This window comes from Palaemon carinicauda, chromosome 8 (genome assembly GCF_036898095.1).
Source record: "Palaemon carinicauda isolate YSFRI2023 chromosome 8, ASM3689809v2, whole genome shotgun sequence".
NCBI lineage: Eukaryota > Metazoa > Arthropoda > Malacostraca > Decapoda > Palaemonidae > Palaemon > Palaemon carinicauda.
In genome coordinates, this window is record NC_090732.1 from 116,288,709 (window position 1) to 116,432,887 (window position 144,179).

A 144,179-nucleotide genomic window follows, 5' to 3' on the forward strand; every position below is an offset into this window, starting at 1 on the left:
TAGCGGGGCTAATAAGGCCGAAAGAAACATGAGAAATCTTTTATCTGGGTTTAGCTTCTGCTGATAACATGGAGACTTCATTAGCACGCTAAATACATCACTATAGGATATCATATATATATATATATATATATATATATATATATATATATATATATATATATATATATATATATATATATATATATATATATATATATATATATATATATATATATATATATATATATATGAAGAGTTGAACCATCAACTTGTGGGAGAAACCAACACTTTCACTTTTAAACACGTTTTCTCAAAGCATACGCAAGACCGAAAGTGACAAAGGACATCTGAAAACACCTCATATAAGCCTGCTCCCCCCCCCCCAAAAAAAAAAAATAATAAATCTGCGATCGAATAAGTCATGTTTCCTCACACTCTGTTACAGAAGTCATAGGGAAATTTTACTTAGTCTCTTAAAATTGAATTGGATCGCTATAACATTCATATACTAGCTTTAAACTTTTCCACTCAAGAAACTCGGCTTATTTTTTCTTCTGGCTTTTGAACTATAATGTTTTGTTATACTACATGTTGGTTATAGAAAACGTACAACCTTGTACTACAGAAAACTAATATTATTTATGGATAACTTGTACAAATATAATACCGGTAATCCATGCTTAAAAGACGGAATACATTAGAAATATTTCACAAGCCATGTGAACGCTTATTTATTATGCAGCAGCATGAATTCAAATATATTGTTTAAAAATTTTGTCTTAATTGGAATATTCCAAAACAGGGATATTTTATTATTTATACGAGGTTTACCTAGCCAAATTTTACCCTCATGAACTTTGAAATAAATTTACCGATTTAGCTTTCATCTGGAGTTGTAGATACGAAGGATTATAGTTTACTATAATATCTGCAAAATTGTTTTACGTTTTCTGATATATTATCAACTAATCCTATACGTAGTATACCCCAAAGATCAAATTAAACTTTGACGGGGATACAATCACTTAAAAGAAACAATTAAATCTATATGAGACTTAATCATATTCGAAGTGCATTTTAGTATATTTAATTCATACTTAATTAATGTCATATAGCTATAGAATGAAGTTGCTTTCATTGCTAACCCAAAATAGATTTCCCCATCCCTCAACGTTACGTAAATTAACAAAGAATAATGATTAACAATACTTTGACCTCCCTGGATGTGATATGTAGATTTCTTACTCTACATACTCTTGATATCATTCAAACTAATAGCTTTTACCCTCTCTCTCTCTCTCTCTCTCTCTCTCTCTCTCTCTCTCTCTCTCTCTCTCTCTCTCTCTCTCTCTCTCTCTCTCTCTCTCTCTCTCTCTCTCTCTCTCTCTCTCTCTCTCTAAATTTATAGTTTATTTCCTATATTTTAGTTTAGAAGAAACGGTTTCATGACAGCAGCGAACTTAGGTAAAAAATATCATCGCCAATGAGGTAGTTGAAATCCGTTGTTATTAAAGTGATTGATAATTTATCTTTACAATAAAAACTGAGAGTCAAGACTGTACACGAGCGTACCATGAATTAGTATACACGATCCTCATATTTTCAAGAAGTAAAAAATGTTTTATCGTTTGGAGGAAACAGAATTGAAGAAGTTTTGCAGTTTAGGTATTATCTATAAGATTAGTGTATCCAATCGACTTCATTACACCTCTGGCAACTACAAGCGTTCGGCAAAGGCACGTTCACTTTCCCTGAACGAAAACTAATTTCGTTGGCAGACGAGGTATTTGTTCGAATATACTATAATTTGTTTTCAGTTTGCTTATATAACATAATTATGGACTACAATTTTGTATAAAATCATTGAAATAAAAATAGTAGTTCATAAATACTTTAATTTGACATTCAATGATTTATTATAGCTTCATTATTATCCTGAGTGAAAATACAAGACTAAATAAGGTTAGTTTCGGACAAGTTTAACACGTGATAGGAGACCGCTGAACGTTACAATCGGTGTTGTACTCCCCGAGTCCCAATCTCCCATCAGCCATTACTACGACCGTCAAAATAAAACGTGGAAATCTAGCGAATTTTAACTGCAAAGGGGAAAATATCAACTACAGAGCATAAGGTAAAGACATGAAGTTCCTCCCATTATTATTGATTGTGTTCTATCTGCATTGATGACAATAACGGGGCGTAAACAAAGGATGTTTCTATCATAGCCTTGCACAAATGATTTTAGCATCAGGGAATGCGGCAAGCTTAGTTTACAAGGCGGGCAAGATCATGAAATTCCGGATTCCCACCATTTGTAGATTTAGTGAAGCATTTTGAATTGCCATTATATGAATGTATATACTGTAGTTAATGGTGCTGATGTCTTGTATGCCATAATTAGTTATCGTAATAGGTTACGGTACTGTAGAGATCGTAGTGGAGTATACCGGTAGTCAGTGGCTTACTCCTATCTGATATTCCGTATAGTATATTTTTACCCTTGCTACGTTTAGAGATCTTTAGATACGCGATTAGTATGAACACAGCATCTTAGTTACTCTAAAAGTAGCTTTTTGTGGCCAAAGAGTAAGCACACGGCTGCCGACACTAGGTTTTGTTGAGTACCAAAAGGTGTTTGTTTATATTTCACAAAATCTCCCCTAAAATTAGCTTAGGTTACTTATTGATTACAAGGTCAGAGAGGATGGATACTAAGTGACTGTAATCTCGGGTATATAGTCCAGTCGGCCTTTCTACCGCATATTGTACTGTGTAGTATACCATACTTAAGGAAATGGCATGTTATATCTCATTGAACAATTGGGTAGTATGTAGGTAGTTGGGTCACAGTTTTTGTCTGTCAAAATACTTATAGGGGTGTATGTATGATAGCGGCCACCTGTGTGTATTATTATGTCTAACTTAGAATACGGCAGTGTAAGGAGGGTCGCAGGGGGCATTAGGCCCCCCGTTAGGTACCGTTAGGTAAGGACAGGGCTTATAGGTTAGGTTAGGGGGAAAGTTTAGGTTAGTTGATGTCCATTTTTAATGAAAATGTGAGGAACTGGCCACTGATGTACAAAGGCTCATACTCATAGACTCGGCTAACCTGCCTAGTGCAACAGATAAGTAAAATAATGTTTATTTGCAAGCAAAGCGAGTCACGGTGGTGGAGCAAAGACCAGGAAGTGAATAATTAGTGTTAGTTTGTAGATTAATGCGGGTGATGGCAGGCACGGATAGGAAGGATTCACATTTTCTATGCGAGCAGCAGGCCTGGTGACTCAACGATCTACACACATACAGAACATTGTACCGTATTATCTTCGGACGGGCATGGTTAAGTGCAGTACAGTATAATATACTATGAAGATTTACTTCTTCACAAGCTTAGCCCACTACATTACTGATAGATTAGGCATTGGGATAATCAGGTAGGCTGGATCTTAAATATATATAGTATAATGGGTATATATAACTATCCAAGTATTGCTCATAGATACCTCAATGGTAGGTAACTTGGGCGAGTTGGGTTGAGTTGAAAACTGGATGTTGGTGCTGGGCCAGATAAAGGGCTGCAAGGCACGACAGGAAGATACTTGCGCACTAATTTCCATCGAAATTTCCAATGATCATCACATCTGAAATAATGAGATGGTGAAATAACAATAAAGCCATGAATGCCATAAAACATGATGATACTCTAGATGTCAGGTGCACATTACTTGCACCTAATCTGTATCGTAACTTGCCTGAGATTACAGTGAACGTCGTTTTCTCTCGCGTCATCTTTATCTGTGGAACGGTATTTCAATGTATCTCGACCTTCATGAATTAGCCAGCACACATTTAAGCATCACTGAATATCTTATTGATTGAGCCAAGATACGATGCCACCGACAATTTATACAAACTATACAGTATTCAGTTCTAACACCGTTGCCATCTATGATTGATATAAGTGGTAACAATAAAAGTCCATAAGGTAGGCTACTGTAATCCTCACGGCTTGAAGGTTGAGCAGATCTTTAGGTTACTTCTCAAAAAAGAATTTTCCAGAATTAAACATTACAAGTCCTGTAATGTCAGCTAAAGATATTTTTATGATTTAATCTCAATTATTGTGTACATTCATCAGTGTGTGCACACTGCAGTTTGATAGTAAAATCTCTATAGAGGTGTACAGTAAAAGTTTTCCAATTAAAAAGAAAGTTTACTTTATAAAGCTTTTGATTACAAGAAAGGCATCCATAAATGGACAGGAGCGTTCTGAAGAATTTGGCAGACCTTTGGCTAAGATTAGGTTTGAAAGGAGGATTATCAGAAATATGATAGGTTTGTTAAAATTTTATGAAATAATTCTGTAATATTTTAAGAGCTGCTATAAAATAATTTCTTCAGATATGCTGTAGATATGCTATAAACTTTAGCCATAACCATAGGCATCGTCAGAGGAAGAATGGAAATATTTTGCTATGAGCCCATAACCATAAGAAATAAGAAACATTATTATTATTATTACTAGCCCAGCTACAACCCTAGTTGGAAATGCAAGATGCTATAAGCCCTAGGGCTCCAATAGGGAAAAATAGCCCAGTGAGGAAAGGAAATAAATAAATGATGAGAACAAATTAACAATAATTCATTCTAGAAACAGTAACATCATCAAAACAGATATGTCATATATAAACTATAAAGACTCATGTCAGCCTGGTCAAAATAAAAACATTTTCTCCAACTTTGAACTTTTGAAGTTCTACTGATTCAACTACCTGATTAGGAAGATCATTCCTCAACTTGGTCACAGCTGGAATAAAACTTCTAGAATACTGTGTATTATTGAGCCTCATGGTGGAGAAGGCCTGGCTATTAGAATTAACTGCCTGCCTAGTATTACGAACAGGATAGAATTGTCTAGGAGATCTGAATGTAAAGGATGATCAGAGTTATGAAAAATCTTATGCAACATACATAATGAAATAATTGGTATATGTATGTATGTAAGTTTCTGTCCAACAAATTAAGATGAGAATCAGCAGCTGAAGACCTGACAGTAGAACAATACTCAAAACAAGGTAGAATGAAAGACTCGAAACACTTCTTCAGAATAGATTGATCACCGAAAATTTATTTACTGATTGCATGTTTAACTTTTGTAATATGATAGTGAAGTTAGTAATATGAACGCAACATGTACAGTTTGGGGACCGGCGCCATAAATGAGATTATTATTGTATGTTAATGGACTATGAAAGCCTTACTCAAGTTAGCAGAGGAGCTCTTCAGCAGTTAGGTAACATGGGGATTGGCATTGATAAACATGTGTTCATTATTCATCAGGTGTTTTGGGAGCTAGTAGAGGAAGGCACGTACATTATATGGTAATTTCGCAATGCTGTAGGTGTTTTCTAACGGAGGGGAGTAAATATACTGACAGATAGCAAAGAAACAGTGCATGATATTTCAGTTAGCAATAGCATAGGCCTTTGATAATTTATTGTTGTACAGTACAGTGATTACTCTGATAATTACTGTATATTTTTTTATTAACTTATTTGATGATAAAATTGCTTTTAAGTACATAGCTTAGTAAATGCAGCCGTAGTGTTTTCATTTTATTCTAAGTACATTTTCATTAAGGTAAAGTAAAAATAGTAAGTAATTTATTCTAATTTATGAATAAGTGTAATGGACTGTAATTATTTGAATATAAAAAACGGAATAGAAAAATTTTATATTTATAGTTCAATACTGTTTACTACTGTAGTGTATTATTTCATTCCTTATACTGTTCTAGTCGTGTTCACTATGTAATTTCACCTTATGTTTGTAAAAAGTATTAATGCTATACATTTTTGGAAACTATTGAATAAGTAATCAGAAAAACAAGGTTTCCATTTGCCATGACACTTACATGGCCACAAATCTTGGATTTTATAAAATGGCTGCTGTGAAAGATTTGTTCCGACACCAAATACAAACCTTTCAGCTATTTATTATGGAGATATATTTTGGCGACAAATGAAACTAGACATAAAATTTTTTGTGAGGTGCTACTCCCCGCCGCTGATTAGCGGGGATAGACCAACCACCCCACTCACACACCCAGCAGCTAACAATAGCCACTTTTTATTTCGGGTGTTATCAATTCTTCTCCGCTTGACTCGGTTTAATAACCATAATAAACGACCCACTATCCTAAAATTTGAAACTTTCCCTTTTCTCTTGTGTGAGAGAGTTTGTGTTCTTTTCAATGCGGATTTGTCCAGACAGGGAAGGGCCCCGTTGCAGCACCTTCATGTCTGCATTGGGGACTGATCCACATGTACTTTGTCCTGCGCTCTGAAGGCACGCCTGTACGCATTGCCCTTTGCATGCAGGAATCTCCATGTAATGTGTAGGAGTGGGTCTCTCGTGCTCTGGTTTTAGAATGCCAACCTTGGGAAAATGTAAAACTGAGCTTATTGTATGGGGTTGCCGTACACGTTAGCAAAACCAGTCTTCATGTTTTCGTGAATGGTTCCGTTATGATCATTTTATGAAAGTCTACTGTACGTGGCGTGAGTGTGAAGCTCTAGAGTTAGAATGCCTTTGCGAGGAAGAGCGCCAAGATCATGATAACCTGCGATCTTTGATCTTGTCTTTGGATTGTCGTGAATGACATCTTCAGAATGATTGTTGTGAATGACATCTTCAGAATGATTGTCCAGGAAGAGGAGAAGATGGAGTGTCTCGTCCCTGCGTTTGGCGAGCAGATGGAGTGCTCGCCACCTGAATGTCATTTACAACTGCAGCAGGAAGGAGGTTAGCCTGCAAGCTCCAAATATTCCTAGGGGGAGGAACAAAAGGCTGCAGATAAGGAGACGATGACTTTGCAAGATGGCGAGAGGGCTCGTTGTCAGCAGGAGTCTGTTTGGAGGTCGAAAGAAGCACCTTGCAAATGCCCAGGGCAAAAGAAGCCACAGGCGAAGGATCTTTCCTAGACCCACGCTGAAGGAGATGCAGAAGTGCTTCCTTCGTAGGGGAAGAAGAAATCCCCAAGGACGGCCAAGCCTGCAACACATCTGAAAGAGAAAATGGCACCTTGATGGCAGGAGGAGAAGGTGCTTTGCTAGGGGAAGCAACAACTCTCCCAAGTCTGCGAGGCTGCCCGTGAGTTAAAGGGTGTGTGTTCCTACTCGATCGTTCCCCGGAAGAAGACAGGTGACGAGCATCATCTGAAAGAGATGTAGGGGAGCATAAAGAAGAAGCTTGCAATCTCTTTGCCCCCGAGTGAGACTAAGGGAGAGTGATCACGCTTGGCTTTCTTCTGCGCTGCCTTAATCTCTTCCACTAGGAGCAGGCCACGCCCTACACTCATCACAAACAGCGCCCTGCTCGCTATGACGCCCCATATATGATGGACACACTTATAGTGTGGGTCGATCTCAAGTGATGACATGAAGGTCCGCAAGGGAGACCCCCGCGACCAGGGGAGGTTCGCATGGAAATGTCAATGAGGAAGCGCAGTCAAACCTGAAAAGGGAGAGAGATGAGTGTAAAGCAACAATGCGTCAATGCCTATTAGCTAAACTTTGAGGAGGAGAGATAGGAGACAACCGCTCTCTACCAGCCAAAAAGAAAAAGTGACTAGATCACCCATCTGAGTACAGTACATACAGTGGCTTTATACCCCTAGCGCCACCTCACACCTAAACTTTAATTGGCTACCTTCCAGCTTTGCCGAAAGAATATACCGAAAGAATATACCTAATAATTAATGTACGGTTTGTATTATCTACGAATTTCTCATGTTTCAGAGCCAAGTCTGGAGCGACTTCCTCTAACTTGGGGTAAGGAGGGACAGTCGTTACTCCTCCTCATGCGATCTCGTCCAGCCCTTCACAAGCAGAGATCTTGGGAGATCCCCATTAAACGTACTGGCCATGAGCTGTAACCACAAGCTTTCTGAATATTTTTATTGTGGATAAACATTTTCCTCATCGTAAGGAGTCAAAGGACTCAAAGACAGTTCCCAAGAATGCTAGGACGAGGGAATCACAGAGGCAGGAGATGGATAAGGGATCCCCCGAGGTGGGTCCTCGCAACCCCGTTGACGACTTTGACCTACCCCAGGCTTTTATTGATGAATGCTTGGCGTTAAATGACGACATGAATGAGGAATTTCTCCCAAGGACAGCGAGACCAAGTTTCCGCTTGGAGCAGGACGGAAAGACTGAACATGCCTTTTGATAGGTCGTGGCGTGTATGTGATACTTCAACAAGCTGTCAGATCCTGGTACTATCTCCCAGGAGGGCAAAGAAATGGTCCTTGACCAAATCTTTGGAATGCAGAGACCCCCTAAGATCAGTGCAGTTTTGCCCTTGTTGAAGTGCCCGATAGAGGCCAGGAAAAAGTCTATCTTGCAGGTAGCAGGAACGTCTCGTTCCTTGAGAGCAGGCTCTTCCTTGAGATCTCTTCCACTTCCTTTTATTCTACAAAGGAAGTACTATGAGATCAAGAACAAGCCTCACATAACTCTGACTCGACCCTTCAGTAGAACAGCTGATTAAAGGTATTCCAACTCAGGCTATCTCATTGAGAGCTTCCCTGTTAACATCTGAGCTCCTGAACATAGAGAGACGTGCGAAGTATGCCACACTCTGGCCGCTTCTTGGCTCGACCTATGGTTCAGGGCTTTAGGCAAGATGATGCACTCCGAGAATCTATCTAAGGAGTCCACAAAAAAGTCTTTGGAATCCTATCTATTATCAGGTACCCGTACGTTGGAGTTCCTGTCGCACTATGCAGTCAACATGTGGACGAATGCCATCCTTAAGCATAGGGATACCGTATTAGGTCGTTTTCACAGATAGGTGCCGAAGGTGGAAAATACGCGTTTAAGAAACTCGACGCTCGAGGGATCCTTACTCTTCGTCCCAGAGGAGATAGAGAGGGCGGTTGATATGTGGAGGAAATCTTCCAACAACTCTCCTTCACAGGGCCATGACTTCCCGGACCTAGGGTAGGCCTCCTCATTCTGCCAGAATTCGGCAAAACACCTCTAACCCTAAACATCCCTTTTAAGCCAGAGGTAAAAAAGGGACAAAATTCTTTAAAGGAAAGAGAAGAGGTAGTGGGAGTGTCCGCAGAGGTTGCTCCCGCGAGGAGGCTAATCCCCTCAACCGACCATCAGTGGGAGGATGCCTGCAATGACTCTGGTAGAGGTGGCAGCATCATGGGGGCGATCCCTGGACGGTCACTGTAATCGGCTCAGGTTATCGTGTCCCATTCATGCAATCTCTCCCTCCTCTGATTCGATATCCAATTCCATTAAACTTCTAAACAAAGGAATCCGTAAAAGAGCTGGCCATCCGGGCCGAGGTCCAGACCATGCTGCAGAAGTGCGCTCTGCAGTAGGTCCTCGAGGGGTCTCCAGTCTTCTATAGTCGATTCTTTCTGGAGGTTGGAGACCAGTCATAGATCTCTCACCTGAGCAAGTTTATCCAACAAACTCCTTACAGAATGGAGACGGCAGACACGGTCATCCAGGCAGTAACACCAAGGGTCTTCATGTGCACATAGAATCTCCAAGACTCATACTTCCAGATCCCAATCCATCTGTCTTCAAGGAAGTATTTCAGATTCGTACACGAGAACATTCCCAACCAGTTTAAAATTTTTGTCTTAGGTCTCGCGACAGAACCTCAGGTCTTCACCAAGTTCTGCGCCCTAGTACAGTATCGTCTTGGGCTCATGAAAACAGCATTCTTCTCCTACGATATCTAGACAGTTGGCTAATTCTCGCAGACTCGGGGATGACCCTTCTCCATCACTGAAATAGGCTCCTGGAGTTTTGTCAGGATCTGGGGATCTTGATAAATTTCCAGAAGTCTTCTCTGCTTCCATCTCAAAGACTGGTTTATCTAGGTATGATTATAGACACCAACCTCCAGAAAGTCTTCCCATCAGACGACTGAGTACTCAGGCTGAGAGAAGTGGCAAAACCCTTCCCCAGACGGGAAGATCTCTTGGCCCGACGGTAGTCAAGTCTCCTAGGCTATCAAATCTCCCTGCTCCATTTAGTTCCCAAGGGGCCACCTCAGGATCAGATCCCTGCAATGACAGCTAAGATCTACTTGGAACCAACACTTGGACTCCCAGGACATCCTATTTCACATCACTTAGAATCAAGTGACAGATCTGTGATGGTGGGTGGCAGAGGAGAACCTCTGCAAGGGCCAGATTCTTCTTGTCCTTCCTCCGGACTTGTTGCTTTACACAGACGCGCCAAAGGAAGAGTGGGGTTCCCACTTGCTGCAACACATGGTCTTGGACCTATGGTCCGAATCCGAAAGGTACCAGCACATAAATCTCTTGAAGATGAGAACAGCCTTTCTGGCTCTCCAGCAGTTCCATCAGTGACTGGCGGGTCACTGTAGTGTTGATGAGCAGCAGCAGAAAACACCACGGTAGTAGATTACATAAACAAACAGAGGTACCTCTTTGCTGCCCTTATGCCATTTTGCATTAGAGATTTTACAATGGTCATATGGTCATTCGGTGTCCCTATCAGCTCATTTCATTCTAGGCAACAGGAATGTGCTCGCGGACAACCTGAGCAGAGCGACTCGGATAATGTGCTCTGAATGGTCTTTGAATCCTCAAATAGCCAACAAAGTCCTGACTTTGTGGGTTTCCTTGACAGTGGACTTGTTCTCAACATCCCTGAACTTCAGGCTCCCGTGGTACTGCTCCCCAGTACCAGACCCTCAGGCTTTATGGCAAGATGCATTCCAACAACAATGGGACAACATCAATGTGTACTCCTTTTCCCCATCCTGTCTGATGAGGAGAATGCTCAGCAGGCTCAGAGCATCCAGCAACCAATAATGACCCTCGTTGTGTAGTGGCTTGCTGACTGTGGCCAGAGGTAGCACCCAAACTGCCTAGTGTCCGAATACCGACCACACTCCAACGTTTACTACACAAAAATATACGATGGTGGAATACCCCAAAATCTGGGTAAAAGGCAAACAATCAAGGATGCACTGGGCACTACCCCTTGATTTTATACTGGGCAAGGGGATCCAGCAAGAACCTTACTTCACCCTTATCTTCCCTTGCCTTGAGCTTGCTGAATAAACGTGTGGCATGACAGCCGATTCATTTCTGGGAAAATGAGCAGTATACATGAATAACTCTTCTCTAGGTAAGATAGTTTCAAACTTAAGTAAAGTGTCAGAACATTAGATGGAAGGGACAAACTGTTTGTACTGATAACAGGACAGTGTGTGGGAGAAAAAATTATGATACTAAGAGAAAAAAAACAGTGGCTGAGAAGGGAACAAAATGGTGAAAGGAACTCGAATGAAATGCTGTCTTCATAAAAACAAGAAAAATATTTATTTGAAAAGGAAAAAAAAACTGTTAGGAAGGATTACATTAACATTCTTTTGTCAAATTCCAGTAAGCATTTAAAGGAAAAATAAGTACCCCTTTACACTCCAGCCTCACAATTACAAGATAAACAAATTTTGAATTACAAAAAAAAAAAAGTATTCACATGCTAGACACACTTATGGGTTCCCTAAACAATATCAAATCAACCATCTAGAAAGAAAATATAAAACTGTGAAAATGCTGTATTGCAATAGTTTTCCCTAAAGTAATACTGTCTTTATCAATATCCAGTCTACCATTAGGCTGCAAGTTACTTAAAAATTCTTAGCTTCTGAATAGTATGGCCGCATACAACGCTGTGCAGATCTCTGTGGGCTTATGATAGCAATGTCTAAAAAATCTCCAATTGTAAACCTGCGCGGATAAGGTTTCGTTGTCATCGAAACTTTTCTGACCAACAACAATAGTGTCTACATCTCATTCTTGGAAGGGGTTTTGATAATTCTGGAATGACCAGACTAAACTCGAACGCAGTCCCTCTCCTCCTAACATCTGAATTCACTTCCTGGGCCAACGATCAGATATGCCATTTCAATAGCTCCTGTGAACTATTAATGTTTATGACACAACCTCATATAATGAGATTCTTCCTAGTTATACTTTGCACACCAAAACAAAATAGTCATTAACTTTACGGCATTGACTGCCGAACACTAGAAATAGACAACGGCCTTATAATGCCGTTGTTTACATCCCCTCCACGAACTGTTTATTACTTATCCGAAATAAAAACCACTGGTTTTTCTGTTATTCGGTCTAACAACAAAGTAAAGTACTTCCAATTAAAAGAAGATATGAATACAAAGAAACTTCATCTTTCCTATATACTTAGAATAGCCTAAACTTCTCTCCCTACTGGGTGTAGGGGCTGCTGTCAGTACCTGTTAAAAGAAATGATAATGCATTAAGGCTTTTTTTTTTTTTGGGGGGGGGGGTGTTGGCACTAGAGGATATAAATAATCTGTAAAAAAAAATAAATTATTTTTTCATACACAAACCATTATATATTGCATTAGCTCCCATATGGCATCATGCAGAGTGTTTCTCTGACCCCGTACATCTTCTAGTAGATATCCCGAGATGACTACCCCCATGACCAGATCTACTCAAACAATCATGCGCGAGCATCTTTCTCAAGACAGTCCCGTCTCTGCGTCTTCATGTATGGAGACTGTCCAACATCTAATCTCTCAGAGAGGCTTTTCGCAACAGGCTACAAAACGAATTTCTGGTCACTCACGACAGTCCTCAGCCTCTGTATACCAGGCAAAGTGTAACGGACTTTTGTGGTTGGTTTAATGGAAGGGATATCTCTCCCCTCGATGCCCCTATTTCAGTAATGTAGGTATACTTCAACTTACGTCGTTTCGAGTTTAATCGGTTTTAAATTTATGTCTGTTGTCATGAATAATACATGGAAAAATGAAAATCCACTTTGAGTAATTTTGTTTGACTTTCCGTCTGTCCGCTCCGAGCATTGAAGTCATGTCATCACTGGAATAGCGTTAAGTTCACACAAAACATGTTACTTTATAATTAAGAATTAAAGTATATAAGATTATTTTGAAATACTGGTACTTATATTCAACGTAAACATTCACATTATTAACAAAAATCCTAGCAAATGAACTAAGAAAACAGCTATGACTGTTTTTATATTAATTAGCGGTCCTTAAGAGCTTGATAATGATGTTTTTTATGATTGTTCAACTATCTACCATTTGAAGCATTATCACAACTTAAAATCATATTGTACTATAAATAAAATATAATTAAATGAAATCATACGAAAATACCTTTTTTTGAATACTATTTTCTTAATTTCAAGTGCAACTTAACAAACAACAATTACTTTTTTTTATTTATGGTTGTGATCAAGTGATGCAAAGATTCGCGAATAACAAAGAATAATTTTTTAGCTCCTTTAATATGAATTAAATTAGCACCAATTGGTTATAGAATATCATAGTGTTCATATATTTCGTTTATAGCTATTATTATTAGTTATCACAAATATTCTCTCTCTCTCTCTCTCTCTCTCTCTCTCTCTCTCTCTCTCTCTCTCATATTAGAAAGTTGACAGGAGTATCACTTTTCACTTCTATACAGGACCAAAGTGTATAGACCTTTCCCGGGATAGCAAACTAGTCAGATTTGTTACATGGACTTCCTACCTCCTAAGGATATGTCGCCCATTAAAGTACGAGGATCTGTATATGTGTAGGAACAAACACAAATTTTTAAAGGAATTTTGTATTTTTTCTAACTATACAAACCCAAGTCTTTTTAAGAAGTTTCACTTTCTGCCTCAACTTACTGCCTCACCCACACATCAAGTCATAAGCTGAAGGTTAAATTCGGAACTCGGTGGCCTGTTGGGTTACCCCTGTCACATGTTAATAACTACTGCCACCTTGTTCAGACTTTAACAGCCATATCCAACTTTGTTGGAAGCATATTCCTATTAAAGGTCTAAGGTTTGTATTATTAGGAATAATACAAATTACAGTACTTTGAAATATTTTTTTTGTTTCCGATATTTTGCTTCTTATATATAAATGACCTAATTATTATTTATTCCTACCTTTTTCAGGATGCATCGCAATCAGAACCGTTCTAGGTCGAGAGACAATTTTGGCAATAACAATCGCAATAGGTGAGTGCTTGTTTGTGATCTGCTGTCATATTTTCTGGTTTCCTTTTCTTGGTACAGTATACTGTACAGTGATATAAAGGTGATGTGTGACACAAGCATAGATTTAGTTACAGGAAACTCTTATGTAATAAATACATACATATACCAAAGGCACTTCCCCCAATTTTGGGGGGTAGCCGACATCAACAAGAACAAACAAAAAAGGGGACCTCTACTCTCTATGTTCCTCCAGCCTAACCAGCTTAAATTCAGATTATTTTTATAAAAGGTATAATTTATTTGTTTCGTGTATGAAATCTGTTGGCATTATATCAATGTCCTCTGGCAAATTTTTCCCCTGAGATTTTAATGAATTCAAATGAATTGTGCAATTATTTCCCTTGAGAGTTCAATGGTGTTTTTCAAGTTTCATTCTTTACCCTTCATGAATTTCATCTTTATAGAATGAAAAATAATTATTTTTATGGGCAACTACTAAAATCTGAAAGGTTGTAACTCCTTTTCCCTAAAATGTAAGGTTGTATAAATGAACAAGCCCTAAATCATTCTAAATACCGATATGGATTATTGATGATCATTGATTGTTGTATTTTGAAATGGTTGTGTTGTAACCATGCTTCAACATTTTTATATATAACAATAGGCATAAAGACAGTGAAATTAAAATTGAAAGTAATTGGTAAATATGAACTTTTATTTATCTGCGAAAAGTAATTAAAAATTTCGTAGGTACTTACTATATATAGCACATCAGTACAGTCCACTAATAGCTAAATACTATTGCAAACATGAGATTTTGTCAATATTTTTATGGATTAAGTTAAGCATTTAATTTTGTTTTAATAGACTAAAACTATTGCATTGGAATTGTTTATTTTAGGCAAAGAAACAATGGTAACAGACGCAGAGATGATTTTGACCGTAATAGTGATCGATTTCAAGGTGGACTTGGCCGACGTGATGGTCAAGGTGGTCAGATGTCCCAGATTGATAGAGGGTCATTTGGTATGAATGCGGCTGGATACTCCCAGGGTATGGGAATGTATGGAAATCCTCAAAATCAGATGGTTGGATTTGGAGGGGGATATGGAGGTTCTGGTGGATTTCAGCAGCAGAACAGGTAAGGATTTTCATTGTTGCAATTAATGTACTGTAGGTAATTGCATGTAAAATCATTTCTTAGTGGTAGCATTATTAGACTGATTTGTGGCTAAGAAGATATAGAAGAATGTATATAAATGATTATATTAGTTTGTACGTCTTAAGACATGTCCCAGGGTGCATCCACATTAGCAGTGATTTGGCGTATCCCAGCAGAAGCTCCAGAGTTTTGAATTGGACATAGATTGACTCCAATGAGACTGCTCTAGTTAGCGTCTTCTTCACTCTGTGTGAACGGTTTCCTTGGGATCAGTGCATTACAAATTCCAGGTGTAGTCCACTCTCGTCTGCACATGTCAAAAAGCTGTGTGGAAGCAGCCTTTATGTGTAACTGTTGTCATTTTAATTTGTTCCTTTACTTGTATAAACTCATGTCCTTTTAATAGGAGTTGTATTTCAGCATAACCAGAACTCGGCTGTTCAAATTTGTCGTAGTTAATGGTGGGTGGTTGGGAAGCCCTTCTCCCCTCACGAGGTCACTGAGCAGCCACTTTGATTTCTGCCGCAGAGCAGTATGGACGTAGCCTGTGTTAAACAAAGCTTCACTGTCTTTTCAAATTTTGCTTTTTCCCTTTCCAGGTTGACTGGTTAGGTTATGTTTGTGATGGGGAATCTCCTTGTACTAGGTTTATGTCTGGCAGGTTGTGGATTCCCATTTTTAGTTCCCCTTTTTTCACAGGGGGCATGACGGTTTGTAGTCATCCCCCTGTGACAAGTGCAGGATATGCCTGCTTTGCAGTGTTCTGACACACACACACACCAAGGGGGAGGGAGGGGGAGAGAGAGAGAGAGAGAGAGATAGAGATATATATGGCTCACTTCTCTGATTCTTTCTCAACTTCCTCGAGATAAGGAACATACGAGTTACTTCACACGCACGCTCAACTGAGGCGCGTATCAATGAGGAAAGCTTCGCCGGTGTGCATGTTACTCTGGGAAGTAACACAGGACCACTAGACATGGTTCCTGGAGAGCAGAGAGGAGCGATTCTCTTCTCAGGCTCCTGCCTCCAAAGCAGATCATCTCCACCTCAGTCTCTTAAACACCTCTTGAGACTGCTGAAAGAGACATGTCTCCTAAGCACCCTTCCTCTGGGAAGTGTGTCTACAGCAGCACTTGGTGTTGGCAAGCATGCCTCCCAACATGTGATCAGGTGCCTTTATCGGAGCTTGCTAGTTCTTTTTAGCACACGTGTGAGCTCAGGCACCTCAGCCCTCCCCCCTTGCGTAACATTGTAAGCTTGGATGCTTGCCTGAGCGCCCTAGCTCTTCAGAGCAATATCAAGATCTGGGACAGGTATGCACCATCACCTGAGCACTCACTAAGTCGCCATCACGCTCACAAAGGGAAACACGCACTTACACCTTAGGGCGCACACAAGGACGCTCACCAGTCATCTGCCTGACCTTTCCTGACCTAATCCGGAGGAGCTAGGTTACTTCTCTGACACTCAACTTCCTCAAGATAGAGAACATCTGAGCTACTTCACATGCACGCTCAACCCAGGTAAGTACCAATAAGGAAGGCTTCGCTGGTGCGTATGATACCCTTGGAAGTGACAGGAATACTAGGACACACTTTTCTCGAAGGGGTTGTCAAGAAGATCCGTCTAGGGTAGAGGATCTATCCCCAGAAAAGACTAGGCCATACACTCTTCAAAGTGATCTTCAGTTTGAAATATTGGGCATTGCCCCAATAAAGCTAAATGACTTTCGACGGCATGACCATAGTCATCAAGAGACATCTCCCCAGGGCAACCAATGCCTTCTAACTCTCATAATTCTGTCACTCATTGAGGTAACTTTAGTAGACAACTATTGAGTTCGACTCCACGTCTTGCTCTCCCTCTCCTTGGAGTCAGAGAATGGGCGACATAGAGGTCACCAGCCCATTTCGTTCTTGTCATCCTCTGGGGGAGAAAGGAGCGAGAGATGTACCTTTCTTTCGATCCTTCCCAAGATGATATTGGAAAAAGATGACCTCGATTGTGATGAATCTAATGCATTTGATGGCGCTCTTCCTCAGCTGGCTAGAAATAAGACCCTGGTACGAAGGAGGGCAAGTCAGAATCTGCGGTTTTGGGTTTGTGTGGTAACAAAAACACAAATTACTTTGAAGATTTGCAATTATGCTTGATAACCTCGTTGAAGTGGTTATAAGAATTGTTGTTACAAATTTTATTTAGTGGTAAGGAAATTACTTTTATGTTAATTAATATGTTCTTAGGTTATACTTAAAAGTTGATTTTTGCAGGTTTGGCATGAATCCACAACAAATGATTAATCCATGGGCAAATAACATGATGGGGGGTCCATCATCAGCTGCCACTGGAGATGAAGCTAAGTTGGCAATGAATATCTTGAATGCTGTTCTAGCATCAGTAAGTTGATATAGTTAGTACTGATTGTTTTAGGATTCTCAATATAAGGTCATCTTAAATGCTGTTTTGGGATCAATAAGTTGATATAGTTCAGTATGATATGGTTTGTTATAGGATTCTTGATATAAGGTCATAAATGCTGCTCCTTTGTTTTGTGTTCATAACAGTTACTGTATTGCATCATTGTTTTTTTTTTTTTTTTTTTTTTTTTTTTGAAATGCCACAACAATAACCTAAATACAATTTCTGACCATTTTGATTCAGTTCCTTTGAAACTTATGGAAGAGTATTATGATTTTGTTTGGTAAAGTAGCTTGACTTGACAGAAATGGGGAATATTTTTTTTTCATATGAAAGTGTTCCTAGATCAATATGATGTAATATTTGTGTGTATAAATAATACTGTATACTCTTTACCTTATTAGATTAAATTTTTGGAATAAAATTTGAATTTTTTTATTCACTAGCTATAGGGAATTTAACAAATTTTTTCATTGTATAGATTTTTATGCAATGATGTATCATTAAAGATGTGGAAGTTGACCTTTATAAATTCAGTTGATGCCTGACTAGGCTCCTTTTTATTTTGGACCAGACAGTTTCACAGATATGGTGCAAGTCATTTTGATTGAAAATTTACTGTAACTTTAGATTTAGATATTTGATTTTGAAGTTTTTGTTTTTATTATGTAGTTGAATTTTGTATCCTGATGCATTTTCATTGCAGAGTGGGCCTCAGTCATCAGGTAGAGGTATGAGTCCCCCTCCTAATAAGATGAGGCGCATGGATTTTAGGGTAAGTACCCCTCTATTGATTTTTCTTTATATGTTACCAGACTCCTAAACTTGGTCTTTATCCCAGCAGTGGCTTAGTATTGAAATACAAAGGATTAATGTTTTATTGTGTGAATGGTTTTCAGGTAAACATTTACTGCCGAAATGTTTGACTAATGCTTATTAATGATTGGAAATGCATTTTCTTAACAAAGAAGTAGTTTACCTAAACAAATTACGCATTGATAGGGTATTGTTTCAAGGAAAATAGCAGTCTTATTCATAAGAGGTGGTAAGGCAAATGACAGTTCACTGTTGCTCATGAGAATGTTGTACCATTTAGTGTACAGTCGTTCTGAAATACATTGTTTGGGATTTTTAATTGTTAGGCCCAAATCATCATTACTTGAGAAGTAAGTGATACCTGTACTTTCATACTGTATATTAAGGTAGAAGTAAGCGATATGTGTACTGTCATATTGTTTATTAATGATGGTTATAAAATGTGTTTCGGGAATAACATATGGGTCAAGGTTAAATTTTATATGATTTTCATAATGTATTCTAACTTTTTTGTATACTTTAAGATATCCTTATTTTTTTTATAAGTGGTCATTGTCTATTTTCATAGGAGTAAGTGCAATATTGTTCTTGCTTCATTGACTTTTGCTGTGTTTACTAATGTAAGGCTACTATTTCTAGGTAGTCTACAGGCTATATCCCCTTTGTTCACTCCATTTTTTCCCAATACTGGTCTCTCTGTCCTGCGTGTGTCACAGTGACAACCAGCATGTTTGAACTACAAGGCTTCTTTAACCACAGTTTTTATTCCTACTGCTCCTAGCCATTTTCTTTTAAAATTTTGAGCATCACGAATCCCTTATTCAGCTTACATTATGCAATCCTGTACCATCTGCAGTATTTGACAAAGGTTAGTATAGTCAACTAGCCTTTCTCCTACTGCATTCATAGTAATTTCCAGGTGGAAGATTTTCTTCCACCTTGGTTCTGGTTATAAGTTTGGATTTTCTAAAAAAAATTTTCAACACTTCCTAACTTCTGACTCTTTTATAAGAATTCTTCCTTTGATTCTATTGTTAGCTTTGAATACAATTTGAACTTGATTCTATTAGTTCCAAGTCACTTGCATACAGTAGCTCCCTGGTGCTCTGTACTCATTTGTATTTTTATATTACTAATAAACATTAAAGGATACACATACTGGTCTGTGGCCATCAATTTTATCTTGAATTTGTTGTTTGTTTTCATGGGTTTCACCTTAGGTCATATATGCATATGATATTGTACTGTTAATTAGTCGTTGAGACTATTCCAGTACCTTCTGCCTTTGTAGTTCCCCAATACAATAATTGCTTTTCTTTTTGGTTCTGTGCTAAATGCCATCTCAAAATCTTATCTACAAAATGTCTAAGAACTGCTTACTTTTGCCTGGTAATTCTATACTGTAATTGCTTTATTATAAAAGCTTTTTGACCTTCATACCATAGAGCCTAACTAACTGCTACAGATTATAAAGATTATTTTTTTAACCTTTCCTCATCCATTGTCATTCTTGTTAGTTCTGGTGTTTTTGGAGATTGACCATATAACAATCCTCCCCTTGAACTTTCCATTTATCTACAAGTTTTAAATACAGTACTGTTCTCCATTGATCTCTACTGTCATGTCAACATCCTAAGATCTTATGTTTTTTCTCTATTCTATACATTATTTAAGTTAACCTCCATTGTACTCCATTATTTATTTTCTTTCATATTTAATGTTGTATTTTGATCTTTTATGACTTGTAAAGTAGAGCTTTGCAGCTTCCATGTTTGCTCAAGAAGCAATAGAGTAAATACAATTTTTTCGTTGTTTTATCCTCTTTCATTTCTTACCTCTTGTCCAATTTACTTAACTTTGAGTTGCTTCAGGTTTTTCTTATTATATGATAACAAATTCTTTAGACAAGCCCGATGAGATTATTTAGGCAATGTGAGTCGGTGCTCCAATGAGAACTTTACATTATTTCATAATACATTATTATCTTCTGAATCTCCCAATACACATTGCTATATAGTAACCCTCCACTATAAGAACTTTGAACTAATAAAATTATGCCAATACAAATGTCTGCAAAGAAAATTATTAAACTATCAAAATACATAAGAATTACAAATTATGGCTGAATTTTAAATTTGTTAGCTAAGCAGTAGTTTAGTTCACCCCACTGGTGCTTGGTGGCTCGCCAAATATCATCCGGAAAATTTAGAATGTAGTTAAAATTGTTGATAAAATATTACAAGAGGAAGAGATTTCATAAGGAATAAAATAGATATTTACTGTAGTTCATAAAATCGTGAAATAATATTTCAAGATCATTAAAACAAAACTGCACATACTTGTTATAAATTGTTAACCCTTTTACCCCCAGGCTATTTGGAAATTTCCAACCCTTAACCCCCAGGGGGTTATTTATTCCCAGTACATTTTGCAGCATTTTTTTTTAAATTGCTCTAACAGACTTAATTTTTGTCATAGAGAGGTCAGGTTGGTCTCATTCTCTTGGAAAATGTCCGAATTTTCTAAAGAAATTATCAAAAAAATTAAAAAAAAAATTTTATATAGCATTTTTTCGCAAGGACGTACCATGGGGTAAAGGGATGGCTTTTGTGAAACGTACCAGTACGTCCTTTTGGAGGTAAAAGGGTTAAGATATTAGAATCTCTATGTCAAAACATATTGCACTCTCAGTAGTACCATTATACTGTACTGTTGTGATGGATGTTGTAATTTCCTGTTTTTGATATTCCCCCTTAAAGTATTGAATAGAAAATACTAATTTCAATTGAACGTTATAGTGCTTCAAAATAATTTAAAATGAAACATCAAAATTTTACTATGCACTTACGGTGGAAAGTCAAAATACGTATCTTTGTGTTATCACATGCACAGTCGTTCTGATCAGCTGATCATTAGCCTTTGTAGTCAAATTTGTCTGCATTGTTCTCATAAATTTGTTTACATTTCAAGTTTAAAGATTTAGTAATTTTTTAGTATATTTAGTATTTTTGTTTTTTAATTTTGAATTTATTTTTACTTTTTAAAATGCTAAAGAAAATTTAATAAACTGAATATCAATGATTCGTGTTCTCTTAATTCATAACAAAATGGTTGAATAGTAGACAAGCTGTATATAAAAATAGAAGGGAGGTTTTTCAAAAATAAGATTTTATCTTTGTTGATTATTATTAGTCAGGTAGTACAGTACAGCACAGTACTCTGATGTGGAAAGAAAACATAAAAGATTTATTTTGTATGCTGTAAAGTATTTATTTAAGATTATCTTTATTGTTTACCCTTTAAACTTCCTAATTATAGTTTCCTACAAAAAAAAAAAATATTGCCAATTTATTTTTAGTATATATTTACAGATATGACATGGAACAAACTTTAATGCAAAAATTAATAAAAGCTCACAATTGTATACTGCTAATATTTATGCTACTAGACAATTCGCCATTATCCTTGTAGTAGCTACTAGCATAAGTTTAGTGGGGAAGCTAGTCTATTCAAGATGTTTTTTTTACAAATTTTGAGTACAGTAAATACAATTAAAAATTATTGCCAAACATATGGGCACAATATCCCTATCAGGCAATACATTATGAAGCATGAAATTGTGATGAATAGGTAGAAATATATATGATTTTTTTTATTTTTTTCTTTCCTCAGTGAGCCAGGTATTTTACATTACACAGTAAGATTACTTATTGAATGCTTTTTCTTAAATTAGGATTAGAATTTTCTTTTAATATAACATCTAGTTGATTAAGAATTAGCCTGCCGGCTAATGTCGTTTTTTAAGGACAGGACTTTGACATTCATACCACTTAATAAGGTGACTTAGGACATCTTCAAACTGCAAAGGATTTTTGCCTCTAACCTTTGGTTTTGCGATGCCAAGGTGATTTATCTTGAAAATTAGTGTTTTGTGAATTCCATCTCCTCCCTTGGTAATTAATATTAAGACCTGGGATTACTACCCTATAAAGACCTGATTTAGACCTCCAATCAAATAGTTGTTTTTTTTTTTTTTTTTTTTTTTTTTTTTTTTTTTTTTTTTTTTATTGCTGGATAGGAATTTTTCACTATGGTAAAAAATAAACCCTGTAAATCAGGGGAAAACAAGAAAAAAAATATGAAACAAAAATTGGAAAAAAGGTCTCTATTTTACTGTTTTATAATGTCTTTCTAAGTTTCATACTAAATTTCAATGCTATATCTTTAAAACTAAGGGAGAGGATAGAATTTGAAGTCAATAAGTATATTTTTGAGATACAGGCATTTAAAGTTTTTCTTTGTGTTTTTACAAAGACAATATGAATAAATCATGATTATTATAAATTTTATGTTCTTTCTGGATATTAAAAAACCAAAAAAATGTTATTTATCATAATTTAATCATAAATGAAGATCCCTTTGCTCAATATCTTGCCGCTTTAGGCTCCTGGTTAGGCGAGACGGTTGCTCCTTCATCCTTCATTAACTCTGTTAATATCGCCAATATTGCCCACTTCTTAACTCTTAATAGAGCCAAGTTTCTTCTCCATTATGTTAGCGAGATGTTGAAATTGTCTTTTCCTATTTGGTATGATGAAATTCTTGCCAAAACCAAGAAAAGCAGGCGTAAAAGCGAGCGAATGTCAAAAGTCAAACTTAAACGTGTACTCTCCCTGAGGTTTGTGCTAGCACTGAAGGCCGAAGGGTGTAATACTTTGTCTTGTGACTCATGGTATCTATACTGATGCCATTGCTTACAATTTTTTTTTTGTTTTAGATTAAAAGGTAATAATTATCAAAATTCACGATAAGAAGAAATAGTGCATTTTCTTGTAGGGATCAATGTTTTTGGCTTATTGAGTTACTTAACCCTCTTACCCCCAATGGACGTACAGGTACGTTTCACAAAACCTATCCCTTTACCCCCACGGATGTACCGGTATGTCCTTGCAAAAAACTGCTATTTACATGTTTTTGCATATTTTTGATAATTTTATGAGAAACCTCAGGCATTTTCCAAAAGATTGAGACCAACCTGACCTCTCTATGATGAAAATTAAGGCTGTTAAAGCAATTTAAAAAAAATATATATATTGCAAAATGTGCTTTGAAAAAGAAAATGCCTGGGGGTTAAGGGTTGGAAAGCTCCAAATAGCTTGGGGGTAACAGGGATAAACTAATTACCATCTAACTATGAAATTGAGAGGAATTTCAATAGCATATTTCTCATATGCACTCACCATTGCCATACGAAGCTCAGTGAATTTTTCAGGATTTTGTTTTTCGTCGTATTCGCATATATTGGCATACCGGCAGGGCCCCTTATAAATACCTTAAGTCTTTACTTACAAAGTTTGTTAATTTGATAGTATAATTATAAAAAAAAGCTGCGTTTAGTTTTATAAGCTACGTGCCAAAAATAAAACCATTTTCAGCAAGGATTTGTAATAATGCATTAAAAAAAATTTAAATTGTTGGTCATTAAGGTACTGGAAATAAAATACTGTACAAATTAATCTCTTTAAAAAATTTAAAATAGAATTTTTAAAATTTACACATAAAGCACAAATAGCTGTAAGAATTCTTAATACATACTTACATTGATTATTAATTTTTGACACTTAATGAAGTTAAGATGATCAGCTGATTGAAAACTTGGAATTGTTGGTTGATAAAATGTGAAGAATATTAATAAATAAATTATAGAATAATATATCAATTAATATTTAATGCAGGAACAACTGTTACATTTATAGCCTAGTTAGCTAGCTCAGCTTATCGAAAGCAGTGGAGGGTTGGGAAATGCAAGTGTATTGCGAGTTGTCTAACCCTATGATATTGGATTAGCAAGCTTTTCAACTTCCAAACATGCTCTCGTAACTTATCTGGTTTGTGTGGTGGTTGATTACTTTATCAATTTTTTTCTCCAAAATTCTCACTACAATATACATTCCAAACTTTCTCTTTTTAATGTCTCCTGGCCATCTCTTCTCCCTGATAACAATTATAGTTTCCTTATTTTTTTTAGAGCTTAGTCCTTTGCATGTTCAGTTGCTCTTTTTAATTTTAATTCTCTCTCTCTTTGTTATTTTCCAGTTTTCATTCTTTTATGATATTAGCTTTATATATTTTCAAATTTGTTTCATTCTATTTGTTCATAGTTTACAAGATGATGAAGTGTTAGGCATGTCTTGTCTGATATGATAATGCAATCCTTGTCTTCAATATCAAAAGTATTTTCAACTTTAAAATCGTGTGGTCTTGGGTTTGGAACATCATTAATGAGGCTTAATGATTTTACAGTACACTGTACTGCTGCCTCTTCTCTTCTTAGAAATGGTCTAGTTAATTTGCATTAGAAATGTGTGAATAGTCCCATTTCATGTTATTCCAAAGCTGATTGTTGGAAGAGAAACATTTATGGGAAGATTTGTTGTTGATACCTGGATGATAAATTGTTACGGTTGTTTGTCATTTTATAGATGATAAAATTTGCATCATCTTAATAAGTAAGGTGTGTATCGATAAAAAAAGTTTATTTCTATGTATTTCAATACTAGCCATTGTACTATTAACCTTTTTGCATTGAGAATAATCCTATATTACCTTTATTACAGAACTTGAAAAAGTAATAATTTATAGCTAAGATTTGAGAGAAAATGACAGACATAGCAGTAAGTCACCTGTGGCACAGGCTTCCTTGGGTGTGAGATGAAGTGGCCTTGCACTCCTTTCTCTTTATCCATCCATCCATCAAAATTCTTGCTGGCTTCCAGCTGCAAAGGGTTACAGTTAATTGAAAGGATGTAAAATCTATGGTTGTGCCACTCACACCAGCTATCAATGATGATGGGATGGGTCTTTTGGTTGATTTTCTTCTTAAGCAGATGGTCATGGACTGCAGCAGCATTGAAGTTAACGTTTTGAAGGAGTCTGAGATGCTACTACTGCTGCTACCACTACTACAACTGCTGCTGCTGCTGGCTTCTACAGTGAAATAAAAGACTGTGTTGTACAGCGAGGTTGAAAACTAAACTTTCTAGGACTGCATTTGTGATGGATATTGTACAACAGCTGTACATCTTATAAGTGCTCCCTTCCTCTCTTTTATTATTTTTCCAGCATTGGGGGAAATTTATAGAATTTTTTGTGCCTAATGAAGTTACACTTTCTCATCTTACTTCTTGGTCGATGTCACTGGATGATGCAACAGCATCCCAAGGAAAGGTTTCTTGTCACATTGCTTCTTATTTTTTTCAATATGCTGTTATAGACTAATAATATCCCCTGTTCAAATTAATTTAAGTCAATACTGTAAATGTAAAGATAATGTTTAAGATGAGACTCCATTTGATATATATACCCATTATACAGTGCAGACTAACATATATTTTATTTGGGGAGTGGGAATCACTGGATTTTCAGTGATGATGTATATGATAGTTGAAGTTTTTTTTTTTTTTATTGGACATTCTATAGTCCTTGTGTTTAAATTTAGCTTATTTTTTTAGTTTGTGAATAATGTTTTCAAAAAAACCTTCAATTACATATGCCCTAGCCTTGGAGGCTTTGAATTATACTAAACTTGACTTTATAGGCTACTCTGTAAACTGTTCAACATACATTAATGAAAAGGAGAATGTTTAAATATTTTTTTCTTTCTTTTTCGGTCTTCCTACAAGTTGTATCAGCATTATACAAAGTCATAGGAGCCAAAATCTTGTTTTGGTTAGATTTGTTGATAACATCTCATCATTATCATCTCCTCCTACGCCTATTGACGCAAAGGGCCTCGGTTAGATTTCGCCAGTCGTCTCTGTCTTGAGCTTTTAATTTAATACTTCTCCATTCATCATCTACTTTGCACTTCATAGTCCTCAGCCTTGTAGATCTGGGTCTTCCAACTTCTAGTGCCTTGTGAAGCCCAGCTGAACATTTGGTGAACTAATCTCTCTAGTGGAGTGCGGAGAGCATGCCCAAACCATCTCCATCTACCCCTCATCATGATCTCATCCACATATGGCACTCTAGTAATCTCTCATAGTTTCATTTCTAATCCTATCCTCCCATTTAACTCCTAATATCCTTCTGAGGTCTTTGTTCTCAAATCTAATAAATCTATTAGAGATTGTTTCATTGTCATACCATGACTCATGTCCATAGAGTAACACCGATCTCACTAAACTGATGTATAGTCTGATTTTTATATGTAATTTCAGTCGATTTGATTTCTAAATTTTACTTACCCTAGCCATTGTCTGGTTGTTTTTTTTTTTTTTCAATCTTTCAATAAACTCTAATTCTAAAGACCCTGTATTGGAGATCGTAGTTCCTAAATACTTAAATGATTCTACTTCGTTAATTCTTTCTCCCATTGCATATTCCGTTCTCATCATTTGTCTTTCTTCTATTTATCTTCAGCCCAACCTCATGTGATATTTCATGTATTCTGGTGAGCAAGCATTGCAAATCCTGTGGTGTTCGGCTAACATAAATGGCATCATCAGCATACTCTTCTTTGTCTGCATTTTTTCTCACATTATGTGGGTTCGATGTTTCTGGCCAGCGTTATCCATCTACCTCTGTCCCACACTTCATCATATATATACCCTAGCATTAATTCTAATCTCACAATTTCCATGGTCATATTGGTTTTGGCTAATTTTTCATAGCCGGATGACTCTCCTTCCGCCAACCCTCCCGATTTACCCGGTCTTGGGACCGGCACCAAGTTGAGGCTGGCTTGCCCCCCTCAGTGGCTGGGTTCTCATCAGCATACTCTAGGTCTGCTAAATTCCTATCACCAATCCAGTCCAATCCTTCTCAACCATCTCTGACTGTTCTAAGCATTACAAAATACATGAGGAGGATAAACAACATAGGTGACAATTCATTCCCTTGGACTACTCTGCTGTTCACTGGAAATTCATTTGACAAGACTCTAACATTAACTTTGCACTTGATATGCTCATGACATCTCACAGTAAGTCAATTTTGACTTTGTGCTAGAGGACAATACTTATTTTACTCCTCTTCCAACTTTAAATAGTTATATATGTTGACATTAGCTACATAATTTAAGAGGTAACACAGTCTATCCACTTGTAATTATGATGCAGTTGTAGATATTCAGCATTTGGTGAATAAATCTTTCATCCTCGGTTTTTTAATAGTACTTTCTAAAGTTTATTTATAATATTTTATTACCAAAAACTATAAACTCTGTTACCATCCACGAGTAGGTTCTTATCTAGTTCTGTAGTTCACCTATCTCACATAGCTTAGCCCATCTGGGAAACAGGGACTTCACTTGACAATTTTCTATATGTTGCACGATTTATAGGGTACTAAAACTTCCTTGCCGCCATCCCTTCAGCCACAGCTCTTATTTCTTTCTGCCTTTTCCATTATATACATTTTGTTTGACCTTTCTAACTGTCCAGTTTCTTAAACTTAGTGTTCCTCCAATATACTTTTCATTCAATAATAAAAATTTTGGACAGGGCCAATGTATGTTTTAAAATTAACTTAAAAGGACTGTTGAGTAAATTAAAATGATAGTTGGCTGACTTTGTAGCTAGACACAATTATGAGAAATTAAAGTTTATGGAAAGGTAACGAATAATATATGAGACGAAAGATAAGGAAAAATCATTGGAAGGCGAGGATACAAAGTTAAAAATCAGTGTTGTCGATGTTGAAGGGGACATACAAAAAATTAGATTTTTCTAGCAGTGAATTGCTTGAGACTTGTGTACAGTATCCTTCCCGTAGGCTTGACAAATCCTCCCCTTATGATTTTATTTGCTTCTGGAAAATATAGTTATGTTATTAGAGCACATAGGATATTCTTCACTTTAAGTCTTTATCCAAATAGACATTCCTTGCATTGCTTTAAGAATTATCTTTACATTAAAGTGCATTAACTGGAATCAAATTTTGGTTTCATATGTCAAGTGTGCTGTTATGATAGTCTTAATTTTGATTACTGCTAAGTTCTTGATGAACATTATCAGTTTTTTAAAATGGCCAAGTACAGAGAGGAGAAAGACGACAACTAGGGTTTCCTATTTATTTTATTTAAGAGTTCTTTGTGATTGGCACTATGCATGGTTGTAGCTCTTGATTTTGGCCTTGTTTCCTATCAAATCATAGATACTGGTGATTAAATTTGATTTAGAAAATCAGTACTGCAAGTAATACCTAATATTCTAATACTGTATTGTATTGGAATTTTCACACTGAAAACTGAGCATATTTAGTGGCATAAAGAAATGAAATGAGTTTCTGTGTATTCCATAACTATAGTTAAGTGTAAAGAATATACCAGATGTAGTTTTTTTTAGCTTAAAAGGAAGATAAAGTTATTTGTTTTTATCGTACCAGAACATCCCATCAATGTTTCTTATAGCAGTATCTATTACATTATAGATAATAATTGCTTCCTCAGTGAAAACTGGTATGATTATTATTATTACTTGCAGCTGATGTCTGTAATAGCTAGCCTAAAATTTTGTGACTGGTTGGAACTGCAAGTCATGTACAGTGAGTACTTATGCTGTAGCTCTTTTCAAAGAGTTTTATGTATATAAACCTATACACTATTGAACAGAAAACAAAATTACACAGCAAGATAAAAAAAAACATTCTATCTTTCTCTTGTGTCTATACTTCTGTTTTCTCATGAATTAGAAATTAGACAGTGCTACTATGACTGTTGTTCAATTTAAAATTTTGTTTTGTTTTTGTTTTGCATTAAGGTACCTCTTTATTTTGAGTACAGTGCAACTGTTGTTGCCTCAATCTGTACGTTAGTCAATATGAATTTCTGCCTTGAAGGTTCCTAATGTGGTAAGGTAATGAGTTTAGTATAGTAACTTTTATGCCATTACTATGTTGAGGTCAGTATAATGGGATATATGAAATGGAGTATGTTGAATAGATTTGTTCTAAAATGTTTGAGTCTCTTGGCAATTTCAGACTTTTAAAATTTTTTGGGGGAGATATTTTAGTCTCATATGCAAGTGAGCATTAATGTTTAGATGACACCTTCCTTGGTATAAGTAATGAATTTTGGGCATTGGTATTGCATGTTTGAGTGCTAATATCATCTGCACAAATTTGAAGTTTTATCAATCCCACCTTTAGGAATGCTTAAATTTTGTAACCTGCATAATTGGATTTTAAACTAGGTAGTCTTTTACTATGACCTTACCTTTGTAAAGGTACAGGAGAATTATAGAAAAAGAGGATGATTTTGGTCATCGTTTTCTTGAATAATGGGAGAGTAAGAGTACTTGCTTTTCCCCAACTGTTGGTTCTGCTGTTTTTATTCTTTGATGATGTCATCAGATGCAGCATCTTCAATGAGAACCTCCAAGCTGAGGTTCTTTGTGATGAAAGGCTGTATTTGCTTGGTGGTGACTGAGTGGTGAGTGTCTTCTACAGGATGGGGGGTATGATGATCGCCGAAGAAGGGCTCGTTCCCCCCCAGGCCGCTCTCATCAAAATCGGCAGCAGTCCTCTCAGCGTGGATCGGATCGCCGTGGGAGAGACGGCCATTCCTCTTCCCAAAGAAATGATGACCATAGGTTCAGGAATTCATTAAGCAAGAGTCCTGGAGTGTCTAAGTCCTCCAGACAGAGGTAAGGTCATATTGGATGGTGATTGATGATGATGTGCTGACCACACATTTAGGTCTTAAAACCAGTTGCAGTTGAAGGCTGTCTATTGCACAGCAAGTCAACACATTGTTGAGTACACCAGGAAGTTTATGTTGTTGATATGTTATATACTCAGCCAGGCATATAAAATGCTGCAAGGTTGCAGCTGCCAATACTGTATTTGCAGCATCAATTAGGGATTTAATTATTATTTTAGCGATCATCCAGCAGTTTGCTTTGAAACTCTTTAGCTGACACACTTACAGTTTTTCCTTTCTCATTGGCAATATAATGCCTTTTGTCCACTTGAATGTATGTGGCCAAAACCTTGAATTTGTATGTGTGGAGTCTCATCTCTTTTGCAACCATTCACTTTTCTAACCACTTAGACATGATCAGCTGTTTTATGCTAGACAGTGGCAGATTCTTATCTGATAGTGTTGATAAGATCATCTCAGACCAAACTGCAGGAATTCTTTTTCGCACTGTTTCATGTCCATGTTATGTTAGTTAAATGTTGAATTTTCCATGCAATTGGTTAATGAATAACCATGTTAGTTATTTTCTATGGTGATCTGAATATGTTATTTCCTCCAGGAGATTTGTAATATTTTTTTTTTGCTAAAAGTACCTTATGGAACCTTCTCCCCCATTTTCAGTGTTTTATGTTTCCCTTGCTTTTTTTTTATTCTTTCATCATTGGGAAGGATACATTTTTTATATGAAATATGTCATTATTGTAATTATAGTATTTGAAAAATAAACCGGGTAAAATACTTTTTTCAGCTTCTGGTAAACCATAGTAAGTGTCAAAATTTTTGAATTTTGTTCATGTTAAAATTTACAGTTTCGAGTTTCAAACTCTCGTTTGATAGTAACTTTTAGTAGAAGATAAGAGACATTGGTCTCGGTCTTTTCGCCAATGTAATCCAAAATTTTATGGCAAGATATCCGACAATCTTGTTAAATTTATCAGCCTTGCAAGGGATTTTTAGACATCTTACAAATATTAAATTATTAAATGAATATTATTAAGGTTAGCATCATGAAACTTCCATAGCCAGTGTGAAGAAAGTATAAATAGAAAACATGCTTTACACATATCATTTATCATGGGTGAGACTGTCCCTTTTGTATCTTGTGGAAAAACATGAGAATTATAATTTTCCCTATTGAGTGTATTGGATGAATGTTAATTGGTATGAATCATCATCAAGATCTTTTAAGCTTGTTTGTCTTTTTAAGGGAAGAGTCCTATCTATTTGGCAAATGCTCTAAGATTTGATTGATATCAAAAGTTTTTTTAAATAAATAGTTATTTACAAATACTGTACTGCATTCTTTTTTCATGTTTTGCTGAATATAAGATTGGAATATAGAAATTACTTTAGATAATATAAGTGTCATTCTCAATTCCATTCAAACTATTAGGTTTAGTTTCCCTTTTGCTTCACTGGGAGTGCCTTCAATTTTAATGACAATTCTGTGATATCCCTTTATTTCCACATTAGCATTATTAATCTCTAGTGAATTCCTGCAGGGTCATGAAAATGATGGAACTACTGTGCAATGTTTATTAAGTCAACACAAGATTACAAAAGTTTGCTTCTGGACTTAACTACAGTATATTTTTATAACACACTTAAATCATGTTGATAGTTACTGTACTTGCGTAACATGTAGAAGTATTATTAGGACCAAAGAAAGATGTGCAGAATGTATTTAGATTTTAAACAGTGCAAGTTATAGGTTGATGGGTATATTTAGATCATACCATTTCCAATTTCTGTCATATTTGTGACATTGTTCATGTTCTATAAATTTCTTTTTACTGTAGCTTTTACGCACTGTGGTTTATATAAAGTTAATTTCTACCCTAGTAGTTCTGTAGAGAGCTAGGGTCATCAGTGTAGCATGTGAGGGGCACTGAAGGCCTTACTAAAGGGACTTTAAAGCTTCCCTTTGGCCCTTAAATCCACTCACTATTTAGCTTTTCCTTTATCTCCATTCCTGCTTACTTTCTTCGTCCTTGCTTTTCAACCTCTTAAATTTTACTCAAAAGTGGAAACATAGGCTTCGCCCCCAGTGGCCCTTTATTTCTTCTGGCTGGCCTCACTGTCCCTACTGCTGTGCCATACGGACCGTAAATCAAGTGTAGTACGTTTATTGAAAACATATTTGAATATAGTACTCACTTGGAGTGACAAAAATATTGAAGGTTTGCCTTTCATGAGTTAGGCCATTAGTTTTTATTATTGAACAAATTTTTACATATTTTCTTTGTGAGCCAATATAAAAATAAAAGTGAAAGTGCCGTTGCTTTTAAAATTTCAATTTATTGTAATAATTTAAAGTATTCTTAATATATGTTATTCCTTCTGAATGAATGAAAGAGCTGTTACTTTAAAATTTATGACTTTTCTTTGGTTGTACTAATTAAAAGCATCTGTTTATTTTAATGTACAGTATGTAACATTAATTAGAGATGTAGTATTCAATAACTAAAAAGATGAAAGAAGAATTTGGACCGTACAGAGTGTAAAGTTGTGTATCTTTGTATTGAATTATCTATATACCTATAATAGTGCGCTCTCTCTCTCTCTCTCTCTCTCTCTCTCTCTCTCTCTCTCTCTCTCTCTCTCTCTCTCTCTCTCTCTCTCTCTCTCTCTCTCTCTCTCTTTCATATGTATCTGAAACACGTAATTCCTGGAAGTAAGCTTCGTTGTTAGGGTTTTGGTATAGGTAGACTGAGTGAGCCCCTAGCGTAGTCTAGGTTTTATTTAAAATCCATGTTAGAAGTATTCCCTGTCAACATATAGGTTTTCTTGTTCTGCTTTTCCTTATTCATTTGAGGCAGCTTCCATGTTTCTTGAGCACAATGGGCACCAGCACTCATTTCCTCTTTTGTTTAATTGAATTCTAAGGTTTGAAAGAAGTATATTTAGATTAAAATTGTTAAGATGTGGTTTGAAAGTAAATGACAAGAAATTGGAGTGGCACTCTTGATAGATTTAGTTTGGGAGGTATTGCGTTAAGTACTAATAGGAGAAGTTTGACCTGGAAGATGACTGTGTGAAGTTAATTATTGCTGAAATGTATGTTTGTTTCCATAATCAAAAGCCTACCCTATACCATAACCCTTGTAAATATTATTTGACATTCAACACTTACAGTTCAGTTGACGAGAATTCAGAATTTGTCTTCCGTAAAAGACTGACCTTTGAAGAAAGGGAGCGAGAAACCAAGAAGGTATGGCTTTTATTTTTATTTAATTGATTTTGCTTTCCACATTGTATAATTAGAGTAATGTAGAAATTTAAATAGTCAAATTAGTTTCTTACATTAAAATTGACTATAATGCTAAATGTCAAAGCATAATGCAAAACAATGATGACATTTAGAACCAAAATGTAGTTTCTGGGTCGACCTGTGACGCCCGGTGAAAAGGGTCCATCTTATCTCTTTTCTGATATAAATACTTCCAAATATACCAGAGAAAGTTAAAGCATGGAATGCAGAGGTTACTACCCTCGCGCGAGCACCCTAAGGGCGTCGTGTATAAAGAAAGGGCGTGTGAAAACCACTATTCACAGGTCATCTTCCATTTAGATCAATCCTTCATCAAAAGGGGGAGCCGCCCTAACGGCACTAACCAAACCCACCTGATCCACTCAACGACGCCCGCCTCGAGGGCCGTCTACACATCCTTCCTTTGGACTTGTACTAATGACGATTGCTTTGCTTTGTGTCTCGCTTTTTAGCTGTTTTTTGTGGATATTTTCACCATGGCTGAAGCTCTCCTTACCCCTACACCAATGTTAAGTACCATAAATTGTTTTGACAGTACAGTGGTACCTCTACATACGAATGTCCCAACATACGAAGTAGAATTCGACCAAATTATTGCCTCGACATCCGAAGTGTTGCTCCAAAATACGAAGTAAACATTACGCCGTTGAGCGTCGAGTGCTCAGTTCTCTGTTCTTGTGTGTATCGTGTGGTTGTCCTCTGTTTGGTCTGTTATTAACAGTGCTTATTTTCTTCCTTTTCTCACATTTCCTTTTTGATTTTACCTATAATCATGGTGCCTAAGAAGCTAAGTTTCAGTACAGGAAGAAGGCAATTCTTTCATTAGAATTGAAGCAAAAAATTATAGAAAAACATGAGAGCAGTGTGCATGTGATTGATACTGTATGGCTAAACAATATGGCAGGAATAGGCCTATGATCTCGAGGATCATCAAGCTGAAGGCAGCCATTAAAGCAATAACCATCGAAGGGGATCACCATTATTACAAGACATCGTAGCAATACCCTGGAAGAGATAGAACGCCTTTTGTTGATAGGGATAAGGGACAAAGAGATTGTTGGCAACGATCATTTGTAAAAAGGGCCAGCGTGATGAACAGAAAGAAAGAAAAAAAGTGAAGCAAAGAAAACCAAGATAGCATTAACAAGCTCTTTTAAATAAGACTTCTCTCTTTTTCTGTTTTTCTCTAAACAGCATTAGCATGTTCTTTAAATAAAATTCTCTCTCTCTCTCTCTCTCTCTCTCTCTCTCTCTCTCTCTCTCTCTCTCTCTCTCTCTCTCTCTCTCTCTCAGTGAAGAAGAAAAAAAGAACAAGAGAGAGAGAGTATTTATTTAAAGAACATGTTAACACCATGTCTACCTTCTCGCCGATCGTCCGTCTCCTCCTGGCGTAGCAAATCCTACACCTGCGTTGGCCTGTCTCTAAGGTAAAGTGGCAATAAAAAAACATTTTTTATTTATTATTTCTTTATAATCTTTTTTACATGCTTCTTTCATATTATGCAGTTATGTTATTGTTATGTGTAATTATGTGTAGCCATTTATTAATGATTTATTATGGGTTTTTAGGCTGAGGAACGAATTAAATGAATTACCATGTATTCTTATGGGAAAATTCGTTTCTACATCCGAACATTTTCTACATCCGAAGTCAGTTGTGGAACGAATTAAATTCGTATGTAGAGGTACCACTGTAATTTTAGTACCGGGCAAGTTTGTGTTAAGTAATAGGAAGTGTTTTAATGCGTTTGGCTTTTTGCCTTCCCGAGGCCCACGCGGCCATTTTTGTTGTTTACGCTCTGCGTTTTCATTTTGCTTATTTCGTTGCCCTTTTGGTACTTTTGTTTTGCTAGGTTCATTTAATCTTATGTTAAGATTGTAGGCTGCATGCCTCATATGTTGAACCGATTTATCATTATTTTTGTTGGTACTTTTTAGTAGTTTACAAGTCCGTCTCCTGTTATTGAAGGATAGCGTTCGGGGTTTTATTACAGTTTAGTACCCGCCACTTTGGTCGGCATTTTTCGTTACGATTCGATATGTTTTTGACTGTTTTATTCCATTCCCCTTTTGGTATTCTTTGTTACATTAATTATTATTTCATTCGGACAGATGTGTTTTATTTATTGTGGAGGTTCGTGCTTTGTTAGATTGATCGTTGTAACCGCCGAGTGTGAGAGGCTGGAGTTCCCGTTTTCTTTACTATAGATTCGGGTTCTCCCTCTCTCTATCTCCCCCTTCTGGGAATTCTGCGTCGTAGGCGAGTTTTTATTTACAAGGTTACTTCGTTCTTTCTCGGCTTTTGGTTTGTTATTAGATCCTTTTCGTGTTAGAGTCTATTATAGCTTGGTTGGCCTGCCTTGCGCTGCCTCCTGTTCCCCCTCCCCTTAGTCCCACCCTCTCCCCGCTCTGGCCTGGGAGTTGGGTCAGGACATCCTTCGGACTCCGCCATGAGTTTCACTATAAGATCCGGGAACGCTCGCTTACCTAATTATCTAGTGCGCCCCTTCGACAGGGAATCCTCCCCTCGTTGGCCCTCCGCACCGTGACTCCGGCTACGGCCCTTTATTTCACACGAAAATCAGATGAATCTCCTTCCCCCCCTTTTTGTTTTACTCTCCGGTGCATCCTGCCGGAGATCAGTGGGAGATCTAGTTACTACATCGTTATTACTGTATCCCTTTTTTGGGTTTAGGATCTATTCCCCCCCCACCCCCGCCGGGCCTCCTTCACCCTACGGTGCTCTCCCATTCCATAGGCCATACTCTTATCAGTAATTACTACGGAGCTCCGGCTCCTCCATATGCATATTCTATAGCAGATTGTCTCATAATATTTATCCTTGTGGTAATTACGGCGGAGCTCCAGCTCCTTATATTACACGACCTCAATTATGCACATCAACTACAATCTTCTTTGACTTTACTTATTTTATATTTTGTATTAGTAAAGCCCCTGGGAGACTTTGTACTTATTTTATCTTTTTATTACAGAAAGTGCACTGTGCCGCCAAGGGCTGTTCTGCTACCTTTCTGGATCCGGTAGGCCATGATGTCTGCCGGTCCCATGCCCATTGTGCGATCTCCTTTGTCCGGGAAACTAGCCAGCCCGCTTATAAGGTCTGGTTCCCGGAGGCGTGCACGCTCTGCTATGAGCTATCCTCCATTCTCCTCGATGATGAGGTAAGTTTCTCAATATTATCATGCATGCTATATTTTAAGGCTCCGCTTTATATAGTTTGTTGATGTAAGTTTTTCTCAGTTCTCATTCATGCTTTTATATGGAGACTCGGCTACTTATAGATATTATCTTAATCCTTGCTTTTGTAAAGTTTGCCGTCTGCCGTTCTAAGTTACCCCCCTTTTTTCAGGCTGACGAGGATTCACTCCAGACGGCCAAGACCAGCCTCCGGACTTGGGTGTCTGGTTTTGGAAGAAATGCCCCAACCGGTTGCCTCTACGTCCTCGATACGGACATGGCCTCCCGGTTATTTCCTGGTTCCTCCTCGGCCGCAGTACCTTTGGAACAAGCTGCTCCCATCATTGAGGGTATCAGGGCGGCCCTTCCTCTAGAAAAAGAACACCAGCTCTCCGGAGATATCTCCACCCTCGACATACACACCGAACCAATGGATGAGCAGGTTAGTAGTGTGGAGTTGGCAGAACCCTTTCTTTCCCCTACACCTTCCTCTTCTTCTTTCCTCGGCTTTGTCAAGCCTCAGGCTTCTCCTTGGGAGGGTTCCGTCTCGGTCCGTCCCAAGGTTAAGCCGATACGCAAAAACAAACCCAAAATCAGTACTTCAGCTTTGCCACATTCTGTATCTCCGGTCCCAGTACCTTCCTCAGCCCCTGACATTCCAATGCTATCACGAACTCCTCCTCGTCCTAAAGGACAGAGGGGTAAGTCCGCAAAGTCCAAGGTTTCCACTGTAGGTAGCTCCTCGGACTCCAAATAACCATGGAATTAATTCAGGACATGATGGAATCGAAGCTGCAGAGACACTCGGGTCATATCGGAGCTAAAGGATATGGTGGCTAGCCTCATACGTGATAAGTCTCAACCTGCTCCGCCCCTAGTTCCTGATTCATCTAAGCTACTGCCCTTTGATAAGAATAACCCTTGGCGGTTTGCGAGGCATGCCCCTTATTTGGATGGCACGCTTACGATAGAAGGCTTAGGGACCCGCCCTCTAGACGATCTGGAGTTCTACCCTCCAGACCTCCAGTGCTCCTTCAATGGCTTTGTTCGCTTGAAGGAACATGCCCTAGTACGGATGGATAAGGTCCCAAAGGAGACGATCATATTCCCTAAGGAGCAAGCCCAAGCTGTCTGGGCCCGTACTCTTGCGGAATGGGGATGCGTCGACTCTAAGTTGACTCCCCACAAAGGAGCGTATGCGATCTTCATCACTCCTCGGTCCATCCCGTCTCCTCTTACTGACAAGATCGCTGAATTGACTATTCAGTCAGTTAAGGACGGCATACTCATGCCGACCCTTAAAGAAACGGATCCCACCTCTCTCCTCGTCCCTGGCACCTCGGCGCTCTGGCACGATGCTTCATCTACATTTACGGTGGGTAAGTTAGACCCGGACTGCACTTCCTCTCTCTTCTCGGAGAGACTCCCCAAGCTTCCGGACCACTTATTGAAAGTGGAGTTCGAGGCGAGAAACCGGCTGGCTAGATCACTCAACTCAGTAGTATCATCAGAGTTGATAGCTTCCCTCTACAACGACGAACCTCTCTTTCGAGTGCAGGCAAAAAACCTCCTGCAGTCGTTCCAGTCGGACCTTCACGACTTCTGGACTGTGAGAACTAATTGTAGGAAGCATGTTCTCGCCGAGGCCTCTATTAGGCATGAGCCTAATAGACTTATCGCCTTCTCCTGCTGGGGAAAAACTCTGTTTCCCCAGGAAGAAGTCGATAAGGTTTTTCAAGACGCAGCGATGGTTAATCAGAACCTTCAGGATAGATGGGGCCTCTCAAATAAACGCAAATTTGAGAACATGCCTCGACAACCCTTTTCAAAGAAAAAGCAGAGGTCCTATGCTCCTTACAAGACTGGTCGTGGCCAGCTTCATCATTCTGCAGGCCCTCACTCTTCAACTCCCTCTACGTCTAAATCCGCCCCTCCTCAACGGATTGTCTTCGTCCCGGCTCCTCAGGGTACACAACCAACTTCTGCGGCATCTTGGATGACCTCCCCTGCCTTCAATCAGGCGTACGAAACCTCTGGTTGCTTTCGAGGATACCCTAGAGGCGGCAACAAGGGTAGAGGTCAGTTCCGCCACCGAGGCGGACCTAGAGCCAGAGGTTCCCGAGGAGGATGGGGGGGGGGGCTAAGTTCAACCCCACGCAATGAAGTGAATCCGGTAGGGGGGAGATTGTAGCAGTTTCGGGGCCAGTGGACCTTCAGTCCTTGGGCCCACAGTATAGTCTCCAAAGGCCTGGGCTGGAAATGGGCACTAGGTTCTCCACCTCTGATAGTGTCCTTCTTCCAGAAGCCCACTCCCATCCTAGAGGAGTACACCAAGGACCTATTGAAGAAGAAGGCAATAAAGAGAGTACGAACACTGAAATTTCAAGGCCGTCTGTTCACGGTTCCAAAAAAGAATTCATCGGCGTTGAGAGTGGTCCTGGACCTGTCCAAACTGAATTCTTACATTCTTTGCGACAGGTTCCACATGCTGACTCTCTCTCAGGTACGGAGCTTACTTCCCCGTGGGGCCGTCACCACCTCTATCGATCTTAAAGACGCCTATTATCACGTCCCAGTAGCAAGAAACTTCTCTCCTTACCTCGGCTTCCGCCTAGGCAAGAAATCTTATGCGTTCAAAGTGATGCCATTCGGCCTCAGCATCCCCCCCAGGATATTTACAAAGCTAGGGGAGACGGTGCTAGAACAGCTCAGGAGCCAGGGGATCATTGTGATCGCTTATCTGAACGACTGGCTCATCTGGGCACGGACGATTCAAGACTGCCACAAGGCTACAACCAAAGTGGTTCAGTTTCTGCACAAGGTAGGATTCCAAGTCAACTTACAGAAATCTCGCCTACAACCAGCAAGCAAATTCGAATGGCTAGGCATCCGCTGGGACCTCACAAGTCACGAACTGTCTCTTCCTCCCAAAAAGGTCAAGGAGATAGCTTCGAAGGCAAGACACTTTATCAAGAACAAACAGATTTCACGAAGAGCCTTAGAAAGAGTTCTAGGCTTACTCCAATTTGCTTCAGTGACAGACCTCTTATTGAAGGCCAAACTCAAAGACATCAACCGAGTTTGGAGAAAGAGAGCTACAACCCGATTACGAGACAAGATATCAAAGATCCCCTTAGTCCTAGTTCGTCGACTCCGACCATGGTCAAAACCAGAGAACCTCTCCAATTCCCCCCTCCACGAGTGACGATTCACACAGACGCGTCTCTCAGTGGTTGGGGGGCCTATTACAAACAACAGATGTTTCAGGGCTCTTGGTCCCCTGCGATGAAACAGTTCCACATCAACGTGTTGGAGGCCATGGCAGTGTTGCTGACCTTAAAACGACTATCGCCTCCATGCTCCACTCACATCAGGATAGTCTCCGACAGCACGGCAGTAGTTCACTGCATAAACAGAGGCGGATCAAAATCTCCCAATCTTAATCAAGTCCTGGTCACAATCTTTACCTTGGCAACCGAAAAGAACTGGTTCCTGTCAGCCACTCACCTCGCAGGAGACCAGAACGTGATATCGGACTCACTATCCAGGACAAAACCACTAGAATCAGAATGGTCCCTAGACATGAATTCATTCCGGTGGATCTCCAGACTGGTTCCCGGTCTCCAGGTAGACTTGTTCGCGACACAGCTCACCACAAACTTCCCTGTTACGTGGCCCCGAACCTGGACCCTCAGGCTTGTGCTATGGATGCATTAACCCTGGATTGGAACTGTTGGAGGAAGATTTGATTATTCCCTCCGGTGAATCTTCTGATGAAAGTTTTACCGAAGCTACGCTCCTTCCACGGAAAGGTGGCTTTGGTAGCACCTCAGTGGCCGAAAAGCAGCTGGTTTCCTCTTCTCCTACAGTTGAAACTTCGCCCGTTCCGGATCCCAATCCCCAGGCTGACCCAAGTGGTCCAAACACGAACTGTGTCAGATTCCTCAAGGATAGCGCAAACCCTAACTTTGTGGATTTCATGAAATTTGCAGCCCATAAGGATGGAAATATTGACCCGGAAAATGTCCTCTTTATTGAATCAGACAAGAGAGATTCCACAATTAGACAGTATGATTCGGCAGTTAAGAAGCTAGCAGAATTTCTAAAAAATTCAGATGAAACTCTAATGACCCCGAACCTGGCCATTTCGTTCTTTCGGTCCCTTTTTGACAAGGGCCTCGCAGCTAGTACTATAACCACGATCAAATCAGCTTTAAAAAGATCTTTTATGTGGGTTTCAATATTGACCTTGCAGATTCCTGTTTTTCATCCATTCCAAAAGCCTGTGCTAGGCTCCGACCTTCTGTTTGTCCACAAAAGGTCTCGGGGTTTCTGAACGACGTCCTCAAGCTCGCGTCAGACACTGATAACGAATCCTGCTCTTACATATCGCTTCTTAGGAAGACCTTATTTCTCATGGCCATGGCCTCAGGTGCTAGAATCTCAGAATTAGCAGCTCTCTCCTGTAATCCTGAAAACCTAGATTTCCTCCCATCAGGAGAAGTCCTACTCTCTCCAGATAGAGCTTTTTTAGCCAAAAATGAGGACCCACAAAATAGGTGGTCCCCCTGGAAAATTATTCCTTTACCCCAAGATGCTTCTTTGTGTCGTCCTGTCGCTACGCTTCGGGTCTTTTTAGCTAGGACTGCATCATGCTCTTCTGGCCCCTTGTTTGTCAGGGAACAAGGGGTTACTATTTCCATCCAAGGCATTAGACAGCAAATCCTTTATTTTATCAAACAAGCTAACCCGGAATCTTTTCCACATGCACATGATATCCGGGCTGTAGCCACCTCCATCAATTACTTTCAGAACATGGATTTTGATGACCTTAAGAAGTACACGGGTTGGAAATCCCCGATGGTTTTCAAAAGCCACTATTTGAAGAACTTGCAGGCCCTTAAGTTTCCTACTATTGCCGCTGGGAGTGTCATCTCTCCCGATTAATTTCTTACCTTTCTTCTTCTCGTCCTTCTCCCTCCCACCTGCCACCTGCCACTCTCACCGCGATGCCTCTCACCTCGGTCGGTGTTTTTGCCTCATTGCTATGTTATGTCGGTGGGTTAGCCCCATTCTTATTTTATGTCATGTTGGTAGCTTTTATTTTGGATTGTATATATTTTTGGTATCCAAGGGTATTGTACAGTTTACCATGTTTTTTGTACCCATTTTTATTATGTCTTGCCATTTTTTATTCCATTGCTACCTATGTTTCTGGTCTGACCAGTATGACGATCTGGAGCTTTTGTACAATATACTTTACTTGTTCCTACATGGCATTGTTTAATTCTTAAGGATTTGTTCATTAGTATGTGACAGTATATTCCTTATTGTATATAACCTCCAGTTTCATATGTTTTTACTTTACCTGTGTTTTGATGTTTATGTCTGTCGCATTACGTTCTTTAATATAGTAACCTCCAGTTATACATGACTTTTTTTACTTTAACCTTTTGATTTGTGGGCTTGGAAGGCATTCTCTGGTACATTTTCACCGGGCGTCACAGGTCGACCCAGAAAAGGGATTTTGACGAAGGAAAAATCTATTTCTGGGGAGATACCTGTGACGCCTGGTGAAACCCTTCCCTGGTTTTTTCCCCATCCCTTTCCTTTCCAAGCCATCTCATGTAGAAGGATGTGTAGATGGCGCTCGAGGCGGGCGTCGTTGAGTGGATCAGGTGGGTTCGGTTAGTGCCGTTAGGGCGGCTCCCCCTTTTGATGAAGGAATGATCTAAATGGAAGATGACCTGTGAATAGTGGTTTTCACACGCCTTTTCTTTATACATGACACCCGTAGGGTGCTCGCGCGAGGGTAATAACCTCTGCATTCCATGCTTTAACTTTCTCTGGTATATTTGGAAGTATTTATATCAGAAAAGAGATAAGAATAGATAGCATTGGTTTCGTAATTGTGATTGTCATTAAAATTATATAACTTGTTGATGTCCGGTTATTTAATACTTGTTTATAATCAAGACCCATCAGATGAAATTATTTTTGAGAAATATAATTAGCCAAGTTTTTTCATGTAAGCGAATTACCATGATAAAAGTACTTCTTTTTGTGCAACTGTTTTATGAAAATTAAGAACCTTTTCTGTATTGCAGTATAAGGACCTACCATTAAAGGCTTTGAAGTGTCACATGTGTGAAAAAACAATTTTTCACAATGTTACAGTGAGTATTGTATCCTGTTGTTTACTTTGAAATTGTCATGCATGTTTGTCTAAAATTTTGAACATGAAGCATGTCTATTCAAGTTACAGTACTTGTGATAATATTTTGTGTGATATTTGGTTCTGTAGTAAATTTTGTGTTACTCTGAAAATGACATAAGTTTAAATTAATATTTTAGTGTTGTTGTACAGTTTATTATTGATTATTTCCATGAATCATACCTTGGGGGGGGGGGGGGGGGGGTTATTTACTGCGAGTGCTAACTTGACGATCTTTATTAAAAATGTTTCAATTACGGCTAAACAGCCTTTCACCTGCCAAAATTAAAGTAAAATCAGGAGTTTTCTTTTGTTATTTGAATTTTTCATTTCCATGATTGGTTTCAGTTTTCAATATTCTCAGATATGTCTTTCGTTGGTACTTTACCAAGATATCGTTTTAATTGCAAGACAAATAAGTTATTTTTTAACACCGTTGATAATTATTTTGTGTTCCTTGGCACAGCTCAGATTGCTCTTTAACCCTTCGATACCCTCAATTGGTAGACCTTGATGCATATTACATGAATGTATATCCCAAATTAGCTAGGGATAGGTTAAAAAAAAAAAAAAAGAGATGCTAAGCACAAGGAAAACATTTAAGTAGGTCCAGTCAGTGTGATCGAAGTGTATTGATGACGATGTCATTAAGTGTTTGTGAAGAGTTTACAGCGGGAATCGCTGATAATGGAGTAGGCAGTATTTTTTTTTCCCTTTTTAGACTCTTGCATGCAGTAAAAAGAGGACAGTTTTTTTTTTTGTTAAATAAACATATCTTAAATCAAGAGGGATACATGCCTTGCTAATCTTGCCCATAGATTCTAGTAAAAAAGACAAAATAATAAATTTAAAAACTAAAAAACTAGGGACCTAGTACGTCAAGTATTTACATAATTCACATATGAAGGCCTGAGATTATTTACTGCTGGGGATGGCAGGCGCATGATCTTCCCCTTTGGTTGAGGGCCATCAGGTGCCAGCCAGTTACCTGGAGAGTTGTGATGTAGCAAACAGAAAGAAAATTTTTGCTTCTATGGTCAAGAAACGCTAGTTTCGAGAATATTAGCAACGTGGTTTGCATGAAAGTATCGAAATAATTATTTTTCTCATGCTAACAAACCTTACGTTATATATTTGGGTATTTTTTTGGCGAAGCTGGAAGGTAGCCCTTAGACTAAAAGTGTAAGGTGGCAACTCTGCCTAACCGCTTGAGCAGGTAGGCCGGTGGTTGCTTGAGGGGGTACCCAGCCACCTTTATATATACTCTCACAGCTTTGAGCTACGTCACTTTTTCTTTTGGCTCGGTAGAGATCGGATGTCTACCAAGGCTGTCATTGGACTTTTGATGTTTTCTTTTTCTCTTGCAGGTGTCCTTGCATTCTTCAGATCGCCTTCATGCGGATCTGTCCCGGGCACAAGGGTGCCGTGTGCGGTACCTTCATGTCATTGCTGGATACCGACCCACACACTGTGTCCTTCGTGTGGAGGGCATCGTTGCGAGCAGGGTTTGCCCTGTGTAGAGTGTAGGGAATTGTCTGCCTCCGAATGGGAGAAATTTGGACTGCGCAGGAAGAAGAAGGTTAAGCGCGATCCTTCTCCCTTTGGTGAGGAAAGAGCGTTCTTCCTTTCGCACCCCCAAATCTCTTTCAAAAGCTTCTTTGTGTTCGTGCTCTTCCTAGGGGCGATCAAGCAGGAGCACAGACTGTCTAACTTCTTGGCTTGGCAACCCTTGGGTACTGGTGGGGTAGTTGCTTTCCCTAAAGGAGCAACTTTACCTCCAGCTGCCGGTGACCCATTTTCTCTTGCAGATGTTTTGCAGGAGCCATCTTCCCTTGCAGAGGTTTTGCAAGTGTGGCCATCCTTAAGGGTTTCTGTACCCCCTACGAAGGAAGAGCTCATTCAACTCCTTCAGCGTGGTGCCAGGAAGGATCCCTCTCCAGAGCCCATAACATCTCTTGCTTTGGAGGTCTGCAAAGTTCATCCTGGACCTTTCACGCGTGGACGAGACGATCACTCTTGTTCGCCCCTCCAATGGCCTCTGTTGATGACGATCCCACTCGCCATCCTGGGACATTGTTGTCTGTTAACCTTCAGGTTTGCTATTTCTCCCCACAGGGTTACTTCAGCTGTAGGTGACGATCTTCTAGAGACCAACGCTCCTTCCACCAGCGGTGCGTAGGGATGAGGTTCACCATCTCCTTGTCCTTCGGGACACTTCTAACGACAATCTGAAGATCATCAGGATTGTAGGTCATCATGATCCAAGCGCTCTGCTCCCAGAAGGTGTTCATGCTCTAGAAATTCACGCTCACGAGACTGATGGTCTCAATGCTCTTCTCGGAGGCGTTCCACTTCAGGAGAAGTCTTACGATCACACCATGCAGGATTCCGAGCAACTGAATCTAGGCCTAGGTCCAAACGCTCATGTTCTAGATCTTTATGCTCTAGATCACAAGGACGTTGCTCACGTTCGCGAAACGAAGCTATGTTAACGAGGGCAACGTTCACGCTCGTGAGGGCTCCGTTCCTGAAAGCGACATTCATGATTGTGAGGCTGACGCTCACGTTCGTGAGATAGGCAGTTACGGCTTTCACGCTTTTCTTGATCACAAACGGTACGTTCACGGTCACAAATCGCGTTTTCATGATCAAGGTCTAGACATTCCTTGTCTAGAGGTAAGTGTTCGCGCAGTCCATCAGTGTGTTGCCCCTCAACCCATTCTTCTCCCAAACGAACCCAGACCCACCCTGATCATGAGACAGACCGTTCTTTAGACAGGCGTCCAGCTAATCTTCCAGGGTCCTTTGCTGCCTGGGATGCTTTAGCGAAGCGTTCGCCTGCGCAACGCTCTACATCGCATCCTGTGGTGACGCATTCACCAACGCTTCATGTTGCCCCTACTCAGTGGCCCATTCTGTCGACATCGTCTGGCGTAGGTGTTCCTTTACAGCAATAGGAATGCCCAAGGCTTCATTCTCCCAGTTTTGCTCTGCTAGCAATTCGCGAGCAGAGGTTTCTGAACTGCGAACAAGTGCTATGCCAATACCTCAGCCTCCGGCTTCTACCTCCTCTAGCGGCAGGCCTATACCGTTCCCAGAACGGTTTAAGGAGCCTCCTAGTGAGTATGCTAACGTACTTTAGCCCGGACCGTCGGCCTCATCCGTTGAAGAAGCATATCCTGTTGCCTCAAAGACTATTCCCTATGTCAGAAAAGGCTCCCTCTACGATTCCCCCTAGACGTTCTCTTTAGAGTCAAGGGAAGCCCAGAACTTGACAAAGGATGCTGAACTCCCTGCATGGGTTAGCTCCTTCCTCACTACCCTGCAGAAGTCCTTGGGTGTGGCTTCTTCACCACCACAGCGTTTGTCTGCACCAGTCAGAGCTACTCTACAAATTCCCTTGGAATCTTCTCGAGTTCTTCTCTTGGGAGTATTGATCCTAGAAGGAGACCATCGTCGGACAGGGCACGGAGATCTACTCCACTTCGATGTTGTGCCATAGTGCCTCCTTCTGATTCATATCTGTCTAACCTTCACTTTACTTCGGTGAAGGCAAGGGAGGTCATAACAAAGAAGCAGAAGAGGAGGATGAGAGGTGTAATTCCACCGCACGGCGATTTCCTCCATCCTAGAACAAGTAGGGACATTGTCTCCCTCAGGGAGATCTCTATTCGCCTTTTCAACTGTCAAGCGATTGAGGTAGTGCCTTCGGACTACCGTCCTATTTCCTTACGTCCACCTCAGGAAGAGCCTACGGCTCCTGCTGCTGAGGCTTCGGCTACTAGTGTCCCCAAACCCTCGCAAGCTCCTCGTTCCAGTATTTGGGAGGAACGCTTCCCTGTGCAAAGGGACTCTAAGGACGCCAAAACTAAGCTTAAGGACGCTGCAGCAAGGGGAGCTCGGTTGGCAGAGGCACACAGAAGGTCTCCTGTGGCGGGTCCCTCAATCAATCCTGTTGACGACCCTGACCTACCCCAAGCTCTGGATGTGAGCCTGAAGGTAGATGTGCTATGGGACTCGGACAATGTGAAAATCTTCCTAAAGCAGCTAGTCTGAATTTTCACTGACCAAGAGAGACCTGAGTCAGACCCTACCTTTTGGCAGGTCCTCTCTTACATGAAGGCCATCAATGGGCTGTCAACTTATGGTATCCCAACTCAGGAGGGTAAGGATATGGTTCTCAATGAAATCTTCGAGACCCAGAAGCCCCCTAGAATCAGCGCAGCCTTGCCCTGGTCTAAAGTCCTGATGGCTGCCAAAAGGAAGCCTATTGGTAAGATAGCCGGAACTTCCAGTTCCTTGAGGACAGGATCCTCCTCTCGATCTTTGCCACTTCTTTTTGTTATACAAAGGAAGTACTATGAGATCGAAGGGACACCTTATTCTACCTTGTCCCTTGACCCTTCGATAGATCCACTGACAAAGGGTGTCCCGGCTCAAACCCTCTTCCTCTTTGAGGGCCTCCCTCTGGTCACTTGAGCTTCTCAACATAAAGAGGGGCAAGTATGCCATGCAGGCTGCTTCATGGCTTGACCTTTGGTTGGGATCCTTGGGCACAATGGTGCACTCCCACGATCTTTCTAAATGGTCCTTGAGGAAGTCTTTGTAGTCTTAAATGGTGTCGGGCACCCGAACTCTTGAGTTCTTATCGCAGCATGTTGTCAACTTGTGAGCGAACGCTATCCTCAAGAGATGGGACACTGTCATTGGGAAATTCCATAAACAGGTACTGAAGTTGGAAGTCTCCTGTTTGAGGAGTTCCACCCTTGAGGAGTTCCACCCTTGAGGGTTCTTCTTGTTCCAGAGGAGATTGAGAGGGCGGCTGAAGCATGGAGGAAATCGTCGAACGATTATCTCCTCCATAGGGCCATGACATCAAGGTCCCATGGAAGACCTTCTGAGAGTTCGCGCATTCAGCAGGCTGATTCTTCTCATCCCTCATCTTCTAGGTCCTCGGGACCTTCCAAAGTGTCTAAACGGCCCTTTCAGGTCAAAGGCCAGAAAGGGAAAAAGTCCTTCAGAGGTAAGAAGGGAGTAAAGGGCAGTGGCCGAGGTGGTCACTTCTGCTAGGAATGCATTCCTCTTCACTTTTTCCACCTGTGGGAGGATGCTTGCAGCGCCTCTGGAAGAGGTGGCAGTTCCACAGGTCCAATCCCTGGATGATCAAAGTGGTCTCCATAGGGTATCACATCCCATTCATTCAATCTCTCCCTCCTCTTGACTTGGGATCCAGTACATTTAAGCTTCTATGTGAAGGTAACCACAAATTTGTTGGCCCTCGCGGCTGAAGTCTAAACCATGCTGTAGAAAGGCGCTCTACAAGAGGTTGTGGATGGGTCTCCAGGCTTTTACAGTCAAATTTTTCTAGTGAACAAAGTCCAGGATCTCTCCCCTCTGAACGAGACGGTAGACAAGGTCATTCGGACAGTTCGACCAAAGGACTTCATGTGTACTCTGGATCTCAAGGACACATACTTCCCAATTCTAATCCATCTGTCTTCAAGGAAGTATCTCAGGTTCATACACGCGGACGAAACATACCAGTTCATTGTTCTATGCTTAGGTCTCGTGACAGCATCTCATATCTTTACCTGAGTATTCACCCTGATGTCATGTTGAGCTCACAGGAACGGCATTCGTCTCCTCAGATATCTGGACGATTGGCCGATTCTGGCAGATGCAGAGACTACTCATCTTCGTCACCGAGACATGCTTCTCGAGTTTTGTCAGGATCTGGGGGTCTTGATAAATCTCGAAAAGTCATTGCTACTTCCTTCACAGAAACCTTTGTATGATAATAGACACTGTCCAACAGAAAGTCTTCCCATCAGACAAAAGAGTACAACAGGCTGAGGGGAGTGGCTTCACCCTTCCTCAGACCGGAAGTTGTACCGGACTCTTGTTGGTTGTATCTGTTGGGTCACCTAACCTCTCTCCTCCGTCTAGTTCCAAACGGCCGCCTCAGGAGAAGATCCTTGCTGTAAAGATCCTTAGATGGTCAGAAGAACATTCGGTGCCCCTATCAGCTCGCTTCATTCCATGCAAGAGGAATGGGCTTGTGAACAATCTGAGCAGAGCAACTCGGATAGTAAGCTCCGAATGGTCTTTGAATCCACTGATAGCCAACATAGTCCTGACTTTGTGGGGTTCCCTGACTGTAGACCTGTTTGCAACATCGCTGAACAGCAAGCTTCCGCTGTACTGTTCTCCAGTCCCATCTCTGAACAGCAAGCTTCCTCTGTACTGTTCTCCAGTTCCGCACCTTCAGGCTCTATGGCAGGATGCGTTTCAACAACAGTGGAGTTTCTTGTATAATTTCTGGAGGAAAAACTCCTTTCAGTCTCGGCGGTGAAAGGCTATTGCTCAGCCTTTAAGCTAAAAGGAGTAGATATTTCCTCTTCGTTGGAGCTTTCTCCACTTATACGGAGTTATGAGATCACTTGCCTTCAGTCAGAGATCAGGCCTCCTCCCTGGAACATAGTTTGCATCTTGGGGTCCTTAGAAGAACCTCCCTACGAACCATTACGCCATGCAATTGACCGAAACCTCACTGAAGACGGCGTTCCTACTCGCTTTAGCCTTGGAAAAGAGTGTCAGCGAACTTCATGGCCTCTTATAGGACATCGCCCATTCAAGGGGATGGGGGGAAGGGACATTCAGCTTCGTCCCCGAGTTCATTGCAAAGGCTCAAAATCCGGGGGTACTGGACCCTAGATTCTGACCCTATCAGATTATGAGTATGTTCTGTAACCAATGACCTAGATCAATTGTTACTGTACCCTGTGAGAAGTTTGAAATATTATCTTAAACGCACTGCAGAAACACAGCCCCAACTAACATCACTTTCCGGAATGGTTAAGAGGATGATCAGTAAAAACACTATATCATCCTGGATACGCCAAGTGATTGAAAGAGCTCTAGTCCCCGATCCTTCTCTGGCTTGACGACCTAGAGCCCATGATGTCAGGGGCATCGGTATGTCCTTGGCATTCAAACGCAATTTTTCCATGTTGCAGGTATTACATGCTGGCAAGTGGTAACGTCAGAATATGTTTACAGCGCACTATTTAAAAGACGTGACCCACAGGAGACTCGATACGTTTACTATCGGTCCTGTGGTGGCTGCTCAACAAGTGGTTTAAGAATACCTCAGGCTCCTTCTTGGACAAGTAGCAGTTGGTCGAGGGGATTTGTTACCCGGGTTAAGACTCTGATGAATGAGAATACAGTGTCTGGCTTTCCTTTCGTCGTCATCTCACTCGGGGGCACATCACCATGGGTCCCACTGCAAGCTGTCTTCAACCTCTACAGGTAATTATCACATCCCTTGTGTATCCTAGTATAAGTCATAAATTTGTATACTCTCCATGTTCCCGTGAGGTAAGCAATGGGAAATATCTCTACTAATTCCTATATAGACTCGGAATGTGTTCATATAAGATGTACATACTCTCATTACAATGATTTGCATGGGCCGCTATTATACCCACTTTGTATACTTAGCGAGGTGTCGAAGATTTTCCCCAGACTACAGTCATATACTGTACTAGGGAAAACCAGGTCAATGTCCATGCCAAATTAGGACTTCCGCTCACCCAAGAGTGAGTCATCCACATAAATAATATAAGGTTTGTTAGTATGGGAATAAATGACAAATTCAGAGATAATTTTGTATTTTTCCCTAACTAATACAAACCTGTAGTTATTTATATAAATTGGTCGCCATCACCTGTCCCCCAGAAGTCCTACCTGCAATCAAAAGTGACTTGGCTCACTGCTGTGAGAGTATATATAGAGGTGGCTGGGTACCCCCCAGCCACCCCTGGCCTACCCGCTCAAGCGGTTAGGCAGGGTTGCCACCTCGCCCTTTTAGTCTAATGGCTACCGTCTAGCTTCGCCGAAAGAATATCCACATAAATAACTACAGGTTCGTATTAGTTAGGGAAAAATAAAAATTTTCTCCGAATTTGTCATATTCTGTAATTAAAACTTTGCTGTTTAGCTTTACCAATTGATAGGTAAGAATCAGAAATAAACAGGATTTTGAAATTAGAATATTATTTGTATGCTTATCTTCAAATAAAAATGTTACCCTCCCTCCTCAACTATGGTTAAGGAAATAGGTTAGTTGTCACAACTTCATACATCTAAATCATTTGATTTTGCCTAGAGCCTCCTATTTTCACTCTTCTCTTGGCACATGTCTGGTGAGTGGCAGTTTAGCAGCCCCAAAAGTGTGTAGCTGTAACAGAGTTTGAAAGAAAGACTATTGTTTTTATATTGAGGTCAAGCTTGCATTTGCAGTAATTATCCTTTTCTTTTCAAAGGTAAGTATGCAAATAATAGATTTTAGTTGAAAAATCCTGTTTCCAAAACCTTTTATTTTCATAAAAAAATGTAGATCTTTCTAATTTTATCACTTTTATTGTTTAATATTTTGATATATTTTCCAGGCATATTTGGCTCATGTTGATAGCAAGGGCCACAACAAAGTTGCTAGGGCGTATCATGAAAAGATTGCAGCTTCAGCAAATCTTATAAAACAAACTGCTCGTGTAAGTAAATACCGTAATAATATGTTTTGTAGATGGTGAAAAACAAAGGCATTTTATATAATTTTCTTAATTGTCATACTTTACTATTTTGACCTTTAAGGAACCATTTGCTGAAATTCATAAATAGATGAGAAGTACTCAAATGCACTGCTTGGTGTACTGTATTGAATGCTCTTTTATTTGTCATATAAGTCTTTCGTATATATTTTGGTACTGGTGAATTTCAGTATGAGGGGCATGACTCATGTACATGATTTTAGTCTTGTAAGAGTGAGTAGTGCAAGCTTAAGCTTTAGTAATCAGAGACTGATTAAGGTCATTTATTTTATGCTATCAGTACATTCTTGCAAACTACAATTTTTATACATAAGTTTCAAGTATGATACCTTAGCTTTTGGTAATACTGCAACAAATGCACTACTTACAGTCACATAGAAATTTAGTGATGAGCATAAATGTCAAGAAATAAGATGCAGATTTTTTTAAATTTTTTATTTTTCTCTGATTTTACAGCTTGCACTTCAAAAAGAAATGAAAAAAGCAAAAGCGCAAGGCATTAAAGTTGTTGAAAAAGAATGCCGTGTGTGTGAGGGCCCTATGGTTTATGGCAACTTGAAACACAAAAATATTCTGGCCTGTAAGGTGAGGTTGTTATTTTTTCCTTATGCTTATAAGATGAGTTTTATTATTTTTCTCTTATACCTATTATTTTTTATGAGGTAAATTGTTTTTTTTTTTTTTACCAATTTCCACTAACATTAAACTATGAATTTTAATGTACAGTATAGTAAACTTCTTGGTGAACATGAATAATTTATATTTAGTATTCCCAGTTAACTTCATGTCATGATTAAATTTTAAAAATATCCCATTTTCGTACAGTACACATGCATAAATGCATTTCAGAAATAATAGGGGTTTGCAAATGACAGATGTTGTGTAAGGTAAGGTCTTATTTAAGTTGCTAAAAAAAGAGAGAATTAAATTTAGCTCTCATTACTTCAACAGAATTATATTTTGGTTCGATTTATTGTTCTGTTGGTTAGCAGGATTGCAAAAAATTTCTCTTAAGTTTTTTTTTTTTTCTATAAAAGTATCAACAAAGGTATTGTGATTCCATTAAGTATTAGTTACTCCTACGTGGATATAAACTAGTTCTGTTTTCTATGACTAGACAGTAAAAAAGAAAAAGGCGCATCATAATTGGTTACCTAGCTACTCTACTGCATGTCAGTGTTAGGCACTGCTGTGCTGTAGGCTTCACTTCTATCCTGGTCACTAAAAATAAGAGGTCTCCCCCTCTTTTCTTTAACAATAACAGCTTACATCATCCTCACTGGATTACGTTATAGTACGGTGTCTTTTCTTTATAATTTTCACTAATTGTACCTATCATTATCTGTTCTAAGAGTGTGCTTAACTATGGCTAGCCATTCTAGTTTCATGCGATCTTGCTCCGGCTGTGATGGTTGTCTTTTTGGCACCTTCATGAGTTGAGTTGATGTAGATCTGCATACTTTTTGCCCCTCATGCCGTGGTAAAAGAATTCTGTGGAATCTCCATTTGAGTATTGAAGGGAGTGGTTGTCGTCCTAGTGGAAGAGATAGTGTTCTTGATACATTTGCCAGGGGAGTGTCTATATCTTAAAATTTCTGTTTATATGCGCTGCTCATTGAAGATGCAATTCTGTTTTAGCATCATTCTGTTGATAAGGATAATCAGATTGTATAAGATGCATGACAACTTTAGGTATTTTAGTTGCGGCAAGGTACATTCTTGCCCAGAATTTTTCTTGGTTTATTATTTGGTTTTTGAGCCTTTGGTGAATGTAGATATGTACTGTACATACAGTATTTGTGTAGAGGAAATGTACCTTTATTTTTTAAGTATTTGTTATTTTACCTGCCTTTGTTTTGCGGTAATTTTTATTCTGTGGGCCCCCTGTGGTTATGGGGGATAGGTAACAGAAAAACCTGTGAAGATTGATATCCAATGGTGACTTAACTCATAGCCCCTTGAAATGTAGACCACTGCCTACTAGGTATGCACCTGGGCAGTTGACGGTGTGATAGAGCTGTATGCAAGTTTCATTCCAACAAGAGGAATGTTCAACCAAACCAAACATACCCATCACCAGAGATACGGAGTAGGATCACTGACCCCTTACTTTCATGTGTGGCGGAAAGGCCACTTATACTTTAGGCATCACCATCCAGAGCTTACAGTATACTCTTTTCCAGTAATAGATTAGGTATTGGTAAGCTGCTTGCCAGTTTCCGGATTGTCAGCAGCATTCAGGTCACTTTCCAATGCACCAATTACCATTAGATACCTTAGTTTATCTGCCCTCTTCTGGTTTACTGATTACCCCACAGCCTGTGGGCATTTCAATTTCTAGCTACCTTGATGGCTCCCAAGTACCATACAGTGTGTGGTATCTGGAGTTGCTCCTCTAAGTACTGGTAGAACTACTCTTATGCTAGTGACTTTGTGTAGGGGATACTTCGTCTTGCTGCTCTAAGTATTGGTAGAACTACTCATCTGCTAGTGACCTTGTGTAGGGGATACTTTGCCAGGTGGATCCTCTCTGCAATAAATTGCTGTTCTCCTTGTCTTCCTTTACTGAGGAAGCTCTGCTCTGTCTCTGAAGTTAAAGGTTGTAACTCAGCTGTTAGATAGATCTCAGATGACTGAAGAGCTTGAACCTTTTCCCTTTGGAGGATCAGCTGGGTCTCAGAAGTAATTGAACGGACATCCTTCTACAGTAATTCAAGCCACTTGGAGATGTTGCTCGAGTCCTCAGGCTTCTCAAATGGACCCTCCTGTACTTTTGACCAGGTATCAAATGGAATTTGACCCCTGAACTACTCACAAGCTTCAGCGTTGGCCTTTTGATAGGTATAATGTACGACAAATGTCGCAGGACATCCTCGGCAAATAAACCCTTCCTTTCCCTTGTTCTGGAGTTTGTACCCAAGAGCCAGCATCTACCCTGAAACAGCACCAATCACATGTCCTTCTCTACCTTTTCCTTAAAAGTAAGATGTAATATGACTCTCCTCTGTCCTGTAAGGTCACGGCGATGCTCCTTAGAGATCTCAAGTCTCCTTTCTGAGCACCAGACATTTTCACACAGAGTATAGAGGAATGTATCCAAAAACTTTACTTTTATTGACACTTGCACCTTCAGTCGTATTGATTTAAGGAGATTCATGAAGTACCATCCTGGTTCAAGCTCATGAAGTTAGGGATATCAGATCTACTCTAGCCTTTAGGAAGAACCTGTTAGTAGTGCTAGCCCTGAAGATAAAGAGTATGGTGTGACAGACAACCTTTGCAACCCACAACATAGGAGATTTACCAAAATGTTCCTGGATAATTTTATCCTTGGCCTTGGGGTACCTACTCAAGTCGTCTTGCGGATGTAGCTCTCTCGAGGGGAGACAAGTAGCATCTCATTCAAGATGGTGGTAGTGACAAGTCTAGGAGAGGTAGAGTGTCTGGCTGTTTCCTCTTTCTTTTCCCTTCTTTGGGGAGAAGCAGTCTCTCTGTATGATGCAGGATTGGATGTAATGTGCACGCGAACCTCCCGACTTAGTAACTTTCCTTTACAGGGAAATTTTTTATTGAAATATCTCCCCCATTCTCCCAAAAGAAGGGAAGGATGAGTGAAATGTGTCTAACCCATTTCTCATAATGACCATACATTCAGATACTATATTGTTGTAGATATAAGTTCTTCCCTGACCATCTGCCAGTCTCTTGGTAGGGACCTAGCCCAACTCTTGTGACATCTTTATTCTCAGATTGTTAGGAGGTTGACAGGGCTCATCACTTCCTATCTTCTCCAAGACCAAAGTGTGTTGACATATTCTTGGTTAGTAGACCAGCCAGATTGGTTTTAAGGACTTCCATCTTAAAGGATGAGTTTCCTAATAAAGGCCTTAGGTTTGTGGTACATGTAGGATCAAATTGCAAATTTAAAGTTTTTTGTTTGTCTTAATGACCCAAACCTGAGACTGTCAAATAACACTGGCTGCCTCAACCACCCTCCATGTCCAGTCACCCACCAGCTACAATTACTGCCTCATTAAAAGTTCATACAGCTATTTCTCAGTCATACTCCTTTTAAAGGTCTCAACTATTTTTTTATGAAATTTTTTATTTTAGTACTTCCCAAGTATTCATATATGCCTTCTTTCACCTCAAGACAGATAGTGGGTTTGCTTGTGAAATAAGGGTAGGTTTATAAACATGCAAATTAGGAGACACCTTGTGGTAAGGAGGGGAAGGCACTTGGGTCAGGCTTGTGTTAAGTATGGGATATACATATTTTCTATGTTATGTATTTTCTATTGACTGTTGAGCTTGCACTTGTAAGCATAGTGTAGCATACAAAAGTATGGTAAATAGTGAGGTAATAAATTTGATTATTATGAAATGTGTTATATTACTTGGCATCAGGATGTAATAGTGTTTCATTTAAATATGGTTGATTATTTTTTATCTATATTTGAAATCGCACTATAATAACTTTATCTGTGAAACCTCTTGTACTGCAAACGGTTTGTGTGTAGAGTAAAGATGTAGTCTCACTTTCCCATCAAAGTCTCCTCTAATTGCAGGTGGGTACCATTGTCCCTTGTGCAACCTGATATATGTTTATATATTTGTTATATGTATATTCCGGTTTTCCGACCAAAGTGGAATCTGGTAATGTCTAGGTTAAGGGAGGAGTTTAGCTCCAAATGTACGCTTACCTGGTCGTCAGATTGCTAAATTCTACACCTGACACGGATTACCCTGGCCTTCATCCTTTTGAGGTGTTAGGGTGCCCTCTAAAAGCTTGTGCAAAGCACATTGTCACCCCAGGATAGTCACCAGCCAGTTGGTTTTGGACTTTGACCCACTTTGGAGTGAGACTCCATTGTAAAGAGCGTAACAAATGACAAATTTGGAATGATTTGTATTTTTCATAACTATACAAACCTGGAACTCTTTACACATACTGGCATGCCATCACCTTCCCCCAGAAGTCCTGCCGTAATTGCAAAGTGACGGTTTGTTAGTAGTGCAGGTGTGAGCGAGGTGGTGGTTCTACTCCTGCTACCACCCTCCGCTAACTAGAGGACAGTAGTTACACCTCGCAAAAGCATTAACGGCAGTTTCAGCTACCGTCAAAATATATCTCCATCATAAAGAGCTTCAGGTTTGTATAGTTAGAAAAAATACAAATTATTACAAATTTATCATTGATATCAAAACTTTTTACTTAGTTCTGTAATACTGAAATTTGTTCATATTGTACCTCTTGTTATTCATTAAAACTAGTTATTAATATCTACAGTAATCTTTAAAGGAACACATTTATTTTTCAGATATTGCATAAGTATCATAATCAGACCGTGTGCTGTGGAAAAGATCACAAAACTAAGTCGTTGCTTGAGGAGCATTGCCTTAGTCTTGCTCATCTTCAGGTAATTTTTTTGACATTTGTTTATGTACTAAAGCAGAAATTTAAGAAAGGCCTGTATTTGATAATTTCTAATATTGTTCTGTATTGTAGGGTTTTGTAAGTTTTTACGATTTTTGTATTTCAAAGTAGGTATGTCTTTGAAGTTTTAATTCCCTAAGGAAATTGTCAAATTTTGTAGTTTAAAAGAGCAAGATACCACTGGCATATGGTCGGCTTAGTTTAACAATTTGTCAGCTTCTTTTAAGCTTTATACTATACCATATACTGTATAGTCAACCCTCCTTATTCGCGGGGGCTAGGTAACAGAGATAGGTGCGAAAATCGAGAATCCGTGAATGCTTGCTGCCCTAGGGTGGATCCACATATAACCTATCATAACCTACCAACTTACTGCCCATTACTTACCTGTGGTTGACTAACACACTAGGTAGCCCACTTTACTGCACTAAATTCTTTTCACATGCTTTCTATTATGGTATTTTTAGTTCTTACTACTCTTCAAGGGTAATTGTACCTTATTAACTCAACCTCAGTATAAGGTATGATGACTCTTAACCTGAAATTCATCACCACAACTCGTCACCGACACAACACACTTTGTATAAGTTTAAAAAAAAAACACTTTTTTTTTTTTTTTTTTTTTTTTTTTTTTCCCTAACAACACTCAGTGATACTGTAGAGTAATAAAAAGTCTAATACCCGATGGTTGAAATGTACCCAAAATTGAAAACAAAAATAAACAATTCTTTAATGAAGCACAATTATCTTTTCAAGTCAAGATTTTTTTTTATAATAGTTTAATTTATAAAGTAAATAGAATGAAAAACCAAAAAAAATTAAATCCTGTATAAATTATATATAGAATTTATATTCTACATAGAAATGAAATTCTCCATGTGTTATCATTTACACTTGGCCGGTTGGTACCTCAACCATAGCTGGCTCTATGCAGATACAGTGCCATTTTGTTTGTTTCATAAGAAATTTTTTTTGTCTTTTTTCATAATTGAACATTTTTTAATTAAATAAACTTTAAACATAGCGTGAAATAAGAGCTAGAAATATGTCCCGCCATAATTTTCAGAGCCCACAATTTTTCAATTACATCATCAGAAGGAGAAATAAGGCTCGTATCAATTTACAGCCATGAATGATTAATGAAATGGGAAGAAAGGGTAAAATTGAAGTTCTTGGTTAGTGTTGGTCAAATTAACTTGAAACTTGAGATAATTGTAATTGAACAAATTCATTTGATAGTAATTTTAAAAAGTAGATTTTTTTCCTTAGATAAGGAAGTTACTGAGAGAGAGTCTTCTCATTTTAATTGTAATGCATATTTATTATGTTTTGTAGCAGCATTATATATAACATCAAAGAGGTGGAGCTGAGAGGAGAGTGACTGCTCCCCGCACTCTAGTTTTGGGGTGTTTGAATGTGCGTGGATGTAGTACGATAGAGAGTAAAAGATGTGAGATTGGAAGTATATTTAGGAATAGAAGGATGGATATATTGGCTTTGTGTGAGATAAAGATAAAAGGGAAAGGTGAGGTGATGTTTGGTGAAATGCCTGGTACTGTGTCTGGGATTGAAAGGGGAAGAGCAAGAGAAGGTGTGGCTTTATTGCTGAGTGAATGGATGACAGGTAAAGTAGTGGAATGGAAGGAGATATCATCTAGGTTAATGTGGGTAAGGGTTAGGTTGGGTAGGGAATGTTGGGCTTTTGTCAGTGCGTATGGGCCAGGTTGTGAGAAAAGTGAAGAAGAGCAGAATGAGTTCTGGAATGAATTAACTAGGTGTGTAGAAGGAATTATGTAGTTGTCATGGGTGACTTAAATGCTAGAGTGGGCGCTGGAGAGGTAGAAGGTGTCATTGGGAAGTATGCCGTACCAGGTGAAAATGAGAGTTGTGAGACTGGTAGATATGTGTTGAGCAAGAGATGGTGATAAGTTCTAGCTTTTTCCAAAAGAAAGATAAAAATAAGTATACATAGGTAAGAGTGGCAGAAAGGGCGTTAATGGATTGTGTTGATAACAAAAAATGTTTGGAAGATTGAAAGACGTGCACGTGTTTAGGGGTATGGCTAACGGTATGTCTGATCATTTTTTGGTAGAAGGAATATTAGTTGTAGCAAAAGAGTGGGGGAATAGAGTAGATGGATGTAAAAGGGAGCTAGTGAGGGTTGAAGAGCTAATAAAACCGGGGGTAAAAAGTAAATATCAGGAAAGGTTGAAAATGGCATATGACAAAGTGAAAGTTAAGAGAAACTGGTAATTTAGAGGAGTGGAAGTTAGCAAAAGAAAATTTTGTTGGGATTGCAAGTGATGTGTGTGGCAAGAAGTTTGTTGGAGGCAGCATAAGGAAGGGCAGTGAATGGTGGAATGAAGTAGTGAAGGTAAAAGTGGAAGAGAAAAAGAGGGCTTTTGAAGAATGGATGCAGAATAATAGTGTAGAGAAGTATGGAAGATATAGAGAGAAAAATGTGGAAGTAAAATGCAAGGTAAGTGAGGCAAAGAGGGCAGCTGACCTGAGGTGGGTTCAGGGATTGGGTCATTCATATGAAGAGAATAAGAAGTAGTTTTGGAAAGAAATGAAGAGAGTAAGGAAGGCTGGTTCAAGAATTGAAGAGACAGTGAAAGATGGAAATGGAAGGTTGTTAAAAGGAGAGGAGGCAAGGAAATGGTGGGCGGAATATTTTGATAGTTTACTGAATGCTGAGGATGACAAGGAGGCAGATATAATTGCTGTTGCTGGTGTTGAGGTGTCGGTGATGGGAGATTACAAAAGAGGAAGTGAGGAGAGCACTAGATGAAACGAGAGTAGGAAAAGCATCTGGTATGGATGGTGTGAGAGCTGAGATGTTGAGAGGGGGGGGGGGGGTTTGGGGGTTGGGACTGTACTTCTATGGTTGATGAGATTGTTTAATATGTTTTGTATTGTCAATGGTACCAGTAGATTGGGTTTGTGCGTGTATTGTACCACTGTATAAGGGTAAGGGAGATGTGCGTGAGTGTTGTAATTCAAGGGGTATTAGATTGTTGAGTGCAGTTGGAAAAGTGTATGGTAGAGTACTGATTAATAGTATTAAGGATAAAACAGAGAATGCAATCTTAAAAGTACAGGGTGGTTTAAGAAGAGGTAGGGGTTGTATGAATCAGATTTTTACAGTTAGGCAGATATGCAAGAAATATTTAGCAAAAGGTAAGGAGGTATATGTTGCGTTTATAGATCTGGGGAAAGCGTATGATGGAGTTGATAGGGAAGCAATGTGGAGTGTGATGAGGTTCTATGGAGTTGGTGGAAGGTTGTTGCAAGCAGTGAAAAGTTTCTACAAAGGTAGTAAAGCATGTGTTAGAATAGGAAATGAAGTGAGCGATTGGTTTCCTGTGAGAGTGGGCCTGAGACGAGGATTGAAACTGGTAGATGAGATTGACTATGAATGGGAGGTAAATCAGTTGTTGTTTGCAGATGATACTGCACTGGTTGCAGACACGGAAGAGAAGCTTGGCCGATAAGTGACAGAATTTGGAAGGGTGTGTGAGAGAAGGAAGTTGAGAGTTAATGTGGGTAAGAGTAAGGTTATGAGATGTATGGGAAGGGAAGGTGGTGTGAGGTTGAATGTCATGTTGAATGGAGAGTTACTTGAGGAGGTGGATCAGTTTAAGTACTGGAGGTCTGTTGTTGAAGCAAATGGTGGAGTGGAAGCAGATGTACGTCAGAGAGTGAATAAAGGTTGCAAAGTGTTAGGGGCAGTTAAGGGTGTAGTAAAAAATAGAGAGTTGGGCATGAATGTAAAGAGAGTTCTGTATGAGAAAGTAATTGCACCAACTGTGATGTATGGATCGGAGTTGTGGGGAATGAAAGCGACGGATTGACAGAAATTGAATGTGTTTAAGAAGTGTCAAAGGAGTATGGCGGGTTTATCTCGAGTAGATAGGGTTAGGAGCGAAGTAGTGAGGGTGAGAACCGGTGTAAGAAATGAGTTAGCAGCTAGAGTTGATATGAATGTGTTGAGGTGGTTTGGCTATGTCGAGAGAATGGAAAATGACTGTCTGCTAAAGAAGGTGATGAATGGAAGAGTTGATGGGAGAAGTACAAGAGGAAGGCCAAGGTTTGGGTGGGTGGATGGAGTGAAGAAAGCTCTGGGTGATAGGAGGATAGATGTGAGAGTGTCAAGAGAGCGTGCTAGAAATAGGGATGAATGGCGAGTGATTGTGACGCAGTTCCGGTAGGCTCTGCTGCTTCCTCCGGTGCCTTGGATGACCGCGGAGGTAGCAGCAGTTGGGGATTCAGCGTTATGAAGCTTCATCTGTGGTGGATAACGGGGAAGGGTGAGCTGTGGCACCCTAGCAGTACCAGCCGAACTCGGTTGAGTCCCTTGTCAGGCTGGGAGGAATGTAGAGAGGAGAGGTCCCCTTTTTTGTTTAATTTGTTTGATGTCAGCTACCCCCCAAAATTGGGGGAAGTGCCTTGGTATATGCATGTATGATGTATATTATGTATACTGTATATCAAATATCATAATTTACAGTATGTATATGAACTTTTAATAATTTTTATTACTCTGGCCGCGGGGGCATAAAAACAATTAGAATAGTGCCAACGTTATCCCTGCCTGTCGTAAGAGGCGACTAAAAGGGACGGGACAAGGGGGCTGGGAACCCCCTCTCCTGTATATAATTCTGCGAGACGTCAACAAAGAGAGGGAGCTGGGGGGAGAGTGACTGCTCCCCGCACTCTAGTTTTGGGGTGTTTGAATGTGCGTGGATGTAGTACGATAGAGAGTAAAAGATGTGAGATTAGAAGTATGGTTAGGAAGAGAAGGATGGATGTATTGGCCTTGTGTGAGACAAAGATGAAAGGAAAGGGTGAAGTGATGTTTGGTGAAATGTCTCGTAGAGTGTCTGGGAAACTGCTAATTTAGAGGAGGAGTGGAAGTTAGTAAAAGAAAATTTTGTTGGGATTGCAAGTGATGTGTGTGGCAAGAAGGTTGTTGGAGGCAGCATGAGGAAGGGCAGTGAATGGTGGAATGAAGGAGTGAAGATAAAAGTGGAAGAGAAAAAGAGGGCTTTTAAAGAATGGCTGCAGAGTAATAGTATAGAGAAATATGAAAAATATAGAGAGAACAATGTGGAAGTAAAGCGCAAGGTACGTTAGGCAAAGAGGGCAGCTGACCTGAGGTGGGTTCAGGGATTGGGTCAGTCATATGAAGAGAATAAGAAGTAGTTTTGGAAAGAAATGAAGAGAGTAAGGAAGGCTGGCTCAAACATTGAAGAGACTGTGAAAGATGGAAATGGAAGGTTGTTAAAAGGAGAGGAGGCAAGGAAATGGTGGGCGGAATATTTTGAAAGTTTACTGAATGTTGAGAATAATAGGGAGGCACATATAATTGCTGTTGCTGGTGTTGAGGTGCCGGTGATGAGAGATGAGAATGAGAGAGAGATTACAATAGAGGAAGTGAAGAGAGCACTAGATGAAACGAGAGTAGGAAAAAGCATCTGGTATGGATGGTGTGAGAGCTGAGATGTTGAAGGAAGGGGGTGTGACTGTATTTGAATGGTTGGTGAGACTGTTTAATATGTGTTTTGTGTTGTCAATGGTACCAGTAGATTGGGTTTGTGCATGTATTGTACCACTATTTAAGGGTAAGGGAGATGTGCATGAGTGTTGTAATTCAAGGGGTATTAGTTTGTTGAGTGTAGTTGGAAAAGTGTATGGTAGAGTAATGATTAATAGGATTAAGGATAAAACAGAGAATGCAATCTTAGAAGTACAGGGTGGTTTTAGATTTTTAGAGTTAGGCAGATATGCGAGAAATATTTAGCAAAAGGTAAGGAGGTGTATGTTGCGTTTATGGATCTGGAGAAAGCGTATGAGAGAGTTGATAGGGAAGCAATGTGGAATGTGATGAGGTTTTACGGAGTTGGTGGAAGGTTGTTGCAAGCAGTGAAAAGTTTCTACAAAAGTAGTAAAGCATGTGTTAGAATAGGAAATGAAGTGAGTGATTGGTTTCCGATGAGAGTGGGGCTGAGACAGGGATGTGTGATGTCGCCGTGGTTGTTTAACTTGTATGTTGATGGAGTGGTGAGAGAAGTGAATGCTCTAGTGCTTGGACGAGGATTAAAACTGGTAGACGAGAATGACCATGAATGGGAGGTAAATCAGTTGTTGTTTGCGGATGATACTGCACTGGTTGCAGACACAGAAGAGAAGCTTGACCGACTAGTGACAGAATTTGGAAGGGTGTGTGAGAAGGAAGTTGAAAGTTAATGTGGGTAAGAGTAAGGTTATGAGATGTACGAGAAGGGAAGGTGGTGCAAGGTTGAATGTCATGTTGAATGGAGAGTTACTTGAGGAGGTGGATCAGTTTAAGTACTTGGGGTCTGTTGTTGCAGCAAATGGTGGAGTGGAAGCAGATGTACGTCAGAGAGTGAATAAAGGATGCAAAGTGTTAGGGGCAGTTAAGGGAGTAGTAAAAAATAGAGAGTTGGGCATGAATGTAAAGAGAGTTCTGTATGAGAAAGTAATTGCACCAACTGTGATGTATGGATCGGAGTTGTGGGGAATGAAAGCGACGGATAGACAGAAATTGAATATGTTTAAGAAGAAGTGTCAAAGGAGTATGGCTGGTGTATCTCGAGTAGAAAGGGTTAGGAACGAAGTGGTGAGGGTGAGAACCGGTGTAAGAAATGAGTTAGCAGCTAAAGTTGATATGAATGTGTTGAGGTGGTTTGGCCATGTTGAGAGAATGGAAAATTGCTGTCTGCTAAAGAAGGTGATGAATGCAAGAGTTGATGGGAGAAATACAAGAGGAAGGCCAAGGTTTGGGTGGATGGATGGTGTGAAGAAAGCTCTGGGTGATAGGAGGATAGATGTGAGAGAGTCAAGAGAGCGTGCTAGAAATAGGAATGAATGGCGAGCGATTGTGACACGAGTTCTGGTAGGCTCTGCTGCTTCCTCCGGTGCCTTAGATGACCGCGGAGGTAGCAGCAGTAGGGGATTCAGCATTATGAAGCTTCATCTGTGGTGGATAACGGGGGAGTGTGGGCTGTGGCACCCTAGCAGTACCAGCTGAACTCGGTTGAGTCCCTTGTCAGGCTGGGAGGAACGTAGAGAGTAGAGGTCCCCTTTTCGTTTTGTTTCATTTGTTTGATGTCGGCTACCCCCCAAAATTGGGGGAAGTGCCTTGGTATATGTATGTATGATTACTGTATTAGAATTACTATACAAAGTGTTATTGCTGAGTAGTTTACATGCGTTGGCTTTAAAGTTGAGGTGTTCTACTTTGCGAGGTTGGTTTGAAAACTCGGCCCGTGAGAGTAATTATTGCGAAACCGTTAGTATGTTATTTTTTTAATGTTATATGATTTTCTTTATCACAAATGACCAAATCCGTAAAAATCGAGCCAGCGAATAAGGAGGGCCAACTGTGCACTATTAAAGTGTTCGTAATGTGGGTAAATAATAATGATGAAAAATAACTTTATTGTAATAACTACTGGACAGTAATACTAATTTCTTTCTGTTGCCTTTGAAAAGTTGATTTATATTAAATTTTTCTCTTAAATTATATCAATATGAAGGAACTAAAGTTAATATAAAAAGAATATATTGATTAATGTTTTCCACAGGCCACATATGAGTCAGAGGACCATGATGAAGAGATAGATGCAACTGAAGGAGAGAAAGGAACGACTGGAGATGAATTGGCAGAAGATGAAGAGGAGAGTCAGAAGCGATTGAAAAGAGATGTTGCAAGAAGGAAACGAAAGTTTGGAGATGATGAAACTGATGAAGAAGAGGAGGAGGAGGATGAGGAAGAGAAGATTACTAGTGATCATCAAGAAGAAAAACAGGAGGCGGATGAGAATAAGGCAGAGGAAGAAAAGGAAAAATCTGAACAAGTCAATGGAAATGACACTGAAGAAAAGGAAAATGAAGTGGAGCAAATGGAATCAGAAGTAAAAGAGGAAGAAAATGAAGATGAGAAAAAAGAACCAGAATCTAAAGAAGAGCAAATGGAAGTAGACGTTAAAAAAGATGATAATGAAAAGGTTGCTGACGAGACAAATATAGAAATAGATAACCAGGAGGAAACTAAAGTTAAAGAGGAAAAAAATAATAACGAAAATGATAATAAGAAAAATAGAGCTGGTAATCAGAAGAGAGATAATAACAAGGCAAAGTTGAAGAAAGAAAAGGATAATAAATATCAAGGTAAGAAGTATTTTTTAAAATTTGTTTGTTACACATCTAAACCATAGTCATTTGTCTAGTAAGTATAAGGTATTATCCATAATTGCTGGGACTGTCAACTTAGATAATGCTGTGGCTAACTTAAACCTGAAAGTGATTAATTGTAGCCAATGATAACATTCAATATTGCAACATAGTGATGAATCTATTAACTTTGTAATATTTTCTTGTTTTGACGTAAAGAAAACATGTAGAAAGACATTTCTCAACTACGTGCATAGGAAGCAATAAACAATCATGTTAAAGAATTAAAATTTTTAAGAGTGGACAAAAGATTGCGGGGAAAGGATAAGCTTTACTGTGTATCTAACATAACAAATAATGAGGTAAAATATAATTATGTCTATGAATGACAAGTAGGTCACTGAACCATGCAGTCCAAGGATTACAGGTTTACACTGGATAAAGTTTAGGAATAGATCGCCTGATGAGTGTTAATAGGCCGCTTGTTTGGAAGAAGTGTTTCCTTATCTGTAGGGGGGGAACTGATAGTTGAGTTATTGGAAAACCATTAAAGTTACCATTGCTGTTTTATCAAATATGTTGGGTTTATTGGTGGAGAATTTTCATGTAAATCTATATATAACTGAGGTAACAAATCTTACTAATATGGCAAAGTGCCATGTTGTATGAAATGCGAATTAGGAGATTTTCCTTTTTTGTTAGTTTTTTAGACCTTTCTTTAAACCAATAGATATATGCCTCATTTTCTTTAGGAATATTTAATGAAAATGTTAGTTCACTCAAATATTGTTAAAATATACCTATGTTTATACTAATGTTTTTCTTATAGGTAAAACATTACCACAGTTGACATTCCTGGAGTTACTAGAATTCCACAAGAAAAATGCAGTTGATGATCCAGAACAACTGACTGGTTATGATCCTGCTCAACCAACAGGTATTGTTTTTCTCGTAGTGTTTTTCATAAAGTCATATTTTTACATGATTAAGACATGTTGTAGTTTATGTTGAGATAGTCAGATAAGTCTGCAAATCAAAATAGTGTTGTATAATTCATATTGAATATTTTAATTGTCATTCGGTTAACACTTTTGTAAGTTAGTTTGATTTAAAATGTATCATACTGTACATTATTATAGAATTATATGGGTAAATGGTCTTGCTTCATAGTACAATTTAATAGTAACACAATGTAGATTGACTGCTCGTTACTACTGTTTACTTTTAAATTTTTCTCTTTATCCTTAACATCCTGTCATTTTTACCTTATCTCAACTTTTCTTACTTATGAATCTCAGTCAAACGTGGTACAAGTGTGAACCAATATGTTTAGATGAAGGTGATGGGAGCTAGCCTGTTTTTCTGTGTCTGTCTCACTCTGCACAACTTAATCATGACGATAACTTTTGAACTATAATTGTCCATGATTTTCATACTAGAAATAGCTTTCTTAGAGTATCTTATTTTACAAACATACTAGATTGGGAAATTAATTTTACAAACATACTAGATTGGGAAATTAAAATTGAATTATTTATCTGGAAGATCCATTATGATATTTGGTCAAATCCTTCATAAAGTGGAATCTTTTGAAGAGAAATGTTTTGTATTGGTAGGGGACATCTAATGCTGAAGCAGTTTTCTCAGAATCATTTTGATTGCAATATAGAAATCTTACCTGGTAATATCTTATATCTTTTTTTTTTGTTTTTTTTTTCCTGTTGTAAATATGTTTTATGTAGGGGGTGCTCTGGACATCTTGGTACTGATGGTTTAAATCTCCTTCAAGTGTATAATTATGTGTCCTGTTACCTTCTAAAACAAATAAATTCTCTATCAAACAATACTTCTGATTTCACAACAAAACATGAAAACATTTTATAGTACTAGATTGAAATGCCTCAGAAATAGATGTTTGTTCCTTCATTTACTTTACATTATAGCTAGTATGTCTAATACTTGGCAACATGAAAGGTCTCGACTAGACTCTATCAACAGTCCTTTTTCTCAGGCTGATCATATTAGCTTATTGTGAAGTTCATCATTCCTTCATTGTAGTTCTTGTACTTAGTTTGGAGCCTTCTTGCTTTTCCAGAACATTTTTCTCCCATTGCTCTAGACGTTCTTAATTTATTTTCTTAAAATTCTCACTCTTCTTTCTACAATTAATATGAAATTTTTGCAAATATCAAAACTTGGAGACCTGCCTGTGTGGGCATAAAGGGAAATGAAGATACCAATAAAGCATTCATAGCTGCAACTTTTCCATAACTAGCATAATTGTTGCCATCAGTTCACATCACACAGTGCACTGTAGACAATTCTTGTAGGTCTTTGCAATGTCTCTTCAACCTGTAATTGTTCAAAGTTTTTTTGTCTTACTTTTGTTCTTGCTTCCTGTCCTCCAACTACGTACTAGGTTTCCCTCCTAGTTGCACCTTGGTTCTGAATAGCCTCCTTGTCCAAATAGCTTCAGCTTATGAATATAATAACTACATCAAAAGTAACCATTTTTTTAAATTTTCTAACCTCTAAAACCACCACATTCAAGTCTTGTAATCTAATCCTCTTCCAAATAGTTTTCATTCAGGTACCAATCCCTTTTTTGTGGGTTGTCTTACCTATTTCAGCACAAATTCGGCAAAAATACTTTGTGATAAGAATAAAAAGCTCAAATTAGAATGTGTTTTCAAATTATTTCAGTAGTTTTTAAGACTACATGAATATTTTCATTTTCAAACTGATAACACATTTAAATTAACTATATAGTGCAACAAAGATTTTCAACTTGCTTGTCTTTAATTATTCCATTCCGTGGAGGTAGCAGTAGTAGGGGAGTCACCATTATGAAGCTTCATCGGTGGTGGATAAGGTGGGAGGGTGGGCTGTGCCACCCTAGCAGTACCAGCCGAACTCGGTTGAGTCCTTGTCAGGCTGGGAGGAACATAGAGAGGAGACGTCCCCTTTTTTGTTTCATTTGTTTGGTGTCAGCTACCCCCCAAAATTGGGGGAAGTGCCTTGGTATATGGATGGATTTCTGTGTTCTCATGTGGATCTTCAACTTCTTTTAACTTTACCTTGCTCTTTCTTTACCTTTCATTTAAGACTAATCTTTTAAAACTGCTTACTATACTTATGCTTCAGTAATTTTTTTTTTTTTTTAGGTTTGAATTACATCGACACCCGTGTTTCTTACCACTGTATGGCATGTCTTGAATATTGCCCTGCATTTCCTGAGGACCTAAAAACTCATAGTTGTTCCAAAGAACATTACGATCTCTTTAGAGTAAGTAGACTATTACTAAATTTTTGTTGTTTGCTGAACAAAATTTGTAATGTACAAGATATTTTACTTTTCTTTTATCAAAGGAGAATCTTTGGATGTTTTTTTTTCATTAGTAGTCCGTACACATTGTACTTTATATCTCATCCTCAACTTTTACATGTAAAATAATTATTTGCCATATTTTTAAATTGTTGCACACATCACTATCAAAACATTGCTGTGTCAATGCACAAAAGTTAAAAAGCAAGAAGTTAAGAAAACCCCAATGTTTATATCACAATTATCTACTCTAAACCATAGAGTTCTGAAGATTGAATAGACTGTCACAGCTGTACCTTTGTAGCTCGGGTGATTGTCTATTATAAGGTAGTGGGCTGGTTAAGCACCAGCCACCCGTTGAGGTACTGTACACTACTACTGCCTGAGAATTGTTGGGTCCTTTGACTGGCAGATAGTTCTCTTTTCCATTGCCTGTGTACAACGAATAGTCTGGCTTATTACTTACACACACACACCCGACAACACTAACATAACCAAAAAATTTAGCTATGGTAAGCAGCTCTTTTAGGAGGACACTCCAAAATCAAATCGTTGTTCCATAAGTGGAACACAAACTAATGCTATGAATAGGGGTACATGTATTACTTTTGGCCAAGCTGAAAGGACAAGGCTTTAGAATTTAGGGAGGGTTAACTACCCATCCCGCTAGTTGAGGGGATTAGCTAGCTACCCCTCTTGCCCACACTTGTGATTGTGCTTCACTTTGCTTTTGGGTCGGATGGAGAGTGGTTGTTACCATTCTTCATCCTCACCTATTTTGGACTGCCATTAATCTTTGTCTTTTTAACCTAGGTTTTTTTCTACATATATGAAAATATTCTTAATGTTTTTATATATATGTTGTAAGTGTTCTCTTTAGTGTATGGGCTGTGTGTGACAGCAGAGTACGGCAGGCTCTCAAGGACAGAGAACCTTTCCTTTCAACCTTTCTCCCATGGATTTCGGTCATCCCGTTGCCGGATGGCCTTCCGTGCAACCCGCCCGCTGCTGCAGGGAATCGTCATCGTTTGGATATTCCTCCATTCGGCTGTTTTTGTTGCCTTCCCTTCTACATGTTCCTAGAAGGAATCTGCGGGGGGAAGGGAGTATGGCCCTTTCGGAGCTTGACTTCGGTCATGCTCTTTATGAAGGTCATCGCCGCTCCCTCGTGGATGGCCAGCAGAATACTTAGTGGGGATAACAGCTTTCTCGTTTGCGGCTTAGGTTGTGCTTCCAAATGTTATTCTTCATTAATTAAGTAAAATTATAACTTGTAATTCAACTTTCAGCTTCGTCTCCGCAGGGAACTGTTACAGTATTTTACGCTGCCGCTCTCCTTCTCCCACTGATGTCGGCTGGGAAAGGGAGTGCGCAGTCCTTACTTTTTGTCTGTTCTCTTTGTGGAAACCTTTCCTGTCCCCGGACCAGGTGCTCCTCCTGAAGGAGTGTTTTTTATTACATTTTTTTTTTTTTTCCTCAGTTAGCGATGCTGTTCTTCGTTCGACTATGATAGCCAACGTAGAAGAACAGTGCCTTTTTTCCTGGGGAATCTGCTGTCACTGCACCATCACTTTCCTGTTCTCCTGTGCCTGTGGCAGCTTCTGATCAACACACTAACCTTGAGGAACTAGCTCTAGCTCCGGCTATGTTTTCTCTGGTAGCACTCAATGCAGACCTTCAACTTGAACAAGGCTTGTTGATGGGAAGTAAAGAGCGCTGCCCAGAGGTCCGTTTCCAGGGGGTTGGATTACTTTCTCTTCCGAGGGAGAATTTTCCTCCCCAGGTGTTGGGGAGTTGTCTCTCCTGCTGGTGATCACCTATCTCGTTCGCAAGAGAGACCACCCATAGAGATACCGCTTTGGAGGCTTTCCAGAGATCTTCCTGCTGAGCAGTCTTCCCTGTGGGTGATCCCCAGTGGCTGCATCTTCTGCTTCATCTGCTGCCCATGTATGCGGTTCTTACCCTGATGAACATCCTTGGTGGGGGGGTACGAAGCATATCTCTTGCGAGTGTTCCACTTACTAGTGAAGGGGCACTCATAGAGACCTCTTCGGAGGCCTGCTGATGGTCAGCTTACTGATTCAATAGATGCTGTTTGATGTGTTGGTGGCAGAAGACCTTGCCGTGTTCATCCTCTTTGCCTTCATGGTGCTCCTGCTCCGTCGGCGAAAAAGATGCCTCTTCACATCTTCGCCTTTGGAGTCTTCCTCTGCGAAGAAACCTGCCCAGCCTGCCTCCTTTGGTTCCCGACCTTTGCTTCTGTTATTGGCCTCTCCTCAATGCACTTTGATTTGTTTATCGCCTTTAAGGGATCGTTTTCGATCTCCTGAGTATGTGATGCCTCACAATGGTTAAATTTCTCTGCCAGAGCTTCCAGGAACAGTTCATCGGCAGCGTTCTCCGCCTCGTCAATCATCTGCTTGGTGTTCACCTGCTGGTCAGGTTCACCATCGACCTACAATGCGATAATTGGCCACCGTCCCGTCAGCTCGTAAATCGCCTAGCCATCACATACAGCTGACGACTCTTGAATCGCCTGCTCATTCAACCTCGTAAATTGCCTGCTACGCAAGAATCACTTGCAGTTCGGCAAGCGCCTGCTCGTTCAACCTCTTGTAAATCGCCTGTTACGCGAGAATTGCTTGTAGTTCGACAACCGCTTGCTCTTCCATCTTCTTGGAAATCGCCTGCTACGCTTGTAGTTCGACAACCGCCTGCTCTTCCATCTTCTTGGAAATCGCCTGTTACGCTTGCAGCTGACAATCACCTGCTGTTCCAGCTATTCGGAAATCGCCTTATTCGTCAACGTCAGGAACAGCTATCTCCTGCTCGACAGCATTCACGTGTGTCTTGTAAATCAGCGCCTTCTCGTCAATTGCCGACACCGTACAACTAGCCAATTTAAGGGTGTTGACTAGAGCGTTTCTTCCACCGAACGCAAGGCCCGTTCGCCTCAGCATCAAACGCATCGATCACCGTCAGAGCATAAACATGCAACGGTGCATGAATCGTCGGCCCACTTTCTCGTCCAGCAATTCGTGAATTGTTGACCCACTGCCCATCCTCGTTCAGCTATTGAACCCTCGATTTTACGGCAGCGTTCTTCGATGATTAAACGCTTTCCTGCTCTACAACCGTTATCAGTTCACCAACGTCAGGCTTTACATCAGCGATCGTCAACGTGTTCACACCAGGAGATTCCTCGACATTCATCAACAAGTTAGCAGCCATCAATCACTCAGCATACGACCGCTAAGCTTAGTGAGTGTCCCTTCTCATCCAAGTGAGAATTGCCACTTACAACCACCGAAGGCAGTAGTTGTTGCTTCAAAGAAGGATAAAGTGGTCACCGACCGTTGACCATCGCCCCAGTCCCCTCCCCGCAATGGCTTAACATCGCAAATGCTGGGGAAGGAGGAAGAGGGCAAATTTCAGGGGTTTTAAGATCCCGAAACTTATTATCGGGAATGTAGACTCTTCGGAAGGAGCCTTCAGCCTCTATCCCTTCAGGGGAACTGTGGGATAGCGCATCCATAAGTAAGCAGCCGTGGTTCTGTGCCTTGGTCAGGGCCGTGACTCAGGCCTTTGTACCTATGTTCCCTTTGCGACCTGCGGAAGCCCCCCGGGTTTCACTAGGGACTTCCCAAGTTTCGACAGAGCCAGGATAAGAGACCACGACTGCTTCATCCCTGAAGAGGAAAAGTGGAGTATATGACGAACTGCTGTCATCCAGGGTCAAGCTGACTCCGTTCAGAATTCCTAGGTTAGAGGTCTCCCCTATAGAACCATCGTTGCCTCTACCCACCGATGTCTCACTCGCTGACTTGAGTGGCTCTTATGGGGAAGAGTCAGTTTCAGACTCTCCCTTTCCTTCACCGACGGAAAACCCCCGTGGAGAGGACTCCGTTTGGCCCTTGAATACTGTAGAGGTTCCTAGTTCTCATCCCGCCAAGGTCGTTACATCCTCTCCAGCATCCAAACCATAGAGTTTCTGACCCACCAGGGGTGACCCTGTGGGCCAATACCATCTCGAAGCGAAGGGATGTGGTGGCCAAGAGATTCCACCAACAGGTCCCTAATGCCGAGATCGCTAGGCTCTGGAATTCCCCCCTGGAGGGTTCCTTCCTCTTTAAGCCAAAGGACATTGAACTGGCCATGGAGAGGTGGAGAAAGTTTTACCAGGACTCCCTCCTTCATAGTGCCTTGACATTGCAGCCCTACAGACCTCCAGCACCCTCAAAAGACTGGCCAACCGAAACCTACAATTTAGATGGCTGCGAAAGAAAGGTGTCTAAAAAGCCCTTTCCTGCCAAGGACCGGAAAGGCACCAAGTCCAACCATGGAAGAAAACAGCAGAGAGGTGGTGGCAAAAGCCACAAGTGCTGGGATAGGCAACCCCCCCTGCTTGTCCACCAGTGAGGTGATGCCTACAAAGCTGCTGGTTCAAAAGGATGCAGTGTGTGGCTGAACCTAGGGCGGTCTCCGTGATTCATTCAGGGTATCGAGTCCCGTTCATCTCGTTTCTCCCTCCACTGACCAAGAATCCAGTTCTTGTGAACTTCTTTGCGATGGGTTCAGAAAAGGAGCAGACCCTTCGGGCCGAAGTCTAGACCATGTTGGAGAAGGGCGGTCCATGAGGTCCTTGATGTGTCCCTAGGCTTCTTCAGTCGAACTTCAGGCTCCCGTTGTACTGCTCCTCAGTTCCAGACCCCAAGGCTCTTTGGCAAGATGCGTTCCAACAACGGTGAGACAACATTAACGTTTACGCGTTCCCACCGTTCTGTCTGATGAGATTTCTCAACAAGACCAGAATTTCGGTCAATCTTTCGATGACCCTCATAGCTCCTCTATGGTATCACGCAGAAAGGTTACCGGACCTTCTGCAGCTGCTGATGGAGCTGCCAAGAGAACTTCCCCCACAACACAATCTAATCAGACAACCACATGTCAACATTTACCACAAGGCAGTAGCTTCGCTACATCTTCACGCCTGGAAACTATCCAGCATCTCCTTGTTCAGAGAGGATTTTTGCAACAAGTTGCTAAGAGGATGTCTGGATATCTGCAAAAGTCACCAGCTTCAGTCTACCAGGCGAAGTGGAACGTCTTCAGTGGTTGGTGTTTGAAACCTGTCTCAATCCACTCGATGCCACTATTTTAGCAATAGCGGAGTTCCTCATGTATTTGTGGAAAGAAGTGCGTCTTTCGGTGTCATCGATTAAAGGATATCGCTCAGCCTTGAGTCTCGTCTTTAAACTAAAAGGAATGGACATTTCCTCATCGTTAGAACTTCCCTTCTCATACGGAGTTGTGAACTTCTCTGTCCTCAGTTGGAAGTGAGACCTCCCCCATGGAATGTGGTTCGAGTTCTTTGGTCCCTAAAAAGACCTGTGTACGAACCATTACGCCAGGCAACAGATCACCACCTAACTTGAAAGATGGTGTTCCTGCTTGCCTTGGCCTCGGCCATACGAGTTAGCGAACTTCATGGTCTCTCGTATGACATCACCCATTCAAGAGGTAGGCTTCAGCTTTGTCGCTGAGTTTGTTGCCAAGACTCAGAATCCAGGGGAGTTTCGGATCCTAGAATCGACTCCTTCCGGATGACGAGTCCCTGCTCTGTAACCGATGACCCAGATCATCTGTATGTCCAGTAAGGTGTTTGATCATGATAAACACAATCTCCGCATGGATTTGCAGGGTCATTGACCTTGCTCTGAATCCTGATCTTCCTCCATCATGTCGGCCCAGAGCCCACGATGATATGGGCATAGCTATGTCCCTAGCCATCAAAAAGAACTATTCTGTGACGCAGGTATTGCAAGCGGTCATGTGGAAATCCCAAACTACTTTCACCACCCACTACAAGACGGGACCCACAGGAATCTCAATACGTTCTCAATCGGTCCTGTGGTGGTTGCACAACAGCTGGTTTAGCACCTCAAGCTCCTTATTGGACAAATAGCAGAAGGTTGAGGTTATTGGTTACTTGGGTCTTAATCTAAATGAATGTAAAGGAATGTCTAGCTCTTTTCCTTTCTTCATCTTCCCCTCCCTCGGGGAAATCAGCATCCTGGGTCCTCTGCACAAGCTGACCTCAAACTGGTATTGTCCCATTACTGTTGTGTCCCCATACCCTGACGAAGTGGTACAGTAATACCTCGACATAAAGTGTGTCCCAATATACGAGAAATTTGAGATACGAGGATACGAGACGGTTCCCTATGCTGCCGCTAGGTGGCCGAGTATGCAAGAGGTAGCTCACGAGGACAGCATCGCTCGCTCTTTCACGCCGAATCTCCGTCGCGTAAAGTTATCTCTGAGCATCGGCCGTAGTGTTTGCTTTTTTTACGTGTTTTTTGTGTTAATCAGTACAGAATTAAGTGAATAAGCAGTGGGTCCAAAGCTAGCGAGTGCAAACAAGGGTAGTGAAAAGAAAAAGCATATGATGACAATCTAGATAAAGCGTGAAATAATCGAAAAACATTAGAGTGGTGTACGAGTGACTGAGCTGGCTCGCCAATGTGAGAGGAGTACATCAACAATATATACCATCCTCAAGCAGAAGGATGCTGTAAAGAGCACCAATCCTTCCAAAGGACTAAGCATCCTTTCCAAGCTGTGCAGTGATATTCATGATGAGATGCAGAGGCTTCTTTTAATATGGATAAAGGAGAAACAGTTGGCGGGAGATAGCATGACCAAGACAATCATTTGTGAAAAGGCCAGCGGAATCTAGGATGACCTGAAAGGAAAGCAAGCAGCTGAGAGAGGGGAGACTTCGACGCCAGAGGAAACCTTTAAAGCTCTTGGAAGAAAAACTGCAAGTGATGTGGCACGCTAATGCTAAGGCTTGGGTTACAGGGCATTTCTTCACAGAATGGGTTAATCTGTGCTTTAGTCTGGCAGTCAAAAAATATTTGGCCAAGAAAATTCTGCCAATGAAATGTCTCCTGGTCCTTGACAATGCCCCTGGTCACCCGCTTGGTCTTGAAGAAGACATTCTTGATGAGTACAGGCTCATCAAGGTCCTTTATTTGCCGCCCAACACCACGCCACTCCTCCAGCCCATGGACCAACAAGTAATTTCCACCTTTAAAAAACTGTGGCCGCCGGGGCATAAAACAATTAGAATAGCGCCAACGTTATCCCTGCGTGTCGTAAGAGGCGACTAAAAAGGACGGGACGAGGGGGCTGGGAACCCCCTCTCCTGTATAAAAAAATCCTGTGAGACAGCAACAAAGAGATGGAGCTGGGGGGAGAGTGACTGCTCCCCGCACTCTAGTTTTGGGGTGTTTGAATGTGCGTGGATGTAGTACGATAGAGAGTAAAAGATGTGAGATTGGAAGTATGTTTAGAAGTAGAAGGATGGATGTATTGGCCTTGTGTGAGACAAAGATGAAAGGAAAGGGTGAAGTGATGTTTGGTGAAATGTCTGGTAGAGTGTCTGGGATTGAAAGGGGAAGAGCGAGAGAGGGTGCGGCTTTATTGCTGAGTGAATGGATGACAGGTAAATTAGTGGAATGGAAGGAGATATCTTCTAGGTTAATGTGGGTAAGGGTTAGGTTGGGTAGGGAATGTTGGGCGTTTCTCAGTGCGTATGGGCCAGGTAGTGAGAAAAGTGAAGAAGAGCGGAATGAGTTCTGGAATGAATTAACTAGGTGTGTAGAAGGACTGGGTAGAAGGAATTATGTAGTTGTTATGGGTGACTTAAATGCTAGAGTGGGCACTGGAGAGGTAGAAGGTGTCATTGGGAAGTATGGCGTACCAGGTGAAAATGAGAGTGGTGAGAGACTGGTAGATATGTGTGTTGAACAAGAGATGGTAATAAGTGCTAGCTTTTTTAAAAAGAAAGATAAAAATAAGTATACATGGGTAAGAGTGGCAAATGTAAGAGTAGTAGAAAGGGCATTAATGGATTATGTGTTGATAACTAAAAGAATGTTTGGAAGATTGAAAGACGTGCACGTGTTTAGGGGTATGGCTAACGGTATGTCTGATCATTTTTTGGTGGAAGGAAAATTAGTTGTAGCAAAAGAGTGGGGGAATAGAGTAGGTGGATGTAAAAGGGAGCTAGTGAGGGTTGAAGAGCTAATAAAACCGGGGGTAAAAAGTAAATATCAGGAAAGGTTGAAAATGGCATATGACGTGGTGAGAGTAAGAGTAACTGGTAATTTAGAGGAGGAGTGGAAGTTAGCAAAAGAAAATTTTGTTGGGATTGCAAGAGATGTATGTGGCAAGAAGGTTGTTGGAGGCAGCATGAGGAAGGGCAGTGAATGGTGGAATGAAGGAGTGAAGGTAAAAGTGGAAGAGAAAAAGAGGGCTTTTGAAGAATGGCTGCAGAGTAATAGTATAGAGAAGTATGAAAAATATAGAGAGAAAAAGGTGGAAGTAAAGCGCAAGGTACGTGAGGCAAAGAGGGCAGCTGACCTGAGGTGGGGTCAGGGACTGGGTCAGTCATATGAAGAAAATAAGAAGTAGTTTTGGAAAGAAGTGAAGAGAGTAAGGAAGGCCGGCGCAAGAATTGAAGAGACAGTGAAAGAAGGAAATGGAAGGTTGTTAAAAGGAGAGGAGGCAAGGAAAAGGTGGGCGGAATATTTTGAAAGTTTGCTAAATGTTGAGGATGATAGGGAGGCAGAAATGAGTTAGCAGCTAGAGTGGATATGAATGTGTTGAGGTGGTTTGGCCATGTTGAGAGAATGGAAAATGGCTGTCTGCTAAAGAAGGTGATGAATGCAAGAGTTGATGGGAGAAGTACAAGAGGAAGGCCAAGGTTTGGGTGGATGGATGGTGTGAAGAAAGCTCTGGGTGATAGGAGGATAGATGTGAGAGAGGCAAGAGAGCGTGCTAGAAATAGGAATGAATGGCGAGCGATTGTGACGCAGTTCCGGTAGGCCCTGCTGCTTCCTCCGGTGCCTTAGATGACCGCGGAGGTAGCAGCAGTAAGGGACTCAGCAGTATGAAGCTTCATCTGTGGTGGAAATGTGGGAGGTTGGGCTGTGGCACCCTAGCAGTACCAGCTGAACTCGGCTGAGTCCCTGGTTAGGCTGGAGGAACGTAGAGAGTAGAGGTCCCCTTTTTTGTTTTGTTTCTTGTTGATGTCGGCTACCCCCCAAAATTGGGGGAAGTGCCTTTGGTATATGTATGTATGTATGTAAAAAACTGTACACGAAGCATTTGTTCAAGAAATGCTTCAATGTCACAGACCACCAATCTCATCCTTTGGGAATTTTGGAAGGAACATTTTAACATCGTGCATTGCTTGGAAATTGTTGATGATGAATGGCAGGGTGTCTGGCCAGCTTCCATCGCTGAGAGGGACTTTGAAGTGTTCGATACGCCAGACCTTGATGAACCCGAACCTATTGTGGTGGATAAAATAATGTCTCTTGGAAAGTCCATGGGGCTGGAGGTAGATGAGGCAGACGTGAACGACCTCGTCGAGAAGCATCAGGAAGAGCTCACGACACAAGAATTTATCGAGCTCCAGGAGATGCAACATCCGGAGGTGTTGCAGGAGCTCAGTAGTGAGGAGGAGGTGGAAGAGGAGGACCGCCTTTCTACGAAGGAAATCAGAGACATGTTAGCGAAGTGGCAGGAGTTCTGATTTTATGGAAAAGAGGCACCCGGACAAGTTGGCGTGTGGTCGTGCGTTAGCCTTTTGTGACAACACTTGTGTACGTCATTTTCTAACATTGTGAAGGGGAGACAAAAGCAAACATCCCTAGATAGGTTCCTTTTAAAAAGGCCGGCAAAAAGTGAAGGTGAAAGAGAGTCAAAAAGCGAGGCAAAGTGAGCCAAGTTTGAAGAAGAAAAGTTAAAAAATGAAAATGAAAACAAAATTAGAATCAAGTTTATTGTAACGTAAGATTAACATTTATTTTTAAGTGTTTGTACAGTAAGCTAATTTCATTCAAGTTAAATTTAAAGTTTATGTTACGTGGTGTTACAAAAGTGTAGCGCACATGTGGTTTTTTTAAGTGTGTGTACAGTAAGCTAATTTCATTTAAGTTAAATCTAAAGTAGTGTTACAAATGTGAAGCGCACCAAACGTGTTGCCGACAAGTCTCTCTCCCTCCTCCTTCGCACATACTGCCATTAGCCGCTACTGTCTGAAGGTAAGAACTCCATAATAATGTCACATTTTATTGCAGATCATAAACAGTACATAGGTATTTGTTATTTTGTGAGCGTAGGTTGTGAATTAGAATAATTAAAAACATGTTTTTCCAATGTAATATACTGTTTTTAGGTGTTTTTCAGAGGGTGGGAACTGACTTATTTTTTTTTAGTTATTTTTTTATGGAAAAAATTGATCTGAGATACGAGCGAATTAATATACGAGCTCGGGTCCCAGAACGCATTAAGCATGTATCTCAAGGTATTACTGTATTGGGAATGTCTTGGTCTCCTTAGTTATTCTTACAAGACTTGGAATAACTTCTACCTTGGCACTCATATTGCTAGTATCTCATCACACACAGCATACGTAGGCCGCACACCATGCTTAGCAGGTTTAGCGAGGTGTTAGGGTCTCCTTATTTATGCGCTAACCTGCGCAATAGGGAGTACCCCGGGTAAGGCAAAAAGCCAGATTGGCAGGGACGTCCACCCTCCTAATGGGTGAGTCGCCCCTATAAATAGCATTGGTTTGTACTCCAGTTATGGAACAAATGACAAACCTGCAAGTAATTTGTATTTTTTCAAATGTTACAAATCTTAGCTATTTATACATACTTGCCTGACAACCCTGTCCCCCATAAAAGTCCTAGCTCGAAGCAGAGTGAAGCACAATCACAGATGTGTGGGTGAGAGGTGTAGGTAGCTACCTCCCCTATTCCCCCCCCCCTCCCGCTAACTAGCAGGATTGGTAGTTAGCCCTCACTAAATTCTAATGGCTTGTCCTTTCAGCTTCGCCAAAAGTAATACCCATTATGAATAGCCTACATATGTATCGTTAAGAAAAATACAAATTTCTTCTAAAATTGTCATTTCTCTAGTCTTGGGTATTGCCATAGCCTCAGTATCATGGTCTTCCACTGTCATGGGTTAGAGTTCTCTTGCTTGAGGGTATACTGAGGCATACCTTTCTATCTTTTCTTATTTCCTCACTGGGCTATTTTTCCCTGTTGAAGCCTCTGGGCTTATATTATCCTGCTTTTCCATCTAGGGTTGTAGTTTAGTTAGTAATAATAATAACAAAAATACAGTACTGCTCCACATGGCTACACGAGGTATGAAGAATTTTAGAGTTATTCATGTAGTTTATTTATACATTTTTGTCAACAGAGTAAGTAGTTATTCGTGTAATTTATTTATGCATTTTTATTAACAGAGTAAGTATATGAAAGTCAAAGGTGTGAGAGACTCTCCTACAAGCTTGAAGAGATTAAAAAATTTGGGAAAGAAAAAGGAAGAAAATAAAGATGAAAAGGAAGAAAATAAAGATAGCAAGAAAAAAGAAGATACAAATGACCCAGAAGATGAAGGTGGTAATAAGTCAGAGAAGAATGTAGATGAAAAAGCTGGGTCGAGTGATAAGGCAACAACACATGAAAATGAAGAAGTTGGAGGTGATGATGCGCTGTACGACCCGTATGAAGGAGAATCTGTAAGTATATCTATCATTTATTGCAGTTGATTTTCATTGAAAAGGAATAAGCTTGGTATGTTTGCATGGGACATGTTGAACTTGGAAAAAATCTTCGTGTTTTGTATTTGAAGAGAAAACAATAAAAATTCTCCCAAGCCTAATGAATTTTATAGAGAAGCTGCATTGAAAACCATGGGAAAAATAAGAATTCTTTCATGGTATAAATGTAGTGTTTAGTTTTTACACATCTAGCTAATTCGAACACCAAACTAGAATCCTGTCTAGAATCTTATAATGGTTGCTGAGATAATTTTCACAGAGATTTTTGTTCTCTTAGTCATATTTTCTCTGACATATTTGAAATGAAAAATGTATTGAATAGTTGATAGTACTTTATAGGTTTTGTATATTGACCCAGAGCTGCAAATGATATTGAAAAAAAAAAGTAAGATTGATTGAGTTTGCTGGCATCCTGACATCTAAAGAAGTGAGAAGATGCTCTTATGTAAGAGGTCCCACTCACCAGCTGACTTTTTGAGTGAGGTTTTAAGTAAGGAATACAATTTCTAAATGCATCATTTTACTGGGGCAATATCTGTAAGGTATTTGTTCATTGGTGTTCACGAAACTACTTAACAGTCATTTATGATCATAAGTAAATTCCCTGGTTTATTCTTCATATTTTACAAAATGGCATTTTATCAAGAGCATATGTCAATGAGGAGTAATAAACAAATTGGAAAAGGAAGGAAGCAGTTACAAAAACTAAAACAACTATGAACCATAGAAATATGGTTCATTTGAAAATTTAAAGAATAAGGAATATATATGAAAATAATCTGCTGAAAACAGTTATATCTAGTTTGTGAAGATGTAATTGAATTTTTGTTTTTTTTAATTAAGCCATTAAAGTTAGGTAATTGTTCGGTTGATATAAGATTAATGTTGCTCAGTGCAGGATATGGACATTTCCTGTATCACGACCCCTATGTATAGTAAATTACTGCAAAAGGAAAATTAAAAGGCCTTATTATATTACTAGGGGAGGATTTCAGATTGATTGTTTTAGAAAATAAACTTTTCAATATTAAACTTACCCGATGATCATATAGCTGTCAGCTCTGCTGCCCGACAGAAAAACCTACGGGCGGAATACGCCAGCGATCGCTATACAGGTGGGGGTGTACATCAACAGCGCCATCTGTCAAGTAGGTACTCAAGTACTCGATGTCAACATAGAACCAATTTTCTCTCTGTCGTGCCACTGGCAAGACCTACTAAATACGCTGTTACTAACTGGATTTGTTTTCACAACGATTTGGTGAAGTACACTATTCCAGTTTTGAGCTTTCGCTATGCAGGGGTTTTATCTTCATTTCAAAACTTGAACTCGTTTTGGATAGATTTAATTATGGTGACGAAGAGAGTATGGACTCTCTTTCACTTTTAAATGGCCGACCCTTCCCTTAGACGGAAGTGTGTTTAGGTTTTTGGTAATTTTGCTTAACACGTTATAGATTTATATATTTTATATCTCTCCGCCTTTATAGGCCTCTTCGATTAACTTTCCATTTATTATAAACATATAACAATAAATTTTTATGTTTGTTTATATGCGACCTTTCCTGATAGTAGGCGGTCCTAACTTGGATCCGAAGTTAATTAACATTGAGCCCGTTATATCGTATTTAACCTTTAAAGAATTTAATACTTTTTAAATTTTAATGTTTTATGAAAGAATTTCTTTGATAGTCTCGTACTGTTTTCAAAGATGAACTAACGTTTAGTTTTTAGTCTACGCAGTTGTTGACGTTCAGGACGTTCAACATGCGCTCTATCGTTACGATAGAGAGAGAGTGTATCACGGTTTCACTTTGCAGTAAGAGTAAACCGATTCTGGCGTTTCGTTCATTCTTTCTTAGCTTAAATGGTTTAAATTCTATATTAAAGGAACTTTTTATTTGGAAAACCTTTCAGTTTTTTCCTTTAGCAAATAACATGTTTTAACGATATATAATTGGGCTCTTCTCTCAGGTGCGAAATCAAGAGAGAAAGAGAGAGAGAGATAGAGACGGAGGGAGAGAGAGGAGAATAAACGTTTCGTTCAAGCTGGTAACGTTGTTCTCGTTTTTTACTCTCCTCCCTAGTCGCTGTAGGGGAAGAAGGTAAAACGTTTCTAGGGTTTTATTCTTGTTCCCAGGCTATGTGCGGTGAGAGATTGTAAACGTAGTTTATTTGATCTAGTGTTTAGTCTCTTTCCCAGCCACTGAATTCTTTATCTTTATATATGTTTTCTGTTGCATTGTACGACTGTTTTCGCAATTACTACCTTTTAATGAAGGATAGGATTGCGTGTTTCAGGTAGAAATCAGTTAAAGTTTCGATTTCAGTGAAATAAGTGCAAAACAGAAAATCAAAGTGATAAAGTGATATGCGCAAAGTGTTACAGTGTTGCGTCCGAGGGTTCGTCTGTTCGTGCCAGTCGTTCACCTAGTCGGGACCTCTTACAAGCTCCCAAGCCCAGGGGAGAAGTAATGTCGAACGACTTATGGGTTCCACAGGCCTTGATCAATGAACAGACGTTTTTCCCTCCGTGGTTTCGGGCGTATCTACCCAAGATCGCCCCACCCACACAAAGACGAGAGAGCCCATTTATTCCTCGTCTGCGGAAGAGGTTTCTCGTAAGAATCCATGGACCACATCTCGCAGCTTTTTAAGTGCAAGTCGGTCCCTTCCGCGCAAGTCCATCGGCCCACGTGTAGCCACTGGGTCAGTTCGGACTCGCTGCAGTCATCCGACGACTGCACACCTTCCAAGAGAGGCAAGGTGGTACCGCAACAGGCAGTAACTCCGTCTGTTGCCGCACCAGCTGTTTTAGACCCTCAGTCACAACGGACAGTAGCTCCGTCTGTTGCCGCTTTTGTAGACCCTAAGTGGTCTTTACTGCAGTCTATGCAGACTCAGTTAGCTGCGGTTATGCAGGAGTTTCGTGCGGAGAAGGTTGACACTGCGCCCGTTAGCCTACTACCTGCCACGGTTGTGCGCCCAGCTCACGCTGAGGCTGCCTGCTCCCACACTCCGGATGCGGAGAGCTCCACCACCGATGCGCAGTCGACCCTGCCAGACGCATGTTGACGTTAGCCGACGTGCGGCACCCTCCGTTGACATGCGTGAGCTACCGCATCAGCAGTGGGAAGGTGGAGTCAAGCTGCCGTGTTTTGACGCGATGCGTTAGTTTCCGCAACCCACGGCAGTCCCCACCACGCACCACCACTCCGCTTTGGTTGTTGCCTGCTCCCACACTCCGACTGCGGAGAAGGTTGACGATGCACCCGTTTGCCTACAACCTGCCACGGTTGTGCGCCCAGCAGACGCTGCGGCTGCCTGCTCCCACACTCTTGTTGTGAGAGCTCCTCCACACATGCGCAGTCGACCCTGCCAGACGCATGCTGACTCCCACAGACACACGGAGCACTCCGTTGCCGTGCGTGAGCTACCACAAGCTGCCGTGTTTTGACACGGTGTGTCAGCCTCCGCAACCCACTGTGGTTACCGCCACTCGCCCGCAGCAGACTAGTCAGTCAGGAGTTGAGGCTTCCCCACACAGCTTTGGTTGTTGCCAGCTCACAGACTGTCAAGCAGTTACATGACGTTGCCTTCTGGTCTGCTACTAATGCACCAGTGCTGTATGTCCTCACGCACCTGTTGTGGTTGACAGTTCAGTTTTTTGACAGTTCACAGACTGTCAGGCAGTTACATAACGTTGCCTTCTGCTCTGCTGCTAATGCACCAGTGCTGCATGTCCTCACGCACCTGTTGTGGTTGACAGTTCAGTTTTTGACAGTTCACAGACTGTCAAGCAGTTACATAACGTTGCCTTCTGGTCTGCTGCTTATGCACCAGTGAGACCCTCACTGAGATAACCTAGCTTTTCTCGGACATGGTTCCTGTAGATGAGAAAGTGCTGTTCTCCCTCCTACTGATATTCCTTTGAGGACTCTGTCATTTGGAGAGGAGCCTTAAACTGCTTAGCCTCCTATGGACTTTAATTAAAGCATAACAAGGCTTCCAGGGATGGTAAATGGTTCCGCTTCAGTCGCTAACCCCGTCTGTTGCCACACCTGCTCCCGTAGACCCTAATGGGCTTTGCTGCAAGACATGCAGTCCAAGCTTGTGTCCTTGATAGAGGATTTTTTACGGAGAAGAACCTTCTGGCCAACAACCTTCCTACCGGTTGGTTGTGCGCCCTGTTGACGCTGAGGTATCCTACTCGCGTCCGCCAGTTGAGGTGGTTCCTCCACCGATGCGACCCAGTGTGGGTTGCCAGTCGCACGTTGACGTTAAGCGACTCTCGGAGGTGGTTGTGGACGTTCAGTGTGTCACTAGGAAGACGTTCAACAACCAGCAGAGGTGACTTGTTGTGACGCAGTGCGGCAACCTCAGCAACCCGGTAGGGGGTTGACTGCACAACCCAGACAGTCTAGACAGTTTCGGGTTGACGCTGTACTTCCTCGCGTCCCCATGGTTGACAGTTCACAGACTGTGCAGCAGTACCATGATATTGTGTCCGGCTCCGTCACGCATCCACCAGTGCGACCGGATTCAGCGAGTCAGACGTTGCCCACTCCGTTGCCGTTTCCTCATCAGTTTCGGATGAGGAACCCTCTGATGAGGACGTTGCTGAACAAGACGATCAACCCCCAGCCCTGCTATCCATCCAGAAGATGCTGAAGAAGGAACGCTGCCCTGTCAGGCTGTGGATGAGTCTGGTTAGGACACTGTCATCCGTGGTTCAATTTGTGTCACTTGGAAGACTACACCTCCGTCCTCTTCTGTATCATCTAAGCTTTTCACTGGAAAAGGACAAGACGCTAGAAGCGGTCTCGATCCCGGTTTCCGGAAAGATAAAGTCTGGTCTGACTTGGTGAAAGGACTTTATCAACCTTTGAAAGGGTCTTCCCCTGACTGTTCAGACTCCCAACCACGTTCTCTTCTCGGACGCATCGGACGTAGGCTGGGGTGCGACATTAGGTGGTAGGGAATGCTCGGGATTATGGAACTCGAGTCAAAGGACAATGCATTTCAACTGCAAGAAGCTACTGGCAGTACGTCTGACCTGGAAAAGCTTCAGGTCTCTCCTTCAAGGCAAAGTGGTGGAGGTGAACACGGACAACACCCTGCTTTGACGTACATCTCCAAGCAAGGAGGGACCTACTCTCTGACATGGTACGAGTTCGCAAGAGACCTCCTCACCTGGTCAACAGGTCTAGACTTTTCACTAGTAACGAGGTTCATCCAAGGCAACTTGAATGTCATAGCAGATTGTCTCAGTAGGAAGGGACAAATAATTCCAACAGATTGGACCCTCCACAAGGATGTATGCAAGAGACTTAGGGCCACCTGGGGCCAGCCAACCATAGATCTCTTCGCAACCTCGATGACCAAGAGGCTCCCAATAGTTTGCTCACCTATCCCGGACCCAGCAGTAGTTCATATAGATGCCTTTCTACTAGATTGGTCACATCTAGATCTATATGCATTCCCTCCGTTCAAGATTGTCAACAAGGTACTGCAGAAGTTCGCCTCTCACGAAGGGACAAAGTTGACGCTAGTTGCTTCCCTCTGGCCCGCGAGAGAATAACTCACCGAGGTACTTCGATGGCTAGTAGACGTTCCCAGAACACTTCCCCTAAGGGTGGACCTGCTACGTCAGCCACGCGTAAAGAAGGTACTCCAAGGCCTCCACGCTCTTCGTCTGACTGCCTTCAGACTATCGAAAGACTCGAGAGCTAGAGGTTTTTCGAAGGAGGCAACCAGAGCGTTTGCTAGAGCAAGGAGAACATCCACCCTTAGAATCTACCAATCGAAGTGGGAAATCTTCCGAAACTGGTGCAAGTCAGTATCCGTATCCTCGACCAGTACCTCTGTAACTCAATAGCTGACTTTCTCTTATATCTGAGGAAAGAACGATCTCTTTCAGCTCCCACTATCAAGGGTTACAGAAGCATGTTGGCATCAGTCTTCCGTCACAGAGGCTTAGATCTTTCCAACAATAAAGATCTACAAGACCTCCTTAAGTCTTTTGAGACCACGAAGGAGCGTCGTTTGGTTACACCTGGTTGGAATTTAGACGTGGTTCTAAGATTCCTTATGTCAGACAGGTTCGAACCGCTTCAATCAGCCTCCCTGAAAGATCTCACCTTTAAGACTCTTTTCCTGATATGCTTAACCACAGCTAAAAGAGTCAGTGAGATTCATGCCTTCAGCAAGAACATCGGATTCTCATCCGAAACGGCTACATGTTCTACAACTTGGTTTGCTAGCCAAACACGAGCTGCCTTCTCGGCCTTGACCAATATCGTTCGATATTCCAAACTTATCGTATGGTTGGAAATGAACTAGAAAGAGTATTATGTCCTGTAAGAGCTCTTAAGTTCTATTTTAAAAACCTTTACGAGGCCAGTCTGAAGCTTTATGGTGTTCAGTTAAGAATCCATCTTTGCCTATGTCAGAGAATTCTTTATCCTATTTTATCAGACTGTTAATACGAGAAGCTCATTCCCATCTGAATGAGGAAGACCAAGCTTGGCAGAAGGTAAGGACACACGAAGTTAGAGCTGTCGCAACTTCCGTGGCCTTTAAACAAAATAGATCTCTGCAAAGTATATTCGACGCAACCTATTGGAAAAGCAAATCAGTGTTCGCGTCTTTTATCTTAAGAATGTCCAGTCTCTTTACGAGAACTGCTACACTCTGAGACCATTCGTAGCAACGAGTGCAGTAGTGGTGAGGGCTCCACCACTACAATTCCCTAATTCCATAACCTTTTTAATCTTTCTCTTGAAATGTTTTATTAATATTTTTGGGTTGTCCGGAAGGCTAAGAAGCCTTTCGCATCCTACTTGATTTGGCGGGTGGTCAAAGTCATTTCTTGAGAAGCGCCTAGATTAGAGGTTTTGATGAGGACCTTTAGTATGGGTTGCAACCCTTCATACTTCAGCTCCTAGGAGTCGCTCAGCATCCTATGAGGATCGCGAGGCTCAGTAAGGAAGACGTACTTAAAAAGGCAGAGTAATTGTTCAAGTCGACTTCCTTACCAGGTACTTATTTATTTTATGCTTGTTATTTTGAATAACTGCTAAAATGAAATACGGAATACTTAGCTCATAATAATGTCAACATGTAATGCTGGTCTCTACCCACCCCCCTGGGTGTGAATCAGCTATATGATCATCGGGTAAGTTTAATATTGAAAAATGTTATTTTCATTAGTAAAATAAATTTTTGAATATACTTACCCGATGATCATAATTTAAAGGACCCACCCTTCCTCCCCAATAGAGACCCAGTGGACAGAGGAGAAAATTGGTTCTATGTTGACATCGAGTACTTGAGTACCTACTTGACAGATGGCGCTGTTGATGTACACCCCCACCTGTATAGTGATCGCTGGCGTATTCCGCCCGTAGGTTTTTCTGTCGGGCAGCAGAGCTGACAGCTATATGATCATCGGGTAAGTATATTCAAAAATTTATTTTACTAATGAAAATAACATTTTTAGAGAAACTCCTGTGCTATGTTCATGAGATGTTTTGAGTGAATACATATTTTCTCCCATTCAAGTGCTTTATGAGTGATAGGGATTATCTATATGTGGTTGTTTCTGCATGTTTTTATTGGCGTGAGTTGTAAGTCAAAATTTTTATAGTTATAAAAGAGATCACAATTATTCATGTAATGATTTTGTTTTTACAGGGTGATCTAACAACAATGCTTCAGGAAAAGAAAGCCACTGATAAGCAGGAGGCCGAATCTGCTGCAAGTTATGAAGTTAATGATGAAGCTCATGAAAGGTAGGCATATTAGTTTTATTCATTTACATGTTTATATGAACAGTATTTTTTAATGTATGTACATAGCCTTTGGAAAAAAATTTATCACCCCTTGCATTTTTTAATTGCTGACATTAAAAGATCCATTATATTTCTGCAATAGTGTATACTGTATTGGTTTCATATTGTTTGAATTGGCTGTAGAAGTTTTCTTTTTCAAGGTTATTAGCGCTTGTTATGAGTAATTTAAAAGTTTTGTATTGTAGGGTCTAGCTTGATTCCTGCTAAAAAAAAATGTATGAAAAATTTATTCGAGCATCAATCGTTATTCTTTTAATGGCTCAAAATACTCCAAAGCTAGAATCTACTGAAAAGATAAATAATACCCATCCACAAATTAAATATTTATTACAAAAGTTAAGAAAGAAGTATACAAATAAAGGACCATTTTGAAATATTTAAAAAAATATGCAAGAAAAAATTTATGTATACATTCCTGAATAATTGAGGAATAATTGGTGACAGCCAGAAATGGGTCCCCCTTTTTTTTCATTTTGTATAATAAAATTGAGAAAATTTAATTGTTCTGACACAGATACAAACTTTCGCTATTTATTAGGGTATTACTTTCGGCGCTGCTGAAAGCCGAGCCATGATAATTTTAGTTGGAGGGATAACTACCCCATCCGCAAGTTAGGGGGGGGGGGTAGGCTGGCTACCCCGCTCACTCACACCTCTCGGCTGAGTAACCATTTTTCTCGGTAGAGGACGGACATGCTGCCCTTCTCTCCCGCAAAGACTTGCCTTGATGTTTTTTGTTTATTTTTTTATTTTCTTGTGCGTTTTCATTTATCTTACATATATATGAGTGTATATATGTGTAAATGGAAATAAACGTTTTTAGATACGTGTAACTTTAATTGTTGTTGACATCGTATCCAACTGCCTCCACCGTAAGGGAGTTGTCATTGCCGCCCTTCCCTGCGACTGATGGTCGGCAGGTTCTCAACACTGCCGTGTGTTTGTTTCATTACAGAATTAAAGTGTATTACAGTTCAGCTCCCTTTCAAGGAATTATCTTGCAAGGAAGGTGACTTATTCCCCGAATAGTGTATTTTGTGCAACGGAGCATGAATTGTAATTGATAACAACTTCCTTTTTTTTCACAGGTAACAGCGATGTAGAACACAAGGCCGAGTGCTACGGCCGCCCTGTTCGTTATCCTGCGCTCCATGTGGTAGATCGTGAGCTGCCCTTATTACGAAGTAGCATTCGCTGTCAACCTTCAACTTGATGTTCCTCCTTCGAGGGGAACTCCTCTCTCTCTCTTGCGAGAGAGAGAGTGATTTTTGTTTATGCCTATGCTTTTTTTTCCCATAGAGCTGGGAGAAAGCTTTACATAGGCTATGTCCTCTTGCCGGAGGACTTCTCTCTCGTTCGCGAGAGAGTTTCTTACGCCTACGCTTTTTTCCCATAGAGCTGGGAGAAAGCTTGTTTAAGGCGATGTCCTTCCTCGGGAGGACTTCACTCTCGTTCGCGGGGGAGAGATTATTAAGCCTACACTTTTTTCTCATAGATCCATAGAGCCGGGAGAAAGCTTGTCTTTAGCGATGTCCTCCTTCGTGAGGACTTCTCCCTCGTTCCCGCGAGAGATATTTTACGCCTACGCTTTATTCCCATAGAGCTGGGAGAAAGCTTGTTTTAGGCGATCTCCTTTTGGGAGAACTTTCCTCTCGTTCGCGAGAAATAACTTGTAGGAGGTTGCTGATCCACCAGGGGCGGTGGCAGAGCTTTCTCCTAAGCAGGTTATCCCTTCGGGGGAACGAGTCTCTCGTCCTCAAGAGAAGACCGCCTCTGGGCATCGGTGGTCCCCCGTTTCGCTTATGGTTCTCCTTCAGGGGTGGAGTGAGAGACTTTTTTTAAGCGACATTCTCCTTCGGGAGAACAAACCTTTTATGCGGAGGTGTTATCTTGAACCTGCTGGTTCTCTTTGATCCTTCGGAGTCTCGTTCGATTATCCTTTGGGCTGGCGTGATAGTTGAGCCTTCGGGCTCTCGTCATGTTGATCCTGCGGGTTCTCATGACAGTAGGAGTCCTTTGGGACTCCGCTCAAAATCTTCGGGTTTCAGTTACGCTGAACCTTTGGGGTCTCGTAACGATGGTAACGTTGAGCCTTCGGGAACTTGTGCTAACAATCACGCTGACCTTTCGGGGTCTTGTGACTGAGGAACCTCGGTTCCTCGTTACGCTATCCTGCGGGGTCTGGTAACATTAGTTATGCAGAACTCTTGGGCTCTTGTAACTTTAGTCACTCTGACACTTGGGTGTTTTGTGACTGGGAAACTTCGGTTTCTCGTTGCGCTGACCCTTCGGGGCCTCGTAACATTAGTAACACTGAACCCTTGGGCTCTTGTAACTTTAGTCACTCTAACACTCCGGTGTGTTGTGACAGGGAAACTGCGGTTTCTTGTTACGCTGACCCTTCGGGGTCTCGTAACATTAGTTACGCAGAACCCTTGGGCTCTCGTAACTTTAGTCACTCTAACACTCCGGTGTGTTGTGACAGGGAAACTCGAGTTTCTCGTTGGCGCTGATCCTTTGGGGTTTCACAACGCAGTTCACGCAGAACCTTTGGGTTCTCGTGACCATAGCCATACTTATATGACAGTTACGGGCTCTCGTGTTGACCGTTCGCGCTCACACAACATAGGCTATCGTAAACCTTCGGGTTAACGTAGTAGTGAGTACTCTCGTCACATGAGAGCTCTTGCACGCAAATTGGTAAGCACGACCAACCTTTTGCGGGCACGAACGATCGGGCACGCATGACCAAATTGAAGCTCACGACCGGATTGGCGTGCACGATCAAATTGGCGCGCACGTCCAATTTGGCGTGTAGAACCAAATTGGCGCTCATGACCGATGTGGCGTGCACGACCATGTTGGCGCGCTCGCACAACTATTTTGGCGCGCACGCACGACCATATTGGCGGGCACACATGATCAGATTGGAGTGCTTGACCATAATACCTCACACACACGACCAACTTGGAGCACACGCAATCAGTTGAAGTGCGCGAACAACCCTTATGACAGAGTTTTTCAGACTCATTGCGCGAAGTGTTCACGAGTGCACGGGAGTTTTACTCTCATGACAGAGTTTTCGAGCTCTCGTCCCGGAATTGTTCGCGCGCGCCCATCGTCATCAAGAGTTTTATTCTAATGACAGGGATCCCTGCTGCCTAAGGGTTTACGAATCTCTACAGGTAACCATGACACAGTTCCTTTGGGTCCTGGTCATGTAACACAATTCCTGAAAATTCCATCAGGAATCAGCGACAGAGTTCCTGGGGGTTCTCTGCACAACATCCCTTAAGGTCGTGAGAAAGGAATTCTCAAATAGATTCTGAACCCCTAGGTTCTCATCCGAATCTCTGTTTCCGTGATTCAAAGTTTTATGAAAACTATGGTCGACCCCCCCCCCCCCCTCTACGGGATGGGTCTTCCAAAGTTCTGACTTGATACATCACTCTACACTCCCAGCTGATCACTATATCAGCTAGTCTGGTTTCGACAGCACCGTTCCTTTCGTTTTCGAATGAACCACCATCATCTTCCCACTTCGAGTGGTTTGGTTAGCAGACGGAGATAAGCGCGGAATGAAAAATTCTTTACATTCCAGTTTATTTCCCCTGGTAGGCCTTGCCTGATTTAGACGGTAGTTTTTTCACTACAGTGAACCCTCGTTTATCGCGGTAGATAGGTTCCAGACGCGGCCACAATAGGTGAAAATCCGCGAAGTAGTGACACCATATTTACCTATTTATTCAACATGTATATTCAGACTTTTAAAACCTTCCCTTGTACGTAGTACTGTTAACAAACTACCCTTTAATGTACAGAACACTTAATGCATGTACTACAGTACCCTAAACTAAAACAGGCACAAATTTTAAAGGCAATTTTATATCATGCGTTTCCTAAACACGCTAAAAAGCACGATAAAAAATGGCAACCAATGTTTTGTTTACATTTATCTCTGATCATAATGAAGAAACAAACTGGAGGTAGAGCTTTGCTTATTACCCAGACATATTTCCCATACTTTTCCCTGAGAACTACATCACATCTTCCTACTTTAGATATATATATATATATATATAATATATATATATATATATATATATATATATATATATATATATATATATATATATATATATATATATATATATATATATATATATATATATATATATATATATATATATATATATATATATATATATATATATATATATATATATATGCAGAAGAACCACAGGGAAAATGAAAATACAGAATATACACTTGAGTCCTGACTAGTTTCGTGATACTTCCTCAGAGGACTGATTTATTGAGAGAGGTTTCTTACAATTTATAGGGAAAGCAAAAGTACGAACATACATATAGAGATTTAGAGAACAATGACACTCCCTTACCCGCTACCTGGGCTTGACTCAGGTGTGAGTAGGAGGAGTCCGCAGGCTCGTTAGACACCTGCTAAAAAGGGTCATTTCTAGTGGCGGGTATATTCTTGTTTTCTTCTTATTTTACTTTCATTACAGTTATTTATATGTCAATGCGGTAGCCTTATCTATATAAATACATAAGCAAAACATACACAAAAATACAAATATATATATATATATATATATATATATATATATATATATATATATATATATATATATATATATATATATATATATATATATATATATATATATATATACACGTTATTATTATTACTATCCAAGCTACAACCCTAATTGGAAAAGCAAGATGCTATAAGCCCAGGGGCTCCAACAGGGAAAAATAGCCCAGTGAGGAAAGGAAATAAGGAAATAAATAACTGAAGAGAACAAATTAACAATAAATCATTCTAAAAAAAGTAATGTCAAAAGAGATATATTATATATAAACTATTAACAACGTCAACAACAAATATGTCATATATAAATTATAAAAAGACTCATGTCCGCCTGGTCAACAAAAAAGCATTTGCTCCAACTTTGAACTTTTGAAGTTCTACTGATTCAACAACCCGATTAGGAAGATCATTCCACAACTTGGTAACAGCTGGAATAAAACTTCTAGAGTACTGCGTAGTATTGAGTCTTATGATGGAGAAGGCCTGGCTATTAGAATTAACTGCCTGCCTAGTATTACGAACAGGATAGAATTGTCTAGGGAGATCTGAATGTAAAGGATGGTCAGAGTTATGAAAAATCTTATGCAACATGCATAATGAACTAATTGATCGACGGTGCCAGAGATTAATATCTAGATCAGGAATAAGAAATTTAATAGACCGTAAGTTTCTGTCCAACAAATTAAGATGAGAATCAGCAGCTGAAGACCAGACAGGAGAACAATACTCAAAACAAGGTAGAATAAAAGAATTAAAACACTTCTTCAGAATAGATTGATCACCGAATATCTTAAAAGACTTTCTCAATAAGCCAATTTTTTGTGCAATTGAAGAAGACACAGACCTTATATGTTTCTCAAAAGTAAATTTGCTGTCAAGAATCACACCTAAAATTTTGAAAGAGTCATACAAATTTAAAGAAACATTATCAATACAGAGATCCGGATGTTGAGGAGCCACCGTCCTTGACCTACTTACAATCATACTTTGAGTTTTGTTAGGATTCAACTTCATACCCCATAATTTGCACCATGCACTAATTTTAGCTAAATCTCTATTAAGGGATTCACCAACCCCAGATCTACATTCAGGGGATGGAATTGATGCAAAGAGAGTAGCATCATCTGCATATGCAACAAGCTTATTTTCTAGGCCAAACCACATGTCATGTGTATATAGTATGAAAAGTAATGGGCCAAGAACACTACCCTGTGGAACACCGGATATCACATTCCTATACTCACTATGGTGCCCATCAACAACAACTCTTTGAGATCTACTACTTAAAAAATCAATAATAATGCTGAGAAACGACCCACCCACTCCCAACTGTTTCAGTTTGAAAACAAGGGCCTCATGATTAACACGGTCAAAGGCAGCACTAAAATCAAGGCCAATCATACGAACTTCCCGACCACAATCAAGGGATTTCTGTACTGCATTGGAGATTGTAAGAAGGGAATCACATGCTCCAAGGCCTTTCCGAAAACCAAATTGCAAACTAGGGAATAGATGATTACCTTCAGCAAACCTATTAAGACGTTTTGCCAGAAGACGTTCAAAAACTTTAGATAATATGGGAGTTATGGAAATTGGGCGGTAATCAGTGGGACTTGAGCTACCACAAACACATTTACATAGAGGAGTAACATTACCAATTCTCCAACAAGTGCTAAAAGCTCCTCTTCTTGCTAACTTGCGTAAAATAACAGATAACTTTGGAGCTAAGAAATCTGCTGTCTTTATAAAAAACAAAGGAAAAATACCATTTGGGTCTACACCTCCATAAGCATCAAGGTCCATCAACAGAGCTTTAATCTCACGAGATCGAAAAGCTAAACTAGTTAGTTTAGCCTCAGGAAAACAGGAATGAGGAAGTTCAAGTTTTTCATTACTCTGTTTACTGTCAAAAACATCAGCTAAAAGGGTTGCCTTTTCCTTTGGACAGTGAGTGACTGAGCCATCTGGTTTAAGTAAAGGAGGAACTGTTGCATCTACACCAAAGAGTGCAGATTTAAGGGTAGACCACCATTTATGTTCCTGAGTTGTACCAGAGAGGGTTTCTTTTATGATTAAATTGTACTCCTTTTCAGTTGAGGCATAAACTCTCTGAGCAAAAGCTCGAAGCTGAGTATAGTTGTTCCAGGTCAAATCAGATCTGTTACCCTTCCAAAGGTGATAGGCCTCCTGCTTCTCCAAATAAGCACGTCTACAATCATCATTGAACCACGGTTTGTCCTTCATTCGGTACCTTTGCACACGAGAAGGGATACGCCTATCAATTATGTTGACTAGATTCTCATTCAAAAGGACAACAGGATCTACACTATTATATAATTGTGACCAATTCAAGCACAAAAGATCATGCAAAATCCCATTCCAGTCTGCTTGGGATTTCATATAAATTTTACAAGAATATGATATATCAGGGACAGGCTGCTCAGTCTTCACTAATAATGAAATCAAGGCATGATCAGAAGTCCCGACTGGAGAACCAACCTTACTAGTTATAACGCCAGGAGAGTCAGTGTATACGAGGTCCAAGCAATTACCAGACCTGTGAGTAGCTTCATTTATGATTTGCTCACAGCCTGATTCAGAGGCAAAGTCTAAAGCTCTTAAGCCATGGCGATCGGTAGGAGAGATAGAACTCAACCACTCCCTATGGTGAGCATTAAAATCACCAACAAAGACAAAAGAAGCCTTTCTATCATCTTCTTGTATCTTAGCCATAATGGTAAGAAGACAATCGAAGATAGAATCATCCATGTCTGGATTCCGGTAGATCGAACACAAATAAAAGTTGTTATGCCTGCCACAAACTTTTATTACCTGAATCTCATGACATCCACATTGATATATATATAAACATATATACACACATACTTACATATACATATATATACATATATACACATATATATATATATATATATATATATATATATATATATATATATATATATATATATATATATACATACACATACACATATACATATATATACATACATACAAATGCATGTATGTATGTATGTATATATATGTATATGTGTATATGTGTATGTATATATATATATATGTGTATATATGTATATGTAAGTATGTGTATATATATATATATATATATATATATATATATATATATATATATATATATATATATATATATATATATATATATATATATGTGTGTATATATATGTGTATATGTATATATATATATGTATATATGTATATATATTTGTATTTTTGTGTATGTTTTGCTTATGTATTTATATAGATAAGGCTACCGCATTGACATATAAATAACTGTAATGAAAGTAAAATAAGAAGAAAACAAGAATATACCCGCCACTAGAAATGACCCTTTTTAGCAGGTGTCTAACGAGCCTGCGGACTCCTCCTACTCACACCTGAGTCAAGCCCAGGTAGCGGGTAAGGGAGTGTCATTGTTCTCTAAATCTCTATATGTATGTTCGTACTTTTGCTTTCCCTATAAATTGTAAGAAACCTCTCTCAATAAATCAGTCCTCTGAGGAAGTATCACGAAACTAGTCAGGACTCAAGTGTATATTCTGTATTTTCATTTTCCCCGTGGTTCTTCTGCATCTGAGCATCACGTTTTCCTGTGATTTTTACGCATATATATATATATATATATATATATATATATATATATATATATATATATATATATATATATATATATATATATATATATATATATATATATATATATGTATACACATACATACCTACACATATACATACATACATATATACATAAATACATGCATACATATATATATATATATATATATATATATATATATATATATATATATATATATATATATATATTACTGTATATATATGGGTTATGGAAAAAATCCGCGATGGTCGAACCGCTAAGTAGCGAGGGTTCACTGTAGCGAGAAAGCGTTCGATGGCCACCTCTTTGGGTAAGCGGTCGATGGCAATTATGTCTGGCCTTCTTTAAGCAAACCCCCACATACAACGAGACTTCACCCTTTTTCGGGAGACTCGTTCCTGATAAGTTTTTACAAAAGTTCATGAAGGCCGTAAGCCTTCCCGGAGCATGCACTCTAGCCAAGACAAAACCGCGAGGTTATTGTCTTAAACTCTGTTCTACCGTTTGATGGAGGCAGCCTCCCCCGTCATTGTACCCTGGGTATAACGACTTGCCGTTTTACACGATAGTCTTTCGAGACTTTTTATTTCTGCCAATAAGGGCTATATACATCTTCCAATTAGAACTCCGTTCTATTAAGTTGTATATTTATATCCCTTACTGAAACCAGGTTATTCAGTACATTACTTGGCTACTTTTCTGTTGCCAGACATACGGCATTTACGTTCTGCCTCCTTATATGCATTTTTTTTTTCCCTTTCCCCCGATCGGAAGTCTTAGTCTCATACAAAGGCTTTGGCTGGAAACTTCTCATAAACATTTCTCTTCCCTAGTAGGGAACATTTAATATAAATGCTATTTACCAATCGGAGACGGAGAGGTGTGAACATTTTGTTGTCCTAAGAAGGAGAAACCTCCGTTACGAACGTTTCCAACACAATCCAATTGAGTTCCGGACACAACTTTCAAGTCGAACTACACATGTATACTTGTCATGCACACAGTTTGGTATTCTGTAGTAGACTTATGCTCTTTACCCACCCAACAATAGATTGAAGATACGTCTCAATCCCCTCTTGGGTTTGGTTGGATGCGTGCAGTGATTATCGTAGTCTCTTGTCCGGAAAGCGATCTCTATGGAGATTCGTTATTATAACATAAGCTGTACTGATTAACTGGTTTACCATTTGGTATCGGTCTTATTCGGCCAACCACACTGGATTAGTAGCAGTTGGGGGAGAATAGGCTGTTCCCCTTCGTTGCAAGATCGTGCAATTAGTTACACATCTCGACATCATCTCGAGGTGTGTGTATTGCTATGCACTCACCCCCTCACCGCTGGACAATCCGCGGATGATGGGTGGCAGACGAGAGCTTCTGTAAAGAGGCCTGTCTTCTTGTCTTCCCTTTGGACCCGATGCTCTCTATAATGCATCAAAAGAGAGAGGGGGGTGGCGGCATATGCCATACCATTCCATCCTCATCTGTTGGCCGATTCAGAAAGATACCAGCATTCACCTCTCTTAGAGAACCATCTAGCAGTACAAAGCCTCAGATGGACAGAGGACAACTAGTTGGCCCCATCTGCTCGCGTCATTCCTGGTATAGGAATGTGCTTGCAAAACCACCCAGATAGTGGTGGGCTCCTAGTGTTGGAATCATCTTGTATCCAACAAAGTCTTAACTTTGTGGGGTCCCCGACTGTGGTTATGCTCGCAGCAGCCCTGATCTTCAGGCTCCCACTTGACCATTCCCCAGGCCCTCAAACAAGATGTATTCCAAGATCGGTGGGGCGGCCTAGAGGTATGCCTTGTTTCTCCCCCCCCCCATTCGGTCTGGTGAAAAAGTCCTCAGCCGAGTCAGGATAAGCAGGATCTTATCAATGACTCCAATTGCTTCGCTATGGCATCCCGCAGAATGGTTCCCAGACCTTCTGCAGCCCCTGACGGAGCTCCAATAGCTTTGGTATGGCAACCTGCAGAATGGTTCCCGGACCTTCTACAGCTCCTGACGGAGTTCCGAGGGATCTTCCTCCACGGCACGATCTTCCAAGCAGCCACATGCTAAGACTTTCCTAAACCGTAGCTTTGCTTCGGCTTCTCGCCTGGGATGATCCTACACCACCCCTCAGAGAGGCCTTTCGCAACAGGTTAAGGAAAAGATGTCCAGGCTCCTCAGACACTTTTCAGCGTCGGTCCTCCAGGCGAAGTGTTCGGTCCTTTGTGAGTGATGTCGTGGAAGGGGCTTCTCTCCCATCGATGCCTTTACTTATGCAAGTGTGAGATAACTTGTACCCCGTCGGATCTCAACCTCCTCCTGGGAACGCAGTTCAGGTCCAGTCTCTGAAGGTCCCTCTCTACGAACCTGAGGCCCAGCAGCAGATCGCTTCCTTACACGGAAGACACCCTTTCTACTCACTTGGGCTTTTGACCAAGAGAGTTAGTGTGTTGTATGATCCAACCTCTGATGTCTCCTACCCTAGGAGATGGGGAGAAGTAATGCTCAGCGGCGTCCCTAAGTGGATTGCCAAGACTCAAATCCGAGTGTGCTGTACCCTAGGTGCAGCCCATTTCGAATGAAGAGTTCGTTCGGGTAACCGGAAACCCATCAACTGGGGTTTTACCCAGTGAGGAGTCTGTGGGGTTACCTTAAAAGAACGATACCAGCTCGCCCCTGTGTGTTGGCACTGTTGACCAGCACAGGGAAAGGTCAAGAGGAGGACCTCAAGGATTTCCTTCCCCTCTGGGATCTGAAGGCAATTGAGGTTACTCTTAATCTAGACTCTTCTCCATCCTAAGACCCAGAGCTCGTAACGTCACTGACATTGCTGCGTCCCTGGCGTTCAAGAAACTACTCTGTGGTGCAGATACTTTAAGTGGGCACGTGGAAGCGTCAATCGACCTTCATGGCCCACTACCTGCAAAGACGTAACCCACAAGAACATGGAGACCTTTTCCATTGGTCCTGTAGTGGTCGCACAACAAATGGTTTAAACACCTCAGGCTCCTTGATGGACAAGTAGCAGAGGGTTGAGGGCTGAGGCTACCCGGATTAGTCTGGGGTGAATGAGTAAGAATGCCTGGCTCCTTACTACCTTTCACCTTCTCCCCTCTGGGGAAAACAGCTCTGCAAGCCTCAGCATAGCTGACCTCACCTCGCTGCAGGTAAGACCCATTTCCCTTGTGCCTAAGTATAGGAGAATACTTTGTTACTTCCCCAATACCTTTTAGAGGGAGGGTATTGGGCAAGTCTTTAAGAACAATAGGTTCTGTACTCGAGTTCCTATGTTAAAGACAAGCCACACTGTTAGTTCCACTCACACAATAGCTTCTGCAGGCCGCTATCAGTGCATTACTTCATATTGGCACTTGATTTTAGTGAGGATAGGGTCCCTTCTACTATCAATCACAGATCGAAATAGAGGCGCCCACGGGTCATGACCAAGGCCAGTTGGTGAGGACTTCCTCCCTCCTAAGAGTAAGTCACTCTAATAAATATATAATATATGTAAATATGTATTTGTTCCAAAATGGAAACTTAGCTCGAACTACTTTCTTAGGAGTACCTGGAATCTCCACTCATCCGACCAGAGTTTTGTGTAGTTTACCCTACTTCCGTTTTCTGTGAGGGCTAACCTCAGGCGGAAGGATAGGTGGCCTGAGGCTAGGCCCGGCTCAGGGAGCGTGCTAGCTTTGGTCTCGACCCTCAGTAAGTTCTCTGGTCGCGTCTCGATATCATCTCGACGCTCTCTTTATCTCAGTGCGACTCTTTGTGTCCCGCGTCGTATCCCTGTGCTTTCCCTTTGTGTCCCCGCGGACTCGCGTGTTAACCTTGTCCTTCCCTTGTGTTCCCACGTTCTCACGTGTTATCCTTGTCCTTATTACCCTTTCTCGCTGCGTTCCTGTGTCTTGCGGTGTTGCGATAGTGCGTGATGGAGCATTCCCGCCGTTGTCCTGTGCCTAGGGCCGGGAAGTCGTGTGGTGCGTTTCTCTCTAAGCCGGAGGTAGACCCTCATTCCTTGTGCTCATCGTGCAGGGGTAGAGTGTGATCCCCGTCTGACACGTGTCCAGAGTGCGTTTCGTGGAGTGAGGTGCAGTGGGTACGATTCGGTACCAAGAAGAAGTAATCTTCCAAGAGGTCGCCCAAGAAGGCTAGCACCTCTTCGCCCTTTACGTCTCCAGAAGGACCGTCTGATAGAGTTTCCCTTCCACCTTCCCCTACCCAGAGTAGGGGACGAGGTAAGTCCGTTGTGGGGAAGAAGCCAGAGGTTCTTCCCCAGGAGCCTGTTATACATGATAGTGGGGTAGCAGCTTCTTTCCAGGCAAGTGGGGGGCCTGAAGGTGAGAGTAGTGGGGTTCCTAGAGACGATGCCCTGGTGCTCGCGGATCACGTCTCGTCTGATGATCTCATGTGGAGTAGAAATGTCCCTGTCTCTTCGCCCGCATCATGGGCATGTTTTTCAGGTACCTCCGCAGCTGAAGGCGCCCCCGAGAAGGAAGACTCACCGTCGGCGGATCCCCTCGAATGGGTGCCTCCGAGGACGCCCTATAGGTCCCCGTTGAGGTTGGAGGAAGGCCTCGGACCCTGGTTCCCTACTGTAGAGCGCCCACGCTCTCCTCCAGCACCGCCGTCGTCAGTACCGGATGTGTTCCTGCAGCCCACGCCCTCCGTAGGACAGCAAGTCGTTCAGGAGACCACTTTCCAGGCCCCTGCCCCTCGGACGTGTTACGAAGAGTCCTCCGATTCATCGGTAGCAGCAACCTCCTATTCCTTGGAAGGGGAAACCCAGAGGAAATCCCGGCGGAAGCGTGAGAGATCCCGGAGAAGGCACTCCCGTTTCAGGTCTCGACACGGAAGGAGGCGCTCCAGGTCCCCCAGGAGAAAATTCAGGAGGAGCAGATCACCAGGGGACAAAGGTCAGACAGAGGACGGAGGCCTTCGCCGCCACGGTAATGGCCGTCCTGCGTCCAGAGCCTTACACGGAGGCATCCGTCGGGGGACTTCCTCCTAGAGAAGTTGGCCGCCAGACGGAGGACGTCAACGACAACGCAGAGGGCGCGCCAGCGGAGGACTCGGCTTACAGGAGGGTGATAGGCCTCATTAGGCGGCACCATCGTATAGAGGAGCCTGAACCCTCCGACGAGGATGCCTGGTGCTCTAGCCTCAATAGGCTAATGGAGGCCCCCGTTGGCTCTTTCTAGTGGCCAGGGACGTGAGGCTCGGTAGAGCCCACGTCAAAAAAATTGTGGCTGGTGCTGCAGAGGCTCCCAAATCTCAGAGCTCCTCGAAGTTGCTCCAGGGACTGAGGTCCCAGAGTAAGTTTTATCTGCCAGAGGGACAGCGTCCAGGGGCCTGCAAGATGGAGCCCTCCCTCGAAGTTTTAGGCCAAGGGGCCCCGGAAGACAGAGCCTCATCAGCCCCAATCTGCTTCTCCCAGTCAGAGGCGACGATGATGGAGGAGATGGGGAAAGACCTAGCGAACGTCGCCTCTTGGCTAGACTGGTGGGCTTCCTCCTACGACCTCTCAGTTAGGTCCAGGGAATCAGGCTCTCCTGAAATAGCTGATTATCTCGGGAGGTAGAGCGTTGAAGTTCTTGTCTTACCAGTCCCTAGCCCAATCAGCCAACTGGGTGCTCCGGAGGAGAGACACTGTCCTGAGCAAGTTGTCTAGACGAATACCGGACAGAGAAGCGAGGGCCCTGAGGAGCCTGCCCCTGTGGAAAGACATCCTCTTTCCCTTGAAAGAGGCAGAGGAAATCATGGAGAAGGTCCTGAAGCGGAAGGATGTGAGTGTTCCCAGACCCCAAGCACCGCGGAGACCCATCCACAGGAGCCCTACGTCCGGTGGGCCTACTACTCCTCGAGCCTCGTCTACCTAGCCCAGGAGAGACGGCCCAGCAGCTCCTTGGTCGCAGCCATCGCAGCCCTCCCGTAGGGGAGCAGCATCAGCTCCAGCCTCCTTTAGGACTTCCTACTCGGCCTCCAGGAGGAGCGACCTGTACGCCCCGTACAGGTCGCTCCTCCTGAAGGAGATAGGGAGAGAGGCCCCCTACTCCTGCCCATGCCTCAGGTGGGGGGATGCCTCAGACTTTTTTGGCAAGCATGGAAAAACCACGGAGCAGACCCGTGGACAGTATCAGTGTTGAAGGAGGGGTACAGGCTACCGTTTCTAGCAGAACCTCCGCCCCTGATTCCAGCCATTCGGGCGGAGTGGTTGGCTCCTAAGGACCCTTTGAAGAGGACAGCCTTGTAAGAGGAAGTCTCCATGCTGTTGGCAAAGGAAGCAATGGAAACGGTACAGGAGCCGGGCCCGGGCTTCTACAGTCTGCTCTTCCTGGTGGAGAAGGCAACGGGAGGTTGGAGACCGGTCATAGACCTCTCGGCCCTCAACAAGTTTGTGTGCAAAACCGACTTCAAGATGGACATCCCGAAGTCGGTCCTGGAGTCCTTGAGGGAAGGGGACTTCATGATGTCCATAGACCTCAAGGACACTTATTTTCAAATTCCATTTCACCTCTCCAGCAGGAAGTGTCTTCGGGTGAAGTTGGGTGCCCAGACATTGCAGTTCAAGTCCCTCTGCTTCGGACTGTCCACAGCGCCTCAAGTCTTCACGAGGGTCTTCGCAAGTCTCAGTGTGGGCTCACGAACGGGGCATCCGCCTGATTCGTTACCTAGACGACTGGTTGGTCCTTTCATCCTCAGAGGAAGTTTTGAGAGAACAAGGCGCGAAGCTACTGCAGTTCTGCAAGATTCTGGGCATCACCATTAACTTGGAGAAGTCTCATCTGTCACCCTCCACCAGGATTCCCGTTTAGTGAGAGCCTTTCCGTCAGAAGACAGGTTGATCAACTTGGACCAGATCCTCCTCCCCTTCTTGTCGGGACAACCCAGGAGAGCAAAGGACTGGCAGAGGTTAATAGGTCATCTCATGTCATTGGAGAAACTGGTTCCCCAAGGGAGGCTCAAACTCAGGAACATCCAATGGAATCTGAAGGGACTCTGGAACCAGATAGAGTCCCCCCACAAGGTGGTGTGGTTCCCGATCTCCCGGAAACGAAAGAAGCCCTAGAATGGTGGCAAGACCGGACGAACACCCTCAAGGGGATGCCCTTCGCAGCCGAGCCCCCGAGATGCTTCTCGTCACAGATGCTTCCAAGGAGGGATGGGGTGCCCATCTCCTCGGAAGGTCAGCAAGAGGCAGTTGGACAGAGGAAGAAAAGGCACAAACATAAACATCCTAGAGATGAGGGCTGTTCGAAGGGCGTGCCTACAGTTCGTCAGCCTTCTACGGGGAAACACCGTGGCACTGATGTGCGACAACGCCACAGTAGTAGCATTCATAAAGAAGCAGGGAGGACTGAAATCGAGGGAGCTGTGCGATCTCACGTTAGAACTCCTGGGTTGGGCCAAGTCAGAGCAGATCTCGATCGCAGCAAGGTTCATTACAGGGAAAAGAAACGTTCTGGCCGATGGACTCTGCAGGATGGGTCAAGTGGTGGGAACCGAGTGGTCCTTGCACCCACAGGTAGCCAAGCTCATCATCCAGAAATGAGGTTCGCCTGTGATGGATCTCTTCGCAACAAGACTGAATGCACAACTCCCCGTATTCTGTTCTCCTGTCCCAGACCCAAAAGCAGCGTTGGAGGACGCCTTCCAACACCGGTGGGACAATCTAGACGTATATGCCTTCCCCCTTTCGCGTTGCTCAGGCAGGTGCTCGACAGGGTAAGGACGGCCCACAACCTAAGGATGACTTTGGTAGGGGCCTGGTGGCTGGAGAGAGTGGTTCGCGGACCGAAAAGAACTAGCGTGCCTTCCCCCATGGCCTCTTCCAGACAGGCCGGACCTGCTGTGGCAGCCCCACTTCCATAGGTTCCACGACAATCCTCGGTCCCTCCGCCTTCATGCGTGGAGGTTATCGAGCGTCTCCTGAGGAAGGAAAGCTATTCGGCAGGAACGGCTCAAAGGATGTCGGGATATCTGAGGCGTTCATTGGCAGCGGTGTACCAAGCTAAGTGGACCACCTTTACGAAGTGGTGCTCCTCCAGAAACATCAAGCCGCTGAGGGCCTCTATTCCAGAGATTGCAGACTTCTTGGTACACCTTAGAGACGTAGTCGGGATGTCTATCCCGGCCATCAAGGGCGTCCGTGCAGCCTTAGGCAAAGTCTTCCTCCTGAAGGGCATCGATCTGGGTTCCTCGAGACATATCTCGATGCTCATCAAGAGCTTCGAACAAGCATGCCCCCCTCAAGCCGTCAGAGTGCCGCAGTGGGATGTAGCGAGGGTCCTGAAGATGTTAAGGGAACCCCCGTTCGAACCCATGAAAGACATAGTGGACAGGGACCGCACCCTCAAGACTGTCTTTCTGTTGGCATTTGCATCAGCTAAGAGGGTGGGTGAGATTCACGGTCTGTCTTACGAGGTCTCGCACGCGAAGGGTTGGCGTGAGATTTCCTTGAAGTTCGTCCCGACTTTTGTGGCTAAGACCCAGAATCCAGTAGTTTGCGATCCCAGGTTTGAGGGCTTCTCAATTCCAGCAATTCCTCGTTCGAGCAATCTGGAGGACTTGAAGTTGTGTCCTGTCAGAGCCATAAGGAAATACCTGGAGAGGACTTCTAATCTCCGTCCTGGTATCAAAAGCCTTTTCATCTCCACTGGTACAGTGAAAAAGCCGGTTTCGAAGAACACTATCTCCTTCTGGCTAAGACAGGCGATTACCAGGGCCTATAGCAGTGCGGGCGTTCCCTTGCCGGGAAAACCCATGCCCCATGACATTAGAGGTCTAAGTACCTCCCTAGCTTTCGAAAGGAACATGGCAGTGGCGCAGATCCTAAGAGCAGGCACCTGGTCTAACCAGTCTACCTTCACAACGCACTACCTGAGGGAATGCTCGAGAAAGTCCTTAGACGGGTTCTCTATAGGAACAGTCATCTACACGCTCCAAGCGATTTAACGGTATAGCCCCAGGTGCAATCGTGGGTAGTAAGACTAAGAGATGCAGGTTCGTTTCCCTAAAAACCTTCTGGTTCTTCCTTCCCCCTCTTTCCAACGGAGATAGACTCGGGTAGAGCCTGCACAAGACCTCAAGTCACAACATCATCAAAGGACACGTCTCCTAGGAATTCTTGCACAGGTGAGTTACTTAGACATTAGCATGAGCTCTTTGTGTAGCTTTCTCTTACGTTTCATTTTCTGACCACCTCTGAACCTAGCCCCCTGTCTAGGTTCCATTTCATCCTGCTTAGCTAGATCTAGGGGTCAAGAAGGACACTCCCACCTCCTAAAGTGTAAGTCTCCTAAGAAAGTAGTTTGAGGTAAGTTTCCGTGTTGGAACAAATCACAAATTTTAAGTAATTTGTATTTTTCCTAACATACTTACCTCGAACTACTTTCGGGTAATGGCCCGCCCTTCCGTCCCCGAGTGCCTTACTGACCCTTTAAGTAACTAAACAACCAAGAACTTACTGAGGGTCGAGATCCAAGCTAACACACTTGCTGACCCGGGCATAGCCTCAGGGCATGTATCCTTCCGCCTGAGGTTAGCCCTCACAGAAAACGGAAGTAGGGTAAACTACACAAATCTCTGGTCGGATGAGTGGAGATTCCAGGTACTCCTAAGAAAGTAGTTCGAGGTATGTATGTCAGGAAAAATACAAATTACTTAAAATTTGTGATATATAAATAAATGTATGTATATATATAAATATATATATATATATATATATATATATATATATATATATATATATATATATATATATATATATATATATATATATATATATATATATATATATATATATATATATATATATCTATATATATCTATATCTATATCTATATTTATATATTTATCTATATATATATTGATATATTTCTCTCTCTCTCTCTCTCTCTCTCTCTCTCTCTCTCTCTCTCTCTATATATATATATATATATATATATATAGAGTAACTTTCCTTACAGTGTATATTTCTGTTTGTGTGATGGCGCAGTATGGCAGATTCTCAAGGGGGGAGAACCTTCCCTCCTGACGACTCCCCCTTGGATATTGGTATTCCCATCGCAGGGTAATCATCATCGTTTGGATACTCCTCCATTGAGCAGTTGTCATCGCCTTCCCCTCTAGGTGGAATCTGCTAGGGGAAGGGAGTGCTGCCTTCTCAGAGCTTGACTTTGGTCTTGCTTTTTTTCAAGGTCTTCACCGCTCACTTTTCATGGGCAGCCGGCAGTTACTCTGCGCGGGGAGCACCTTTTCTGTTTGTTGGTTAGGTTGCTTATGAATGGTTTCTTTATTATTGAAGTGAAATTGTAATTATTTATAATCTAACTTTTCCGCTTCATCTCTGTGGGGAACTCCTGTCACGCCAGAGGATCGAGTGGTTCTCCCAAGTAGTGAATATTCTTAGCTGAATCAATTAAGTGTTTCTTATTTTGTTAAAGTTTTTACGCTGCCGCTCTCCCTCTCCCGTCGATGTCTGCTGGGGAAGGGAGTGTGCAGTCCCTTTTTTGTGTCCGTTCTCTCGGTGGACACCTTTCTTGTCCATGGATTAGGTGCTCCTCCCGAGGGAGTTTTTGTGACATAATTTGTTTCATTTTTTCAGCAGGTGATGCTGTTCTTCATTCGACTAAGATAGCCGACATAAAAGAGCAGTGCCGTTCATGCCTAGGGGAATCTGCTGTCACTGCGCCATCACTTCCCTGTCCTTTAGCGCTAGTGGCAACTCCTGATCAGCACAACATCATCGAGGAACTAGCTCCAGCTATGTTTTCTCATGCAGATCTTCAACTTGAACCAGGCTTGATGATGGAAAGCAAAGAGCGTTTCCCGGAGGTCCGCCTCCAGGGGTTGGTCTACTTTCCCTTTCGAGGGAGAATTATCCTCCCCAGGTGTTGGGTTGTCCTCCCTTCCGAGGGAGAACTTCCTACATCTTCATCACTTCACATTGACGCCTATTGCTGTAGCTGTTTCTTCGCCCAAGACTATGCTCCCCTTTTCGGAGTCGACTTCTGTCGGAGGAAGAGCAAAGTACGAGGTAAGTCTCTCCTGTGAGTGTTCACCCTTCTCGTTCGCGATAGGGGCCACTCATGGAGACTCCTCTTTGGAGGCCTGCTACTGCTGATCAGCTTGCTGATCCTCATGCCCCTTTTAGGGATTCGTCACCGTGGTCTTTGACCCCACCGTTCTCCGCCTTAGAGGTGCTTCTTCCCTTCTTGCGAAAAGACGCCTCTTCGGCCTCATCATTATAGCTTTCTTCTTCAGAGGATTCTTGTCGTCCTGATTCTATTGACGACCTTCGTCTGGTTCTTTGGACTAGCCGGCTCGTCAATGAGCCCCGGTTCGTGATGCACCGTCGAGGTCTCGTTCACGAGCCTCCCCAGGGGGTGCTTACCCTTCTAAAGGGTACATCGCATCTCCAGATCATTGTTCGGCTGTTCGCCGATCGCTAGCACGCCAATCACTGATTGCCAGCTTGCCAAAGGCCAATCACTAGCTCACCGTGCGCCTGCTTGTCAACGAACCCCTGGTTCATGATGCACAGTTGGTCTCATTCGCGAGCTTCTCCTGCGGATGTTTACCTTTCCAAAGGGCACGTCCTGTCTCCAGATCATCGTTCAGCTGATCCTACCTATTGCAGCGTGTCTATCTCTATTCCTGCCGATAGCAATTCTCAAAACTCTGATCGTCAGGTCGCCGATTGCCGATCACTAGCTTATCTGCTCGTCAACGAACCCCGGTTCATCACTCCCCATTGAGGTCTTGTTCATGAGCCTTTCCTGAGGATGTTTGTCCTTTCAAAGGGCACATCCTATTTCCAAATCATCGTTCGGCTGTTCGATCTACTGCAGCTCGTATTTATGCTAGCTCCACACTCGCTGATCGTTAGCTCGCCAATAACCGATTGTCAGCTCTCTAGATCGCTACAGCACGATGGCTAATCGTCGGCTTTCTGATTGCTAGCTCGTCTTTCTCAGACAACCAATCGCTAGCGCGCCGATCGCCGATTTCTGATCCCCTACAATCAGTTAATGCTAGCTATAATCACTAGCACTGCGATCGCTGATCGGTAGCGCTCTGATCGCCGATTGGTAACACTGATCGCAGATTGCTAGCGCTCCGATCGCTGATCACTATCTCGCAGATTGCCAGATTATCAATCATTAACTCAACACTCCGATCGTCGAACCTTACCCTAGCCATCCGTTTGTCGAAGACTCCAAGTATCTACTCAGAGCTCCAGGCACTGATCGCCAATCTCTGGCTCAATGATCACCAACTAGTCGATTGTCTAACCATACTGCTGTTCCTCAGCTTATCCTATCATCCGCCAGCTCGCCTATTTTTTGGCGCTCTAATCATCAGCACACCGATCGCCAGCTCAGTGGTTGCCAGCTAAACGGTGGTCAACCTACTTTGCCAGCTCAACAGTCACAGATTGCAAGTTAGCGATTGCTGATCACCCTGAGGATCGCTGGTTGTCTGCTCATGCTTTTGCCAGTCATCGATCTCCAATCACCAATAGGAATCTCGCTGATCACCTTTTGCCTGTGACCTCAGACTCTTCTCGGTCTTGTCGTTCACCAGCCTTACGTCCCTTGTCAGACCAACTCTCCTCGCCACCCGTTTGTCAAAGAACTCTGGCTTGTGACTTTCTAGCTAGTTCCAACCACCCAGTTGCTCATCCTTCAATGACCCGTCGGCACATGACCGGTCGCCATTCATCAATGGTTACCCGCTCATGGAGTTATCTAGCGGGTTGCCATTCATATTCGGCTCTTTGATCGCCAACTCGCTGATTGTTGAATCAACCAAACGATCGACAACAGGTCACTGCTCGCCGATTGACCAGGCAGCCTTCGTCTGCTCGTCAGTCACCATCTCAAGCTCACAGGTTGCCGATTCGCTGATCACCGACAGCTCGCTCGCTGCTCGCCATCACACCGATCCAATAAAAGATCGGCAGGCGATCGGTAGTCCCCATCAGCAGCTTATCGACAGGGAACTACTCGTGAGCGCTCTCCAACTGCACAGTGGCCACGATAACCAACCCCTGACCATTGTCAATGTTCGCCAGAACAACGCTGTTCTGAGGAACAGCATCACCCCCTTTAGGGCTCAAGATAAGGTCAAGCGTTGCCTTACCCACTTCTTCATTAGTTAAGGCTGAGTTCTCTCCCAGGGAAGAGTCCTTACGCGGGGCATCGCATCCCGTTCACTCATCTCTCCTTCCACGGGTCATGACCCCAGCATCAACGAGCTCCTATGCGAAGGGATCCACAAAGGAGCTTGCCCTTTGGGCAGATGTCCACACCTCCATATGCACATTGGACCTAAAGTACACATACTTCCAGATCCCAAACCATCCTTCTTCCAGGAAGTATCGGAGATTCGGTCTAGACCACAGGAAATACTAGTTCAGGGCACTGTGCTTCAGTCTTTCCACACTACCCAAGTCGTCCCTAGAGTGTTTGCCCTAGTATCATCCTGGGCTTACAGGATCAGCATCCGTCTCCTCCGTTATCTGGACGACTGGCTGATCCTAACAGACTTGGTGGCAACCCGTCTTTAGCACCGAGACAAACTTCTGAGGTTTTGCCAAGATCTGGTGATCAAGGCAAACTTCGAGAAATCTTCCCTGCTTCCTACTCAGATGACTGGTATACCTAGGAATGATTTTAGACATTAATCTCCAAAACCTTCCCATCAAAAGACAGGATAACAAGGCTGAGAAAGGTAGTAAGACTTTTTCTCAAAACGAGAAGAACTCTCAGCCCAGAAATGGCTATATCTCCTTGGACACCTATCATCCTTGACCCATTTTGTTCCCAACGTCCGCCTCAGGATTCGATCTCTCCAGTGGTTGCTTGAGTCCGATTGGAATCGGGCCTTCAATTCCCTGGACATTCTGATTCCCATGGGACCAGAGGAATGGACAGACCTCAAGTGGTGGATGGCAGACGAGTATCTGCGGAGGGGTGTAGATCTTCTCGTCTTTTTCCCTGACTTGATGCTGTTTTTATACACATCAAAAGAAGGGGGGGGGGGGGGTTAAATCAACGTGTGGCACCACACGACCTCCGGCCTCTGGCCAGGTTCCGAAAGGTACCTTCACATATATCTCATAGAGATGAAGGCCATTTTTCTGTTTCTTTTATAGTCCCATCAGTTCCTGGCGGGCCACTCAGTGGTGGTGATGAGCAACAACACCACAGTAGTGGCTCACATCAACAAACAAGGAGGTACTTGTTGGTAGCCCCTATCCTGTCTAGCAGTAGAAATACCTGTTCTGAGATGGGCCGAAGTCCGCTTGGTACTGTATCAGCCCGCTTCATTTCAGGCTAGAGGAATGTGTTCGCCGACAATTTTGAGTAGAGCATCTCAGATAATGGGTACCAAATGGTCTTTGGATCACCTTGTAGCCTACAAAGTCCTGACTTTGTGGGGCTCTCTAGCCGTGGATGTACGTAACGGCCCTGAACTTCAGGCTCCCTCTGCTCTCCAGTCTCAGACCCTAAGGCTCTGGCAAGATGCATTCCAACAACGGTGAGGAAAACAACGATGTTTACGTTTTCCTCCGGTCTGTCTTATGAGAAGGGTACTTAACAAGAGGCCAGAACATTGGTCAACCTCTCAATGACTCTCATAGCTCCGCTGTGGCATCATGCGGAATGGTTTCTGGCCGTTCCACGACACGATCTACTCAGACAACTGCACGTCGACATTTACCACAAAGGTGTAGGTTCGTTTCGACTATACGCCTGGGGACTACCCAGCACCTCACTCCGAGAGGATTTTCGCAACAGGTTGCGAAGAGGATGTCTGCATGTATGCGGAAATCTTCAGCAGCAGTCTACCAGGCAAAGCAGAATGTCCTCTGGTTGGTGTCATGGCCTATCCTGTCTAGCAGTAGAAATACCTGTTCTGAGATGGGCCGAAGTCCGCTTGGTACTGTATCAGCCCGCTTCATTTCAGGCTAGAGGAATGTGTTCGCCGACAATTTTGAGTAGAGCATCTCAGATAATGGGTACCAAATGGTCTTTGGATCACCTTGTAGCCTACAAAGTCCTGACTTTGTGGGGCTCTCTAGCCGTGGATGTACGTAACGGCCCTGAACTTCAGGCTCCCTCTGCTCTCCAGTCTCAGACCCTAAGGCTCTGGCAAGATGCATTCCAACAACGGTGAGGAAAACAACGATGTTTACGTTTTCCTCCGGTCTGTCTTATGAGAAGGGTACTTAACAAGAGGCCAGAACATTGGTCAACCTCTCAATGACTCTCATAGCTCCGCTGTGGCATCATGCGGAATGGTTTCTGGCCCTTCCACGACACGATCTACTCAGACAACTGCACGTCGACATTTACCACAAAGGTGTAGGTTCGTTTCGACTATACGCCTGGGGACTACCCAGCACCTCACTCCGAGAGGATTTTCGCAACAGGTTGCGAAGAGGATGTCTGCATGTATGCGGAAATCTTCAGCAGCAGTCTACCAGGCAAAGCAGAATGTCCTCTGGTTGGTGTCATGGCAAGGGTATCTCTCCACTCTATACCACTTCCAGGAATAGCAGAATTTCTCAGGTATTTGCGGGAGGAAAGACTCCTTTCAGTTTCAGCAGTGAAAGCATTGAGCCTTGCCTTCAAACTGAAAGGAAAGGACATCTCGTCGCTAGATCTTTCCTTAATCGTTTGGACTTATGAACTTGACTATCCTCATTCTGAAGTGAGGGCCCCCCCCCCCCCCCGGACATGGTTCGAGTTCTCCGGTCTCTAAGGAGACCTCACTACGAACCGCTAGACCAGGCAACAGATCGCCACCTGGCTTGGAAGACAGTGTTCCTACTCGCTTGTACCTTTGCCAAACTGGCCAGTGAACTTCATGGTCTCATATAACATCACCCATTCAAGGGGAGGGGGAGAAGTAACGTTCAGCTTTGTCCTTGAGTTTGTTGCCAAGACTCAGAATTCGGGAGTGACGGATCCTAGATTCGACCCCTTCCGGAGAACAGCAACAGTTTGTCGTCAGCCCCAGGAGAGACGAGAAGGATTACCAAAGACACCATCTCTGCATGGATTCAGAGAGTCATCAATTACACTCTGAATCCAGATCCTCCTCCAACATGTCGACCCAGAGTTCATGATGTCGGGCATAGCTACGTCCCTGGCCTTCAAAAGAGATTACTCTGTGATGCAGGTTCTACAAGGAAGTGTGTGAAAGCGCCAGACAACTTTCACAGCCCATCATCTGTAAGACGTGACCCACAGGAGTTCGATATGATCTGTATCGTTCCTGTGGTAGCTGCACAACAGTTGGTTGAATACCTCAAGCTCCTTATTGGACAAGTAGTAGAAGGTTGAGGGCACGGTTACCTGGTTTTAATCTGCGTGAATGAAAAGGAATGACTTTTCCTCTACTTCATCCTCCTCTCTCATGGGGAAGGCAGCAGCCTGGATTCTCTGCCCTAGCTGACCTTAACCACTGTAAGTAAATCATGCTCCCTTGTGTACCAGGTATTGTGTCAATACTGTTGCGTCCCCATACCCTGGGAGGGGGTTGGTTTATTGGGAAAGTCTTTGTTGCCTTAGTTATTTCCTACAAAGACTCTTGAGTAGACCTTGCAGAGCAAGGTTTAGCGAGATGTTGGGGTCTTCTTAATTATGGTACTGACTTACTATATAAAAAAGTTGCCGGGTAAAGCTTAAAAGCCAGATTGGCAGGGATGTCCACCCTCCTATTGGCTGAGTCACCCCTTATAGATAACTTAGGTTTGTATTCCAGTTATGGAACAAATCTTGAAATTAGTGCACTGTTAGAGCAAGTCATGGATGCATAACACAGCATTGAAAACCGTGAACTAATGTAAACAGAAAGAAATTGAAAAGGATATAAACAATATAAGGAATAAAAAAAAAACATACAAAAGAAAGATGTCAAAAAGTAAATGAGATAAAATTTGTTCAATGGAAACTGTAAAATTTTTTAATAGTATTAGGCAAGTCAATATAATGCCAAAATACTCCTTACCACATTAAAAGATTGCAAAAATAACAAATTTGGAGATCATTTGTATTTTTCCTAACAATACAAATCTTTAGCTATTTATACAAATTTACCCATTATTTTAGCATTATATTGACTTGCCTAATACTACTAAAATCTTTTTACAGTTTTATGTAATATATTTTTGACATCTTTCTTTTGCATGTTTTTTTTATTCCTCATATTGTCTCTATCCTTGTCATTTTCTTTCCATTTACATTAGTTCATGGTTGTTGATGCTGTGTTAAGCATCCATGACTTGCTTTAACAGTGCAAAATTTTCTGTGATGTGCCTATTTCTTCATAAGAAAATTAAAATTTTTCTTTTCTTGATCCCGACAGAGTTCCAGTTTTGCTTCTTTTGTTTCTCATCCAAAGTTGTATCTTCCCTCACATAAATTTGTGGCAGTTCTTTCACCCCCTTATAGATATTGATTTTGGAAACAAGACAAACAGTTTACTTCTGAAAAAAACAAATAAAAGACTCCTTATACTTTATATTTTCCTATTGTAAATATACTTTCCAATATAATTATTTTATTAATAGGTATTGTGTATTCTTCATTTATCATAACAAACATATTTACTTTCAAATTACAGTGAGGCAGAAAATTATGAAGATAATATTTTGGACTATGAAGAGGATGTTGTGGAAGATGAAGACAAAGAAGAAAAATACCAGGGTGAGGAAAAGGAAGGGAACCAAGGTGAAAATGAAGAGTACGATGAAAATGAGGAATGCCAAGATGATGAAAACAATGAAGGGGATAATGAAAATACAAATGAAGAAGTCAATGAAAATGAAGAGGAATGTGAAAATGATGAAGAAGAAGGCAATGAAGATGAGGAGTACGAGAATGAAAATCAAGAGTTTGAGGATAATGAGGGATATGCTGAGCAAATAGAAGATGAAGAAGAACAACAGGAAGAGGAGGAAGAAGCGGAAGAGGAGGAGGAGGAGGAGGAGGAGGAGGAAGATGTTGAGGAGGTGCCACAACCTCCAGCTAGAAGAGGACGATCAAGGAGAGCTTTCTAGTATCATCGTAATTTTTTTTGCTGCGTATTTTCACCTTATTTTGTTAATGTGGAATGAGTTCTCTTGTCCTGAGCACTCCCTGAAAAAATTCTAGACTTTTCAAAGTCTTCATCCTGTTCCTTTCTCAGTAAATTTCTGAATCCTCATAGTAGTATCCATCCTGCTATATCTGTGTAATATTTTTTATGTTTTTGTTTCTCATTCTAGTGCTAAGTAAGAAATTTAACTGTATTGTATATACAAAAAAATATTTACCAGTGTTGATTTATGAACTGAATACTACGGTATATTGTGAAAGCAGTTCATCATTATAGATCTCTAATACCAAAGTAAAATGCCAGCTTGTGGGTCTCTGCCATTGTAAAAGGAGTCGATGAGTTTCTTAATTAGGTGATAATATGTCTGTTTTGGTTATGGTACCTTTGAGATCTGGCAAGTGCCAGTGCAACGTACTTGTAAAATAACGTACACAGGGTACTGACCTACATCTCATGCAAAAAATTTGGGCTTTTGTTAGTCCCAATTTAGAGTTCTTTAGTCCCTAGGGATACAGTATTTCTCATATGTTCTCTTAAGTTGTGTGGGTATTCATTTATAGTTGGTAAATTGTGGTCTTAAAGAAAATTAGCAGTAAGGTCTATTCTGCAAATTTTGCTATCCCAAACCCAAGGTTAACTTGTGGTACAATGCAAAATAAGTGGTCTTTTCATGCTACAGGAATTCTCAGCTTTGACAAATATTAGTACTAGAAATATGACTTGAATTAATTTGATATCTGAAGTTTGACAAATGAAGCAATGGAATATGACTGGAATCCACATAATTTAGAAGTTCGTCAATTATAGACAAGGAAAATAAGACTGGAATTAATTTATTGGGGTGAAATTTCCTATTACTGGATTCATTATGAGTTCTTTAATTATTTCATTTTCAACCATGATGCTCATGTAAGGAACAGGCTGTCTTTTGGCTAGGGATTTAAATATTGCTATTGTGTCTTTCAGAATAACCATCTGCCTGTAGATATGTAATTTGCAGAGAGCTCAAAAGTCAACATTTGACTTTGCTTGTACCTTACCTGAATTACAAAAGTAGGAGTAGCTATATCAAAACTATACTGCAGCCAAACAGCTGTATTTTTTTTATATATTAGATCATGAAAGATGTGTATCGTAGAATTTATACATGTATTAAACTTATAGCTTCTTGATGAAGAAACTAAGGATCAGTAGATTTATTTCTTTTACTAGAAATTATTCATCACCACAGGAAACTTGTGCAATTGAAAATTTTTATTTTTTAGAAGAATTAAAGTAACTGAAATTGTGTACTGATCATTGCTTTCAGTTGCAGAAGTTATGGTGTTTAAAGGTAGTTCTAAAGTGTTCAAGATTGTGTAGTTTATCTTTTTCTGATATTTTTCTCTTTCCCAACGAATTATAAAAATCATGCTTCACTGACAGCTATTCAAATACCTTCTTTAGTTACCTCCTGGTAGATGTTGAATACATACCAGGGTATGCTGTCCTTTAAGTTTTCTAGAATATGCTTCCCAGTAGCTTCTTACACATTCCTCAGTATTGTATATTGAAACAGGTATGCATTCTTATGGGCACTGATTTTTTTTCCAAATATATCTAAATTTTAGAGAGCTATTTTAATGTTACCATTACCATTCAAGATCATATGATTATTTAGGACTAGAAAAATAGCACTGTACAATTCTTAAGTCCTCTAAAGGGATACTTTATATAGCACACTTGAGGTGGGACTACAGCTGCTTTCTACAACCCCATTTCTTAGCTTGCATGGTTCAAGTGACAGTTTTTACACAGAGGAAGTATAAACAAGTGTGTTCAGATGAAAAAAAATGGATCGTCCTTCAAAATAGAAGGCATTTTGGTGCAAGCTGGAACAGTAAATGAATCTATAACCAAGTATTTACAAATGTTAAGGACAGTTAAAGGGAACCTGACTGATTTGAGTCAAGCCCCTTTTGGCTTGTACCTCTTGATGAAAGGACATGTTGCTGCTGCATATAGTTTTTCACCTTTGCTGTTGCAAAGGAAGCAGGGAAAGGAAGAGAAGATGCTGGATGTACAAGCTAAGAAAATTGCAGGTATGTACAGGTAGTTGACGACTTACGACTGAGAAACGTGACGTAAGTCGATCTGGACGTATGTCGAACTTGAAAAGTGAAGTTTCCATAGATTTGTTATGCTGCATCATGATTCGGTAATCATTTAAGTCGTATTTCATCAATATTTTCCGACTATATCATTTTATTTTCGTGTTTCATAGAATATGATATGCTCTGTTAAAGCATTTTTGTATTCTATTTTTCAATTTCGGAGGCATTTTAAGAATCAACAATTCCCACCTTTTTTTTGTTTACCCTGGTTGTGATCAGCTGATCTGAAGGTCCTGCTACCGTATCAAGAGAATCGGTATTGCTTATATAATTTCTTTCTTTATTCAAAATATCTTCATGATGAATATTACATCAACACCAATATGTTACAGGATATCATAGATTTCATACACTACATATATAGCCATTATTATTGGTTATATTAATTAGTTCTCTCTGTCTTTGCTCGTCTGTGTGCATGTGTATAGTTAGTTCATTTTTAAAGCTTCATACCGTATTTAATTTCTAGTTGTTCCTACACAGAGTAGTTACCTAGAACTACTTTCTTAGGAGTTACTGGTAACTCTTTCCTGACCGACCAGAATTTTGTGTAGTTTACCCTATTCCTATTTTCTATGGGTGACCTCAGGCGGAGTGATACGCGCCCTGAGGCGACCCGGGGTCGGAGAGCGTGCTAGCTCAGGTCGTGCTCCTCAGTAAGTTTCTGGTCGCGACGTGATTCACATCTCGCCGCACTCTCTCTTACCCAATGCGACCCTTTGTGTACACCACGTGGTACCTGTGTCTGTATCCTTACCCCTTTCCTCCGTCCCTGTCTCTCTTGGTGTGTTAGTGTTTCATTATGGAGCATCCCCGCCATTACCCTGGGCCTGTGGCCGGTAAGTCTTGTGGGGCTTTCCTTTTGAAGCCCGAGGTTGACCCACACTCGCGTTGTTCGTCATGTAGGGGCAAGGTATGCTCCCCTACCGCCACGTGTTCGGAGTGCGAGTCCTGGGGCGATATCCAGTGGGTCCTTTATGGAACAAATTAGAAGTCGGCCAAAAAATCGCCCAAGAAAGCTAACGCGTCTTCTGCTTTGGTGTCTCCAGATGCCTCATCGGAACGTGGCTCCCTTCCATCTTCCTCTACCCAGAGTAGGGGACGAGGTAAGTCCGTTGCGGGGAGGCGGCCCATTGTCCTTCCCCAGGAGTCTGAATTACCTGTGGGGGAAGCTACTGATGTGATACAGGCATGTGTGGGGCCTGAGGGAGGTGTGGGAGACGAGGTCCTGGTGCCCGCAGGGCCCTTCTCTACTGAAGACCTTATGTGGGAGAATTCGGGTACTACCTCTTCCCCTGCATCTTGGGTATATGTTTCAGGTACTTCGGCCGCCGGGGGGGATGCTGAGAAAGGTCATTCGTCGAATTCGGACCCCGCCGTTTGGGATCTCCCTAGAACACCCTGCAGGTCACCCTTCAGGCTAGAAGAGTTTGACCATTGGCTCGCCCGAAAGAACGTTCCTCGGTCCCCCCCGGCGCCCTCGGTGATGCTCCCGCCCGTCTTCCTGCAGCCTGCGGCACCAGAAATTCGTCATGGAGTCCCCCGTGCGGAATTGGACGTCTCAGGTGGTTCGGCTGATTCCCTCTCCTCCTCCTCGTCTTCCTCATCCGCAGATTCATTGTCATCGGAGGACGGAACCAGGTTCTCAAGGAGGAAACGCAAGAGGTCCAGGAAAAAGAAGAAGTCCCGCTCCCGTTCAAGACAGAATAGGAAGGAGTCCAGATCATCTAAGAAGAAGACGAAGAGGAGTAAGTTGAGGGATTGGGTGAACATCACGGTGCCCCGGAGCGAGCTGCTTAAGGTCACCACAGCCGCGGCCGCTTCTGGGTGGCTCCCTAGAGCCTCATCCTCACCGTCTCGCCCCGCCTTCTCCTCCTACAGACCAGAACCCCACCAAGGGAGGTCTTCCCAAGCTCCCCGTGATGCGCCTAAGTCGACGAAGGCCTCCGCTGCCTCTACTCTGCGGAGGGAGGCGCTCCATCAGGTGGAAGGCGTAGTGCCAGCCACGGGCTCCTTGGCTGACTTCATTAAGCTCCAAGGGCACCCTACGGCCAGGGATATCCCCACAGATGCAAGAAAACCCGCTGGGCAAGGTAATCCCATGACGGATACCTTCGCCTCTGCGGGTCCGCCCGTGACACGGGCAGGCCCGTCCAACGTTAACCCCCCCCACCATCACCGATGATACTCGTGCGGAGGGACTGGTGACGGGGGCCCTGGTTGAGGGAGGAGAGTGCTCATTCAATGACATCTCCTCCTATCGAAAGGTGTTGGCCCTCATAAGGCAGCACCATCGGCTGAATGAGCCCATGCCCACCACAGAACAGACCTGGCTCTCCAGACTTAGCAGGCTGGTGGAGAATCCAATACAGCAAAAGCCCTCCTTAGCTCTAGCCTTAGCTCCTGACGTAAAGCTGGGTATGGAGCATATAGACAAATTCTTGGACGCCCCTAGGAGTCAAAGTGCCTCGAAGCTGCTCCCAGGACTAAGGGGGCAGAAGAGATTTTACGTGCCTGAAGGTCGTCGGGGAGGATCCCGCGCAACGGAGACAGCCATCACCACGTTCAACCAGGGTGCCGCTGAAGACAGAGTATCCACGGCCCCGGTGTGTTTTTCCCCTTCAGAGACCTCTATGATGGAGGACATGGCCCAGGACTTGGTTTACGTGTCCTCCTGGTTAGACTGGTGGGCCTGCACTTTGGTAGGCTTTCAGTCTTCTCACGATCTGTCCCTACCAGAGAACCAAGCCTTATTGAGAGAGCTGATTAGTTCAGGGGGCAAAGCCCTTAAATTTTTATCTTACCAATCTCTCTCCTAGGCTACCAATTCGGTCCTGAGGAAGAGAGATACAATTCTCAGCAAATTGGTGAGGAAACTCCCTGACCGGGAACCGAGAAGGTTGAGAAATTCCTCGGTCTGGGACGAGGCAATCTTTCCCCTTAAGATAGTGGAAGAGACGATGGAAAGGGTGAGGAAGATGAAGGACGTACCCCCGATGAGACGCTCACCACACAGGAGACCCTCCGTGGATGCCCCTCACCCTTCCCGTTCATCCCCGGCCCAACCTAGAAGAGAGGACTCTTCGGACCCCTGGCTGCAAGCAACTCAACCCCCCTGTAGAGGTACCACAGCACCTCAGTCAAACTTTAGACCGTCCTTCGGGAACTCAAGAAGAGGTCGGTCTGGCCGCCCCTCCAGAAGGAGATAGGAGGCAAGGCCCCCTACTCTTACAGGAGCCTCAAGCATGGCGGGATTATGGTGCGGATCCCTGGACGGTGACAATCATCCTGAGGGAAGGTTACAGACTACCCTTCTTAGCAGAACCTCCCCCGCTCATTCCAGCCCTTCAGGCGGAGTGGTTGATACCCAAGGACCCCTTGAAACGGGCGGCACTGCAGGAACAAGTGTCGTCCATGATCTCCAAGGGAACGTTGGAACTAGTCGAAGAGCCCGGCCCGGGGTTCTACAGGAGGCCAGTAATAGACCTGTCGGCCCTCAACAAGTTTGTGGCGAAAACCGAGTTCAAGATGGACACTGCAAAGACAGTGTTGGCCGCCTTGAGGGAAGGGGGCTTCATGATATCCCTGGATCTCAAGGACGCCTACTTCAAAATCCCCGTTCACCCCTCCAGCAGAAGGAAAATGGGAGTTAAATAACAGATAGGATTAGAAGTGAAACTATAAGAGAGATTACTTGAGTGCCATGTGTAGATGAAATCATGATGAGGGGTTGATGGAGATGGTTTGGGCATGCTCTTCGCACTCCCCAAGAAAGATTAGTTAACCAAACGTTCATCTGAGCTCCACAAGGCACTAGAAGAGTTGGAAGACCCAGGCCTACATGATTGAGGACTATGAAGTGTGAAGTAGATTATGAATGGAGAAGAAATGAATTAAAAGATCAAGAGAGAGAAGACTGGCGAAATCTAACTGAGGCCCTTTGTATCAATAGGCGTAAGAGGTTATGATGATGATGATGAATTCTTGTTTTCTTTCAGTTTATACTCTGCCGCTGTCCTTTTCCTGTCGATTCGGACGGAGAAGTGAGTGCACAGTCGTTAATTTGTATCTGTGTTCTCTGGGGACACCTTTCCCATCCATAGATTAGGTGCTCCTCGTGAGGGTTTTTTTTTCTTGCATAATCTTTTTTTTTTATTTCCTTAGTGATGGTGTACTTCTTCGTTAGGGTAAGATAGCCGACGTAGAAGAGCAGTGCTGTTCGTTCCTATGGCATTTGCTATCACTTCTCCATAACTTTCCTGGTCTCCTGTGCCTGTGGCAGCTCCTGATCAGCACGCTAACTTCGAGGAACTAGCTCCAGCTGTGTTTTCTCAGGTAACAATCTATGCAGACCTTTAATTTGAACAAAGAATGCTGGCTGGATGTTCACCTCAAGGAGTTGGACTACAGCCATACCTCTCCTCGAATGAATCTGCTTACAAAATTTTCAAGCTGCGAAACGAAATGTGAATATTTTTGACTCACTTTGCGTATAATGTTTCATTTTAAAAAAAGATTTGCCAGCCAGGCTGAGAATAACATAGTCACCTATCACAAAGAGTTGAAGAAAATGGATTCAGACAACAGAAAATGTAGCTGTAGTCTATAAGAGGGGTAACTATAATAGTACAGTACATATGGAACTGTATATTTTGTACATGTACAGTATTGTACTCAATACATTGTATTATTTTCCAATTATTACTACATTATGCTGTAATAACTACTTAATTTACAGGTAATAACAGTTAGTTTAGGTATATTAAATTGTTCAAATGTACTTGGCTGTACATTGTCATTGAGGTTACACTATAGCTTTATTATAAGATTTAATGTGGTGTTTTGTAGGTTTGGAACGAACTAGGCAATTTGCATGTGAAATGTGACTCACAACACGAAAAAATAACTTTACAAAAGCCACTCCAGAACGAATTAATTTTGTGTTGTGAGGCATTACTATACTTTCCCTTATTATTATCATTATTATTATTATTATTATTATTATTATTATTATTATTATTATTATTACTATTATTATTACAAGCTAAGCTTCAACCCTAGTTGGAAAAACAAGATGCTATAAGCACAAGGGCTCCAACAGGGAAAAATAACCCAGTGAGGAAAGGAAATAAGGAACTAAAATTAACAATATAAGAAGTACAGTAATGAGCAATTGAAATAAAATATTTTAAAAACATTGACAACATTACAACAGATATTTCATATGTAAACTATAAAAAAAACTTATGTCAGCCTGTTCGACGTAAAAACATTTGCTGCAAGTTTGAAATTTTGAAGTTCCACTAGTTCAACTACCCAATTAGGAAGATCCTTTCACAACTTGCTTACAGCTGGAATAAAACTTCTAGAGTACTATGTAGTATTGAACCTCATGATGGAGAAGGCCTGACTATTAGAATTAACTGCATGCCTAGTAATACGAAATGGATGGAATTATCCAGGAAGATCTGAATGTAAAGGATGGTCAGAATTATGAAAAATCTCAGGCAATATGCATAATGAACTAATTGAACGACTGTGCAAGAGATTAATATCTAGATCAGGAATAAGAAATTTAGTAGACTGTAGGTTCCTGTCCAACAAAATAAGATGAGAATCAGCAGCTAAAGAACAGACATGAGAACACTTTCTCTCTTCAAAGGAAAAACTTCCCTTCATCATCCCGCTTGCATGGAGAATTGCTGACAGCTACATCTCATCGGCTGTTGCAGTTTCTTACACAGAGATTACGCTCACCCTCCCTGCTGAGCCAAGTCTTACATCGGGGGCGGAGCAAAGTCCGAGGCAAGTCTCTCCTGTGGATGATCACCTCTGCGAGAGAGACCACTCACAGAGACACTTCTTTGGAGACCTTCCAGAGATCTTCCTGCTGAGCAGTCTTCCCAACGGAGGATTGTCATCATCATCGGCAAGCTCGCTGAGTTTATAGTCCTCTTTGCCACCTCGGATACGCTCTTTCGCTTTGGAAAAGAGACGTCTTTTCAGCTCGTCGTTGACATCTATCCAACGATCCCTTTCAAAGGATTGTCAAGGACCTCACCGTTCGCCCACTCCTCAGCTATTGCCTTCGTCAAGATATCGTCAGCCAGATGAGTCTCGTCAGTCTCGCCATTCACCCTCTAGTTCCCAACCCTTGCCTCTCTCACAGGACTCGCCGTTTTTCAGCCTTGCAGCCTTCGCCTATCCAACGCTCCTCTTCGACCTCTCGCCATCATACTGCTGTTCGTGGCTCGCCATCGCCCATTGAATCTCTGGGTATTCCCAACCTGCCATCGACATCTGGGGTAAAGTCACCGATTGCTAGATTGCCAATCATCAGCTCCCCAATCGCCAATCCCCAGCTCGCTGATAGCCGATTGCCAAACGTTAGCTTGTCGATCGCCGATCACCAGCTCGCCTATTTGCAGCTCTCTGATCATCAGCTCGTCGATCCCCGATTGCCTGCTCGCGGTTCACCAGACCTCCCAATCACCAGCTCAACAATTACCAATTTGACGGCTAGACGATCTCCAGTTTCTTACCGATTGCCGAGCGGCGTTTGATGCCAAGTCTTAAACCGTTCTTGACAGGCAACAGGTCTACTTTCATCAACTTGACATTCACTTACTCGCCGTTCACTGTTCACCAGCTCGTGTTCATCACTAATCCAGCTCAAGATTGTCTTCTCTCCTCTCTCTTGGTCTTTCGCTACTTTGGTACCCCTACCACGTAGAGCTGAAGGAGCTGCTCCTGTCTCTCTCTTTGGAGGGTGCTCTCATCTAGATGACATAGATAATTTTCTACCCTCTCTCTTGGACTTATGCTACTTGGTAGCCCTCTCACGTATAGTTGAAGGAGTTTAATGCAGATTTCCTTCCGGGAACCTAACCCAGCACTTTTTCATTGACGACTGGGGTAATGTATGACGGTTACTCTTCGCAATTAATACCTCTTTCACCTTTTGGATTTTGTTTGTTTCTCAAAGTTTTCATCACCTATAAACTTCGAAGAAATCACAGTCATGTTGCCAGGTTTCTTCATCGAATTATGCAGGTTCGCGGGCCTTCATCCTTCATGAATGTACGTTCTTCACCTTCACTTTGTTCCTACTACAGGAGGCAGATCTCTTGAATCTGTTCCTCCCTCTGCATTGGGAGACACAACCCCATGGCGATACCAAACCCCCCCTCATTCTCTTTCTTAGAAAATTAAATTCATTGCTGTCTAACATGACAGCTAAGGCAACTTAGTTATTATGATTCTGGTCAACCCTGGGATGGGTAATCTACTAGAACACCAGAGGTTATCGTGATCTTGTGTACTCCCAGTCTCCGTCAGCCTATACGCCCTTAGACCTTCGTGTGAGTACCTTCAGCCTCCATCTGCAAAACCCTTTCCCGAAGAAACATATTTGCCCAACCCTTCTTGAGATTCAGTCTTGTTCGTGAACTCAGACATGACTCTCTTCCGTAACTGGAACTCTCCCTTTGGCCAGAGTTGTTCGAAAAGATCTTCCTTTCTCATCCTAGAGTGAGTGTTTTTCCAGTAAAGGTAAAACCCCTCCTACAAGCTCAAAATACTCGGCTCATGTTTTTCACCAAGGGCAGAGTCCACATCCAACACAAGAGATACTCTCTTCTCTCTTCCATCCTCCTTTAGGAGGTGGGAACCGGTCTCTCTTTATCCTCTAGATTGGGACATCGGTCTCAAAGGAAGACGCGGTTCATCAAGATACTGCAGAGCTTCTTTAGTGACTTCTTACAGAAGTCTCCAACTTAACCTCTACTCGTGGAACAAGTTTGATATTCAAACCATGTCATACGAGGTGAAGGCTTGCCCATGGCTTCCTGTACAGGATCGACAACTAGGACTAATATTCCTAGCTCCCCTTTTCAGGACATCCATCTTCAGCCTATCATGTTGGGGAATGGTGCTTCAGTTTAGCCAAGCACCGAGAGTTGTCACAAAGGTTACTACCCTAAGGTTAATCTTCTCCTTCAGGATCGACCTCGTCTCTGAAGACTTCGGACAATTGGCTGAACCTAACTGCCTCGAGCTCCTCCAAGACATCTCCTGGAGTTTACCACAACCTGAGTATTGGAGTAATCTCAAAAGAGACCCGAGTGTCATATTGAATACTGATATCTATAGACATGGTCATCAGTCTGCAGAAACTTTCACAGGTTTGACAACCTCTTCAGGAATAGCCAGATCCCAGGTCCTTCGACACCAGGCATCTTCCTTTCCTCTGGTTCTCTACAGATCTGAGCAAGAGACTGTCCTGATAAGGAGGTTGCCAGATGAGAATCTCATCCAGGAAGTCCATCTCCTCGGTTTTTCCCCGAATTGATTTCTCCCTCCAAATGCATAAAAAAAAAAAATGGGGGAGATACTGTAGCACTCGGCCTCTGAGCTGAAGTCAGAGCCCGAACGGGACCGCCTCTTAAACCTCTGAGAGATGAGGGCAACCTTCCTGTGGAAAAGAGGTACCATCCCCCTGTTTGAGCTCTGGCTCGATTCTCGTACAACACCCAATGTTGACCTTCAACTTGGGCTAGAGCGCGGGGATGGGAAACAGAGAGTAAGGCCAAGAAGATTGCCTCTAGGTGCTGGAACTCTCCCCTCCATTCTGGGGAGAATCACCAACTACGGCAGCAGATGTTGATCGTGTCTTTCCCATCTGAAGAAAAGACTTCCTTCCGAGTACAGTAGTTCCTCCACCAGCCCCTATGCAGCAATCTTCCTGCTTGCTCGAAGGATCACTGACAGCAGCAGCAGACAATGGCAGCCTTTCCCATCTGCAAGAGAATCTTCCTTTTCCTGGTTGGTTTCCTCTTCGGATGATTCCTGCCAAGGGAATTGGGTTCACCCACTCTCCGCCATTTCCCTTCAGAGCAGGCCTCGTCATCAGCAATCTTGTCTCGTTAAAAGACTCGTCTCCCCCACTACTAAGATAGATCCTGAAAGATCCTATGGAAATTGGAGTCATCAATTCCCCGCCCTTGATCTTCGGGAATAGGCCATTAGACTCGTCTCGCCACCAAGACTCGTCTTGCCCAGCAGACTTGTCACGTCAGCAAGATTTGCCTTGCCCAGCAGACTCTTCATACCTAGTCGACTCATCTACAACTTCATCGGAGATCTCGAGATTATCCCCTCAGTGACACTAACAGCCACATGTGAACATCTTTTACAAAGCAGTATCTTCGCTGCGATTTCATGCTTTGAAACTATCCATCTCCTCCTCTCTCAAGGAGTCTCTCCCACAACAGGTTGCAAAGAGGATATCTGGATAACTGGATAGAGATCTTTGGCTTTGGCCAATCCAGGCTAAGTGGTAAGTTGGTATCATAGAAAGGATATCCTTCCCTTTGATACCACTATACCAGCATTAGGGTGTACCTTGGTTACCTTCGGGAGGAAAGCTTCTCTTGGTCTCTGCAAGGAAAGGACACCGCTTTTAATTGAGCCTCGCCTTCAGACCAGAAGGAATTAACCTTTCTCAACGTCGGCATTGCCCCTCATATGGAGTTTCAAGCTGACGGACCCTTAGTCGGAAAGGAGACCTCGTCCCAGGACTCCAAGCATCAGAGGTCTCCTGACCTTAATGACAGGTCTTCCGCTCTTGTTGGCTTCTGCCAAGAGAGTCGACAAACCCCATGGGTTACCCTTAACGTCTCTCATTCACGGTGATGGGTCAAGTAATGCTTGACCTAGTTTCTGGCAGCTCATATCCCAGAATTCAAACCCTTCGGTCTGGGAGTCCTTTGCAACATTACCAATAAAGGAAACTACGAGAGCTCGCCCCGAGTGTCAACAATCTTTATCAGCACGGGGAAGGTCAAATGAAGGATCACGAAGAACACCTTCTCTGCCTGGATTCACAAGGTCCTTGACCACACACTGAATCCTGATCCTCCTCCGACATTTTTCCCAGAGCACACGACTTTTGGGCATTGCTACATCCCGAGCATTTAAACGAAACTACTCTGTGGTGCAGGTTCTACAAGCAAGCGTGTGAAAGCGTCAAACGACTTTCACCATCCACTACCTGCAAGACGTAACCCACAGGAGACTCGATACGTTCTCTATCGGTCCTGTGATGGTTGCACAAACACTGGTTCAACACCTCAAGCTCCTTGATGTACAAGTAGCAGGAGGTTGAGGGCATTGGTTACCCGGTTTTAGTCCGGGTGAATGAATAAAAATGACGGCTCTTTCTTTTATTCATCCTCCCCTCTTGGGGAAATCTGCATCCCGGGTCCTCTGCACAGCTGACCTCAACCAACTTCAGGTAAACCATTGTTCCCTTGTGTAAGCTGGTATTGTGTCAATACTGTTACATCCCGATACCCTGGCGAGGTGGTATTGGGAATGTCTTGGCGACCTCGGACAATTCCTATGACTCTGAAGAACACTTTACCTTGACAGCCACATTGCTAGTATCACAAACGCACATCTTGTGTAGGCCAAAGATCACGGATAGCAAGGTTTCAACAAGGTGTAGGGTTTCCACCTACTATGTGCTAACACACATTGAGGGGAATCCCCACGTCAAAGCCAAAAAGCCAGATTGGCAGGGACATCTACCCTCCTAATGGGTGAATCAACCCCTTTAAATAGCATTGGTTTATATTCGAGTTACGGAACAAAATGACAAATTTGAAAGTAATTTGTATTTTTCCAAACGCTATAAACCTGGCCTGCCAGCCCTGTCCCCCTTGAAGTCCTACCTCCAGGCAAAGTGAATTAGTCACAGGTGTATGAGTGCAAGGGGTAGCTACTACACCCTCCCTCTAACTAGCCGGTAAGTGGTTAACCCTCACTAAAAGTCTAATGGCTCGTCTTTCAGCTTCACAGAAAGTAAAAACCCAATAAATAGCTACAGGTTTGTATCATTAGGATAAATACAAATTACTTCCATATGTGTCTATTTTCTGCAGCTCCTATAACAGGTACATGCCAGTCAGCATGGGGAGCAACATTACGTATTCTACCATTAGTTCCTCCATAATGGCAGGAATAGAGGCAACAGCATGGGGAGCAACAAAGTTACATGATCTACCAGAACTTGTACTATACTGGCAGGAATAGAGGCGACAGGAGGGCTGCTGAGGTTTACGGACTCCTAAAGCCTGCTCTTACAAATTGAATAGTCAATGGGGAATTGGAGACCAGTCCTTGGTTCCCTAGACACCATTCAGGATGGTCACGACCAGCATTATACAGTCTCATAAGAATGATGACCACTTAATCCCCGTAAACCTGAAGGACATGTACCCTTGGTTCCATTCTCTGTCGTAAAGGTTTTTCCGCTTCATCTTTGGAAAAAGTAGCTACCCATTCAAAGCCTGGTTTTTCAGACTGGTTACCACTCCACATGTGTTCATGAGCACTGTCAACTGCCACTTGTCTAACTTAGGATCTTGGCAATTGCCCTTTCTACCCTCTTATGAAGGAATCACTTCAGTAGCAAGACAGGCTACCTACCTCTCTTCTCAATCTGTGGATTAAAATATATCGGATTAAGTTCATGAGGACTCCCAGACAGAGGGAGGAATATTTGGGAATACCTTAGAAACAGATAAAAAGGCTCCCGAGAAAACAATCATAGAAATACTGTAGCATAAACATAACTATTCCTCCTCTGTCTTTCGGACTGCCAAAGATAATGCCTTCCGAGACTTCCTTTGTTGACAAGAATGCTAGTTCCAGACAGCTGCCTCCAGGCAATCGCTCCTATAGTTCCTGAAGTTTTACTGGTTAACCATGCTCGCCAAACCTTCACATTGGGTGACAACAGGAAAACAGGGTTATCTACCCTAGTAGTTTCATGAGTACTCCTCTCTTCCGAGAATCTCCTGTCAACCCGAGGTTTAGAGTTACATAGGGGCCCCATTCCAAAACCCTTCTCAGGCAGGTGCACTCTTGTGAGTAGGAGACTTGATGCAGCAGCGCATGATTCTTACAGACAAGAACAACTTCAAGCAAACATGCCTAATCGATAGTCCCTGTGCAGAGGTTTTAGGTTATCCTCGCATCATTTTGCATGGTGCAAAGTCTTTATTTACTCACCATCGCTAGACCTGCTCGCCATGCACTAGAATAGGAAACTTCAGGGACTCTCCCTGTCGCAGGCTGTCAGGGCAGTTTAAAGATGCTTCCAACATCTCCAGGAATCCTGAATGCTTAAGACTTTCCACCTCTTTTCCTAGTTTCTCCAATTCCTCAATAGTCAGTTGGACAATTTGAGATTCAGAAGGACCCTGATGGCCTCCAAGCAGCCACACATTGAATGATACACAGATTAGCCATTTGTCTCTGTTCCTTCATCGTGAAAGCTCAATTTCTTTAGTAAGGATACTGCTTAGTCCCTGATCTAAGTTTTCACCTTTCAGATCAAGTGTCCCTATACCTACATGCCTGATAATGAACATAATTTTGTGTTGCTGGGCACACTGTTGTAGCTAGGTGGTGACTTCTGTGTAGTGCAATGTTGTGTGGTACCAGTGCTACATTGTGTCAGATAGTGTTTCCCTTGTGACAGTGTGGTGGTTTGTACTGTGGCAGAGGAAATTCTTATACTGTAATTTCCTTCTCCATGGAAGTGCAATAATTATTGGTCACTCAGACCATGGCTTCTCTGTGGCAGCAAGGAAGAAAGGTTACTAAGGGGCAGTAGGAGTTCGCCATTTCTTTTCCTCCTTGGCCAACCTCTGTGGTCTCTGACATTGTTTTGCAAACCAAACACCAAGCCCTCATTTTCTTCATCTAACCACATGGAGACTGTCCAATGTAACCTCAGACAATAAGGGTTTTTCAGGCCCTTTATAGTCTCTCAAGTTCCAAGAGGCAGTCAACCAATAATTTGTGTCAGAGATGGTGGTGGAGATACTACCACTGACAAGTTATGGGGTCCTTTGACTGGCCAGACAGTACTATATTGGATTCTTCTCTCTGGTTACAGTATATTTTCCTTTTGCCTTCAGATACATTGAAAAGTCTGGCCTATTCTTCACAGATTCTCCTCTGTCATCATACTCCTGACAACACTGAGATTACTAAACTATTCTTCTTCATCCAAGGAGTTAACTACTGCACTTTAATTGTTCAGTGGCTACTTTCCTCTTGATAAGGATAGAAGAGACTCTTTAGCAATGGTAAGCAGATCTTCTAGGGGAATGACACTCTAAAATCAAGTCATTGTTCTCTAGTCTTGGGTAGTGCCATAGCCTCTGTATCATGGTCTTCCACTGTCTTGGGTTAGAGTTCTCTTACTTGAGGGTACACTTGGGTACACTATTCTATCTAATTTCTCTCCCTTTTGTTTTGTTAAAGTTCTTAAAGTTTTTAAAGAAAATATTTTAAAGTTGTTACTGTTCTTGAAATATTTTATTTTCCTTGTTTCCTTTCTTCACTGGGCTATTTTCCCTGTTGAAGCCTCTGGGTTTATAGCATCATGCTTTTCCAACTAGGGTTGTAGCTTAGCAAGTAGTAATAATAATAATAACAATAATAATATATTTTAACTGGTATGTGCATTTTGATTGGTTTAAGTCAAGGAACATTTCGTAACAAGGACTTGAAAAGAATAGTCGCTTGGGAAGGCCTGTCGTTAAGAATTCCTTCAGACCTCTAGCAACCACTCCTCGTCCTTTGGAATTGACAGTAATCACCTGGCAACTGGTATCTCTGGAGAAGGTTATGCAGAGCACAAGCTCAGTGTGACAGTTACTGCTGTTGCATTGGGTACAGGTGAGCAGTCCTACCCAGACCAAACACCAGCACTGTAGGTCAAGGTAGGAGGGTACCTATTTGCTGAATTTTCCCATTCCTGTCATGACATGGGAGGATTTTTCTTTACCTTTAAGCACGCTTCTCCGTACCTTACCGGTACCGTTGGGGTCAGTTAGTGAATTATGAGATGGGTATGACAGCCAGTTTTACCAGTTGCAGGTGAATGGTCTCGCCTAGAACGATCACCAGCACCGTATGGTATAACAGTAGTGCATTGATCATGCTACTTCCTCGAGTCAATGTGGAGCTCTCTCACTGACTGGTACCTTCAGGGTTAGTTTAGACAATCATGTACCTGGTGGGACAGCTACAGCTGTGTTCACTTGTTGCAGATGAGTGGTCCTACCAGGAATGAACACCAGTATTGTCAGCTGAGGGTAAAGATATGCTGCTGTTAAAAGCTATCCTCTTCTTACAGAAGCTAGAGCCAGAACTTGGTGTGACCGGTGCTGCTGTTGTACCAATAACAGCAAGTACAGATACCATCCAGCGGTGATGAAGCTTTTGAACTCCCTCCCTATTCTATCCATTCAAAGGAGGACTGTGTCATTCCTTTTCCATCATTAGCACTGAAGTCTACATAGGGAAAAGATGGCACACACCAATGACCCCCACTGTATTAACACAGGTTGGAGATTAGTACTGGCGCTCTGAGTGATCAGCCCCCACTCAGAGCTATGCGATACATGCTTCGACCACCTAACCTTTCTTCCCTTGCTTCAAAGCACCATGTCAAGCTCCATGAGCTTCCGAGCACTCAGCTGATCTCCATGTGGTTTAAAGCACTGTGCCCAACTCCATGTGGCTCCGAGCGCCAAACTGCAATCCATGTGCTTCCAAGCACCAAGCTGCACTCCATGTACTTCTGCTCATTGAGTCAAGCTCCACCCATTTTTGAGCACCAAGCAGCATTCCACTTTCTTCCAAGATGCAGTCCAAATGCTTTCTGAACACTGAGCCATACTCCATGTGCTCCTGATCACCAAGGTAAGTCTCCCAAACACATCTGATCATTGAGTTAGATTGGACACACTCATCTGATCACCAGAAGGAGGCTACATGGTGCCACTCCTACTGTCACTTGACTGGTAGAAATAAGGATCATTTCCCCGGCATGGAAGAAGATTTTTGCGGCCTAATCCTTCATTTACACATTCCCAGATCAATTCTTAGATTTGAGCATTTGTATTCTAGGGAAAGGATTTCCTTCTTTGTGAGGATGTGTGGAAATTAGCTTTCCTTGATAGACTGCGGAATTATTGATGTGCCACTCATCTACAAGTCTGAGAGTATAACTTTGGGTATTTGGTTTTTATAATTTATCTTTTGCATAAATTCATACCACTGATATACAATACTATTAGGAACACCACATTTTTTTAGCAACTTGTATTTAAAGTAAGAAGGGAACAAGATATTGGGGTTTTAAATTATTTGAACTTAAATTTACATTGTTGATCTACTTCATATTGATTTCTTGTCCCAGTTCATAACTTCTTCATTTTGCACATTCACTCTAGGAAATTGTACAGTGGCGTAAGATATTCTAACTGTTGAAACTATGACCACCTCAAAATACACTGAAAGAAAATTTAATTTATTGAAAAATTCTTACAAGATCATAACAAATAATACAGTAAAAATACACTCAGCAAATGATGGATGAACGGATGAAAACGATAAGAGTATTTACATAATGTACAAAATCCAGCATCATGTTTTGTTGAACAACATACCAGCCATATCACTCATCAGGTACTCTTAAATATTTTACAAAAAAGAAAAAAAAAAAAGTGTGTCCTGTGTTCCTAATGGGATCCTTGAATAATTACTTCAAGATATTTTATCCCTTAGGCCAGTAGGAAGATCTGATGTAAGAAAAGGCTACATTTAATATGGATAAATTAATGTGAAATATCATAATCTGTCACTTTAACAGGACACCATAAGTCCGTAACCTATACTTGGCATGTGCCTGAAAACCTTAGTCATCAACAACACGACACCATCACTCGGAATTTTTTTATTCTTTTAATAGTAGTACCATTAACCCTATACCAGATAGGTCTCAGAAGGCAGCCAAGTGTTTTACTATCCATAATACATATACAAAGGTACATGTATTTTTTTTTAATAGAATTCATCTAAAAATTATTTATAAATGTTCCAAGCCTTAAATATAAATTTTTTTCAATTATATTATTTTAACATAGCTGAGGTTTATTTACAAAAAGTATTGAGTTAATCTATGAGCCGGAAGCCTATCTAATAGGCTTGAAAACTTATCTTTGCATTTTGTAAAAAGAAATAAAATTCTACTCTATAAAATATTGTACCACATGTTTTTAAGATCTGGAAAAATGATTCATGTGACAGAAGTGGTATGGTATGTATGCCATCTGTCAACTATGCACTAAAAATACTTGGTACCACTTTGGTAGTATTAATCTGTAAATATTATTTTAAAAATGCCTAAGAGTAAATATAAGTTATTTTGAGTAAATATAAGTTATTTTGACACGGTATCATAAATTAATTGATGAAAAATTGACATTTGATGAAAGAAGTGCCATAATGCACTGAAGTTTTTCAAAATGCAAATCTATTAAATGAACAAATTACTTGCTGATCTCTTTAAATGTAATTAAGTTTGAACATGCCAGCAGAGAAACCATTCAGGCAGTTTTTATTGTCAGAACTCTTAATAAGTATATGGTCTAACTGAATGATGTTCCTGTGGTTTTAGACAGTAAGGAGGAATAGCTAACTACTAATTTTATACTTTCTTTAAAAATCTTGCAGGACGGTTGTGTAAAAATTATATCTAAAACACATTTCTCAAAATAAGGATAAAAACTCGTGATGTATTTAGTCCATTACTGATATAAATCTAAAACTAACATCAATTTCTTAATGTCTTAAGAACCATTATAAAAATATCAAAATAATATCAATATTTTTTGTTAGATACATTACTGTTTCACCTATTCAAATTCTTTCCCACTTTGTTTGTCTTAACTAGAATTATGTACCTCTTCAGGTAAATGATGTTGAACTGAAGAACTTGTAATGGTTGTTAATGGTGGTGCTACTATGGTAGAAATATTTTTTTGTGAAAACGTACCTTGTGAGACTAACTGGCTCTGTCTGTATGATTGAGAACTATCAATTTTAGGGATGTGTTTATTGGCATTGCTTTGTGTGGTTGGTTGAATTATATTTTTGTTCCCTGTGATACTTTGGCCCGATATTTTAAATGGTATATCACCAGAATTTTGAGGATCTCCATCTTCATAGTCACTTTGTAATGCAATTGACATTGAAGTTTCAAGAATCAGTGGCAGTTTCCCTGATACCTGACTTGACATAAAAGCCCCTTGAATTTTGGGCACAGTAAAGAGATCTGGATCATATTCATAGGCACCACTTTCAACATCTTCAGTTTCATAATCATTTTGGTTATTTGGAACTAGTCTAGAAGTAATAGTTGAAGTATTAGTGGTGTTGAAACCAAATATATCTAGTAATGAATGAATTGGCGAAATGACATGAGCACTCTTTGCTTCACCCTTATAGTCTTCCCTTGGTTCATGTATCGCATGTATGCCTTCAAAACCCCTCCCCTGAAAGCTGTCTGTGGATTTGCTAGAGTGGGTGTGCATATCTTTAGACTTTGGTGAAAGAGGAGTTGAGAAAGTTTCGAGTAGGGGGGACACTGTTGTGCTTTTGGGAATGGGTATGTTTCTCATAGCTTCATTAAAGTTAACTTTTGGAATTATCATTGGTGAGAACTGGTCAGGTAGTACAGTAGATCTTCTCAGAAAACCTGGAGATTTGTAGGAATACCGGGGTCTATGAGTACTTCCTGATGGGCAGACAGACAATGCTAAGTTTGTTCTGAAAAGAAATTGTGGAAATTCATTTGGGTGTATTGAAAAGGTAATCAATCACTTACACCTAAAGTACAATCAAGTATAATGAATATTCACTCCAATTTTATAGTGTATGCAATTCTTTAATGCATAACCCCTATGGAAAAGAGCATTCATGAAATAAGAAGTTTAGATATTAGTTTTACCTTATAGCTATGTTGATGATGTTATTTCCCCTGAAAAAATCTGATGCCACAATATTGGCTAAATGAGCCCATCGTTCTCTTAGCCACATTGTCACTGGTCGATTGACACGGTCAGACAGTCCACGAACTCCCTCATGAGACCGGAGAATGACATCCCAAAAAGAAGGGGTAAGGTGAGCCATGGCTGCCCATATTCTTGGAGATGATTGACGAAGAGTCATTTGGCCATCGAGATAGTGCTGAAGGTCACCTAACATTTGAGCATTAGCCCAGGCTTGAGGTAGAGGAGGCCATATCCAGTCTTCTTCGTCAGCTACATCAGCATCTATGTAAGCAAAGATAACACGTTTTCCAATAGACCAAATCTGATCTAAGGTTACTTGAGGGCCAAGGCGATCAGGCAAGAAGTCACGACCAAAGGTATGATTCAAGAGAGAGAGTAACGAGGGCACAGCCTCTGGGAACTCAAACCCAACAGGTGTGCGATGGATATCAATGATAATAGGGTCTCTAGATAGAGTTAAAAAGGTCTGGACTTCACTAAAGACCTCTTCGAGGGGTCGCCATTTAACCAGATCGTGGTTAACCCACAACTTCTCTGGTGTTTGAGGGTAGTATGCAACACGTAAGTCAAGGTACCTAGAAGTGCAGTATGGTTAATAACAGTATAGGATAATTACATTTTACACTGGAAAATAAATCTTAAAAATTGCTTTCTGACTTTGTAATCATGTTCCTTAGTGATGAAACTGTTTCATTGTCATTTAAAAACAGAGAATTCATACCTGATGCCAAATAGCAGTTGACTAATAATATTTTCATCTTGACACACTACCCAGGCCGACACAACATCATCCTCATCCTTTAAAGAAAATGAACCAGAATTATGAGAGCCTGGGATAACCAGGGATCGAAGTGACCTGGACCCCAACACATCCCTGTAAGAAAAGCAGAGTGCAGTATTGTACTTGTATGTATATAAAAAAGAAATTAAGAAGACAAACAAATAAGGCTACCCCCAACAGTTTCCATTACAATCTGTACACACAACTATAAGTGAGGAAATAATGCAAAAGTACAGCTTATAAGAAAAATACTGGACAGAAATACAATGGTTAAATGCCATAAAAAACGTCTCATAGGGGAGTACAGAAGTGCCATCAGTGTCACCTTACATAGTGCATCATAACATTACTTAAGGGTCTTGCAACACCCCTTCGGCCATTAGCTGCACTTGTTTTACTGTAATGCCGTCTATTTTACCTGTTTCTTCTTTCTTTACCTATCTAACTTCTTTCAACATTCCCTTCATAGTACAACTCCAGGTCTTTCTCCCCAGTTGCACTTGGGCACTGGATGGCCCAAATTCATATATCAAATCATAAAAGTTCCTATTTTATAGATTAACTTTCTAACATTATTATAGTAAGTATGAGGTTACTAAATTTTCTTCTACAAAAGTCTCATACAAGACAGGAAAGACTATTTAAGAATATTCTAAATAGAAAATAAATACTGTACAGGAACCACACTGATTTTCATGAGGAAGGTTTTGAGGTGCTCCTCGTGGTAGTGTTCTCAGTCCTATACTTTTAATATCTTTATATTCCTGTACACATATGTGATTTACTTGGAAAAAAAACTTGCTGCTCATGTAGATGATGCTACTCTTTTTGAATTGATCCTAAGTGACTAATTAACTAATGGCAGGCCATCATTGCCAATGACAACATTTAAAGCTCCTCAGTTAATGAAGAGACATTAAAAGCACTAGGCAGAAATCACATCACATATCAGCCATAGCCTTAGCGATGCTTCAGCACATTGATCTTATCTCTTCAGTGTGGACCTAAGGTGGCTAAATCTTTTTAAAGAGATCTAGCTAATATTAGTGTATAGTGAAAATTATTAGGATGGAGTTAAACTTTAACAAAACTAAACAGTAACACCGTTAGTAGGTTCCCAGTGGATTCCAACCCCACATCTAGATCTACAGTATTTCTTTATAATGTTTTTTAACTCAAATTCTGCATTATTCTCAATTGCAAATTAATTTCTTGGAAACACTGGTCTATCTTTCTCAATTTTATGCAGTTATTGACATACTGTACTCTATTTCACTAGGGGAAGGTGTCTTGTAGGTTCCATACATAATACCCAAAGATAATGAGATACTACATACTGTATCGAGAAAATTATTCAAGTTTTTGGGGACTTGTATCTTGAAGAAATATACTTTATTTTGCTAAAAAAAAGTCATTTCACAGCTTACCTTCTACTTAATTCAAAATTTTTATTTACCTTTTCTTCATTAGTTTTATTACTCTTGTATAGTATGTTATTTACTGTACAGTAGTACAAAGAAATCAAATCATGATATTGGTTTCTGCAGGCTGAGGCATAAATTGCATGAGGCTTCCAAAGCATGAAGGTAACATTTAATATTTTGGAGGAGGAGCCCAATATAAAATCAATTAGTAATATCTTGGAAAATAGAATATGATATGATGACACAGTACATTGAAAAACTAACTACTTGAAAGGATTCTACCTATATCCATACAGCCCTTGAACTATGTCTAATCTTCAAATAAAAATGGAGAAGTCAGCAGTTGTGGGAATAGTAGTAGCAAGTTTAAAATTGCACTTTTTTTCTGCCTTGACCTAAGTGACATTAAATACATTATTATTAATGGAACATATTAGCAAGTAAAATTTCTTTTGATCATAGACGTGAGAACTATTAATTTTGATACCAAAAAGAATGTAACCAATTATTCTCAGACTGGCCAGGGTTGATAATCTTGATGATTATTACAGTGATCACTGGAAGTTTTATATATATAGTACTGTTTATGTTTGGGTAAAGGATGATAGGCAGTCTTTTGCACTATCTGTACTTATAATTTATTTTTGCTGCTGGCATAAAATATCAGTAAGTGACTTCCTCCATTATTCAAAACTGCTTTTGTATTTAATGATAAAAGGGAAACATAAAACAAAAGTACAGTACTTGATCAAAAGATAGAAGCATCTGCCATTGAATTTCCTTGGAATGAAGAAAAAAACCAATGAAGTCATTGGTAAAAAAATTTTTTTTTTCATATATCATTACTGAGAAGTGTTGAATGCTAGGACTTAGAGCAGCCTGGCTATATTTAGAATGTTTCTATCGGAATTAACTATCTGATATGCACAAGTGCTCTTAACTCCCAATATCTATCTATATTACCTTATACCATCTCTCGTCCAATAGATGCACTGTACAGAGAAACTGGTCTATGGCCAGTACTTGGAAATAAAGGACAGCAAATACAGAATAACTGTTATCTGTTCTTTAATAATATGTGAGGGATTTTAAAAGACAGAAAATTGGTCTTATCTATTAGACAGAATTAATCAAAGATTAGAAAACAGAAATTCAAGAAACAACATTGTAAAATGGTATGTAATATTTGTGAAGTTCTGCCAGGTGGTATGCATTTACAATGAATTCAAGGCCAAATATGCTGTCATGGGACTTATTCGGGAGGGGGGGGGAAGAGCACCTAAGAGGGAGATTATAAGGAGAGCGGGACAGTTCGTTGGCGGCAATGGCAATTTCACCGGCTCTTGCTCCTACTCCTTTCCGCGAGAGGAAAAGGCTGTCCACTCTCGACTCCTCCTCGAATGGTACCTCTTCTTGGCCAAATGATGTTCTCTCCTCGACGACCTGTCCGAGGACGATGGGTCGACTAAGGAAGAATAAGAGGAGGAATATTTCTTCCTTTTCTTATTGATGCCGGCGCCCTCGGAACATGTGGTAGCAACTCCGAGGGGCTCGTCCTGTACTCCCTTGAAGCTGGTTACCCCATCCTTGGAGGGCAGCATGGACTGCTGGACTCCAATCTCAGGGCGAAGCTGTGGGGAAGAACCCCAGAGTGGCAGGTCCTCCGTATGGAGAGGAGACATGAAAGGGTTGCAAGGGGTGTCAGGCCACGACAGGGGATGCCACTCTGAAGAGCCCGTCGTGGTCCAGTGACGCTGGTTGGGCCTGGGCCCTACCGCGCCATAGCAGGTACCACAATAGATGAAACCACCTTACCATGTAGGGAAGACTCCAAAACCAGACCTGCCCCGGAAACGAGGATCTGAGCCGACGGAGGCTCCTGCAGTCTGATGCAGGACCACACTACCTTCAGTAGCATGTCATCCTGCACCGAAAAATCTGGAAAGTTTGATAAAAGGACACAAGGAACATCGGGCTCAACAATGAGGCGAGACCCAGCATCTAACTCATCTGGGACCCCACTCTGGGCGGGGACAGGGGAAAGTTCCGGAGAACTCGAGGAACTGCTGGACTCCCTGAAGAGTAAGATCGGGAGGAATGACTTCTTTTGGAAAGAGAATGGTCCTTCTTAGCCTTCTTCTTCTTCGTACCCACGTGGACACACTGCAACTCAGGCCAGTCTACAAATTCAGGACAAGGGCTGTCCTGCAAACAAACAGGGCTGCAACACAAGGTGCACAATGAACGAGAGTCAACTTCCACGTGGGACATGAAAGCGCCGCATGCTTTCGATTTAGAACCGGGACAAAGGCGTTGCTGGCGTTCGACCTCCATCGAGCGAAGGGCATACAACTACACACGAAGGTGAGAACACAAGTGCACAGGGAAAAGGAAAGGAAACACAATCTTGTAACATAAGGGTGACACTGCATTGAGGTTAAGAGCTGATATGGGTGACAGTCTCGACAATCAGAACAGTACTGAGGTCTTACAGACTAAGTCGGTGGGTCATTGACCCGGAGGCACGTATCAAGATGCCTGGCAACAAGGGGCAGGAGGGGGTAATCCAAATTTTCTGGTTGATACTGGGATGAATCCCAGACATTCCTATTGAAGTAGTTCCTGGTAAATAGATTGCGTCGTAACAAAGACAGTTTGATAATGGAACACCATCCTTCTGAAGCCCTCTGGACACTAAAGAGACATGTATATAATTGTAGTAATTTTGCTGCACCACCTTAATTACATGATTACCCCTGACTAACAAAAATCTGGTATTTTGGTGACTAACATACTTCAGTCCTGTTAATGCCTGTGATCTAATCCTGTTAGTTTAGTCAAAAGGAGAAAAGTCCATATTGTGAATGATTAGTATAAAAGTAAGAGATGACTGGTAAACCTAGCAACATCATCTCAACCACTATAAAGTAATGGGATAGCACTTAGCAAACTTCAATTAGTCAAGTTTCAATAATATGACTAGTTATGTTAAAAAAGCATACAGTATTTAGCTAGTACGTACAGTTGACTGCAGGGTACAGTGGAACCTCTACACACGAACGTATCTACATCCGAATATTCCAACATCCGAAGTAAAATTCGAGCAAATTTTTGACTCTACACCCGAATTTTATTTCGACACACGAAGTAGCAATTTTCGTCGTACCGGTTGTATCCGAATTTTTCGACACGCAAAGTACAATTCGAACACGTTCCGACTCTACACCCGAATGTTTTTTTCGACACCCGAAGTAAACAATACTCGTACGCGTAGTCGGTGCTCATAGCGCCTGAAGTGTTTTTTATTTCCGCCGATAGAAGGCAGCACATCGACCTCGGAGGGACGCTCAATTAGCACGGCTTGGGTCAGTCCTCTGTTCTCGTCGGCTTCTTGCGGTTGTGCTCTTTGCGTTCTGATATTAACTGTGAATTAATCGTGATTTTTTACGTGCATCCATTAACGATAATTTACGTAAATCATGGGTCCAAAAAGGCTTAGTTTTGCCAGTGGTAGTGGTAGTGGTGAGAAAAGGAAGAAGGAAATGCTTTCTATAGAAATTAAGCAGGAAATTATTGAAAAACATGAGCGTGGCATCCGCGTGAGTGAACTTGCTAAACAGTATGGCCGTAATATGTCGACGATCTCGACAATCCTTAAACAGAAGGAAGCTATTAAAGCAGTGAAACCTTCTAAGGGGATCACTATAATTTCCAAACGCCGTACCCCTATCATAGAAGAGATGGAACGACTTCTACTAGTGTGGATTGGATAGAGAGATCGTTGGCGACACCATCACCGAAACCGTTATCTGCGAGAAGGCGCACGCCATCTTTACGGACTTGAAGGAGGAGAGCTCTGGGGGTGATGCTGGGGAGAGTTCAACCGAGCCTTCCTCAGATGATTTCAAGGCATCTCGTGGCTGGTTCGAGAAATTTAAGAAACAGTCCGGGATTCATTCAGTTGTTCGCCACGGAGAGGCTGCTAGTGCGGACACAAAGGCTGCAACTGACTTTGTTAAGAAATTCGAAAATATCGTAAAGGAAGAAGGCTACGTAGAGCAGCAGGTGTTCAATTGTGATGAAACCGGGCTGTTTTGGAAGAAGACGCCGAGTCGAACCTACATCACTGCTGAAGAGAAGAAATTGCCTGGGCATAAGCCAATGAAGGATCGGTTGACTCTTGCTCTATGTGCCAACGCTAGCGGGGACTTTAAAGTCAAGCCCTTGCTTGTTTACCATTCGGAGAACCCTAGGGCCTTTAAAGCACACAACGTCGATAAGGATCAGCTTCATGTTTTCTGGCGATCCAACTCGAAGGCCTGGGTCACTAGGCAATTCTTTGTGCAATGGGTAAACCAAGTTTTCGGTCCTTCTGTGAAGAAGTATCTTCATGAGCAGAAATTGCCTTTAAAGTGCCTGCTATGCCTTGACAATGCACCCGCTCACCCCCCCGGACTTGAAGATGATATCTTCGATGAATTCAAGTTCATAAAGGTGCTGTATCTTCCACCAAATACCACCTCTATCCTCCAGCCCATGGACCAGCAAGTCATCTCTAATTTTAAGAAGCTGTACACCAAGCACTTATTCAAGCAGTGCTTTAATGTCACGCAAAGCACCAACTTAACTTTGCGTGAATTTTGGAGGGGCCACTTCAATATCGTGCACTGCTTAAAGATCATTGATCAGGCATGGAAGAAGCTGTGGCCTGATGCAGTTTCTCCCCGAGATTTCGAGGGTTTTGACCCCGAACCTGATCCCGTGGTCGGTGCAGCGGAAGCCGTAGAGGAAATAGTCTCCCTTGGCAAGTCCATGGGTCTGGAGGTCAACGCAGATGACGTTACGGAACTCGTCGCCGAACATCACGACGAACTGACGACGGATGAGCTCAAGGAACTCCATGCTATGTCGGAGCACATGAGTGATGACGAGGAAGAGAGCGAGGAGGTAGAACATGTGTTAGGTTCAGCGCAAATAAAAGAGGTGTTAGGAAAATATCAAGACGTGGTCGACTTCATCGACGTATACCATCGAAAGAAATTGCAGGTTTGTCGTGTAGTTTCTCAATTCGATGATGTTTGCCTAACGCACTTTCGAAACATTCCGAAAAGCCGTACCAAGCAATTATCTATCGATGCTTTCTTTAAAAAAAACTGCGAAGCGAACTCGCGATGAAGAGGATGTAAGTGAACCGAAGAAAACGGCAAAGAGTGAAGAGGAAGAAAGTGAAACACAGAAAACGGAAAAGAGTGAAGCAAAAGAAATTCAGTCAATTTTAAATATAAGTGATAGTGATTAAAATTACGTAATCATCAAAAAGAAAAAAAGAAAATGTAAAAAAAAAAATATAAAATATAAAAAAAAAAAATAAGCTAAGTTATGTTAAAGTTCACTTAGTGTAAGTTAGAATAAGTTACGGTAGTGTTACGTTTATCGTAGTTAACCTCTCTAGCTCCTCGCCGTCCGTCCGTCTCCTCTCTCCTCTCTGCGTAGCGAAGACGAACAACACCTGCGCTGGAGTTTCTAAGGTAAAGTGACGCTAAAAACCTGTTTCTTATTTATCATTTTTTGCTAATTCTTCTTATTTACATGTCTATTCTTCTTATTTACATGTCTATTATCTAATTTAGTGTTCATTATTCTCATGGGAAAGTTATGTGTAGTAGTTTATTAAGAAGTTATCATAGGTTTTTGGGCTCAACCACGGATTAATCCTATTTCAATGTATTCTTATGGGAAAATTCGTTTCTACATCCGAACAATCTCTACATCCGAAGTTGGTTCTGGAACGGATTAAATTCGTATGTAGAGGTTCCACTGTACTTGGAGGTAAATTAAAAATGGCTTTTAATTAGGAACCTGCCAACCCCATACCCCAAATATGAGTGGAATGCCCCTTTTACTCATACTATAGTAGTAGAGAACCATCATATATATAGAACTAGATAAGGTTTTAGATACAACCAATAAAGAAAGAATAAAAGCTACTATTAACTTCACTCCTCCCCAAACAAAAGTGTAACTGCTTATGGACAGAGTGCTGGAAGAGGTATTTTCAGTTATCTTTACATTTCTGAAAATTAGTTCTTAGTAGGTATGTAATGGGAGGAATATCATTGGACTACAATGATGTAATGAGAGAAAACACCCAGTATATGTATTTAGTTGTAACAGATTGGTCTTAAATTAGCTACATATTCTACATCAAAATTAAGGTACTTTTAAGTCCCTACAATATCTATGAATAATACCTGTTTTGCCAGAGCCAATTTGGATGTGATGCCAAGCAGTCAGCAGCAACAGCTATGCCATTCCTTATGAAGGCAGCCCAAACTCCAACGCAGCCACCAGCTGCTAGCATTTGCAACTAATGAAATAAAAGATATGATTATTCACCTTATAATTGTAAATGCTTAACGAAAAGGAACAAAATAGACTTGCACAATAATATAACTCTTAAGTTATAGCATATTCTTACATTAATATAACCCTCTAAAGTTATAGCATATTCCCTGGAAAAAAGGGCTTAGGATACAAAAAAAATTTAATGGCGCAAAGACTTAAATAATTACAAAAATTAATGTAAATGTCAAGGGCCCTTGAGCAAATATCAACAAGGAGATGGAATAAATGAATTATTTAGCCAAAACATTTATATTTTAATACTTTGACTTATTTTTTTTTTAACCAGGGGTTAGAAAAAGTTTATAAATACTGGCATAAAAAGGTTAACATAGCAATGTAAGATTGAGGAAAAAAACTTTTTTACATTTCTCATTGTAACCCAAATGACAACGTAAACAGACAACTGAATGATGGTTAATCACAGATAAACTTATACTCATTTATTCTAAAACAAATATAATTCACTAGTTACCACTAAAAGCCAATACTGTATATGAACACAGTAGTACAATATTGTAAATTGTTTATTTGTGGTTGTTTATTTATGGTAAGAGCTCCAAAGTCATATCTTTTAAACACTGTACACTACTGTACTTCTCTCTAAAAGCCTATCAGTCTACAATTCTTTTTTTCTAAATTTATATTTAACTAGTCCATGAGTTTTTCTTTGGTTTAAACTTATTGATAAAGAATTTTCTAACAAGCTTGTAAACTATACGGTTTTTATAAAACTGTTTCCATGAAAAATCTAATCCCAGCTCCTGGATCTGCAGTAGTGGTAAAAAATAACGATATGAGATGATGGAAATATAATACCCATCATGTGGAAGTTGCATGAAAATTTTTTTAAAAGTTAATATTTTTTTAAGTGCATATTAAGATACCAAAGAAAAGGTACTTTTCAAGAATATAAGAATTTTTCTTTTTTTTATGATGTATACTTAGCTCTTAGACCTACTGTATATAGGTAGAATGTTGGCAGACAAAGCTTTAGCAAGTCTGTGAAATTTTGTGGGAAAAGATGTCTAAAAAGAGCAGTTTCAATTTACAGGGTATTTTGCTATAGATTTTTTGTATGAATTCTGTATGCTTGGAATTGAAGTTCTGTACTTGAACGCTTTCCCTATTTGTTTTTCCCCTTTATTTCAAATACTGTACTGGTATAACGAAA

At 41.5% G+C, this 144,179-nt stretch overlaps 2 protein-coding genes across 5 annotated transcripts in view; one reads left to right on the top strand and one right to left on the bottom strand.

Annotated features, from left to right (window-relative positions):
* Window positions 1-1,965: 1,965 nt before the first annotated feature.
* On the top strand, window positions 1,966-115,917 carry LOC137645842 (glutamic acid-rich protein-like). 2 transcript variants are annotated; one of them, XM_068378822.1, is made up of 19 exons: window positions 1,966-2,116; window positions 14,022-14,084; window positions 14,965-15,204; window positions 17,499-17,625; window positions 18,353-18,421; window positions 29,911-30,107; window positions 33,299-33,374; window positions 36,428-36,616; window positions 36,805-37,074; window positions 42,740-42,808; window positions 51,300-51,401; window positions 51,915-52,043; window positions 56,780-56,878; window positions 64,506-65,091; window positions 65,924-66,031; window positions 68,259-68,380; window positions 79,755-80,030; window positions 87,768-87,865; window positions 113,833-115,917. In XM_068378822.1, the coding sequence occupies exons 2-19, from the start codon at window positions 14,023-14,025 to the stop codon at window positions 114,266-114,268; spliced, it is 3,255 nt and encodes a 1,084-aa protein (XP_068234923.1). In that variant the 5' UTR covers window positions 1,966-2,116; window position 14,022; the 3' UTR covers window positions 114,269-115,917. The 2 variants fall into 2 exon arrangements, with proteins under 2 accessions (XP_068234923.1, XP_068234925.1); XM_068378824.1 differs by lacking the exons at window positions 36,428-36,616; window positions 36,805-37,074.
* Window positions 115,918-131,839: 15,922 nt separating this feature from the next.
* LOC137645843 (uncharacterized) overlaps window positions 131,840-144,179 on the bottom strand; it is a 207,904-nt gene continuing 195,564 nt past the window's right edge. For all 3 annotated transcript variants that reach the window (XM_068378826.1, XM_068378825.1, XM_068378827.1), the window contains 4 exons: window positions 142,855-142,970; window positions 135,120-135,272; window positions 134,335-134,973; window positions 131,840-134,153 (listed from right to left, as the gene is read on the bottom strand). In XM_068378826.1, the coding sequence (XP_068234927.1) occupies window positions 133,271-134,153; window positions 134,335-134,973; window positions 135,120-135,272; window positions 142,855-142,970 (1,791 nt within the window). In that variant the 3' untranslated portion in view covers window positions 131,840-133,270. The remainder of the gene's footprint in view (window positions 134,154-134,334; window positions 134,974-135,119; window positions 135,273-142,854; window positions 142,971-144,179) is intronic.

Bases quoted from the DNA above. Each gene is read 5' to 3' on its own strand.
- LOC137645842 (XM_068378822.1), top strand. From the start codon at position 14,023: ATGCATCGCAATCAGAACCGTTCTAGGTCGAGAGACAATTTTGGCAAT. The intron at 37,075-42,739 runs GTTAGTAGTGTG...TCTGTATTGCAG, and splicing joins CCGAACCAATGGATGAGCAG to TATAAGGACCTACCATTAAA. The intron at 66,032-68,258 runs GTATTGTTTTTC...TTTTTTTTTTAG, and splicing joins TGATCCTGCTCAACCAACAG to GTTTGAATTACATCGACACC.